Source organism: Strix uralensis, chromosome 8 (genome assembly GCF_047716275.1).
Source record: "Strix uralensis isolate ZFMK-TIS-50842 chromosome 8, bStrUra1, whole genome shotgun sequence".
Lineage (NCBI taxonomy): Eukaryota > Metazoa > Chordata > Aves > Strigiformes > Strigidae > Strix > Strix uralensis.
This window is the reverse complement of record NC_133979.1, coordinates 33,808,093-33,952,271: the sequence shown is the minus strand read 5'-3', so window position 1 is coordinate 33,952,271 and position 144,179 is coordinate 33,808,093. Positions and strand designations below refer to the sequence as shown.

General features: G+C 39.7%; 3 protein-coding genes across 7 annotated transcripts; 2 read left to right on the top strand and 1 right to left on the bottom strand.

Moving 5' to 3' along the window:
* Positions 1-38,349: 38,349 nt before the first annotated feature.
* Positions 38,350-58,810, top strand: PDC (phosducin). Its single transcript, XM_074877140.1, has 4 exons — positions 38,350-38,481; positions 54,880-54,963; positions 56,727-56,887; positions 57,554-58,810. The coding sequence occupies exons 2-4, from the start codon at positions 54,903-54,905 to the stop codon at positions 58,079-58,081; spliced, it is 750 nt and encodes a 249-aa protein (XP_074733241.1). The 5' UTR covers positions 38,350-38,481; positions 54,880-54,902; the 3' UTR covers positions 58,082-58,810.
* A 3,999-nt stretch (positions 58,811-62,809) lies between these two features.
* Positions 62,810-80,619, bottom strand: ODR4 (odr-4 GPCR localization factor homolog). Of its 3 annotated transcripts, XM_074877139.1 has the most exons (14): positions 80,106-80,426; positions 78,906-79,040; positions 78,337-78,468; positions 77,859-77,954; positions 76,265-76,371; positions 75,514-75,550; positions 75,247-75,387; positions 74,541-74,636; positions 73,959-74,024; positions 72,440-72,568; positions 71,726-71,816; positions 69,948-70,133; positions 64,682-64,774; positions 62,810-63,514 (listed from the first exon to the last, which is right to left on the bottom strand). In XM_074877139.1, the coding sequence occupies exons 2-14, from the start codon at positions 79,002-79,004 to the stop codon at positions 63,447-63,449; spliced, it is 1,341 nt and encodes a 446-aa protein (XP_074733240.1). In that variant the 5' UTR covers positions 79,005-79,040; positions 80,106-80,426; the 3' UTR covers positions 62,810-63,446. The 3 variants fall into 3 exon arrangements, with proteins under 3 accessions (XP_074733240.1, XP_074733239.1, XP_074733238.1); XM_074877138.1 differs by lacking the exons at positions 62,810-63,514; positions 64,682-64,774; positions 80,106-80,426 and adding exons at positions 66,253-66,893; positions 80,519-80,619; XM_074877137.1 differs by lacking the exons at positions 62,810-63,514; positions 64,682-64,774 and adding an exon at positions 66,254-66,893 and having other exon boundaries at positions 80,106-80,443.
* A 145-nt stretch (positions 80,620-80,764) lies between these two features.
* TPR (translocated promoter region, nuclear basket protein) lies at positions 80,765-120,439 on the top strand. Of its 3 annotated transcripts, none has more exons than XM_074877136.1 (51): positions 80,765-80,967; positions 82,650-82,754; positions 83,208-83,281; positions 84,655-84,751; positions 85,112-85,215; positions 85,890-86,054; positions 86,820-86,912; positions 87,035-87,115; positions 88,576-88,663; positions 89,186-89,326; positions 90,218-90,309; positions 91,149-91,346; positions 91,871-91,978; positions 92,502-92,728; positions 93,446-93,609; positions 94,012-94,151; positions 94,237-94,385; positions 94,694-94,856; positions 95,187-95,321; positions 96,091-96,231; positions 96,413-96,581; positions 97,081-97,247; positions 98,209-98,361; positions 99,054-99,170; positions 100,162-100,365; positions 100,457-100,641; positions 101,083-101,230; positions 101,622-101,759; positions 102,473-102,604; positions 102,861-102,991; positions 103,366-103,576; positions 103,934-104,080; positions 104,514-104,712; positions 105,402-105,607; positions 106,338-106,399; positions 107,296-107,504; positions 107,819-108,091; positions 108,921-109,069; positions 109,933-110,016; positions 110,190-110,390; positions 111,634-111,765; positions 112,307-112,397; positions 112,868-113,052; positions 113,899-113,967; positions 115,128-115,219; positions 115,577-115,683; positions 116,473-116,568; positions 116,760-116,916; positions 118,471-118,589; positions 119,132-119,230; positions 120,219-120,439. In XM_074877136.1, the coding sequence occupies exons 1-51, from the start codon at positions 80,817-80,819 to the stop codon at positions 120,272-120,274; spliced, it is 7,104 nt and encodes a 2,367-aa protein (XP_074733237.1). In that variant the 5' UTR covers positions 80,765-80,816; the 3' UTR covers positions 120,275-120,439. The 3 variants fall into 3 exon arrangements, with proteins under 3 accessions (XP_074733237.1, XP_074733236.1, XP_074733235.1); XM_074877135.1 differs by having other exon boundaries at positions 115,125-115,219; XM_074877134.1 differs by having other exon boundaries at positions 115,110-115,219.
* Positions 120,440-144,179: the final 23,740 nt, after the last annotated feature.

Here is a 144,179-nt window from a genome sequence, read left to right as displayed (position 1 = left end):
TGAGAGGGATTTTCTGGAAACTGATGATTCAACTGGAGTTCATACGTGCATATGGAAATGCAACTTGTGGTCAGTTTCTTAACTTTTACTTACAAAGCTCAAACAGGCACAAAATAAAGTGATGCTTCCAAAGACCCTAAAAAGTAGGCTGTCTGCTGGCTGCTCAGTGCAGTACCTGTCCAACAGCATTGGGGCTTGAATCCACTGAATGGCTGTTTGTCTTCTTTAAAAATCCATTTAAAGCAAAAAAAAAGACATCAGCAGGAAAATAAAATCTCTTCTGAGCACATAAAACAAAGAAATAAATCTTTTGCTCATTCTTCCACTATTTCAGCAGCTATTTTTCCCACTAATTTTTAAAATCAAATGTAATTAATCCTTTGAAACTCAGGTTTTGTTTAGCTTGACGAAACACTAACGAAACAAATTCATCGTTAAAGCTGCCAGGCAGGGCTGGGCAGAATACACATCTTTAAATATTTAAAGACTTATTTAGATAAACACTTTAATTCCTTAAAAATGGATTAAAATTATGCTTCACAAGGAGAAGCAGAGGGGGCAAACTGAAATATCAACTGATTCTTTAGCAATTTACTAAATATTTTACTCTTCTTTACTTTGATGTTATATTCACCTAAATTCAAAGACAAATATCACGATAACCCTGGAAATCAGTCAGGAAAATAAACAGAATGCTAGCAAAATACAGGTCGATAGCTGTGTACAGTAGGTCTGGGGGCCAAGACACAACATTTGGACTAGGTAGGCTTCAGAAAGGAAAGGGAAAATATTATCTACAGTTAAATCTACATGTAAATTAGTTGATGTCAGTCATAAATTTAAAACAACACTGTATGCTGAAAGGCATGCAAAAGAGAGCAAGCTCAGAGACCAGGCACAGAGTCTGGATGGCCCCCAGTGAAATAGTTGCTAGATTAGAAGTACAGCTGGCCGAAGAACGGGGATTTTGTCTCGTGAAAATAATATGAGGTTTTGACATTCTTTGTGAACATGCCTGCACACATACGTGTGCGTGTCCAGCTCTGTTTGCATGTGTGCCGGGGTAGATGCCCTCTGAAAAGACAATGCACCCACAACTGTGGGCACCTCCCTGTTGAGATGCTCCCCTGCATTGTTGGGAGGTCGTTCTTCCTTTTGATTGGGAGTGGGGATATGAACCTCTGTCTCTTCTCTTTTATGTGCCAAGGGAATCAAATGCACCTTCCAGTTGCCGGCAATTGCACGTTTTTGAAAATTTTTTTTTTTTTCCTCTTCCTGCATGAACTTGCCACATCCTCCAGCCCAGAGGATCTGCCAGGAGCCACGTTGGCTCCTCCCTGCCTGTGCGTGCATTTCCTCTCGGAGGAAGGCTTTCCCATTCCCCCCCACCGGCTGCACGCGGAGAAAAATGGTGGACGCTCTTGAAAATCCCATCTGGCCCCTGTGCACACCTGGGGATCAGGGCTGGATCTTACCTGCCCTGCAGGGAGTCCCCCCGCAGTCACAGACCCACCACGGTGTGACTGCAGGATTCGTCCCACTTTTATAGGCACTTCCTGAGGCGGCTGCAAAAGACACATTTATGAGAACTGAACATTATTGGAAAAAAAAAAAAAAATCCCCCAAATTTTTCCTCCAGAAGTGATGTGCTGCATGCTCAGCTGCACTCCACAAACCGCTGCTCACCAATATGTGGACAAATACTCAGGCAAAAGAGAAAAGGGAACTTCTCCAGCTTGCTTGAGCTGAGCACAATGATTATTGTGAAAAAGATGGATTTCCTGAACAGTGAAAAAGCTTCCCATGCCTAAGTTCTGAGAAGTGGTTATGAAGAAAACCTTCCTCAGAAAGATTTCCAGAGCAGTACTGAATTCTGGAGAAGTTAGGGTGGAGTTCAGGGGTACATGAAGGGTTTGTGCTACAAAACTTCCCTCAGACCCCTACAGCCACGATTGTTTTCCTGCCCTTCATGCTGCTCTGCAGAGTAAACCCCCCAAAATCACTTCCTTGTCATTCCTCAGCTTCCGAGTTATAACACGGAGTGAGACTGGACTTCCTTGTGAACCCATGGGGACCTACACACTGGTGGTACCCCAGTGCCACCACGGACGGATGGATGGAAATAGCTCTTGCATTTTCTGCAGGCCATGATGACATTACACCATTCAGAAAATTTTAGCGGGGGAATAAAACTGAAAAAAATAATTTTTCCACACATAAACTGCTTTGGATTAGTTCACCTTGTATTGTGGACTGTTCAAAACGCCAGGGGCAGACAGGGTAAATGAAGGGGAACCCAACATGCACTCCACAGTCAGAGCTGTTTCGGAAGACCTTAATTCATTTTTGTGTTTTTCCCCTCAAAATCTTCCACCTGAAGTGCAGCTGATCTGCTTTGTCAGCCCCTTCTTGCACGGGGAAAGCACAGGATATTGCTCTGATTAAATCCATTCTACTTGATATGAGACTCTGGAGGTTATAACTGAAAATTATACTTTTAGCCTTCTGGATAGTTATTTAAAGGATTTATTTAACTTAATCTATTTTTAACCATAGCTCTACCTGACCTTGCTGGGGATATTACCATGTCATGGTGAAAACAGGGGTTTGCACTTGATGTGAGAATTGTAAAAGCAATGGTCCGGAGGCCAAAGGCTGGTGTTTATATAGCGCAAGGAATACAAGTGCTGCAACCCTCCTGTATCCCCCGTCCTTAGCAGAGATACTGGGACCAGCACCGGGGCGAGGTGAATTTTTCATGTTCCCAGTCATCACCTCCAAGTTACAACGTTGCCCAAACTCTCCATCACTCTGCAGCGCTGCCACTTGCACCATTTGTGTTGCCCAGAGGAACACACCTTACAGAAAAGGATTTTTGCATTAGCCTAATTAAAATTCTGAAAGTTGATTTGCAGAGTTACTGTTTGTCCTGGTACAACGATGCTAATACATGGCATCTCTCGTCCCATGGCAGCTCTCCTCTGCCAGGATCACCGAATAACCAAATAACCCCTTGCTGTTACTAGCTGTCAGCTAAGGAATACAGCTGTGTGACACCACACCACACGGTGAAGCTGAGTAAAAGCTACAACAAAGCAAACAGTAGTCATCTGGTCCACGGAAAATTGCTTTGTAACGGGACAATCTGAAAGCAAGCTCCAGGCAGGCCACAGCCGACCTGGACGAGGCTGAGAGGTTAGTCTGTGCTTAGCACAAAGCCTGTTGTGAGCGGAGGAGCAAAAAGGCCCTTGCAGGAAACTCCCAATTAAAAATTTTCTCACCGACTCATTACCCAGTGCTGTATTTATAGGCCAAAGGAGAAAGGGGCTGTGGCTGTTCCCATCAGGCTTCATCTGCAATCAACAGAGGTCCTAAGAATTTCTGTTTTAGAAAAAACACATTGTTTTGCTCTTTCCTATTCAGAATAACAAAAAGACCCGTTAAATACAAGCATTATGCAGTTTGTTGTGTTTTGTGGTTTAAAATTTTATTATTATCTTTGTGATGCGTGCCAAGTAGTGTGTGATAACCAGATCAGCCAAAGACACAAAGAGAAACTCTTCGGATAGCAAAGATGCTCCAGTTTGTACTATTGGCTGCCTTCTTTTGTAAAACCTGACTAGATGAAAAAGGAGAATATTAAAACTCATGAACATACTAATGAGAAAAATAAAATTTCATTGCTGCCACCAGCATCGTACAGAAAATAAAAAATGCGAACATGAAGAATGAGTAAACTAAACTCCACTTTTTCGGTCTTACATGAGAGTTATCTAAAATTTTCTTTTCCTTTGCAAATATTTCCCCCAGAGGAAAAATGCAAAAAATTTGCAATTTCACGGGGAAAAAAAAAAAAAAGGAAAAATTAATCAAGACAGCTTTTAACAAACCAATTATTTCAGTAATAACGTCTTGGCTGGGTTTTGAGGTGGGATTGTCAGCAGCCCTGGCCTTGCCCTGCTGGCAGGTGCACCCTGACACTTTGCCGTGGCTGCCCCGCTGGTCAACAGGCCAGCCCGGGCTCACCAGCCTCGCCGGCAGCAAGCACAGCCAGGCCAGCGTGACAGGGCCGGTGGGGCGCAGGGAAGAGGCAAGCCCTGTACCACCCCGATCCCAGACGTCCTCCTTCCCGCGCATCCGCCCCCTTGCATGGCCTCTTTCCCTCCGCTGACCACGTCCCTGCTGGGATGCAAGCCCTGCCAGAAAGCTGCGGGAGGGAAGGGTTAGCATTGGAAGCTATAATTAAACTTCAGAGCTCCATGACACCACTGTCCAAGCATGTCCGACAAGAACGCCGCTGCGGGTCCTCCAGTGCGGAGCAGCTGGAGACGGATATTTCCGACGGCGCCTCGGAGTGGGACAACGTTGCGCTGACGTATGTGGCCCTTCAGCAAACCACTGTCATTATGGGCTGCCGAGACTCTGAAGTCAGCGCAATGCTGCAGGGGATTTATTTTATTTATTTATCTTATTATTTCAATTATTTTGGTTTTTTTTTTTTTTTTTGCAAATGGAGAGTGTGAGTCTGTCAGGGAACAAGGGGTATGGTTTGCAACCATGGAGCAAGGGAGGATGGGCAAGTCAGTTTAGCCCAGGACATGCCTCAAAATGGTTTGCAGAGATGTGCAAGGCCATTCACACTTGTAATTATGTTTCTCACATTTACATTTAGGTTCCTTGTGCCTCTCTGGTTTTATTCCACATTTCAGACCAGATGGGCAGGTGGATGCAGCTCTTTGTATGCACAGCACAAGGGAAATGCCAGACTTCGGGGGATATAAATAGATGTCAGAGCTGGTTTTTGGTGTTTCTGACGCTCGCCTGAAATACTAGGAGGGGGAAAAAGGTGTCTGTCATCACGTTTCATTCATAAATGGCTCTTTTCTGGACAGAGATGTCAGAGGATTGAAGCAGGTTTGTGAAAACCAGAACATGTATCAGTTTCTCCCCTTTCTTCCACAAATCAAAGACAGTTTATTCATTGTCTTATTTTGATCCATTTCTAGTGCTTCTCCAAGCTTATGCAGTTCTTCCTGGTCAACCTGAATCAACCAGGAAATCTTGTTCAAAAATACCCATCCCCTGAAAGGTCTCAGCGTTTCCCACGTTACACTGGACAAACATCATCCCACCCCGCACTTCTCACGCCATCCCCATTCACAGCCCCAGCAACAAGAAGAAGCCTGTGAAAATGCAAATAAGGCCATCAGGAAAGGCAGTTTGTTTTCAGATCATGTTTTGGGTGAAGTTTGCAGTTGAAATCTATCCAATTCCTTCCTCTTTTACATGCTATCCTGCTGAAATTTGGAAATTATAATGTGCAATCATTTGTTAGAGAGATAAAAATCACATGTAAAGGAGCTGCTTTTTAGTAACATAAGTGAAACACAGGCAGGAAAGTGAGAGAATAATATCCACAAGAAAAAAAATCCATCTCAGTAGTTATTTTCTAGATTGAGATGGTCTAAATACCAGCCTAAGTACTTGGTGGCCTCAGGGGGTAGAGGTAACTGGGCAATTCCACACAAGAAACAAAGACTTCACTGCAAATGCTGTGCCTCTCCCCACCATGCGGTCTGCAATCCCTTGTACACACACCATGGAGTCAGCACATCATCATCACACCATGAAGGTACTTTTCCCTGTACCCCTGTGGCTACACCACACAATTTGGGAAGGCGGGCATCGGCGTGACGGCCAGGCGCGCCGTGGTGTCTCTGGGCTGGATGCACACGGACTTCTCTGCATGGGGCAATGGCATTTCCATCAAACCACAGGCTGGAGTCCGAGAGGATGATTGTGAAAATGTTTTGTCATCTCCAGCTCTGCCCCAGGGCTGGGAATAGTCCGCATTACAGAATTCAAAACTGGTGATGAATAAAAATCATCAATAATATTTTATCATTCTTAACAGGGAGACTGTATTTTCAAAACAGCCTACTGCCCCTGGCAGTTGAGGCTCAGACTGAGTAACTCCTGTGATGGTTTATCTCATCCCACCCATCTTGTTTTTGCCAGCCAGGTTGCCTGCAGGACACAGGCATCCTGGAGGACCGCTGGCAAGCACACAAACTAGCAGCTGTCATGCATTAACCAGTCTAGAGACCTGAAAAAGCTGATAATGAGATGAGAAGTTTTTTACTTTACTTTTTTTTTGTTAACTTTGCTGGAGGACCATTCACATTCTACCAAGAGGCACAAACTGAACAGAGAAGACAGAAACTTCAGGATGTCAAAAAGCCAGTTTCCTAGAAACCAGGTGAAGCAGTATCTCCCTTGTTATATAGTGGCCACAGAAGAGAATTTGAATGGGCAACAAAGGGAAAGAAATGCCTCAGACTACAGAAGTCTCACAAGGTTTTGGATAGAGGCTGTGCTATAGAGGCAGCACCACACTCCTCGGCAAGGTGTATTTTTCCACAGACACCAGCAATTCTGGCTGTGATGCTCCACCTGCCCCCTCTTCTCCCTTCTCTTCCATACTTCAGCAACCATCACCTCCACCTCATTCTCTGTCTTCCTCTCACTTGGGACACATCAACTCTTGAACCATCTCATCTCCTGATAATCAAGGAAAGAAGTAGCCCTGGAGCAGTCTAGGAAGTTTCAGAAATCCCTGTTTCTAGATGACTGGTCAAGAATCTGTAGAAAAACAGTGAACTTGTTGTTATTGTGACCTAATCCTCCTGTGCCTATGGAACATGGTATGAACAGATTTCTGGACCAGCTCCAGGTAGATGCTGGAGGTCCACCTGAGTGAGGGAAAGAAGACCCAAGTGTCTCACAGGCATACATAGAAAGTGTATGTGTCTCAGACTGCAGCTCAATCCTCCCTACATCACTGCTCGTGTTCCCAAACAAACATGAATGCTCTCTATTTGGAGACACAGTAAGTTAGATGAATTGTTTCTCTGCCTTCCCTTCTTGCTCAAAAAAGGCTCTTGGCTTCTTGCCCACCTTTTTTTCCTATTTCTTTATGCTTTACATTGCTCTGTACAATAAGGGGGGTGAGGAGCTCCTTGAGTTCACTGTTCCTGAATAACTAAGAATAGAGTATTTCTGCCCCCAATATGAGCAAGAACCCAATAAATCACATACATTTGAGTATTACAGTTGCAGAATCTGGTATCCATTTCCTAGGGAGGCAGGAAGCCTTTTTCTTAAAGCCTTCCAAAATTTTAACTGTTAAGCATGAGAATGCTACTCTTGAATCATACTGGAGTTAAGGCAAAATAAACAATCTCTTACATAAAGTAAGAAAGTCCAGAGGGAAAGCTAGCGTGAGTAGAAAGTAAACTTCCTTGTTATGCAACTCATCTTGCCTAACTTTTTAAAGAAAACCTTAAGAACTGAAGCTAAAACGGCAGATGCAGAATGATCTTATTTCCTGTTGAACATTTACTCTCTCCAGCCACACAAGGGCTGTGTGCGGATGATTATCGACGCAGACTGCTCTGTCTTGCGAAGCAGCTCTAAGGAATGGCCGTGGCTGGTTCACATCACAGAGTCACTCCATACATACACAGTGCATACAACCATGTCAACGGTGATTTAATTGTGTCACCATTTTAACACCCTTTTCTTCTCTCCTCCCAGAAAACTGAATAACTCTGCTTTTTCTTTTCCTAAGTTGGGTACATTGCTTGCACACATCTTAGCAAGCCATTCGAGCAAATCCACTTACAAAGATAGCATCACTTCATCGAGTGTGAGGACTGAAAGTCTCTTTTCAAAGTCATTCAGTCCACGTCTGCACACCGGGTTTCTCGTAGGCATGCATGTGCCTGTAGGCACCACTCACGGACTACCAGAGCAGAGCCAGCACCCCCAGTACAGCCTGCCAAAACCAGACTGCAAGCACATTTTGAGTACCGTATGGCAGATCTGGGTTAAAGTCAGGAGCAGTGTGGTTTTCCTCTTGATACAGGATCTGTGAGAAACAGGGCTGGGGAGATACCGTCCCGCTCCGAAGCAAGGTGCCACCCACAAAGTGCCTGGAAGCATCTTACCTGTTCGGAATGGAGCATCTCCCTGTCTCTGCTGAGTTTCCAGCAGCATGCTTGGCCTCTAATTTGAGAAAGGAAAAATACAGTCTGGCACACCACCCTTGAAATACAGCCCACCCATCTATTATGCCAAAGCTAGTGTTTATAGTTTCCCTCAAAAAAGGTCACTGAGTACTCTGCAGCACTACACAGCGTGGGACTCTGTATCCACATGGGATGTCAGAAAACTCACTAAAATGGGAACTTAGTTCTATGCAGAAGAACCATATTTCTATAACTCGCAAAACCTTCTTTAAAGCTATGGATTTCCTCTTTCTCACATTAAGCAATCACAGGAGAAGTCCTCTAGATCTCCTGTGATGTCCTCTACAACCTAACCACCCTACTGAAGCCTGCAACTCATAACAAAGTCAAATGAAGCCCTTGTGATGTAATAACTTTAAAAAGCTACATGAAGAGCAAACTTCCTAGCACCACTTGAAGAGGAAAACAGCCTTTCTCGGTATTTTAATATTTATACAACCACAGCTAGAAACACACAGACTGCAGACTGTGTGCATGGTCTCACAAGCTAGCTGAAAAAAATTGATGTTTAATATTAAAAAATGTTAAACCTTGAATTTAAAGGGGTGAAAATCGTAACAGTAATTTGCTAGAACAGTTCCAAACTTCAATTTGGAAAATGCAATTTGCCATTCATTGTAGCTCAAAAAAAATATTTGGATATACACCACAAGGCTTTCATCGCTGCACAAAATATTCATCATCATCTTCACTCTTCTCCTGTAGCAAGTTAAGACATGGAGTCCCTCTGGTCGGCTACCCCAGCAAGCCCTTCCCCACTAAAAGCTTTGGTTGAAGCCATTAAAATGCATGAAAGTAAAGATCTACCTCAGACTGGTTTTTATTGTCTGTAGATTGAATGAAAGCTGGCCTTGGACTAGATAACAGAAATGGTGGTAAGACCCCACCACTCTTCCTACAACATCTCTGTCTTGTTGGGATCATGATAGCGCTTGTGATGTTCCCAAGCTCTTGTGGGGACAGAAATGGCATGGTCTGTCTACACTGAAGTTTCCCAAATATTCCCCAACTCCTGCAGACCTTTGCCCACCTATGCCCCCTGCGCTGGGACTTGTGACCAGCCCCCAGGAAGAACAGTCATTTTCCATTTCATCTTGTTTAGAGAGTCCCTTTACAATTAAATGTCATTTTTTTTTTCAGCCCCTGGATCAATCAGGCTCTTTTACTTTGAGAAAGGAGGTCAGGAGAGGAGAATGGCTCCCAGCCACAGCTCACCATTTCTGACCATAGTTGACTGCTTTGTGGGTTCTTTGGTTCCTCTGGCAGAAAAATCACCATAATTAAGTGCTAGGAGTTTGATGAGGAAACCTTTCCTCACACCGGAGACAGGAGTCTTCACCGACCTCTTTCTCTCACTCTTTGACAATGCACCAAAGTCACAACATAAAAAGCCTTGGAATTTTCCAACATTTCTGTTTCCTTTAAAGGCAAGAAAAGAGCTTTTTAGGAAAAAAAAATTACTTCTGTGCCAAGACATTCAAAATGTAGCTGGAGGAAAAATTTTTATCAGTTTCCCTCCAGCGAGCAGTTTGTGTCAATGGCGTTTTTGGAAGAAAGTGGAGTACAGAAGATTAAATAGATATTAATTGAGATTAAATAGATACTAGCTGTTGTAATGTGGGAAACCCAACCTTAATTTTCTGCCTCTTGGCTGGTTGACTTATTACACTTATTTAAGCAATTATGCTGGAAAAAAAAAAATGGCTGAGGGAGGAGGCTTGATTTCTGCTTTCTTTGGTGTTTGGTTGGGGTTTTTTTTAAATGTTCTCACTTTGGAGGCATTTCCAGAGCTTTTTCTCAGCAACTGGGACTGGGTTCCCAAACCTTTGGAAGAGAAAACATGGATGAGGGCCAGCCTAATTCATGGATGCCAGGAGCAACAGTTCTTCACACAAGGTGGCTTTTGTAGACAACTGTCCACCCGAAGAGACCCATGACTTTGCACCCCAACTTGTCACAACACCCTTTCATTTTGCAGGACCCACAACAGAGCAGTGTGATGAGCCAGGCTGTCACCAGCTCCTCAGCAATGATGAGAAGACTTCTTGTGGATTTTTTTAACATTCTTACCTCTCAGAAATACATCCCCTCTCTGGTTTCTCTTCTGCCTTTTGCAGTTCCTTTCCTCAGTGTGAAAACTCAAGTTCATGTCAAGTTCACTTTTTATTTCAATACATTGACCTCAAGCCAGGAAGTGTGGCAGGGAGGGTGGACAGCGCTATAGCATTACAACACTTTTAAATTTTCCAGATTTGGTACAGAAGAGAAGATGTCCTACAGTCTCTGACACCCTTGCTATCACAAACAACCTAATCTTCAATGGTAATCTTTGTATGAATTTGACAGAAGGTCCAACAAAAATTCATAAATATTAACACACAAATAATTGGAACGTGTTTAAAAATTCACAGGAGTTCCAAAAGAAAAGCAACTTATCAAAAGCAGTCTTTTCACCAAAATGTGTGAATCTTGGGGGGGAAAAAAAAATCAGTTCTAAGTTAGCATTTATGGTCAAAATAGCTTCCCCACCAGGGTTATTGCTCTAAGCAGCAGCCAGCTCTCAGGTATTCTCCTGTCAGTCTATCTCAAGCTTTCTGTAGGAGCTGTTCCAAAATGTTTCAATGATTAAGCATTCTGTGAAGTAAGAATTTATATCTTTTGTACCATGACTTTATACTTTCCATATTCCATGTAAGGACTGTAGCCAATGGACCGTGCACTCAGCTTTTCCTTAATCCAGCCACTTCACCACAGACAGAGCCACATTAGAAGTAGAAATGACCCACAAGCTAGAGCATGTGTTTAGGATACAGAGATTTGACATTCAAGTCTATGCCTACATAACACAAGAAAACTCCCAAAAGGTTTGTTCGTCCCTAGATGGAGGGTGAAATTTTTCAAATGCAAAACTTTGCAAGAGATGAAAAACGTATACCTCTCTGCTGAATCTTTATGACCAGACACAGTCAACTATAAAGATTCAGTCATATGTTCCATCTGAAATACAACATACAGAAATGACAAGCCTGGGAACAAAAACTTAGTGTTTCCACCCTCAGGTCATAGCTCAATTTGCTAATTAACACCATGTTTGCACCCAGGGACTCTCTCCCCCACTGCAGCCTTTCCTGTGTGATTCATTATCCCATATGATTGACAATTTGGTCCTTATTTTACCATTATATGGTAAAAATATGGTCCTTATTTTACCATTAAATATCTTAATCATGTATTGGCATGGAGCATATGCTACTGATTACAAATTGGGCTGTATTTAATGGCCAGGCAAATATTTGGTTTTGGTGAAATGCAACAAGCTTCCAGCCCCATCTATTGGCGTAAAAGACATTATTTAAGTGAAATTTAAGAGGTGTCATAAATGCCAAGAATGGAAGAACTCATAGTAAAGGAATATGGCATCATCTCAGTGACTGTCTCGTAATTCTTCAAATTGATCAAAATTTTAACCATCAAAATCATGAGAACTGTGGTTTGATTTGAGGGAGAAAAGAGAGAAAAGGATAGCTTTTGGTTGGGTATTTATGGCCAAAGATGATGCTCCCAAGCAAACATTTGTCTGAAGTTACATCTCCATATTTTATATATAAACTGAACACAGACGTAGAGGAGTGGAACCAGAGACATTCATCACTGTACAGAAAGGAAAAGGTAGCTTCCATGCCAAGCAGAAGTGGCTCCTGGAGGAAATGAGAGAAAAATAAAGACTTTCTTTCTGGCTCTTCACCTGGTGAAATCAGGAAGCAGGTTCATTTGAGGCATGTATAAAAAGCTAAATGGAACACTGAGTTTGCTTCAAGTGTTGTTTGTTTGTTTGGATTTTTTTTTTTTTCAGACAAAACAGAAACTTTACTGAAGCGATGAAAAAGAAACTTTTGGGAAAGGTGCATCACAACATCTTTGACAATAAAAAATTTGAAGTTCCTCATTAGCCAATGTTTTACTCCTATTTTATAAAGGCAGAAAACAGGGAACAGAAGCATAAGAGGTATTTTAATATTTCCCCAAAGTCCAAAAGTGACAAAAGAAAAGAGTTAGGACAACTAGGTAGAAACTGTGAAAGTCCAGTGCCACCATAGCGATGGCACATTCAATAATCCAAGCACCTCAGCAGTCCATTCTGTTCAGAGATCATGATGTACTTGCATTAAGCTTTGGAAAACTTCTGAGAAAGAAATATCTTTACCCCTAAGGTATTTTTCAAAGACGTCAAGCAGTTCACCCAAGGAGGGAACAGCAGATGTGAACAAAGCCAAGCTCCACAGAAAACCAGCAAGTCATTTCCCTGGACTTTTCTAGGAAAACAGCAGCACAATTGGTCTCAGGGGAGCAAGAGAGACATACAGACTGACATAGTCACAGACTAGTTATGATAGGCTGTATTAAAAATAACTGTTCCACGAAGATTGTATTTTATGGATTAAAGCTGCATTTATTATTTATTTGTACAGAAAAAAGATCAGACAGTCAGGTTGTATACCAATTGCACCTCAGTTGTAATACCCAGTACCCAGCAATGATGTTGACCACATCAATTCCAGTATGATTTGGAGTTCTAATAATGAAATCAGGTACCTTATAAACTGATAGTCTACAGATTGCCTGGCTATTACACCAGATAGACTAAACTACTTGAAGAAAAATGGAAGCCCTGGCTGCAGTTGGATGAGAATGCTTGATAAAACAAATTAGATCCTGGCTTCATATAGAGGTTGTAGATGTCTCATCTCTGGAAACATTCAAGGTCAGGCTGGACGGGGCTCTGAGCATCCTGATCTAGTTGAAGATGTCCCTATTGATTACAGGGGGGTTGGACTAGATGACCTTTAAAGGTCCCTTCCAACCCAAACTATTCTATGATTCCATAGATTTTCTTAATCTTTTTCTAGAATACCCATTTCCACATGTGACACTTGTATCTTGGTCCTGAGGTGTATGGAAGAGCATCACAATCTTTGCTGCTCTCTGATCAGAGTGATCCATTGTCCTAGAGGACAGCAGAGACCACACCACAGAGACAATGTCAAAGCTGACATACACATATGTCCTGATACAATTTTGTAGTATTTCTAGCTCTTTCTTCCTGCAGACACTTCAAGAGTACCAGCTCCTATTGCCATTCAAGTAAAGTTGTCCTCTGAAAGGTCTTAAATTCCATTTATCCTCCAAATATCCACCTGGAAGCAGCTTAATTCCATCACCATCAAACAAATTCTATTTTGCATTTTCAAAGCAGAAGTTCATCCCAATGGAACTTAAAAGTTCTTCAGGGGAAACTACTGCAAGTACTTTCTCCTTTGCAAAATGACCTGCCCAAGATTTAATCTTCCTCTATTACAATTACTTCTGTTTCATGAGAAAAACTCATAAAATTGTTATAATTGATGCTAGCTCAAACCACACTAATTAAGAAATGAAGGAATATTTCTATTAATACTGCCTTTGTAATGCAATGTCTCTCTCCTGAAATGAACTGCAAGCAACTAAAAATAGCAAAATGAAAAACCTTTGGGGCAAGTATTGCCTCTGAAGTATGAACAGCTTCAGATTTTTATTCAGCACACAAAATTCCTCAGCTCTAACCCCCTTCTGTTTATCGGCAAGGAGCCAATAGAAAATAGATTTGTAATTAAAATCCTTGGAATTCATGCTGTCAAGCTATTTATTAATATCATAATATTTAGACGTTGAGTTAGCACAAGGATACCACTGTTCAAGCTTTATCACCATATCTTTTAATTCTTCTGTTTGCATTTAGCCCTTCCAACCATTTTCAAATTTATAAGCTAATGAGAATTGTTTTATGAGTGGAGAATTAAGGTGCCCACACAAATATTTTGTCTTAGAGTTTAATTTTTTTCATACTTCCGAAGAGTTTCTTTTTTTCCTAATCCATTTATTTTGTGTGTGGCAATTAGACAATTGCTTATTCAGTTTATTATTTTATTTTTCTTGGAATTCTTCTACAAGTTATAGTCTTTTCCAATGAAGACTTTATTTTTATTTTTCTTTTTATTAAGAGATTTCCAACCAGCTTAGAATCAATATATCAGTATATTGTTAACAAAGCAGAATCTGCTTCCAACTGTAACAACTAGATATAAATGTATAACAGAAATGTAACTCTGCACAAATCAAAAGATAAAGTCACAAAATATAAAACTTTTCACATCAGATAAAAGTTGCGATGGAGTTAAGGCTGATATTCCAAAACTATAACTTTGTGTGAAAGATGGTACCCCAAAAGTAAACAAAACAAAAAAATATAAACTACATCAAATAATTTTTTTTAATTCTAAAGAAATAAAGAAATTTGTAGTCTGTTTTAACACAAAATTCACACATGATAAGGAAAAAAAAGAATATATGTACTCAGCAGTTATACTTATGCCTGTGTTTGAGGCACAAAACCTCAGTCCCAAATCTCATAGACATGTACAATATATTCTTCCACATTTTCCCCTCTTACAGTATCCTTCCAAAGCAGCTTTGGGTTGTTTTGTTGTAGAGATTTCACCTTTCCTGGGAAAAAGACATGAAGAAGAAAACTTCTCTGAGAATTTTACAAATCACAGAAAAGAGGTTTTGGTTTATGAAAAATTACGGCTAGAAAATCATCATTTTAAAAATCTTTTAAAACTTAAGTTAAGCAAAGGATTGCCATAAATTGAAGAGGAAATTTGAACAGCATCTTCATTACTCCACCAAAAAGAAATCTGCCTGATACCAGGAACTGAATTTCACAAAGGACTTACTTTTTCATAATTTTGAATAAAGAAAAATGGGCTTTGCTATGAACATGTGGAAAAATGAATAAATGCTGAAAGACAAAATACTGTAATTTTGATCACAATACACTACCTCACTCAAAGAAAATGAGATCTTCTCATACTTATTTCCCACAAAGAACTGTCTTAACTATGGAGCAGAATCAGCACAGCCACAGCACAGTGCTCCAGCAAGCACTTGGTCAGGATTAACCTCCTCTGATGAATAAGGTCAGAGTGAGTCCATCCAAAACACTTAAGCAACCAAAGGCAAAAGATAAAATAAAAATCAAGAGACAATGTTCGTTTCTGCTGGCTGTTGAGTATAATTCATACTCAGTGCGTGAATGCATGCTCAGTATATGAATTCACACGTACTCAGCCCAGTGGAATCCCTACCATGGAAAACTTGCCAGAAGGTTGATTCAAGAGAAAAGATTTTAACTTAGGAGAGTTAAAAAAGAAACTATCATTCTCTTCTCTTACCAGGGAAAACAATGAAATAAAGGACTTGTTTCAACAGATTGTGTTAGGAAATGCCATACCGAATCATATTGATAGTCCTTTAGGCAATTTTAGAATGATTATTGGTTAAGGAAGTTGATTTTTAATTTCTCCTGTTAAAGACTTCCAATCTCAGTCTAATAATGAAGCCACTAATAACTATCCAGCCTTGAGGTAAATACTTCCAACAAATTTGCATCCGTTTCAATGAAGCAGACAAGAAATATGCCACCAAAGAAGCAAATTTGAAAATTTTACTTGCTATATGCTCAAGATGTTATTGATACCCTATATAGACATCATATAGCTATGGCAGAAATAGACGTTAAAAAAAAAATCTACTTTTAAAAATGTTCTATAATTTAAGAGAACCACAAATAGATTAGCAGCAGGTGAATCAAAATTTGATCCCAGTTCTCTATGCTTGACATTTGGCATTAAAGAATTCACACTGAAACCAAAGGAGGAATGAAGGCACCCGTAGTGAAACTGCTGCTCTCAGTGATGCCCAGGGACAGCCCCGGGTCAGAGTTTTGAGAAGAAAATCATCTCCTCATTTCCCTCTAGACTTCTTTCAAAAATTATTTCCACAGGTCAGTAGGGAGCACATTGATAATCTCCCTCTGAAATTTTATCAGGAAATTATCAAAACAAATACAAATAGTTCTCAATGTTGTTTTCTCAGTGGTGTTTCTAGACAAATTAAAGATGCTTGAGCTGGCCTCATTAGCAGCTGCTTCTGGGCTGGGAGGTCTTTACCACATCTATACATGAGCCATAAGGAAGGAGGAGAGTCACAGAGCAACGGCTGATGAAATACAGGAAACTGAGACAAGATTAAATATATATGGATAATGACAGGAGGAGGTTTCTGCTCAGGCGAGCTGGTATCTACAGGTCACCAGATCTTAAGGACATGGCAGATTTGCTGGGTCTACACGGGTAACCAGCAAGGTACAGGTGCCCCAGATACCTTCTGCAAATGGCAGCAGACAGAGTAACGCTGATTGAAGACAGTGTCTGCCTAACCCCTGAAAAAAAGATTTGTGACTACAATGTTAAGTACCTATATTAAGAGAGACTTTAAAATAAATATTTGGGGAAACATGTTTACAGTCAGAGTACCATAAATGCACTTTGCAGCCCTTCCTCACTGAAAAATATAATTGGAATCATTTGGTCTCACACTAAAATGGGATTTGTTATATTTCAGGGAGGGATTAGAGTATAAATCTTTCTAACTTACACAGGGAGATGGACATAGAATTCATCACACTGCTTTATTCATGTCTTCTCCCACATTCCCTCTCTTTCTAGTTTTTCTAATTTGAGTTTCAGATTCAAATAGCTGCAATTATAGAACAATTCAATCACAGAGTGTGGAAAAGAAAAAAAAAAAAAAGCCGCCAAAGCGCGGTTTGGCAGGACACGTTCTGTCTTTAAAGAAGGATTCAAATGAGAAGGATTGTTCAAAATAAAATAAACTTATGCAAGCAATTAGTGCAAGTTCCTATAATATAGATTATTTCTCTGTTACTATTCAGCTGCAACAGGCTAGTCAGAAAAGGAATTTTCCTTTTTATGAGTGTTGTTCAAGGCATCTGTATAAACACCTAGAAAACTCACTCATCACAGTTACCAAAATTGCATTAGGATTTCAAGGATTAAAACTAAATTTGTTAAACTGGGTGAAGTTTAGACTGAGGACCAAACTTAAAACCAGCAAGAAGGCTGTTTTACTAGATCTCTTGTGCGAAGTCGAGATTAAAAGAATTTCAAGAAATGAAATCAGATGTAGACTGAAATTATTAGCAGAAACAGATTTATATTCATCTTATTTTCATAATAACAAACAGCCTTCTGGCTGACATTTCAGAAAATTCAAACCATAGTCTCAAATTCCTTAGAATTTGGAAAACAAAGAGCGATTAAATCCAGGTTTCTCGTGTGAGTAGGACCCATTCAATCAGGAGTGCAGCGCAGGGATTCCCAGGCATGGGCCACTCAGCTCAGAAATGCTGCCCCACCCGTTTACTCACCTTGAGTAAAACATCAGGGGGCCAATATGATCCAGAAAGCTGATGCACAGCTTTATAGCTATAGAAGACCCCTGAAGATGCCACCACATTATCGCTTTCCCTTGCCCTGCATGCAGGAAGAGGCACCAGTACTCCTACAGGACATTTGCACATCACCCATGTACCAGTACTGAGGCAAATTGACAGTTCATGTAATTTGGGGAACTTTCAGCCTCAGAACTGGAAGTTGGAAGATAGAGGAGGGTTACAGCTATGACTGCATAATGTTTTCTGCATCAGGTACAGACACCTCAGCAGCAATGAAGAATTACTGTTTAGTTTGGTTTCAGAAATATTACCTTACCCTTTGAGAAAGGGTAATCAAAGGTTAGTCTTGGCAATTAATTATTTGTTTGGAATTCTATTCTATTCAATTAGTGTTAATATTTTTACATAGGCTACACTCATAACACATAAAATAAATTAATACAGAACAGGTAGTAGGTAACAAAAGGGAGCCTGGCACCTCGAGCTTAAGATTTCGTTTGCTGAAGGTGTTACTGTAAGCTGTGACTGAGGTCAGGTTTCAGGTTAGGAACACTGTGTCGGAGAAGAGCAGAAGCACCTGTATTATGTCTGTAATCCTCCTGACGACAGTTGTGATGATTGGTGGACCTTGTTCAGCCTGTCTTGTCTACAAACACCCACCCACCAAAACAAAAAAGGTTCAAAGTCAAAAGAAATAAATAACTTAAATTTTATTAATAACTTAAGTTTTATTAAGGTGTAGTTCACCTCGCTATGCTTAAAGCTAAGGAAGAAGCGAGATCTGGAAGTCCTAAGGACCTCTATTAGCCGTTAAGGCTTACATTGCAAAAGCCAGAAAGTGAGACACAACTAGCAAGCATCAGAGGTTGCCCAGTTACATCCCTGTGGGACTAACAAGACTAGGACTTGGAACTGTGAAACATCTCTCGGGGCCGTCGGAAATCTGATCATGAAAATGTTAAGGCACATGTGGTTTAAAATTAGCTGCATCAAACATTTTGTAAGAGATTTTCCCCTGCCTCTCCATCAGTTACCCTTCTGCTATCATATATTTAGAAATTATTTTTTTTTAATAACATCACTTGCCAGGTAATTCATAAAGAAAAATGAGCAACAGTAAAGCATTTACTAGAACTATTGATGAACAGGGAACAATTTATTTGCTGTACCACAGTAAGACAAACAAGTTGGACTAGTGGTCCATACATAAACTCTAATGATTGCATTACCTCAATCTATTTCAGTAATCACTACTACAGTAAAGTTCACATGCCTGTTACATCCTCTTCTATCTCTGAATATCCTGTTCCTCTGAAATTAATGAGTTCAATACTATCCTCTTTAAAACCTGTTAATGGTCACCACCTGGCTTGCTCACACTAGATCATTTTGAAAATTTGGAGAGATACTTTACGTATCACCCTACTAATTCCAAGAATTCAAATAAATCCCCATTCTCTGAAAATGAGTCATCAGGCTTTGGCCCACCATCATTGTTTCCAGTCAAAACATTTGAAAAAGGAAATTACAGCAGCCAAGATAATCAAGCATTGAGTTCTTAGGGTGGATATTTTGACACCTTAAATTTTACCATGGAAATTTGTTCTGCTTGAATGAATCAGTAACCTGGAAAAAAAACAAAATGAGTAAAAAAATACTACAATAGGTTGTGATTCATTTTTTCACCATTAAGTGGCTACGTGCATTCATACCACGTTAAAGGACACACTGTGAAGAAGAGCAGTGCAAGTAGTAAGGAGAAGAAACCCAAACTAGCATATGCATCAGCAAATAAGTGTGACACATCCACCGGGTTTCAGACCTCCATCCCTGAAAAGGTGCTTTGACACCATAATGATGAGTCCAGTAGGAAAATAAGGGGACAAAGGAAGAAAGAATAGCTGAAGAAGTCATCTTTTCACCGCAGGAATCTTTTCCTAGACATTAGGCAACATGTTTTACACCTCAGGGTGATGTTAAATATTAAACATAGTGAATAACTGGGTCTAGAGTTTTTGCAAGCCCCATTTGGCACTTAAGATGGTAAATCCTTTCATTTCAAGCCTGGAACAGAGTAGAGGTAGGCATTGACTTATCACCATGGAGAAACTGTGTGCTGGCCAGCAAGATGCAGGGAAGTGAAGAGGCGTGCTGTCCATAGGGACGGCATAGCTAACTAATGGCAGCTATGTCTGAAGTGGAAGGATTTACCATTTTCCCTATTAATACCAATGATATGGTAGCAGGGAAGCAGAACTTAGAGAATCGCTTTTGTCAGAGACAAGCAATCACTCTGAATGTGCTTTGATTATACTATTTTGAACGCACATATTTTAAAGTGCCTACTTGTGCAACAGAGGCTGGTTTTGTATCACAATATGAAAATACAGATCACACCTTTGCTAAGTGATGTAACACAACAATGGTCAACAGCCAGCTCTTCCAAACATCCGTCTGCCAAACCATCCAAGGTAATTCCATCAATCACTGGCTCCATATTAACAAGTTCATGGTTGGTGGTAGTGCGGGCTGATGACCGTCATGAATTAGTTTACTTATGAGCCAGTGTCTCTTAGTCTACAGACTACAATCACACCTCCTGCAAATCTGCATAATTTCACTGATCTCATCAAAATTCCATCTATTTTGGGCTGAATTGGACCTGCAATCAGGCTCACGCAGCACAGGGAAACGTGGCGCTCACAGTTTAACCATCAGCCATCCAGAAGGTCTGTCTTCTGGGCACACAACGTGCACCTACATGCGTCCCTCCTGCTTCCCAGCAGCCAGGAGCTCTCCTTGGAGGTCAGACCTCAATGTCAGACTGAATTAAAAGAAATTCAATACAGAATAGGGTTGGGCCAAAAAAACATACATAAACTGCACACACAGCAACATGAATTCCACCCTCCTCAGTTTCCCCCAAGAAACAAAATATAAAATAACTTTAGAGTGAGGCAAGGATTTAAAAATGCCCCGAATTTTGGTTTTGTTTGTCGATTGTTTTCACTTGGTAGGGGAAAGGAGTTAGAAAGTTCGAAGGCATTTGGACATTTTTGACTGAAAATTTTCACTTCAAGCACAGCAAAATCTTTTTCTTAAACTGGATAAAATTAAAAGGTTATCCAAAGGCATCAGTGATTTCAAAATTAAATAAAACCTCTTCATGTGGCACAGAGTTAAGCCAAAATCACTTTTTAATGTTTTCATTTTAACAAAAAGCATTGAAGGTGTTATTTTGATTCAAAAAAAGCTTTTTTTTCAAGTTTCAGTTACCTTGCTGAACCACATCTCTCTTCTGACCAACTCTATGGAAACAGGATCTGTAAAGTCCATACAGTATATAGATTGGAGCAACTAATGTGGTGAGCATGGATTAGATCAGGGGTTTTCCAGCAGAAGAAAAAAAAACCCAGTGTTGTTTCGATTTCAAAAGTTCACAATTAGCCTACTAAAAAAGGGAGAGAAACGAGAATTAAATCTCCTTATTTTAAAAAGCTGTGTGTTCATAATGTTTCTTCAGGAATCCATCTGGCATGCAAAACTGGATTCATAGCTAAGATAGTTGCATTGAATTTTCTGAAGATACTCAATTTTCCGTACACACAGGTAGCCTAGGAGATTACTGTTTCTTCAAAAAGAAAGAAAAAGAAAAAAGATGTTTTCAGAGCTCAAGTGTTTCTTTTATTTCAGAGACTGAAGTCATAGAAGGTCACTAAGAAGAGAAACAAAAATAGAAATCTCTATTTTTCCTTGCACTGGATTCCTAAACCACTGTGCCAAGGCTTCACAAGCGAGCAAAGGAGAAACTTTCTTTATTGGTATACTCCTCGGCTCTAAGTACAAACTTACATCATCGCCCTTTATTGATCATTGGCTATATCTGCTCCAATGTTCATGCACAAGGATTACAGGACTAACTGTTTCTAATTTTCTTATCTGGAATGTAGCCCTTCCCCACAGAGTTTATAACAGTTCAGGCAATTTTAAACCCCTCAACAGGCTCAGCCAGGAGGGCCGCCCGGGGGAAGATGCTGCAGACACGGCCATTCCCCTCCTCGTCCCCACACTCTGCATTACTAACGGCAGCCTGATGCATCACGGCCAGGCAGACGAGCCACGCAGGCATGACTGTACCGTGATGTGATCTAAGGTACTCACATTTTTGCAGAGCTGTATGCATCTGGTACCGAAAGGCAAGGAAAAACTGTTGTGGCGTTTGACATTTTGAGGAGCGGGGAGGAAAGACTGTGGTTTCGCGGGTTTCCTCCCACCCTTTCTCCATCAGCCCCCCGCGGTCTGACACCAAGACTGTTTTCCTACCGTCTGGATATCAGGACGGCAGACATGAGTGCCAGACTGGCTTATGATTTTGCCTAGCAATTATCTTCTATCTTTTGATAACAGGCTGTACCCTTTTCCTTCACAGTCAACAGCTGTCCTGACACAGACATTCTCTGAAGCAACTCTGGAAACTGCTATCCACTCCAGTTTGGGGTTTCTGTCCTTTTTCTTTAAATATTTATATTGGAACAACCTGTTGAAATATGCAAGTGTATACAGAAAAAGCCTTGAAACTGGAGAAGACAGCCAGTTCTACTTCCTTCATCTGCTTGTTTTCTTGCTGCAGTAGAGAGAAGCCAAAATACAAGGCTGAAAGGAGTTCAGACCTAAACCACTGGAACATGGTAATGGGTTTTTTCCATTACTAGATAGAGTTTTATCTATTACTTTGGAAAAGATTCTCAGACCCTACAAGTAAGAGGTTAGGGGAAGGTCAGTAAAAATGAGAGAAAGCCTCCTTCGAACAAGCCCCTGCTTCAACTATTTCATTTTATGAAACTACACAACAAACTCTAAAGACAGAAAGAATACAGGAAAAGATAACGACTGCAATCTTCAGTAACAGCTGTGGGACTTATTTCACTTGGAGAGGGGTGAAGACGTAGAAGAAGATTTAAGCCATCTTCGTGGTCCCCTAAGCCCAGGCCAGATGTGCCTGTTCAGTCATGTAATATAACTCACAGCATCCTGCTATAATTTCAGCCAGTTACCAATGACCCCATGGGGCTGCTGAAGATCATTGCAAGCAGCAGGTGTTCCCTTGCAGGGAAATCTGCAGGGCTGCCAAGATGGAGTGAATGGAGGGGGAAGATGATGTCTTTTTAAAGCATTTACTCTATTTTCAATTGTTAGTAAAACCGTGATTCTTTATTACATCTGGAAAGAGCAAGATACATTCATTTCAGCTTAAGCCTTCATTTCCCTTTCATCCTCGTTTGAGGTACTTGCATCATCTGCACAGTATTTCCTCATTAGCTAGCTTTCACTTGCTACTTAGAAGTCCCATTACTTGTAAGGACTATATCTCTGCAGCATAATTTCATTGATATTTGTCTTGAGATAAAAATGATTATGGTTTCATGTAAAACAAAAGTTTACAGTTTTCCCTCTCCACGTAGTTCCTTCAGTAAATCATTTGCAGGCTCTCAGCCCACCCAATCCAAAGTGATGCTGATAGCTCTTGTTTAGCTGATGCGCTCTTCAGAAGTCCTTTGTTTGTAACCGTGAAAGTATCTGAAATCTGACTTGATGCTTTCCTCTTGTTCCTGTTAGAAGTGCAATAAAGGAATGGTGTGACATTAAAGCCCCATCTCCCTGGACTTCTCCATTCAGAGCACCCCAGCATGGCTGTACAATGTTTCCCATATTCAACTTCTTCACCCACAAAAAAGCATGTGCATATCCTGGTGAGACCTCTCTGAATATATTCACTTTACTTAGGATGCTCTGGAGTTCAGCTGTACCTCATGAATCACTATTTATTATGAGATCAACCATGTGAAGCATTAAGCATGTTCCTCTCATCTAGCAGCTGATGACGATGAACTTTTAATTCATCCATTTGATTACGTAGGCTGGGATTTCTCAAAGGAGGCTAAGGGAATTAGGTGGCGAGATTAGTGGATTTCGATGGGCACTCAGAACCAATATTACACACAGATATTCTTCAGTATGTCCTAACCAGACTGCCATTTTACAAGCGAATTCCTATCGCTTATTGTCATAGGCTTCAGGTTCTTGACTTATAAACAACACACAGCAGCTACATAGATCATACACAGCACAGAAATTTAAAAAGGCAGCTCCTCTTAATATCTAAATCTTGAGATGGGTGGGGGTCCAGCTTTCCTGAGCAAGCCACTGTCAGATGAAAGGTTGCCAAAATAGACAATGCCATCACACTTGGGGATCCTACTCTAAGCTAAAGGACCATGCATGTCCTTCTGTCTTGTCTATTTTTATTCGATCTCATTTTATTTGATCTCATCCAACCTGGCAAGATCGGATCCACAGAAACATAAGCAACAAGGATATAAGTATATATGAATATATGAAAAGTAAAGCCCTCCAGACCCTTTCCCTCTTGCTGGATAATGAACATACTCAGGGTGATTAGCCAAGAAATCATGATTGATAAAATTATAATAACCACAGCAATATTTCTCAACATTTCCCTGGATGCATTGTAATGCAATTGATAATGGAAGAAATAGTGCCAAGACTGACTCCAAGATGCATTTCATGTTAGAAGGACCCCTATCAGATATTGACAGGTCCATTTATAAAAATCTACAAAACATTCTTGATACACATAACCTTAGATTTTTAAAGAAGTTAGGTAACCAAGGTGTCCCCATCTGTGACAGGAGGGTTGGAACTAGATGATCTTCCTTCTAGATGATCAACTATTCGATGATCCTATGATATGTTCAGAAATTTACTTCAAATCATTCTCTCTCCTCAGATCCAGCATGTAACTGTTCATCTAAATAAAATGTCTTGAGATATTCTGCAGCTGAACACAGCCAGGCAGCTGCAATGGCTCAGGCACAGATTTCTGAGCAGAGGAACACACCACTCCCACCGTTCCCACTGTTCAGGAAATAAAACTTTGTGAGAGATGTTCACAAACATTAATTCTCACATAGAAAAGCTAACTGCTGTAAGCGTCCTCCACAGCCACTGAAAATGAAGTAGCTGGGTTTGTATTATTTTACATAAAAGTTTTTAGAACTGCAATGTTGTAAGACATAATTTTGATTAGGCTGCAGTGCTGGTGTAGAAAAGATTCAAACCAAACCCTTAGAGGCTTATGGAAAAAGGAAGGAGCCTTCAGCACAGATGTGTTAACAGCACATATATCAGGCAAGAATGGCAGCCAACACAAGTATGATTTAAGAAATGTATTAGTTCAAATAACAGAGAAAGTGAAAGCCCCAGGACACAGAAAAAGCAATCTCTTTCCCTTAAAACCTGGAATCTGCCAGATTATAGTGCTGTTGGGCTCAGTGCCATTAATACCATGCCAGACTAGGCAAGAATCCTCCTCCTCAGGCAGTGATTGGCAGGTTCAACAAAGGAACTCTTTCGAAAGTCAAATGAGGTAATATAAATGCCCAAAGAAATCAGAAAAGGCCAGGGGACTATTTATAGCCTGTTCATATCTTTTTAAGTTTGTGAATCTGACATACCAGTGAGTCAAACAAAGTCAATTAGCCCATTACTTTAGCGGTACCTAAGCAAAGCCAAAGACTATGCTGAGATTGCTTGGACTGATCAAAAATCTTAGTGTTAGCTCTGGATCAATTATTGTGCTCTCTACCACAAACCACACACTTTGAATTCCCAAAGCAAAACTTAGTTATATCTCGCCTTCTTTTCTCTCAGATTAAAAGCAATACATTTACATAAGATAACATCCAGCACCTCTGATTGTTGTGCCAATTTCTCATTCTAATTGAAATAACCTCTTGTGCTCCAAGATTTCATTACTAAATTCCCAAAATTGTCTTCTCCTAATACAAATTTGCCCTATAGTTTTTGCTATTATGAAAGAAAGGAAATGTGCATATCCATAAAAAGGGGTTAGTGAAACAAATATTTGAGACCCTTGTGAAGGGGAGAAAAGCTGCACAGAAGACAGTCACACTGATGAGAAACAATTCACCCCAGGGAAGTCCATAAGAAGTTTTCACTCAGAAAAAAGCAGAGCCACAATGCAGCAACTAGAACATGAAAATTATTTTGTCTGCTGCAACAAAGATAGCACGAAATGGAGGTGACTGGGTCCTGCTGCCTAGAGCAGCAGTAGAAGGCTGACAGGGTACTGAACGCAGGCAGATAGTGAGACTATCTGAGACACAGAACTCAGGAGTTACCATCATAGTAACACCAAACCAAGTCCTCAAAAAAAGTTACAGATGCCTAGATGCTAATGCAAAGACTATCAGCCATGTCTTTGCTCCATCTCTGGCTCTGTCATTATACCAAAACTTAATAGATGCCAAGAGATCCCTTGGATGGTACAAGAAAGGGAATTTGGATGCTGATGTGCTACACGAAGGGAAAATGGAATATAAATGAAGGAAACATGCCTGAAGCTTAAGTTTATAGCATGGAATCTCATGATCTGTCCTTTACCCTTAGAAAGCAAAGTTAGCACATCATCTTACTCCAGACTGTCTCTGTACTGTCATGTCTTGAGCCACAACTACGTTTAAACCTCAGCCTTGCAAGAGAAGCTGGTATGGTTGACCTCAACACCTACAGAAGGGCTTAAGCATCTAGCTTAAGACAGAGATGATAACTAAGAATCTAAAAAAAAAAAAAAATTCCTTTTGCAAGGAGGGAAAGGTTACTTGAGCAAAACAAGATAAGAGCCTATTGATGTAAGCAGAAGATTATCATCAACACATTACCAAGATTACAGTAAATGACTTGCGCAGTCCTCATGGTAGTTGAGCCTCTCGTGCGATTGTCTGCAGTTGAGAGAGCTGTAGACATCCCATAATACCACAGCACAGCACTAATCCACTTGCAGCTTCAAGATGGAAGACTTAAATTCAGTTTAGCATAAAATGAACAAGTGCAAGTCAATGTCAGGCCTAGCAATTCTTATTTTACAGCACTGCTTAGGTTCAATCTGTGAAAATCCTCTCTTCCTCATCTTTTACACACACACACACAAAAGTATTTTTCCTCATGTTTACTACATCTTTCATTTCATTTAAAAAAATATTTTATATAGTGTATTTTATATTGTTTTCTCACAGTTCATGCAGGAAAGCATTTGCACAGCCTAAGACTGAAGCCTGATTTGCTGGTGTCACAGATCACTTTTTAGCAGGATGGCTGTCACCAACCAAGGATTCAGGAACGTACTTGGCAACAAGCAACATTGGATCAGATTGTGAGTTCGTCTAAGTGGCAACACACACTAAGTTAGACCCCGTGACTACTGAACACGTCATTTCAAATAGGTCTCATAAACAGCACATAATGCTTCTCATCTATATACCTTAATGGTTCCATCATCCCAAGTCCTACCTCTTCACCTGCATGAGACACGTACAGCTTGGAGGAAACTATAATGAGCCTGAAGCCACACAAATATTTGTAAAAGGTATATGTAATAAAGCACTAGTATAAATTTCATGCCTTGTGTGCAAAATGCCCTCTCCTACACTATCCATTTTGGTCTGTTCAAACTCAGATGCACTCTGCTTGTTCCCACAGACTGCCTCGGGTGCCTTGCCATGGACTGCAATGACAGCAGGAGTGATCTGTGAACTCCACTCACAGTATGGCTGGCAGGTACGGAGAGATACAAACTCCTTCCTTTGACCATACAATATATAGGCCTTGAGCATAATCCTGTGCCCAAGGTAACCTGAGCAGTTTCAAATTTACCCATTCTGAGCAAATCCAGAGATGTTATTGTCTGTGTAGATACAGCTTTATTCTCTACTCTCCAGTTGATAAGGACAGCATTCTACGACTTCTTTTTAAAATCCTCTAAATAGAAAAATGAGACTTAAGAGGCCAAGAGCTGATAATAGATTTTGCAGATAACGTGTCAATTTTATTCTAATGTCCAAGAAATGCTGTAAATCAATCAGCCATCACTAGCCCAGAAGCATCATGAAATGTTAATGTTATTGCTAAGAAAGCTTAGGTGATACAATGAAGTTTAAAGCCTTTTGAGGAAATCCCTGTCTATTCATGAGAACATAGTGTATTAAAAAAGAAAAATTTTTTATTACCTTTCTTAAGATGTTTTAGTTTTAAGTTCTTCTCTGTTGAGACAATGAAAAATTTATTGATAAACCAATGCACTTGGCTTTCATTTTTAAGGTATTTATGCGCTAAGGCTTCTGTTTTGATCACAGTGGGAGGAAAAAGCACTTAAAACACATGCTTGTGTTGAATGTAATAGATCAATTGATCAGCATTATCTTGCAAAGATATAGAAAAACATCATTTGGAAAGTATGATTCAGGGCCAGAGTTTATCTTTAACATCTACGTTCATAGCCTGGAAGCAGAGAACCCAAACACACAGAAAAACGCCTCCCATTTGCCATACAGATTTAAAAATCCAGAAGAGGGGTATGTTTCTTTGAACTAAGAAAAATGAATAGTTTGAATATGGTTATTCTTCATGTCCTTCACAGCAGAGCCTCACAGCATACTCAGAAAGCTTTGTCTGTCTTTTTTCTGTTTCTTTTCACAGGAAAAGACTTGTACCAGCATCATGGTGCTGGGCACAGGTGATGCCTTACTAGTAGTTGCCAGAATTTTGCTGGGATCAGCCAGCCAAATGTGGCCTGTGCTGTGTCTTCCTGATGGGGAAGTTATGTTCACCCCATCCAAGAGGAATCAGATGTGCTTACTCAATCACATGCACAAAAAAGAAATTTGAACCTCAAATACCCAAAGCAAAGGGTGCAAAAAGGACCTAAAATCTCAAACATACTTTGTAAAATTTTATCTAGGATAAAGTTCTAGTCTGTTCAGATAAAGCACTGCAACAGAAGGGCAAATACTGATTGGAAAAACAATTTTCAATGAATTAAACTTTTTCTGTAATTTTTCAGTTCCTCCAAGGAAGAGGAAACAACTCAAGAACTCACACTGCCATGTCTAAATGTGTGTGGAACACGAATATATGCAGGTGACATATATATGTTTTATGTTGTCTTACACATATATATGCATCTGAGCCAGAGATTCTTTAGTAAAAAGCTAAGACAGAAAAAGCACTGAATTTCAACTCCCAGAGGACATTTTCCAGGTCCCCTGTTCAGGAAACACAAAGACAAGTTTACTTATCCACTGAAAATACTAAGGTGGAAATTACTGAGAAGCAGTAACCATGGAGCCCAAATTATACCATTTTTTACTGTCATTTTCCAGAGTTTAACAACACTACGATGCAGTGCTTTTGTTTCTGAGACATGGACAGGGCAGCAAGCTGCCAAGAAACATCTTTGCTGGACATAATGACTACTTGGTCTCCATCGAGGAGAAGCGGCTTAGCATAACTAAACTCTTCCATGACGCAGGGGAGTAGACCTGATGGCCAGTGAAGGGTTCCTTCCAAATATCTTTCTGTGATTACATGCTCATTGTCAGCTTATTTCTCAATTTTGCTCCAAATTCATTGGGCAGGCTTGGATCTGCACCACTTTGTAACGTCCGGTATTATATCAGGACCTATGAATAACTGCCCACCTCCTTTGTGTGTCTGTGCCAGTCACTTCTGCTTTTTTTTTTTTTTTTTCCCCCCTGGTTTTATAATAATTTACTCTCTCCATGTAACTACAGCCCTTGTACACAGAGCTCCCACCCAGCCCCCACATGCAGAGAGCCAGTGCAAGCAGTCTGACATTCCCGTGGTATATTCTCCGAAGATCTGCCAAAAAGATGCCGTTGATAAACTGCAAAAACCCACCACATTATCACAGGCAATTAGAGTTTCACTGCTGTCCATGACATTCAACTTTAAATAAACTTTGGAGGAGCAGCTGGTCATTGGAGAGAAATCTGAGAAGGAGCTTAAGGAGACCAGCAAGCACTGTGCTTCTCTTGCTGTTAGAAACGGTTTGTTTGGGTTTTCTTCAAAATAGGCAAATAGGAGAGAGGTCCAAAAGACCTTTTCTGAGGTCTCAGTGAAATTGCTCAGTGGATGACTTACCGTACAGCCATTGTGGCTCTCTACCATATGACCCATGTGTATTCTGATTCTTGGAGACATCGTCCAAAGCAAGGGGAGCAAGTAGCCTGGGCTAGGAAACAGCTGCCTCAGCTGCAAACTCTTTGGACTGTGACATCCTGTAGTCAGACATCCACTTACTGCCTGCAGCTGGCATCTTAACAATTGTCTACGTGGTAAATCAATAGCTACATGAGATTACCTGCACTGCCTGGACTCTGTTAGGGGAAAACTTTCTATCTGCTTTTAAACCCTTCACTGAACCACATGCGGAGCTCTGGTTAAGCCCTGGGAAGGAAAGCAAACATATGCAAGCTGTCTGCACTTGACTGCTGAAAGCTTTTTTGGGGTGATTAATGGGTCAGTTTACTTAATCTAGCTTTGAATCTGACCCTTTTCTCCATCGAAATATTTCAGTCATGTTACATATGTTCACAACAGATTTCTGTAATGCATCCTTTACACCTAGCCCATGGCAAGCGCGGTGGGACTCTCAAGTTGGTAACATCCTAGATGATACCATATTGATCAAGTTCAAGATCATCTGAGGAACCTGAACATAGACAAGTCCATGGGACTTGACGAGATGCACCCCAGGGGCCTGAGGGAGCTCACAGAGATAGTCACTGAGTCACTCTCCATCATATTGCAAAAGTCATGGCAGTCAGGCAAAGTCCCCAGTGACTGGAAAAAGAGAAACATCCCACCCATTTTTAAAAAGGGTAACAAGGAGGACTCTGAGAACTACCAACCACTCAGTCTCACTTCTGTGCCTGGTGAGATCATGGAACCAATCCTCTTGGAAGCTATGTCAAGGCACATGGAAGGCAGGAAGGTAATTAGAGACAACCAGCATGGCTCCATCAAGGGAAGATTGCACCTGACTAATCTGATGGTATTTTACGGTGAAGTGACTGCATTTCTGGATAAAGAAAGAGGAACTGATGTGATCTATCTTGACTTCTGCAAGGCCTTTGAGACGGGCCCACACAACATCTTTCTCTCTAAATTGGAGAGATATGGGTTTGATGGATGGACTATTTGATGGATAAAGAATTGACTGGATGACCACATCCAAAGAGTTACAGTCAATGCTCTGTGTCCAAATGGAAATCAGTAACAAGTGGCGTCCCTCAAGGGTCCGTACTGGGACCAGTACTATTTAATATCTTCATCAACAACATAGTGGGACTGAGTGCACCCTCAGCAAGTCTGTGGATGACACCAAGCTGAGAGGTGCAGTTGATTCACTAGAGGGAAGGGATGTGCCATCCAGAAGGACCTTGATGGGCTGGAGGAATGGGTCCATGCAAACCTCATGAAGTTCAAAAAGGCCAGGTGCAAGGTCCTGCACATGGGCTGGAGCAATCCCAAGCACAAATACAGGGTGGGCGAGGAGTAGATTGAGAGCAGCCCTGCGGAGAAGGACTTGGGCATACAGGTGGGGTGGCAAATTGGACATGAGCTGGAAATGTGCACTCGCAGCCCAATTGTGTCCTGGGCTGCATCAAGAAAAGTGTGGCTAGCAGATTGAGGGAGGTGATTCTCTCCCTCTACTCCACTCTTGTGAGACCTCCCCTGCAGTGCTGTGTCCAGCTCTGAGGGCACCAATATCAGAGGGACATGGACTTGTTACAGCGGGTCCGGAGGAGGCCACGAAAATGGTCAGAGGGCTGGAACACCTCCCCCATAAAGAAAGGTTGAGAGAGTTGGGGTTGTTCGGCCTGGAGAAGAGAAGGCTCTAGGAGACCTTATTTCAGCCTTTCAATAATTAAAGGGGCCTTAGAAGAAAGATGGAGAGAGATTTTTTTCCCAGGGTCTGTAGTGACAGGAAAAGGTGTAATGGTTTTAAGGTATAAGAGGGTAGATTTAGATTAGCTTTTAGGAAGAAATTCTTAACTGTGAGGATGGTGAGGCACTGGAACAGCTCACCCAGAGATGTGGTGGCTGCCCCCTCCCTGGAAGGGTTCAAGATCATGTTCGACAGGGCTTTGAGCAAACTGCTCTAGTGAAAGATGTCCCTTCCCATGGCAGGAAGGGTGGAACTAGATGATCGTTAAGGTCCCTTCCAATCTAAACCACTCTATGATCATATTGAGGAGTGGCAATATGAGGGACATATATTACTGTTCTGGGAAAATATATATAACGAATACCTAAGAGAAAACAATAGGAGAATTGCTTCATCTTACTCTGAATTGCCATTCAATTTTAGCAAGTAAAGGCTACTACTAGTAACAAAAGAGACAGAAATGTCTCATTACATGGCAACAAATTAGTATAGAAACTGCAAGTGCGTCGTTGAACAGTTCCCAGCCTCACCCTTTACCCATTGTTCTGGTGAAAGAATTTGCTGCCTACATACACCAAGCCAGCAGAAACTAAGGGGTGAGGGGAACCTTACTAAGCCTTAGGTAAGAGTGCTCCCTTCTGGCTACAGGCCTGAAAGAAGAAAATCTGAAAAGAAGCAATCTTCGTTTGCCTACACATAAACTGAGAAGTCATGCATCATACTGTGCTACGCACTTAATTTTAAAAAATAAAGTTAGGACACACGCACCTGGGTGCAAACGGAGTATTTCAACACTATCAGAGACACTCACCCCGCTGCCAAGACACTTAAGGAGGGAAAATACTTTTTAAGGAGGGAAAAAGAATATCAGACCAGATGTACAAGTACTTTCAGCTGAACATTTCCACTAACACATTTCCAGAAGCACTAGTTGCACCATGCTTTCCCCAAACATTTCATTAATAATGTATTGTTTATACAAACTTCACAATGAATGGAATACTATCGAATCAAAGTGATTGTGCTGATTTTTGTAGAGAAATGGTCACTCTTCAGAGAGGGATTAGGCCAGCTTAATTACAGGAACACACAAGCCTATTAATGGTAGTTTTTCTTTTATCAACAGGCATGAAACACAAGAATTTAGACTATTTTGCAGCCAGGCATATTGCTCAAAATCACTTCCAGCTGTCACACCTGATGAAGCTAAGGAATGCTTATTTTAGTAAACAAAGTTTCCATGTCTTGATAGGCTAATCTAAGATTTTTATCCAACCAGTAAATTCATTTAACAGTTCTGCTTAAAAAGCATTTAGATGGTTAAGTAAACTGCAATGTACACAACCTAAGGGTAGTTTACAAATACAATTGAGAGGATAACTAAGCATGGTGCAATCCACGTGATTCTTACCTCACTTTCCATGTGAAAGCATACAGAAAATAATGCAAAGTAGTATTTTGTAAACATGTTTAGGTAACATTAGCTACAGTTTATGTAATGAACAGCTGACAAGACAGTCCTTACAAAATACAACCTGAAGTGATTGGGTTTTGAGTGACTGCTTTTATAGTTTCCTCACCCAGCGCTCACTCAAAGCCACTCTAGAGACTTTATTTCCCAAAGTATCTTCCATAATGTCAGGCAACTAGTTCATGTAATTACTCTCATATAGCCACAGTCGTTACCACCATTGACAAATAATGGTGCATAGCTCTCAGGATAAAGAGGGAGGGTTTCGTTCTACAAACACATCACTGAAAACATGAAATGTTTTCAGCCAGAAAATGGCTGCATAAAATATATGTAAGATGATAACTACGGATATGGTTCTCACTCTGAATTATCCTCTATTCCTCTTTTAGATATGCAAATATTTTATGAAATGTCAAGTTGCTGGATTTTTTTTTTAAATACCAGGTTTGATCTTTTAAAATATGTTAAAGATAGCAAAACCTAATGATGCACCAAAATGCATACTAACATTTTCCTTCTTAGTTACATCTTTAGAACCTCAAAAGAGATCAGTGTAACCTTATTAACCAAGGGAAACTGGTACAAGCAGATATGAAAGGCAGCTGCATGTTACGTGACAGATATTACAGTGCTTCAGGCATACAGCTCTCCTTTTCAAAGGCAAACACCGACCTCTATGGGCAATATGGAATGGTGCAAAATAAGAGTACCAAAGAAAGGCCAGACACATGTGCAAAAAAGATGCAGAAAGCTTTGTGCACCTCTCTGTAAGACAAAGTCATTAGGCTGAAGTAGGACATGGGTAAGGATCCTTCCTCTGGATGCAATGATGGATTTCAGAAGCAGTTACATCCCTCACCAAAATGGCTTTCATCAGTTTTCCGTCATCCTTCAGTGGAACAGATTTTGTCTGTAAAGAGACTTAATTCAACATGCAAAGCACGACTAATACCAAGGGAATGACTCACAAAAGCACCCCCCCAATGCTTGAACCTCGTGCACTGCAGGTGGTCCTGAGCCCCCAGGACAATGAGGAAACACAGACTTGACTGCATGCCAACATCTGAGATCCTCCTGGCCAAGGCTGTGACGGTCATCCAGCCCCGGCCCCGGGGCTACATGGAGGATGTAAGGATGGGCAACCAGGATGAAGGCGCAGATGTCGTGGTGCTGGAGGATGGCCTGCTGGCAGTATGGCTTCTCCTCATCCCTCTTCAAAGACAGGGCGCTGCCAGCAGGTGCAGAACCATAGCTCTCCGTGTGACGGAGACTCAGGCCACACTGGGAAAAAAACCAAGACACAAACTATGACACAAAATGCAAAAATATGAAACAGCACTGCATGGCCGGGCAGTGCGAAGATGGGACAACTCTCACCTGATAGCATGAGCACAGGCAGACCTGGACTATCCCCCAGCACCTTCAGTGCTATGGTCCAGTTGCAGGAGGCTATTCTGACCTCTTCAGTGAAAAAATAATTAAACAGACCAAAATTTTAAGGTTTGCTAGGCCTCAGAACTGCAACAGGGCAAGACACTGCAGCTCCATAACGAACGGGACACGGGAAACGCATTGCTCCTCTTCCTGCTCTTTATTTTAATCTTCCTTAAGTTAATGACAAGGATGCAAACAAATGGAGTTTTCCTAATTGGTTTAGGATCAGTTTCCATGCCAAGTTTTAATCCATCTTTTTGCAACAAAGGGCTTTTTAAGCCAATAGTGAACAACTGTAATTTTGTAAATATTCTTGCAAGTACAAATTCTTCATCAATAGATATAAAACTATCATGAAATAACACTAGTAATCAGTTTATTATATAGATATTTTTCTGAAATCCTGGTACATACACTACAGCTTGCTAGCAGAGAAAATCTAATTTTAAATTAAAGACATTAAGGGCATGTTTTAACCTAAAACTGTAGAAGTGATGTCTCATCAAAAGTAAGGAAGAAAGAGGAAAAAAAAAAAAAAAAAAAAAGAGAGAAAACCTAAAAATTTAATAAAACTTACTACTTGCAGAAGATTGTAAAATGTTTCAGAATGGCATTTTTAGTCCTCACAAAGTTTTTTGGCCTTGCTAATTTAAAAGGCTACCTCCACAAGGCATATTGGGAATTTTTAATGTTTTTTGCATTCCTATGACTTGCAGTAGGGAAAAGTTAGAGGGTGATGAAGTTAAGACTGAGTGATGGAGTTAAGTCATATCCAGGCCTTGCGCTAAAGTGATGCTGTCACAGAGAAGGAAATTAATGACCACAGTCTGAAGCTGTAAAAATGGATGAAACAGGTAAAAGTAGAAGGTTAAGCATTTAGAAGCAATGATATTCAATATCATACTCAAATACAAAGCAGTCTCAAATCTAATGTGACCTTCTGTCTTCAAAGAACTGGGAGTTGACAAGTTTATATTTAGAAATCCCCTGCTTGCCCTTTTTCCTATACATCTGTCCTCCTCCTGTTGGGCCCTGGAAAATCTCCATCAGCTACTTCATTGCTAAATCAAATTCTGCCTGCATGATATTGTTTGAAAACAGCGATATTACATGTTTTCATAGGGTATGAAATTTCTTGTTTTGCCCTTTGGAACAGAGCTTAGAGAGCTCCCCAGTTTAATGAGATCTTCCATTAAAAATTAACAACTATCTCATAAAAGACATTTCAATATTGCATAAAGAAGCGAAAGACATGAAGCACCTGAAATCTCTGACAGCTAGTGCACGTCAGGTAGGAAATAGCTATGGGCAGTCTTAGCAAACAGAAACACAATCAAGCAGGAAACAAAACCAGGCAAACAAACAAAGAACAAATGTATATAAACTTCTACATAAATGCTAGAAGTTGGGGAAAAGATGTCACTGAACTGGAATGTCTAATTTTGAAAGGAAATGTTGTCATGTCAGCTTCTCAAAATTGTGAATTTTTTAAAATTGGGGTGCATTCAATGCTTGAGAGCTGTCGCCCTTACTCCTGGTGTTGTTGTTACCAGGATAATATCCCATCAAACCTAGTTTAGGAGTGCCAGCACGAGGGCATTTCCTCCTGGACAACATTCTTGCCTTCTCCACTTGACACCTACACAAGATACACAGCCACTGTGTCAGCTGTCCGCAATTTAAATTGTGAGACACAGAAAAACCTACAGTAATGTGTAGCTTTGTCTTCCACGGCAATAATCTCAGTGAAGGATGTTGGCAGGTCCCCAACACATTTACAATGCTATTTCTAAGGACGAACCAGCCTTTAATAAGAAATTGAGTTTATTGATACAGGGGAAAACTTATTTCTGTTGCTCTTCTCTAGAATTTTATTACTAAGGAAACAGTGACCCCATCTTTCAATAATTTGCCACTGATCCTTAAACAACTGTTACACTGTTAACAGCTTAATTAATCACAGAATAGCTGAGGTTGGAGGCACCTCTGGAGATGGTCCAGGCCCAAACCCCCTGCTCAAGCAGGGTCAAGTAGAGCAGGGTGCCCAGGACCAACCAGTTGAGTTTGAGTATCTCCAAGGACGGAGGCTCCATAATTTCTCCTTTGCCAGTGTTCAACAACCTTCACAGTAAAAAAGCATTTTCTTATGTTCATAGGAATTTCCTGTGTTTCAACCTGTGTCCATTGCCTCTTGTCCTGTCACCAGGCACCGCTACCCAGAGTCTGTCTCTCTCCTCTTTATACCCACCCATCAGATATTCATAAACATTGATAAGATCCCCCTTGAGCCTTCTACTCTCCAAGATGAGCACACCCAGCTCTTTTGGCTTCTCTTCATACAACAGATGCTCCAATCCCTTAATCATCTTTGTGGCCCTTCACTGGACTCACTCCAGTAAGCTCACATCTCTCCTGTACTGGGGAACCCATGACAGGACACAGCACTCCAGATGTGCCTCTCCTGTGCCGAGATAAGCGACAGTGGCCTCACAATGACATGGGCAGCTCCCTCAGCATTCATAGGCACACCCCATGTCCCATGGACTTGATTACATCCGATTTGTTTAAATGTTCCCTGACCCGATACTCCTTCACCACAAGAAGGAGGAGTCTTTCTTCCCTGTGCCAGACTTTCTGGCCTCAAGCGGATGGAGCTTAATGAAGGCTGGTATTAACAAGGACTCAGACCTCTGGTGAGCTTTCGGTTTTATCACGGGTCACTGCTGCGTGGATAAAAGCAGGACTGGCAGTTGACTGAAGGCTGGTCATTACTTTATCACTAATATTAGTCACAAATTACACAAGACCTCGGTTAACATAAGCTACCAGATGGCCACTCCAGCAACCTCTTCAGAGAAAGATTTCCAAAAGCTCTTGGTACCCTGCAAGTCTTGCTCACTATATGCATGGGGCAGTAACCCTCACATTGCCCCTATGTAGCATGTTCTCCCCCTATATATGTTTTTTTTAACTGGTCAACGTTGCTGATTTTGGCGCAACAATAAACTGTCTCCATTGCTGCTGCATAAGCACTTTGAATGAGCTGAAGGCTAACGATGGACTGAAACTGTGCAGATGATAAAAAGAAGGCAGTTCACACTAATTTTTTCTATTAGCTTTACCCCAGCAAACATTATGAAACTTACAGTGGGATAAACCCACCAGCTAATTCTGGGTCTGAGTAGAGATGAAGAACTCCGTAAGAAATGTGCTGCAAGAGAGAGAGCAAACAGCTCCAGGCACAGCAGTTCCCACCACCCTATGGGGTGTTGGTGGCAGCATTTCCCAGCTCCCCTTGACTGCACTGCCACAGTGAGACACAAACTCAAGGTGAGGAGGACTCTCGATTCAGGTACCTCCCTGCACTCGGATCATTTCTTCACCAGGGGCCCCTCTTCACCAGGGGATCCATGAGCATGGACACCGAAGCCAGGGTCCCCATCCCTTCCCCACCTCTGCTAGCATTCATTACTTGTCACTATTTCCACAGAGCCACCCTCCTTAAGCTCGTCTGACCCACAGTGTGGGTGAGAGATAGGACCTTCTTGGTCGTAAAGCACCCAGCTATGTGTAAGAGCCACAGCTGCAGATGTTTAAATACAAGTCTTCCATTTAAAGCTGCTCTGAATTTAATGTTTCCTAATGCCACATAAGACATTTATAGTTTTCCATAGAATAAAATTCTCTCTCCCCCTTTTTTCATTTGCACTCTGTAAGTACTTCATTTTTTAAATTGATGACTAGCTAGGTATGATTGGGTGATTTATTTAAATATTAGCATCATTTCCATGAATAGTTTTATCCTTTTCATAAACAGGAGTCCTATCACAATTCAGAAATATTTAAAAGGCCATCAGGATTGTAAGGGTAGCTTTCCTGTGTACAGTAAAGGGTTCTTACACCATGCTTCTAATCCATCTGTATATCTTCAGCATTTTTAATACACCTTGCTCTGCAATACTAAGGTGCCATCTGTATCTCTTCTTCAGGCTCAGTTGTTTTTCTCCCTTCCCAATTGTATCTATGCACTAAATCCTTTAAACCTCTATCCAGTCTGCAACTTCATTGGCTCAAACTAATGAACAGAATTTTCTAATTCCCTTATGATAATCCTATTACCTGTCCAAAGCTATTTCTGCAAGGGTCATCATTACAGAGAGATGTAAATCTGAGACCAGGTCTATCTGTGGTCAGTTGTAATCCAGCTCCTCTCCTGGAAACCACCAAGGACGTTTGTCAGCACTCAGAAAAAGTGGAGCTGAGCAACTGAGCCTCTCAGGTAGAGTAATTTGTATGTTGATTGCCTTTCAAGTTTTATTTGAGTAGGGGAATAAAATATGGTGTTTCAAAGATGGCCACAGCTGCTAAAATTTATTAGCAGTGTATTAAATGTTCTAATAGATAAACTTAACTGATATGGTCTCTCAGAAGAACCTCACCTTTGGCATCAGGCTGAAATGTAGCTGTTGAGATAAAAACTAATGCCAGATTTCCAGTGATGAATTTGGCAGGCTGTTTTGATTAAACTGAGAATAACAAGGTCTGAAAGCTGTCATTATTTGTGCTTTAAATAAATACAGGTTTTGCTCTAGCATGGACAGTAAGCGGTGCTTCACTCCAGACGGAGTCATTTTGAGGAAGAGGAAATGTGTTAGAAATCTGACCCCTGAGCTGCTGATGGTGTGTGCCCAGACTAGCAGAAGCAACACCTATGTCTAATTTAACAGAGCTTTTATATTCCTTGCATGGAATCCCGTATCTCTTTATTTGATTTTGTCACTGATTTAATTCAACACGGGATTTCTGCTCTTTTGTAACCTATCTTCGAATATTATCCTGTATATAAAAATTTGCAAAAGAATATAAACACACCATTTCTTCTGCCTGTAGTGGGATGGAGTTCTGTGCTCTGGTGAAAGGTGAGTGAGTCTCAAATGCCTGGGATAATCCCCAGAAAATGTTAATGTCTGGGCACATCGTTTTCAGAACCCCTGAGAAATTCTAAATCCTAACTTTAGAATAAATCCTTCTTACCTGGGTATCTAATTTCAGGCTCAGAATCATCTTCTTGCACAAGTATAAATATTGGTGTGAAAGAATAATGAACCAAATGTACCAGACAAGAAATTTTGCTGTGTAGCTGGTGTGACAGCATTAGTTTTAGGCAGGTTGCAAGTATGTAACTAAAGGTAGAAATGATGTGTTACATGAAAAGAGGAAGAAAATGTCCCCATCTAGGTGGTGACTTTGAGGGCAATCTGCCATTGACAGCAATGAAAAAAATCACCAGGTCCACAGGTCAGTGGAGATGCAGAGATTGCTTTGCTTACCTATCAGCATTTTGCTGTTCTTAGTGACACGCCTTTGTCATTTGTACTCAGATTTCGATTTGGCAGTGGGCATAAAACCAGACATATTTTATATCTGTATGTCAATCCTTAGAAAATAACCATAACATGAGCAAACCAAGAAAACTCAGTATATGTAACAGTCTACTAAACCCCCATTTTTTGATACTGAGAGATTGCTTTCTACAGCTGAGATCCCCAGAAGATGAGCATGTTGTGAATTGTGCAGGTCTAAGCGGTCAAGAAACCTCAGGGCAAAATTACATTTTGGATTCTTGCTTCCAACCTGCTTACACAAGCATGATCTTCACAATCAACTGCTTTACAAGTTTTCTGCAAGTACTTGAAATTTTTTTGACAGGAGGGAACAGTTTGAACGTAAAGTCACTCTTCTGCAGCTGACATATACCAGATTGTTAGAATTATATGTGAATACTTCATCCTATTTCAGAAAGGGATTTTAAGCTGATCTCTGTTATAAATATTAATGTCTAATCCTAGCAATTCTAATTACAGCACAGCTAAAATCATGGGAAAATGCACTAGGGAATGAAAGATAATAATCAAAATAATACAACATGAGAGCAAATGGCATAGCTAAAGATGATTGCTACATGCCAGCATATGCAACTACTGGTTTCCAGTGACAAAGGGAACTCATCACTAGCAGCAATGGTTCTTGAAGCCATCACAGGGTTCCCTTATTCCTAATTTACAAAGTGCAAAAACCCTACAGGTATTTCACATCTTCAAAATACTCATGATGCCATCTGTTTACACCCTTCTCTCAACTGCAAAGTTTTTTTCTGGGTGAATTACATTATTAAAGGACATCTCTGCCCCTTTCCAGCCCTCCAAAAAACAAGAGCATAGAGAGCACCAAATCAGAAAAAAGGGCCTGATACAATCAGTAGCCCCACCTCAGTGGGGAAATAATTTTCAATAAATATTGCACTAGACTGGATTACAGGGATTAGTCAGCTCAGCTGTGCAACTAGCTACAGTTATAGGATGCTGTGATTCTCACTATATGCAAAATAGTGTGCAGAAGACACAAGACCTTATGAATAATCTACATCACCCCTAAATTTCCACCCCATTTTCTAGGCCTATTGCCTTCTTAGAGAACTTTCAGACAGCCAGCTGTATAAAACCAGAAGAACAAACCCATATTCCACAAGCCACCTGTGGACAGAAAACCCTCCAGAGGCTGTACAGCAGTCCGGTTAGACAGTGGTGGGCAAGGAAAAGAAAGAAAAATCAGGTTGCCTCCATGATTTGGTAGGTTTAACAGGACAAAAGGTGCAGTGAACTTAGCTGGAGCATCTGGTAACTAGCTTTCAGCTCTCAAAATACGTAATAGGCTTCACTTTAAGGCATATGGCTAACCACTGTTAGACCGAATTATAACCTTAATTCTGAATTCCTGGAATGAGCACAAAGATTTAGTCTGAGTCCCAGTACCGTGAAATGTTTCTCACAGATTCAAATGTAAGCTGGAACATGCTACAAATCAACTCAGAGAATACATCTGTCGTATTGTGACAAGTGTACGCCACAGCTTTTGCCTTTAACGCTCAACACCTACAGAGCTCAAGGGAAAGCTGTAGGGCAATTTTCATAATCAGTACCCAAGTACATAGCAGTTCCTATTCTGCTGCTTACTGGAAGGAAGATGTCAAAGGAGTATGAGTAGAAGCACATAAACTGGAAGAGAGAAATGGAGTCTATCCAATATCAAGTATAAGCAGAGTTGGTCAAAATTAGGGGACTAGCACTTTCTTGGTAAAAGAACAAAAATCAAAACAACAAAATCCCTTCCAACTATTTCAAGGGGAAGACTTTGTGAATCAATGTCAACTCTTGTATTAATTATTTTTTTTAAGCTAAAATGAAATATTTCAATAATTCATTGGCATTTTCATTTTGGCCAGACATGCAAGGTGAGGGCAAAACAAGTAGAGAAAGTATGATAAGTCTGAAAAATAGCTCCACATATTTGCCTGCCAAAACAAACTGGTTTTGATGACCCAGAATCCTTTCCACTTCAACAGCCACAGATAATAGAAGAGAAAGAAGGAAAATGCAAGAAATCACACTGAGCAAATGCCATATAGTTTTTCCCACTGCATTCCATTAGAAGGAGTGATGGCAAGGTTGTGGGAAGGATGACTCCTGCAGAGAGAGCTAAGCTAGGCTTTAAAGAGACATCTCAGCTGCTCCGAGGAAAGTACCTGCTCCATTACACAACTCCACGTGGTCATAGCCCTGCCAAGAAATTTCCCAATTATCACTCTTGTTACCGAAGCCAGCCATTCAACTAAGGCTCTGTGAACTATAACAGCAGATTTCAGCCTAAACTCAACCACACTGGCTGGCAGATTCAGTTCTTGATCTTTCTCAGCCTCATACCAAACTACTGGCTAACGGGTCTTGCACAGAGCCAGGTGAAAATGTGTTATCAAAGTTCTTGACAAAAACTATTTCACTGATTTTTTTTTTTTTTTTGGCAGTTGTTTCACTTTTGATGAGGGCTTCCACAAAAGCAATATCTTTGTTTTGGAAACATTAAAGTAATAAGTTCAAATGTCAACTTGAAATTAAATTTCTGTAAGTCATTTATAATATAACATCATAATTAAAATATTCTCAAATGATTCCATCTATGCAATATCTTAAGGAAAGTCGCTTTGAATGGAATTAAATATTTTATCTTAATTTGAGATGAAAGCATGCTATAATAAAGTCTTGTCATTTTGACACAAAGTATCAAATAAAATAATTGTGGTGCTGAGTCCTACGCTTCATAATTGCTGGAATCCTATTAAAATAGCTGCCTCCAGCAGTACCAAAAGATAATCACACATTTCCATTTCTCCTTATAGCAAGGATACTGTCTAGGCTTAAAGCAGTAAAGATACTAGCTAATCCTTTTCTCGGAGATCCCCTAAGGAAGGCCTTTGAATTTTTTAAATAAAGCAAACTGAGACAGTTTTGAAAGAAATTATGAGATAAAGCCTTGGATCTCACCTCTCTGAAAGCACACAATAATGAAATGCCTTCACCGACAATTCCAAGTTAAATCCAAGCCTGTCAACGCTGTTGACCGTTAAATTCAGTGGTGGTGTCCTTTGAACCCTCAATGACATGTGAAACTGGTCATGAGGAGACCTCAGTTCTTTCTTGAGAAGAGATCCCAGAAGGCAGCATTTAGCAACCGCTCACATTTGTTCTCTTGCACGTTGGATGCTGTCCAGGTTTATTTTTTTTTTTTTTTTTAAGATATTGCTTTTGGTTGCAGCAAGAGGTACATTTGAAAATACAGCCTAGCTAGAAATAACCTTGCTAAGCTTTAAGCCAAAACAGGATGAAGTGAACCCTCAGAAAGGGTTCGGAGAAGTCAGGCTGTATCAGATGAGGAAACATGCCAGACATTGACCGTCTGAGGCCTAAATATTGTGCCTTTAGGCCTTGGGGGCTTCCTCAGTGCCCACACTACGGCCACCTCCAGGCACTCTTTGCTTTTCAGGAGACTGTCTCTCCCAATGAATGCAAATTTTTGTTCCCGTTATTCATGTCTGTATTCTCTCAAGGTTAGTTAAATTCTGTAGTTTGCCCAAAAAGGGTTTCAGCCCACTGAATCAAGTTGCGTGGAGATATCAGTAACCCACAACCTAGGGTAAACAACACACTAGAATGCATTTATTCAGAGCTTACTTAGATAACTTAATAAATCACTTTAGAAAGTGGCTACTTATTTAAAACACAGTAGCAATCATTTTAGGACTTTAGAATTTTATTATACTCTTCTGTTTAGTATGAATATTAATGCATCACCAGGACTCTCCTACAATATTTAAAATACAGGGATTAATATAGACTTGCTGTCATCCAGACCAACCTAGTGTTTATTGACTGTTAAATAGTTAAATGAATTATAATTTGATTTTTTTTAAGGGAGCTTGTTGGAACACATCAATAAATAAGGCTCTTACAAACTGATTAACTGATTCACATTTGAATTGTTCTATTGGGACAGTTAATGTGGTAACAGTCATTTATCATGTAAATCCAAATAACTGACATCACGGTAATCTGAAATAGCATGTTTTTTCTCTGATTTATGATGCTCTCTGGTTTTGTATCTAAGTCTAATTCCCCCAAAGGGAGACTGAATGCTCTTGCATGCATTCACATCTTATTTTTAACACTAGAGAATCCACAAATGAAGCCCCTTTAAGTGCTGAAGCTACAGCAAAAAGCTTTTAGACACCAAAATCATTAGAAGAAAAATCAGATTTCATTACTTCTAATCCTCACAGAATTCCTCCCCTTTCCTAAATACAGCACACTGCCTATGGCTGCTACTCCATCCACGCCCCACATCTGCTGCAGCTAATAGCTGCAGTCAGGTTCCTACAGCAGCTCAGGTTTAACCAAACGTTCCACTCTGCTGCATAAACAAATCCCGAGGGAGGAGAAAAACCATCAGCAGAACACCGTCAGTATCTCTTGTTCTTACTCCTCTTGATCCTACCGCCAGCTGCTGCAAAGCTGCAAAGAAGAGGTCAGGACCGGGTTTATCTTACGACGTCAGCCACAGCAGCCATGAGACAGGGCTGCTCTGACACTGCAGAAGGTACCTAATCCTGCAGCAACCTCCTACAACACAAGGAACAGTACATTCAGACACTTACCACTCATATCTTATATTTTATTCACTAGAAAGTCACGCTGTTGAGTTTATTTTCCATTTACTCTTAAGATCAGCCCTGAGGAACCAAAGGAATTCAGGCGCCTTTGCCCACACCCAGGACTGAAGTATCTGTGATACTGTTATTTCTTGGGTTTTGCATAAGCATTTTCACATCACGCAGGTGATAGTAATGCTTCACCTGGGCTTTGCTCCAAATTCTGTCCCTAGGAGGTAAACTGGCATTCAAACGCTGTACTGGTGTGCACATACAAAGAGGATTAAATGAATCAGAGGCTTTTACAGTAAGATGTTCTCCAATAAGATCATTTTGTTCCCTTCATTTTCCCTTTCCCTTTTTTCCCCCCACACTTTTCCCTAAGCAAACAAGCTTTCTGGTACTTCCTGCTGCTTGTTACAACAAGCCCCTTTCTGCTGATGCTATTTTCTTCCGCTCAGATGAATGTTAGAAGCCTTCAAGAAATGATCACTCTTAGATGGCTGCAGCTGGGCTGGCTTCTTATGGGGTGATACAACTGTAGCCTAACCATGGGGAAGGCTGAAATATTTGGAATTAATTTCAGGATAGAGCCATGCCAGTCCCAGTGAGGGATTCTTAGAAACAACCAACTCTACGCAGAAAAACTGGCCCAGAATTTGTGCTCCAGTTTCTACATAAATACGAGCAAGTTCCAGGGAAAGGATTTACTATGCTGTTTATCTCAGCTAGGTTTTGGAGCAGTATAGGAAAAGCATCTGTTTTAAGCCATCGGCCTTTTCTCTAAATGGTAACATTTATTTACACATTCAGAGCCTGCAGTTTGCTTAGTTTCAGCCTGCAGAGGAAGCGAAAACATTACTTCTAATTTTATGCAGTTTTACAAGCCACGTGTAAAGCTGTTTACAATTTAGCTGGTGCAAGTTGACCATTTATAATTAAGAGTCAGGATCCAAAGAAAAACATAAAGCCTCTGGAATGACACTGATGGTATAAAAGATCTGTGCAGGAAAGGGATAATCCAGGACCTGACGTAACCACTGCAGGAGTTACAGCTCTCCAGGGCTCTCTGTGGCCACACAATACTGACCACTTTGGCTTCCATCTTCTGATTAATACAGGTGACATGAGGAATACGTTCCTACTATTGCTTTTACTTCATGCAAACGTAGTTGCCACGGGGATGTCAGGATCATACAGTAGAGACATTATTTCTGATATTACAAGCAAGGGGGCCAGGCAACCCTGTAGCACACACTGTGAGGTTGCAGCTGGTTGGAACGGGACTTGGACGTCCTTCATTTAATCAGTTATTTTATAAACAGTTACTGCATTTTTTGGCAAATGACCAAGTAAAAAACAACCCCACCGTTCTGTTGTAACACATCCAGCTGGCAACAGCTTTACAGTTAACAGAGGAAATTTTCTTCTTCTGATGTGGATATACTGACCTGACCCAAGATTGCCTGCAGCCTCCTCATGGCGTCTTTGCTGCTTTTTGAGAAATACAGATATACCACTTCTACATGTGGATCCTCCCATTTAAGATAAACACAGATATTAATCCCCCAAACTAGCAGGTTTCACTTTCTGCTCCATAAAGGGAAAACAATTTTGCATCTAATAGCTGCAGGTGTAGCTATTGTGTTAGTGTGTGTCAGGAGAGAAGAAAAACATTTTTTTTTTTAATTCATACTTCTGCACGCATAAGAAACATTAGTTGATGGCTGGGAAGAGAGATCACAGAACTGTAGAACTATCCCACCTTTAGGTAGTGGCTCTTCCTGTATTAATAGAGTAGCTGAAAGCCATTAGTACAGAATGAATATCCACTTGGTAACATAACAGGCAGAAGGATGGGAGATTCTCACCCGCCTGACCCAACCCCTACGTTACATAGCTGGTTTCTCCAGCTGTAAAAGGCAATACGGGCTGATTTTCTGCAAAGCTACCTGGAGAGATCACCCCCACGTATTGAGTAGATAAAGTTGAGAAAAACCAGTTTCCCATTGTTGGTGCCTTAAGTTAAATGCCTGTAACAAGATGATGTGAACAACTGACTCCGTCAACTCTTCTAAAACGTGGAGATGTGCTTGGTGGAGTCTCAGGACACTTTACCAGAAGGGTGAGAAAGGGAATGGCAGAACAGCAGGCACGTGGCAGTCACAAGCAAGCCCTGTCTGCTTGGCTCTGCCAGTCCTACAGGAACAGCTCCAAGGCAGCAGGCTGGAAGACACAACAAATTCTTGAGAGCACAGGTTGAAGATACTGCCTTCATTGATGTCCCCTTCCTTACCACAGCACGGTCTTATTTGGTCTGCTCTGACTTACTTTATTCTTGAAACACCACTGCAAGACATATGTAAATCTAATTAAACTGCCAAGAAGTTAATAAATACTCCCTGTCAAGAGCTACTGCCCTAGCTTGCCAAGCTGCCCTAGCTTGCATTCTCTCCCAATGAGGTGAGTAGATCAGCTGCAGAGAAAGGTACTAATTCAGTCAGAATTGGAAGATAATATGACTTTTCAAATGATGGGAAAGCAGCAAACAAAATCTGCATGCATCTTAGCAGATGGACGTTAATGCTCAGAGAAAGCCAGGAATGAAGACTACATGAAATGGAAAGCTGTCATGAACAATTTTTAAAAAAAAATAAATTGCTTAATTCTCTCAAATTTGTGAGAAAGACTGCTTAGGTAGACCCTGCATTTATAGGGAGCATGTTGGCTAGGTCAAGCCTGCCTTTTGCAGATGATGATAACAAAGTATAGATATGAAGACAGCAAAAGCAAGAATTCCTACTGATTTACAGTTACAAATATGAAAAAATTTGAAAAAAACTTCAAGCAAGCTAAGAAAAAAACCAAACCAAACAATCCACACCAGAATTAATTATTATCATTTCTGAGCCAAACCTGTTCTGCTGTTTTCTGTGGGCAACTTTTTTGCATATGCAGAGCCTTAGGAGGCATTCTTAGTCAAGCCCTACCCCAAAACAGACAGTGGATGTTCTCCCAACTTCACAAGTTTTGATTCCTCCCAGCCCTCCCCTGCAGGCGCACTTTTTTTTTTTTTTGGATGGAAAGGAGCAGTAAGAGTCTGTTCAAAGTCCCTACAGGGTACTACTACTTCTAGATCTTTAATTAACCTCACAATAAATTTGTTTCTTTCCTTCTCCACAAAATGCTGGCCATCAATCTCTCTAAATGCCTGTCTCCAGTCACTGCTAGAGTTACAGCTCTGACATAAGTGATTTTTAACAAATTATAGGGATTATACACACTGCCAAACATCTTTCAAGCTTGGGGAGAAAAAAAAAAAAATAAATCTGTCCCCTGGGTTTCTGCCATTCATCATGCCTTTGTTAATTACAGCAATTAACTCCAACCAAAACTCTGAAGGACATGTCAGTTCTAGCGGGCATACAGATGTTTACTTAGAGTTCAGAAATTAAATATGTACTTAAACATCAGCTGAAAACTCTGTCCTGACTTTCAGAGTACCGTGGTGAAATGCTCAATCCATCTGACAAATCCGGCCAGGCACCGAGGTTAAACATGGATTGAGGTTCACGCCCTTAAATACCTGCATTTGAAAATATTGGCTATTCTGCTTTTGCTTCAAATAAACATTTTCTTAGCATTCAACCATCCTCTTCTTCCACCCTACTTGATACATCCAAGTTTTTTTAAGAAGATGAATGAATGACAGGTTTCCTGACAGAAAAAAAAAAAAAAAAGAGAGAAGGATTAATTCATCACCATAGTAACAACTATGTAGCTGCTCCAACAAATATGTAACATGCTCCAAAAATCTACGTCCTGAGTTTCAAAAGACATTCACCATTTAATATACAAAATTAGGATTTTTCAAATAAAATGTTTTGATTAATGATAATTGAAATTTGACATTATTAATGTCAACTAATATTCTTTCTGAAATAATAAAACAAGTCCTGTCTTAAAATACCTGCTCTCTGCCTTTCCATACAAAACGTAGTGGTACTGTGGTAGAAGTACTGTGTTCAGTTTTGGGCCCCTCACTCCAAAAAGGCCATTGAATGACTCAAGCGTGTCCAGAGAAGGGCAACGGAGCTGGTGCAGGGTCTGGAGCACAGGTCTGATGGGGAGCGGCTGAGGGAACTGGGGGGGTTTAGTCTGGAGAAGAGGAGGCTGAGGGGAGACCTCATCGCCCTCTACAACTGGGGGATGAGCCTCTTTAACCAAGTAATAAGTGATAGGACAAGAGGGAATGGCCTCAAGTTGCGCCAGGGAAGGTTTAGACTGGATATTAGGAAGTATTTCTTTACAGAACGGGTTGTTGGGCGTTGGAATGGGCTGCCCAGGGAGGTGGTGGAGTCCCCATCCCTGGAGGTGTTCAAGAGGCGGGTTGACATAGTGCTTAGAGATATGGTGTAGTTGGGATCTGTCAGTGCTGGGTTAACGGTTGGACTAGATGATCTTCAAGGTCCTTTCCAACCTAGATGATTCTGTGATTCTGTGAAGTGAAGCTGATTGACATGAAAGACGTTGAGCCAATTTACCATTTTCGAGTGAAATCCAGAAATAAATGCGCAATCCATAAAACAAGAATAATTTCTGGTGCATAACTATAGGCCAAATTTTGAAAGACTTAAAAAAAAAAAAAAGAAAAGAGGAAGAGAAAGAGAAAGGGATTTTTTTTTTTAATCCTGTGATTTTTAGCCTAACACAATGTTGAAGCCAGGGGTAGTCACACAGGGAACTTCCTAATTGGTGGCAAAGCCTTAAGGATAAATGAAACATTGGGCTGCAGCTATTTAAAATGTTTCCATCTCACAGATAAGGAACAGGGTAACTCTCCTAAAGCGGATAGAGCAAATAATCCAATCCTATAACCCTCTCATCAGTCATGGTGACCTGCAGCAAAGCTGACAGCTTTCTACGTCAACCCATCCTGGTTCATATTTTCTTCCTACAGTATGACCTCTTCTTTAATCAAATAAAGTCCTGTTCCAGTGTTTTGAAATTATGTTTTTTCTCCAAATACAGTGATCTAATCATTACATGATACACCATGTTTTTCCTTTAGGTCAGCCCAGGAAATTTCCATTTATCCATAGAATAAGCCCGTCTTTGCACATCGGGGTAACACAATGCTGGTGCAAGTGGTCAAAGCAGGCGACCGTGGCTTTCAAGCCTGGCTCTTAAATCTGTATTTACCCACCTCAATGTAAGGGACCTGAGTGTCTCTGAACGCAAAGGGAGCTGCAGGTACTCTGTGTTTTTGACTGGCTTGGTACCTGACAGCCGTCATCAGGAGCAGATCACTAAAGGTGCTTATGGCTTTCGGCTCCCTCTGCAACGCTCTGGCAACGGGTCTGAAATTCTGACCTCCAGCCCTGACATCGATTTTGCTTACGTAGTGATGCTAATGCCTCTCGCAAATCTAAATGCATACATGACCAAGGATGGATAGCATTCTCACTACCTCCCACCCCTTTTTTTAAAAAAATGGACCAGCTGAAAAGCACTTGGTTCATATGATACTGATGTGCTCCAAAACCCTGCCCAGTCTCTCATTCAGAAATCATGATATGGATTAACAGCACGAACTACACAACATACAGAACACAGCATGAAAAATGAATAGTCCGCTGGAAATGTAGCACTTTGGCACAGGGAAGTGCTGCTAAAATTCAGATGCTTTCCCAAGAGGCAAAAGCCCTAGGGACACTCCAGGCACACATACCAACGGACCAACCACCCACACGTAGCTCGAAACATAAATATGCAATCACATCTCACTGACGAACATACTTTACTTTTTGTTCTTACACTTCCATGAGTCCCCAAAATATCGTACTTCCCAATTCACAGGCAATGTCCCACCCATTGCTGGGGATTAGCAGCATGCTGCTGATTTATAGCCTTCCGTAAACCCAAACACAGAACAGCATTTTTGGTGGGATTTGCACATATGGAGAGCAGCAAATCTGCCTAGAGCATGCCTATATTTTGAGAAAAATATTTCTCATGTTTATTTATTGGGCTAGTAGCAAGACCTCTTACTTCAGAAAGAAAGTTTTATTTATTGGCTTTGTCCTTTACAGAATGCATCTTGCCTTTTGCAGGTGTTTTTTTTAATTTCCCTCTCTTCCATAACTATAATTTACCACTAGAAGACACTATTTTTGTATTTACAGCTACAATATCTTACAAGGATTAAGTAAGCCTTCCTTACAAATACACAGGTACAGTGCTTTCTTCCTGAGCTACCTCAGAAATGCAATATGTATAAGATAAAATAGTAAAAAAAAAAAATATTGTAATTTTGGGTAAACAGAAAACTCTGTGAAGGCCAAAGTCAAAAAATATTTGATCGTAAGTAGAAAACATTTTTTCATATTGGATAAAAAGGAAACACCTTATTAAATGGTCATTTCTACCCAGTAGTAAGGCTGGCCCACCTGGTGTAATGACAGCAAAAGGATGAGCATCAGTAACAGGAGCTGCTATTCTTGAGCTACCACAGATCCAAAGCTCGTAGAACTTAAATGGTAGCTTCAGGCACATGCTTAGGTTTTGGGCTTTTTTCTTACTAAAGAAGTGACTTTTGGGACTCAGAAAGGTCTCAGATCTCCTCTATGAAGAAATCGTAATTTTTGCTTTCCTCATGCAGAAAATCTGACATAAAGACAGGAAAGTAAAGAAGTTATAGAACAATCAGTCTCTTAAAATAGGTATGTGAAGTCACCGTATGCATTACAAAATATGGCCTAATACTTTGATGATCTGCAGACCTGACAGGGCAAATTTTTTCTCCCCATTAGCACCTTTCAAATAAAAACATCAGGAGCCGCTTTCAGTTGTCAAAACCAATGACAGAAGCGAATGAAAATGCAATATATCTTCCAAATCAGCAATTCTTTTCCCCCACAAAGATCACCATTCATCTGGCACAGCACATGCTGTTGAAATGGCGCTAAGGGAGAACTTGGGATCAGTAGCAATGCAGCTGGTGTCCTGAAAGGTCTGTCGGTGCTTCCTCTGAACTAGCAGACACAAGTAGCTTTAGTGATGACATTTATTATCACTTTAGCATCACTGCACATCATCCTGCGTTACTGTTTAACTGGACCACCCTCTCATAGGGTATAGGACGAGAGGGAATGGCCTCAAGCTGCGCCAGGGCAGGGTCAGACTGGCTCTTAGGAAGGATTTCTGTGCAGAAGGGGTTGTTGGGCGTTGGAATGGGCTGCCCAGGGCAGGGGGGGAGTCCCCATCCCTGGAGGGGTTGAAGAGTCGGGTTAACCCAGCGCTGAGGGATCTGGTAGAGTTGGGAACGGTCAGGGTGAGGTTCATGGTTGGGCTGGAGGAGCTTCAAGGGCTTTTCCAACCGAGATGATTCTGTGATTCTGTGATTCTCAGGATATTCTGCTCTTACCCTGAGCATGTATTTAGCAGGCTTGTGAGACATTTACATGAAAAAAAAAATTAGATTTAAAGCAGTAAGGATTCTATAAGAGATGGTTGCAATGGCCAGGGATGTACGTTCTCCAGCATGCAAGCCCACTGCTATCGAATCCAACCATCCCCACACAGCTAAGTTCTGCCTCTGACCTCTGCACCTCACGTTGCTCTCAGGCTGACTCATGTTTAAGGGGGTTGTGTTAACAGATGACCTCAAAGAATTTCTAAAAGACAGCACTGTCAGCCAGCTAATTGGGACCCACTTGCAGCTGGGGGCACGAATGTGAGTGCTGCGGTCCGTCCGTGGGGCTGCGAAGTGAAGCTGCTCTGGGGAGAGCTGCTGCCTGGCACAGAGGACAGCTCTCACTGTCCCCACTGCCAGGCACTCCCGGGCACCTGACAAGCTGGGGAGGTGACGACTTTAGACCTAAGACACCTTGTGACGGGTCATTACTCTGTGACACTACCTGCTTTACTGTCTCAGCATTACACACTGACATTTCCTCATGTAGGCACTTGTAGAACGTGCTGCAGAGCTGGTAGCACCCACATTTCTCCAACTACTAGGAGCCTATTTTTTTCATTTGGAAAACGCTGCTTGCCCAGCATACAAAAGAACACCACCTCACCACCCAAAAAACCCCCAACCAGCAACAAAAAACTCCATCGAAACCCTTCATGAGGATGTGGGAGGACTTCCTGCCCTGGTGATTGCCCATTTTTGCCCACAGACTAAACGTAATAGCTTACACCTTTTTCCACTGTGCTTTCTTGGAAGGAAGAGTATGCGCTCCAGGAGAGCCAGCTCATCCTACAACCGAGCTTCCCACAGGTCACCTCGCAGTTACATGTTCATATGCCTTTGTCCTCAGGTGCCTAACTGGGAAACACCTGGCTTGAACGGCCCGATTCTCACAGTGCCAAGAGAAGAATGATAAATATTTATAACTCCACCGAACAGAAAGGAAAATGGTTTGCATGACTTGCTCCAGGCTCAGCCTGACTCAGTCACAGGGCCAGGATTAAGCTTTATGAGATCCCCACCTCCAGGTCCATGGTTAGCTTACCAGCCTGTGTATTGTCAGGGTAGTTGCTTCATGTTGTGCTGCAGAAGAATGGTGAAATACAGCTTTCTGTGCTGTTATGATTCACCTAATCTTTTCAGATTTATTAGGTACAACAGATCAGTAACATAAACTTTACAGAGAGCTTTCATTTGTGAAGCAATCCACTCCCATCTCTAATGTTTCACCAGAAGTGTGGTCACTTTTCTGGTTCAAACCAGCAACAGACAGCTTAAGTTTCATATCCTGTATTTTTAGTGCCTTTCGGGGCTAAAAGCTATGAAACAGAAAAATATACAGAGAATCAAACCCTCCCTTTCCTCATGGAACAAAGAAAATCCTCAGCATCAGCAGACAGAAGAGTTTTTTGTAGATGTCCATGTAAGTCACAGGAATGACTTACAAGGCTTTGACCCAGCATATCCACATAGCTGTCCATCCCTGACGTGGCAAAGGATTTTAGTTTTGCCTGAGACAGGATTAGCTTCATATTTCTATTTAAGAATTGATTGAATAGCAATTGATCCAGTAATCTGGATCCATATGCTGACAATTATCTATCTACAGGTCTATCTACAGAAGGAATTTATACTAAAAAATGTTAATTCATTACTGCTTTTGTTCCAAATTTATTTGCAACGCTTCCAAGAAGTTTTGATTAATTGCTACAAGTACACGTACGGAACTATTTATCTGCACATTTACTAATCAGCTTTAGTCCCAATACACACAAGAATTGGATTCCTTGTATCTTGCTCAGCCATTATTCCACTTGAGCCCTTGATGCTGGTATGTAAAAATGAAGGTGCACTTCCTCCTGCGCGTACATGCTACAACACTAACATCACTCTAGTCTAACAACCAGCAGCTTTTTAATACAGCATTCATGGCATGATAACATCTTAGCGTTTGCTTCAAGATGGGATTTACTGTGAAGTCAAATAAAGCTTACCTTAACATCTGAACTAGTCTAGACTAAATGGGAGCACTCAAATCATCTGCTTTAAGACTCCTGTGGACAGTGACGCTTTATCACATTAGAATTACAGTTTTCAACTAAGAAAGGAAATTTGTCGCTGATGTGCAACATGAGAAAGAGACTCAGTACTATGTGGTGGCAGAGCTCCTGCAGAGGGGTATGTAGGTATCTACCAGCAGTGTAGTAAAAATGCACATGAAGAATCGGTACTTTTCTCCCCCAGTATATCCTCCTGCAACAGATAACTGATCTTCCCAAGAAAGCTGCAGGACCCCAAGAACATTTACTATGACTTTCAGGAACCAGCAGAACATCAGCCTGACCTTGAGAGCTTGATGCTCTGGCCCAGCCCTGCTGCTCTGTAATGCTCTGGTAACACCCAGCCAGGCTCACCTCGTCGGTGGGAATACAGGAAGAGAAACCTCTCCTCTTCCCCCAGAGAACAGTGGTTATACTTCACCCCTCAAAAACTCCACCATAAAAGATAAAAAGGGCGTTGCTCGAGTACTGCTGTATTGCAGTGCCCTGTGACTGCCATCTGGCTCCTTGGGTTGCCTTATTTATAGAATGGGTGGAACAATAAAGTAACTTTGATTTATAACCCCCATATTTTTTTCTGTTTTGTAACAAACACGGCCCAACCAGTACAAGCAGTCTAGCTCCAGGATGTTCAGAGGTCTCTTGCCCAACAGGTTCAAATACTCGGCTCAGTGTTCTGTATGAGAAATGAGCAGTTCAGGCAACTTTTAAAAAGAAATACCTACAGCACTTGGAATATAGGTTCCTGATTCCAAGGGGGGGGGGGGGGGAAAGATAATACTACACATTCCCATGGCAGAACATTTTACAACCATTATTTCACACCACGTTCCCAATATTCTCCAATGACTGAGAGGAAACAGCATAATGAAGAAACCCTCACCTAGGCACTTTCAGTAAGAATCTGGCCAGATATCTTTTCAAAGGGACTGACCTATATCCTAATTGCTTTTTATGAGACGATGAGAAGCTCTACAATTATCATGTGTATTTTGATCTTCGCTGATACCCAACAGCTGCAGGAAATTACACACTGTGCTGTACCTGTTCTAGGCTTATTCCTTTTCTATCCTGTTATTAACTGTTCTCCTTTTGAACTTGCAGCATCTCCTACTCCAGCCACCAAAATGGAAGAAAATGTCAACACCAGCTTTGATGAAGATTTTGAAGGACAGGCGACACACACAGGCAAGGAAACTAACTGTATTATTTTTTTTTTTTTTTCTAAAGATAAGCTAAGCTGTCCCTGTTCACTGGGGAAGCCCAGAATTCGAGTAGAACCAATTGGTTTGCCAGACCCCTTGCACAGAAACATAGGCTTCAAAGCCAATGAGAAAGTATTTTGGAGTAAGTGACACCCCTCAGGAATGGCAGGTAACACCAAGTTGATCTTTGTGCCAATCCTCCTCATAACTGAAGCAAATGGCAAACACAGAAGACACCTGAAGAAGCCACCCACAGCAATGGCCCAAAGCAGCTCCTGTTGGTTTATTGCTTCAGTCATGAACAATGGCCTTTCTTCCTCTGGGGAAGAGAAGAAAACAAAACAGTAACAAAAAACACACTCACACACTAGAATTAGGTTATAAGGTTTCACTACGAAGGCTGAATTATTTTTTCCTTCTTATAGAAGGAACATTCAGTGCTAAAAGTGAACCTATAAATCCTTTTGGCAAACACAGCACAGCATTTAAAGCTTTAAAAGCATCCTTGCTCAGAATCACAATTCTTTTTAATCCAGCACTCAATCACTGTGATTTTTATGAGTACTGACATTGTATTCAGCTCTACACACAGGTATCACTTCATCCCACCCCACCAACAGGTAACTATATGGCAATCATTCCCTCCCTGTGCTCCGAGGGCTTCTTTTTCTTTGTGCTATAATAAATATAGCTCTTGTAATAACTCTTTCTGGAGTTATTTCCCAAGCAGCCTTGCTGTCGTTGGCTAAGATTATTGTATGTGTATTTTTTAGGGACCCAAATGTAGGGCACTAAATCCTCACCTAGGCTTCCAAATAGTTCTGGAAATCAGGCTGCTGTACTGTTATCACTATGCCAAGTGGTTCAGGCTAATTCCTGCTTTGGAATCTTGTTTGCAAAAGATCAGGTCACCTTCCCTTCCCACTGAGGGGTGTACTGCCTGTAGGACTTCAAGATGTTGAAATTTAATCCAAAACAGTCTTGGTACCTGGCAACACCACGTCTCTCTCACGAGAGGGAGAGCTGCTTACCTAGCCTTTTCTAAATTTTCCATAGAAATAAACTTCACCACTGAAAACACTAAAATAGTCCTTGTTTTTGCTTTATAATCTAAGATGCAGATTAAAACGTTTCATTTTGAAAAATACCACCGGAATTTTGAAATTAATTTCTTTTTCCCATTCCAAAATTTAACTGCTTTAATCAACCATCTCCAAAGACCAAGATCTGCATTACAATCAGAATTATCATAGCATTTGCCTTACAGGTTACTCTTCCAGTTGAACAGGTATGGGGCTTTTTTAAAAAAAAAAAGTTTCAAGTGTCCTCTATTCTTAGTTTTACTAGAAGTCCTTACGCATGTTCTGTATTCAAATACACTGTCTATAAAGAAATGCAAATGTACTTCTACGAAACACTAGCTTTGGCCAGCATGTCAGTTTTAACAGGTTTCGACATCCTCATCCTTGTTAACTACTCAGAGTTCGCCAAAATCCTTTTATAGGATCCTGATAGGAACCAGACCACCAAAGCAATCCAGGTTTGGAAAAAACGTCTTTCTTTTGGAGGCTGATGTAACACATTGGTCCCAGAGCTCTGGTTTTCAGCACTCCTGGAGAGCGCTGTGGAAGGAAGAGGGGTAGACAGATAAACTGCGGCACAGAAGGACGAACCAACAACGAGCAGAACCTTCTTAAGACAGCTTCTTGTTGCAGCCAGTTTCTCATCTAACTTCATCTCTCTTAGGGCCCAAAGGCGTGATCAATGACTGGAGGAAGTTTAAATTAGAAAGTGAAGACGGAGACTCTTTATCCTTGAGCAAGAAAGAAATTCTTAGACAAATGTCTTCACCACACAGATCTTTCAGTAAAGATGATAAAGACAGCAGAGAGAGATTCTGCCGCAAGGTAAGAAAAGCAACATAAGTTCATTTTGATTCTATATAAAAAAAAAAATCCTGAATTTGCCAGACCAAATTCCTTTGCAGCTTAGCAAAGCTCACACAATATAGACAGAACAAATGCATGTGCAACCATCTATCTAGTCCTCTCCCAAGCAAAGACTAACTTCGGTAAAATAAGCATATCACACAACACGGAGTTTGACCTTTCTTCCTCCCTTCCCCTGCCTCAGTGGTCTATCCTTGGTTAAGGCAATAGAAAATTTTTAACATGTTTAAAAACCTACTAGTCAGAATAGAGCTGTGAGCCTCAGTGTCACTTATCACCATTTACCACTTCTGAAAGGGGGGGACCCTAAACCCAAAACCTCACAGGAATTAAACTCTGACCCCACCCCACTACAGACAGTGGCAAAATTCCCACCAACTCTGGACGATCCAGAAGTTTTTGCCAAATATGGCAACTGCCTTCCATACCATCAAGTTGACATGCAAGTGTTGAGACAGGACCTTCACCCGTCTCCTGAAGAGACCTTCCAGAGTCACTGCAGGAAGGGACTGCTCTTCTGGCTAAGCTTTCAATGCGATGTGCTTTACACAACAACTTAGTCTCTCCCTGTTTCAGCGCCAACAGATTCCCATTATTAATACAGCATTCTCTCAATATTCACAGATGAGCATGCAGGAGTATGAATTAATTCAAGATGAGCAAGAAGATGAAAGTTGCCTACAAAAATACCGCAGACGCTGCATGCAGGATATGCACCAGAGGCTGAGTTTTGGGCCGAAATACGGTTATCTGTGTGAGCTGCAGAACGGGGAACAGTTCCTGGAAACCATTGAGAAAGAACGGAAAACTACCACCGTCATTGTCCACATTTACGAAGACGGCATCAAGGGCTGCGATGCTCTCAACGACAGCTTGACCTGCCTGGCGGCTGAGTACGCCACCGTCAAGTTCTGCAAGATCAAGGCCTCCGACACGGGGGCTGGAGACCGCTTCTCAAACGAAGTGCTTCCCACTCTACTTGTCTATAAGGGCGGGGAGCTTCTGAGCAATTTCATTAGCATTTCTGAACAATTCAATGAGGAGTTTTTTGCTGTGGATGTGGAGTCTTTCCTAAATGAGTATGGGCTGCTACCTGAAAGGGAGCTTCCAGCACTGGAAAATGGCAACACGGATGAGCAAGATGTTGAATAATTAGAGAGCCATAGTCCTCACTGCCTCCCTTTCCTCTTCAGTATGTTGTAAATTAATCTCAGTAACACCCATCTCATTTAGAGAAGTCTTTGCTAACTTATTTGTAAGATACACACATATAAAAATTGCTTAAGTGTTAGCATGGGAATCTTACTTAAAACACATGCAACTGGTAGTCCTGTACATAATTATTTCTATGCCAGCCACAAGTAATAAGAAGTATAGGAGATGAAACTGGTGATCTGTAAGAAATTAAGGAAAAAAAAATAAATTAAGAATTGAGGGCCCACGCCTGTCACCACGAAGCACAAGAAGAACTTCATTTCAACAGGAACAGGACTGATCCATCCCTCTGCATACACAAAGCCATCTCTGTGCTCTGGAAATACGGCAAGTCCTGGCTCCTCAGATTCACCTCTATCAACTTCAGTAGTAACAAGATCTCATCCAGCAGTTTGAAGGACAAACAGCCCAGAGTCCTTGTATTCCTAAACGGCTTAGGTATCTAGGACATTATTTCAGGCTTCCGCATTTATCTTTCAATATTCATGAGAATACAGAAGCGCTTCTGTATCCAAACAGCTAACACAGACACATTATCAGCTAATTTCAGTTCATTGTCGCTCCATATTTTGAACAGTAATATCAAAAATGTCTGCAAGTTATTGAAAAAATATATTATGCTTATGTAATAACTCTAAATAAAGCTTAACAGCTCTCAAAACCTTCTATTGGAAGTGTGAAATATATTGGTAGTACATAACCTTTACCTTCAAACGTGAAATATTTGTAAGAACTCATTAGACATTTACTAAACTCAAAATTTGAAGTTTTGCTATAGAGATGCTGCTGAGAACTACAATTTAACAATCTGTTTGAGAGAAAGACGGGGTAAACTCACTATAAACCTTCCTCTCTCTCTGTCTAGGTCTAAAAAATCCACCTCATCCAGTTCTGATACAAGACAGAAAACATTAGAAACATTTCAATGACTTCGTTTGCATAGCAGCAAAGCAAGACGCTGGGTTTTACTCCGAGGATAGAAAAATCTGTATCTTACTCTGAGGACAGAACTATCTATATCTTAACTGCACACAATGTTGCTAACATTTCTTACCACTCTTTTAAACACGTTTTTTTCTCTACTCTTTATTCAGATGGAAAAATCACAAGAGTAGCTGAAATTTACACTACTTTCCAAGAGATCAGCACAACAAAATAATTCTACTCAAAAAGATTTGGGAAATATAACCCTGTAAAACATTACTGAAGGAGTCACAAGTTACTCTTTCGAAAAAAATAATTTAAAACATAACTGATGCCTTGTTTTAAATAATGGCCAAAACCAAAAAAAAAAAGATTAAATCTGTCTTTTTTGTTTGTCCAATTTTAGGGACTATCAAAATGCTACTGAATTTCTACTTTTAATATTGTTTTGCCATGGATTACTATTTTAACAGAGCACTAGAAAGATCCCCTCGTGTACACTAAGCAATAAGAATGAAGTTCCTTATCTTTTAACAACGTACACTCTTCTTTAACCTGTAAAACAATTCATGATTTTATTCCACCAAGAATTCAAATAGCATCTTCACAAAACGTTATGATTTCTGTGTTGTAAATTCCTGAATGCAAGACTGTCATAAGTCTTTCTGGTGGAATAAAGCTTTTCCCTAAGAGCAGTCCACTTTTTCCCCTTACTCAAGCATGTTTACCCCTCGGATAAAATCACCTTCATTTTAACATTGCATTTGCATCAGTAGGTTGACTCTTCAGAAAGTTACTATTTGCAGATATACCTAACATTATGAAAATCTGATGGTTTTATAACATGTTATGTAGAAAATAACGAATTATCTTCTGTCTATCATAAAAATAACCAGTTACCTGAGTAGGCGGATGGTATTTGTCTTATATTTTTTGATGAGATGTTTTAAAGAAGCAGCAGGAAAAATTTTTGTCCTCCACACACCAGAAATCTCCACGTAACTGGTGAGAACTTAATATTCTGTCTTTATCAAACGTGGTACAAAAGCTACTAGGCTGCATATCAGCAGCCTGATCATATAAGCTTCATTTCTTTGAGACACCAAGCTGAAAGCAAAAAAACCCGAACAAACTATAACCACCACAGAAACTACATTTATAGCTAGTTTTAAGAAATAAACTAACACTCCAACTTAAGAGACAGATTAAGCATGCTTAAGCAGGATTTCCTTTAACCTGTAATTTAAAAAAAAAATGAAGAAAAACACACATGTGACGCCAAGCCTCAACAGAAGCTCATGACTAATGAAGTTGCAAATAAAGCTCTGATCACAGCAGTCATCCATATTTCTGCAGAAAAATAAAACAAATCACCTTAAACACAAAAAGCAAGACTTGACTCAAACAGCGTACTACTGTATGAAGATTCTCGAATAACAAAAAATAAATGCTTCAATAAGTACACGTGAGCAGCCTTCCTGCTACCCTCAGCTACAGTTATTCTTCCTTTTGACTCAGCCACAGGGACCCTGAGTGTCCTCAAATATTCTGATGCAGACAAAAATGGAGGAGATGGGGGAACTAATTATCAATGATGTCACTGCTGATCCAACCGAGCACAGAAGCTCTAGCAGATGCATGTCTGTTACTGGCACGCTGAATGCCACCCCTCAGATGCGAGGAATTATAAACCTCATTGTACAAGACCACTGAGGTTTTTTTAAAACTATGTTTTAAAACTACATAGCACAGAAAATAAGCTTTCTGTAAAATTATCCCCCAACATCAATTTTAGAACTACGCTTAGAAGAGCCAGATTTTCAGATGTGGAAGTCCCAACTGTTCCTCTAGACTCTTACATATTAAAATAAAAATATATCTGCAGTCATGCATACGAGTTAACAAAGCTCAATTTCTGTCACGATGGAGTTTTCACAAACTAGAAGCTTCAGAAGATTATATAGGCAGCAGGAAAAGGATAATCCTGTATGAAACCTGAGCAAAAGTTAAACAGTAGTCAAGAAATAAGTCTTTTAAAAGGTTGCTTTTTTTTTTTTCCTTAAACACACCTTTTTGTTTTTCTTTAAGAACTCATTTTCTTACGTTATCACTGGCTAACAGTACAAAAAGGATGGAGAGCAAGACGACAATGAAATCCCCTCTTGGTTAGTTCTGTAATTCTTAGACAAGCAAGAACCTGCTTTCTTCTACATCCACTATTTCCTCATGGCAGGATGACTGGAAGGCTCAGTCTGTAGATCCAAGTCAAATTACTCATTTTTCTTTGACAGGGTTAAATTATTATCTTATTACACAGATGGTAGTTAAATGCAGTCTCCTGTATTAAAGCAGAAATCTCATCCAGAGCAACTTTTTTCTTTGCCTTTGTCCAACCTCAAATTGGAAAATTAGACTCCCACAGAACCTTGATACCTAGCTAGTTTTAAGCTGACAGATTAATTTGATGGTCTGTAGTAACACCATAAAGAAAAGGATAATTTACTAAACAGTGAATAAGCTTGCAGGGAGGGAAGAAAAACAAGAGTTCTTTGCTAGGGGATCCATGGAATAATACCTCCAAACAAGATCTACTTTTTACACCACAGATGCTAAACAAGAACTAATGGAAGAGTGTTTCATGACACTTTTCTTCTCTGGTGTAGGATATTTAGCATCTCAAATGTTGTACTTCACTTCTATGGCTGAGTTTTGAGTAACAGGCAACTACAGAATAACCATTTTGCATTTTATCTCCAAAAGCAACCCCCTTCCCCCAAAAAAGAAAAAAAGGAGACAAAAAGAGACAAAAGACAAAGTTCTTTCTTCTCATTATTCCCCTGCTCCTTCTTGTAACAGAGACCTTGCCAGAGGAATTTTTAAACCAACTACATTTTGAAGCACGTTACAAATTTCATCTCATTTTCTGGATAGCACTCAACCTCCCCTGGAATCAACTGCTTCTGCACAATACCATCCTGCCTGTTGGTTCCACCCATCCACACGGAATAACAGGCATCTATAAAACATGCAGCAGCTGAAAACAGTGCCTCCATTACAACATTCCCTTTCCTCTGAGAGGCCCTACTTGAGCAATACTGAGCACAAAAGATCAACGCTGCGTTCCAAAATGTAGTTACAGTACTAAAAGCAGCTCTTTTTCCAAACATGTAAAAACAGAATACACAGATGAGGCAAAAGTATTTAAGACACCTTTCTCACAGTTGCCTTTTATTAAAAGCATCCCAGTACATCCTTGATTATGCTTTAGAACCAAAGTGTTCATATTTGTTTCTTAAGCGTTCCACTGCCTTTATGCAAAAATGAAATTTGCAGTGGTATTAAAATGGCTTAAAATCTGGATTTTTTTTTTCTATTGTAGTTCAGATCCAAGTAAACATCACATTTCATATACAAATTATCTTTACTAACCTTATTAGAATTCTTCCCTCCTTCCTCTCTCCTTGTGGCAAGTAAACAATAATGTTTTTGCCTAACATACCCAGGAGAAGATCTCATAATGGAAAGCTATCTGTTTAATCTGTTTATTTGTATGGTCTAAAAATCCTGATTAGCAAACAATTTTGACAACTTGCATGTATCTACAAGATAATTCACAAGGGCTGCCTAGATGTACCTGTTGCTGAAATAGTTAATATTCCAAGGGAACGATGACTGAATTGGAGCTGGACAGAGAAATCCTCCTCAAGAGTCACTGAGTAAAAGGCGACACACACACACCTCAAAAGTTCTATGCGTTTTATTGATTTCTGAGTTCTCCAGGTCTTGAACTAAGGTATTTACAGGCTGCATTGGTCTAGTCTTGAAACTACTAGAAACTGTTTGTGTCCCTGTTACGCTAGTTAACCAGTATTACCTAAAACAATGCATACGCTGAAATGCTGGCTTCATTAAATCTAATTTTTCCCCAATTAACTTTAATGAGATGAGAATTCTCTCAGCAAAGGAACCCTAAAAGGAAGAATTGTCATACCAGGTAACTATGCTAGAGTCTTACCAATAGCCTGAAAAACACCAGTAGTAGCATTTTGCATTAAAACAGCACATCGGAAGAAAATGCAGGGTCTACATTTGTTTAACGGATTTTTCTAGAAAATCATACTATCGTTCATTTATACAGAGCGACAAGGTTAGTTTCCTGTAAACCTGATTCACATTCTACTTGATATTGTAACTGCAAGATTCTACTTGATACAGTAAGTGCATGCTGGAACAAGGTAACTGAACCTACCATTACAATTTATATTGCACATCTAACCTGTGATATTTAGGCAACAATTCTTAACTACTAATATATTAAACCCAGATGTTTCCATCTTGTAACTGGCCAATACTTCCATGAAGTTCCGGTTGCTTGAGTTTAATCACTGAAGTAATTGAAAGAGAAGATCGATGCAAAGACTGCAACAGCAGCTGCTATTACCACACCTAAAATAACAAAGAAAATGCATTCAGTGAGTGCCAAGGGCAGCACAGTCAGCAGCAGCTAGGGTGTGGAGGGCAGGGTCAAGGTCAAGGACAAGCAGGAGGATAAAGAGCCACCCCAAAAACTATCTACTGCTGCTAAGCCTAAATCTAAAGCTACAACGTCAGATAATTAAATTATAAAAGCTCCATATGACATTTCTAATCAGAGCAGGATCCTTCCAGAAATCCAGCTGACTGTATACTTCTGCAGTACCTTAGCCACGTCCTCTGCACTACTGCTTAATTCTAGGAATCAGATGAGGAAAAATAACAAAAATTTTAAGCTTTAAGAAAGAGAAGCTATGAAAGTTTTTTCTCTTCTGTGTGGCATTACATCTACTCTGTGTTTGTAGCACAACAATCATTTCCCTATTCATTAACATGCTTGTTACTGATGCAGTTGAGAAGATGACAAAAAAACCCCAGAACACCTGAGTGATGATTCAAGGGAAAACATTTTTACATCCAAAGCAAACACATATTTACTGCTACTACTCTTTAATGTTCCAGTTACCATGTTCTACTTCTAAGAATTAATAGAAAACAAAAGTTACTGTTTTGTTGACTGAAGTGTAACTGTATTTTAGTACAAAAAGACAGTCAAAACTCACAGCAAAGAGAACCATACTAAGTGCAGACAGATCTATGAGAACTGGACAAAGGAGTATCATGGAGAAGTTGTATTTGAAAGCAGAGTTCTGTGGCTGGTGTTCCTTGAATTTTTGAGGGTTACCATCAGCACCAAGCCCATACGTATTTGTCAGCTTCGGAAGATTAGCAAGTCACTAGCTGATTTATGGATGCCTGCTTGACAAAGCCATTCAACTGTGTTTATTTTTAAGTACAGAATTATAAAAGTGGTGGCTCTCCAAAAAAGAAATAACACTACATGAGCCTTTTGTATCAACTTGTAGGCTGAAGGAATGCAAATGCCGTTTTTGTTCCAACAGCAGGCTCTGCTTTCTTCCCCAGAAACACCCTGCACCTACATTACTGAAATGGACTCATTTTAGAAAAGTATTGTATGAACTTCACCAGTTTTTTAATAACGCTGTGGATGCTAACTGTACTGAAAGGGCCCATTATAGTTTCTGGATGGCCATAACAAAAATCAGGGAAGTAACATACCCATATTTTGTTGAAGTTTCAACAGCAATGTTGCTTTTGTCAGTTGTTTCTGTGGTGTGTCATCCATGTTGTCAGTAACTGGACAAATATCAACTGCATGGAAATCAAGTGAAGAAGTAAATACCAGGTGAAAAGCTAACAGCTGTGTTTTACAGTTGAATTAATGCAAAAGGACAAGAACTTCATATCAACTTTATAAAGTACATTTATGGTAAAAACAGTTTATTTCAGTAGAAATGGTACAGTAGCAACAGCATAGTACTAAACTATTCTGTATGGCTGAAAGAGTAAAATAAAGAGGAAAAAAAAAATACATTTGGGAAGGAGTTCCTCTTCCAAAACTCATTTTCCACACCCTGTTCCCAGAGTAAGACATCCAACCCCCTTTACATATCCTGGGGAGAATTTGACTATTCTGAGAGGGAACCACCAAAATGAACCATTAACCACTTTCCAACACCAAAGTTTTCCTTTCAAAGCCATCTGTCAAGAGTTCAGGCTACAGGCAAAACCCACTGCCACTAAAAGAGTGAGCCCAGAAATATTTCCCTACCCAATAGCCATAAATGCATTTTTTCAAAGCACAGAAATTCTTTTTTGACGATCCACTAAAATTACACTTTCAGAGGAGGCATAGAAGGCACATTCCTCTTTGGAACAATTACTAAATCCTTAGACTGCTCAGCCAGGACGTGAGAGAGCTTGTCTCTATTTCCAGACTGATGGGATTCCAAACAAAATATGAATTTCCTTTCCAAAGATTTCACTAATCAATTGGCTATACCCATCTTGTTAAAGAGAGGGAGGAGAGAAAGAAGGGGATTAATCTTGAGTCCTCTGAACCTGTTTGCTTGTCCCACACAGAGCAAGCATGTTTTGGACTACACAGTTCAGTGGTAAGATTACTTGATGGTAGGGGGCCAAAGGCCTTCAAAATTTGCATTCCTGTTTCCAGGATAGCTTGCTAAGACATCACTCATCAGAAGTTCTGATTACAATTCAGTAGCTACTATTGCAGACATCTTCTGGACAAGTCAGCAGTAAGAGAAAGCGTCTGTGCTATTGCAGTGAGATCTGGATGTCTTCAGAAAGAACAGAACGGGCATGTTCAGCTAAGAAAAAAAGCCTAACAGGTTGTTCTTGTTCAGAAGATGAAGAAGAAAAAGCCACAGCAGTACCAGATATCAAGTTTTAGCAGCCCATAGACTACTGATCTTAATAAAAATAGATCTCCCATTTCCAGAGTGGGGTTGTCAACCACCTGTAAATTACAAAGTAAACAGTCGAGCAGTAAGGCACATCCCTTGTATGATTCATATGAAAATGATTCATGGAAAAGTACTTTCTCTATCATATCATTAGCTATGGGGGAAATGTATAATCTAGATGTGTGATCAGAAAGGTTGTTTCTGTCATCTAAGATGAGTCGTGCATGATTGTCTTCCAAATCTTAAATCAAACTTGCACAAGATCTGTTGTTATGCAAAAGCACTCAAACTAGACATTTAGGACCAGTCTTTACCCATTTTTACCCTTGAACCCACTGACTTTGTATAGAATGTACTAGAGCAGAGCAATTAGTAACTGTCTGATACGAAACTTAACAAGATAGCAAGATATATAGATATGCACACACATACATATGCACACATGGGGCCTAAATGTTGCTTTGAGACGTCTCCACAAGTTGCACAAATATGTATAATAAAAATAAGAACACAACATTTCAATGCAAGGGATGCTATTTTGAAGAGAAATTATCAAGTATCTCTGAAGCCCACCAGTCCACAGCAAGGCTGTAGTTTCATCATTATTTTTTCTGTGCAAAGGAAAACACACCCTCATCTGCCCAAAATATGAGTAGAAATCTTCAACTAGAGTAAATGCATTACTAATTGCTGCAAGATAACTTTTTAAGCAAGCACCTTAACTAGCACAGTAAGAGCACCACATTCCCTCTGAACCACAACAGTTTTCAATTCATAAATTAATATATAAACCAATAACATATCCCTTTTAGAGAAGCTGACCACCTTTCTTGGGTCACCTTTGAAGTCTACATCCAGCAGGTTTCTTTCTGCTTTAGTTTTGATGAGCAAGTAGGATAGTTTGTGCCCTCTACCTTCATGTTTCTTTGCACCTTCAGAAGAACTGTTGCACTTTTCTGAAGGTAACTTTTGAAGCTGCACATCAAGGCAGCAATGCTCACTTGCTGGAGGGGGCATGGGGAGAAAGAGGAAAAAATAAAAAAAACAAACACCCTTGAGCTATTTAGTTACCAAAGGCATTTATGCCATTAAATTATGGAAGACTTGCACGTGAAGCAGCTGTAGTATAAATCACACAAAGAGTTTTCAAAAGCAGATGCTTTCTAGTATCAATTATATGAATCCTTAATTCTTCATTAATTCTTAAATTTGCTAACGAAGATGGGGATGTGATTACCACTAATGAAGTCTTATTTATGTTTATCCACTCAGGGTATTTAGCACACCACCCTCCCACCCCCTGCACAAAGGAGGAGCAGGGATTTAGTAAAGCCAATCATAAATGCAGAGCTTTCAATTGCTTGTATTAAAGCAGTAAATACCCTGAAACTACAGCGTTAGAGCTATTTATATCTTTCAATTATAAACAGGTCAGTTTTTACTTTCTATTTTCCATGTAACTATTGCAAAGCATAACCCAGTAGTGACCTCACTGGAGAGCTGTTCAAGGAATCAAGAGAATAAAATTGTAGGAGACAGCAGCAGAGGCGTGCTAAGCAAGCACATAAAACTGACCTTCTCAAAATACCATTATTTCATATGTTTTGACTAAAAGCTGCTTAAAAAGTAAAACTTTTGGTTATACTGATTAGATCCTCCTTCTCTCAAGTGCATCTTTTAAAGAGCAACAAAAAAAGAAATTATTTCAAATGCCTGCTCATGTTCTTTAATTTTAAACAATTTTTTTTAATCAGCAAACTTTCCCCAGAACTTCACTATGGATAGCATTTCCATTTAATTCAACGTTAGTGTCTAAGACCACAGGAATTGTGATACAAACAGAAAGGCTGGTATCAGAATTCACTACAAACCAATTTTCACACCATTACTGAATATAGAGTATTATTGATAAAGATAGCACCAAGCTTTGGGAAAAAACAAATGCTACCCAAACTGGAACGATGCATTGAAAACACCTTTACACAAGGGAAACCACAAACTCTCATTATGTCACAAAAACAGCAATACTTAGACACTTCATACTGAAGTACCAATAAATATCATACTGCAAAATTAATGCTTTTCTTCACACTTCTTACACAAGTTAACAAGTCTAATTTCTAAAACAGCCTTACTGGTATTAATAAAAGTGTATAAATAAACCACGAGTTAATAACACCATAACAATAATTATCAAACAGTGTTGTGCTGATAGCATTATTACTATCACTGCTATTAACAGAACTCATTCTAAGGACAAACTTTATGGTGTTTATTGGGCCAAGGCCAGTCTCTCAGTTTGTTCTGAAATCCCTTTTCTATGTTTTTTTCCCTTTCCTCTGCTATGCACTTACTTTAATTTACTTTTTTTTTTCTTTTTAAAGAAGAAAATAAATCCCACACACCTAACTATAACCTGCAAGCTACAAGAACACACAAACTCATTTTGTGAGCTATCTGGACATCACATATATTAATGGCATTAAATCTTTGTGAGGCATTGTTGTTAGTCTAATTGTGCTTTCTTCCTACATCCTGATCATACATCCTTACATAAGCAATAAAGCTCAACTGAATCATCTCTCTCCCTCCCACGCCTATCTCCACTGCTACAACAATATTAATTTGCTTCCCTAAGTTATACTAATTCCTTAAAGCTCAGTAATAATTAGCTTTTAAGATTACTAAAGTTACTCTTATAATGCAAGAGAGATTTTTATTGGCTTTCCTGTTTTTCTTGAGGTTCTTGAGCTGTGTACATCTTTGACTTCTTGAGATAATGAGTCAGACTCACTGCTAACAGGTTTAGTTAAAACCTGGGAAAACTGTCTAATTTGGAAAGACATAAGAATCTGTGATTAGCTCTGAAATTAAGAAACTCAAAAAACCCTCCAACTAAACAAGTAGGTCAAGCAGAGTATCAGTTACCACAGTTCACCCGACACAGCAAGCTCATGGCTACATTCTCCATTTTTTGTTCCTAAATATCAATATTAAAAAGTGTCCAAAGTTCTTATCTGAGAATTAGTGATATTATTTTTTTAAATTTACATTATAAAACCGTAATCTGCAGCTCACATTCACACTGATGGGAGAAAAAAGGGAAGAAAAGAAATCTCTTCCATAAGATCACAGGAATTATTATTAGATGCATTTGAACTACAGCTTTGACTCTACATTGAAATCAAAGTCATATGGGGAAAAAAAAAAAAACAGGAAACAATACAAACCAGAAATATTCAGAAAAATAAAGTCAGTAACCAGATTCTCCAAAATATCTGTATTAAAATGAATGTAAGAGTCTCATAATCAGATCATAAACTTGTAAGACATTCAGCAGAAAATGAAAAGCTCTCTCCATTTCCTTTCCATTTTGGGTCAGTCACAAAACTTCAGTTTTGGGCACTGCATTTGATACATAAATGAAAACACTCAGAACAAAGAAAGGTACTTGGTATTTTTGAAAGTCAGGTTTTAGCATGAGATCATCCTGGAAGACACATTCAAGAATATATGTATTTTTTAATATTTAGTGAAAAAAACAGTAGATTTGACTCAAGCTTTCAACTTCTTATTCTAACTTATTCTTAGTATCAGAACTACTCAGCTCTTAAACCACCAGAGTTGAACTACTAAAAAAGTAACCAGAACATAAAGCTTTACAAGTTTTTCTTAACAGTTTATTTGCCAATGTAGATCACCCTGAATTCATGTGCAGAGTAATGTACACAAACCTTGTTCAACCATATATTTATGTATCTACGGTAGCTCATGAGCCGTAACCATGGTTGCACAGATAATGCAGTGAAAAAGCAAAGCATTTGAGAGAAGAGAGAGAGAGAGATCTGTTTTAAGTCAGATACAAAACCTGCAAGAACCCTTACCACTTTTCACAAATATATTAAACTGTAACTAGATTGATATAAACCTTTAGAGCTTGATACGAAGTAAGCCAACTTTAAGCATATCTATATCTAGATAAAACTGGCCTATGCCATTAGTCAGTGTTTTCGTAATCCATGATGCAGTCTATCCTGGTTCTCAGATACTGTATTTACCTGTGTTAATCTCCTCTGCTATATGGATATCTTCAGCTTGCACAGATTGATCCAACATCTCAACAAAACGTTCCTGAATTTCTCCAGTGGCCTCATCACCAAACTTATAATCACTGAGCATCACATTGGATCCAGCAACAGGGACAAACAGTCTTTGAGGCAAGCCATGATATTCCCTCTCAAAATCTAAAAGAAAAGGAGGAAAAATACCATCCAACTAAAAGCCTTGCCAGTTATGATAAGATTCCTCATTAATCTCTGACCATAAGATACAGCTATTGCAAAAGAACTGCTCAAGGTTTCCATGTAAAAACCCTGTTTTCTGGCATCGCTTGTTCAGTTGCTACTGTTTTGTGAAAGTTTTGGCTGCTATTATACTGATTTATGTTCTAATGATCTCTCCATAAATGCCCAAGACACCTCCAAACTAGACCATAAAATGTTAAACAGACCTATTTTTCACGTTTAGAATGACTGGCAAAAGAACTCCGGGAAAGACTGCAGATAAGAGCGTACACAGAACAGCACATGATTTCAATACCACAAAGGATTGCAAACATTTGGCTGCTTTACGCCATAAACCACAAAGTACGGGTGCCACCTAAAGAGGAAACTGAGAACTGCATGCAATTGAAAACAAGCTTAAATCATACAAGTTGGATAAAGCTGGCTAACAGCAGAAGGAACCACGTTAGCCTAAAGTAAATGGTAATTCCGAGCATGAATCGTTCTTCCTTACACGATCAAACTGTTTCCATTTCTTTTCACTACCAAAGATAGTATCTTTTTAAAGGCTTTCCTTTATATAGGATCTTCAAACCGATTTTTCAATTAACTAATATTTAAAAAAAACACCAAAACAATACCAGAAGATAACTTGACACCATTGCACTGACTCAAAGAAGTTTAAAGAATCACCCAGCATGAGCTAGGAGATCTGGTCTCAGCATATACCCCCTTAGTTTTTAATATAATCACAACAGGAAGTTTTACTTCCATTAGATCAATGTGCATTGTGTTCTGGCCACTGCATGGTGCCCTGTTAAATTCAAGCTAACACAATCCAGCAATTATTCATGGTGCTGAAATAAGATCTACTTATTTAAAAGACACAAAGCCAGTAAAATAGTATTTGATGAAGAAAAATAAATCCAGGGGGCAGAGACAACACAAATTATATATTTGTATAGTTAGTTAAAAAAAAAAAAAATAGTCAGGATACTTCTTCACACCATAATCACTACATACAATGCCAGATTTAATTTAATGGAGATGAACTACTGAACTTCAGAGCTCATGCTTACTAGGATTCATAACACAGGTGATACAAGGACATGGAAGGCCATGTCCAGATGGTTCTTTTAATCCTACCAAGTTTCAGCATACTTCAATATTAACAGCAATACTGTACAGTGATTTAAAAAAAAAAAAAAAACAAAAAAACAAAAACAAATTTAAAATGTGCAAGTTACAGGCAGAACTTCAGAGACAGGGGTTTCAACTACAAAATTTTTAAAAATTAAAAAATTTCTGATCAGTGAGCAAGAAGCTGAAATTGCATGTTGTGGTCATGAGAAAGGAACACAAACCTCGTGTGAAAACTGTGATGCCAAAGAACGTACCTGAACTTAACAAAAATTCTCATGATTTCAGAAAAATTCAAGGCTGCCAAACAAATTACACTATTCGTTTTTTATCCTGTTCTAACCAAAGCAGAATTTTCTATGAGAACCAAACTTCACTGCAAATGTAAGCTGTTTTTTTCTCTGAATTCCTACTTTTTTTGTGAGGTCCTTCATTTATAATGAGATCTTCAAACAATATTTCACAACGATCACTCAATGTGTTTATTATGTCTCTCTTCAAAGCCTGCAAGGACAAAGCAAAAACATCAGTAATATAAAAGCCATTTGCAAAGCTTTTGACTACTAAGAAACAACAAGAGTCCCTCACAGGGTTTAACCCATGTTGAAAGAATATTATTCCAGAAAATAAAAACTTTCAAGAGAATTTTAAGAGTCCAATAAGGAAAAGTTAATATCAAAAGAATTAAAATCAAAAAAGAAAACAACAAAAATGAAAAGCTGAGAAAAATGTTTTCTTAAGAGTAAGAACTGACAACTTCTAGACATTACTATTAAAAAGAAAAATAATCACAAGGCATTGACTCAATAAGGGAAAAAAAAAAAAAAAAATCACTGAACAAATAAAGCTGTATTTTCCCTCTACACATACAAAAATAGTCTGTAGCCTTTTCTTAATTCTAAATTAAATTAAAATAAAAATTAATTTAGAAATTTTAGATTTCTAAAAGTGAAAAAGAAACTGAATCCATCACACATGCACACAGATGGTTTCTAAAGAAGCCCTTATGTTCGAGGGGACGAACACCTTGATGCCAGTTTAGACCATGATGTTTTGGCAAAGAAAAACCAGTATGACAAATTTCATGTACTTCAGAAAAATGCTTTTTTTAACCACCTTTTCACTACCTGAATAGCTTCTCTGACTTTTGGCTTGTTGTTATGTACGTAGGCTCTGCATTTCACAGCACCTTTGAGATTTATGGAACCACTGCAGACCTGGACTGTAGCTGTTGATCTATGACTTGAACTCTGGGACTGAAAAATAAACATGGTTCAGTTTTATCTTGTTACCTAGGCACTTACAGCACGAATAACAAAAACAGAGCTAGGAAATTACTAGCATACCTTAGATGTTTACATATAACCTGTTTTCCCTCATAATTCAGAATTCTAATTTTTATTTTTTTTCTAGCTTTCTTAGTGAAGACTGAAAATGCCTCTCCTTTTTCATTATGGAAAATTTATTTACTTTTCCAGATATTCCATTTCTTGCAATTTATATATTTGTGTCTATAAGACTTCTAAAACTTTTCAGGCAAGTGGCTTGTGACTAATATCAATATTGTAATCTAGAAATATTTTTAAGATTTTTTTGGTTTTTTGAACGATGAAGTCTGAATGTTTACTATATAGTAGACATAGCCTATGATATCCTGAGAGTCATCCCATCAGTCAGTGCTAGATTATATATGTGGTCACATTGAGAACTGTATCAAACTGTTGCCTAGAAATATTCGCCCTAATTACCAAAACAATGAGTGTGCTGCATGAGGCACTCTAAGACAACACCTGGAAACACCGGGATGCATAACTTTCACATGAACTGCATCAACTACCTCTGCCAAAATAAAAAGCTTTCCTTTCTCTGAGGCAATTAACCACTGGAACAACGTAACAACAAAAGAAGTCGAGATACTCATCAAGTCTTTAAAATGGCATTTTATACATTTCTAAAAGTTTTGCTAAACATAACTTCAGAGAATCTAGGAACTACCTGACAAAGCAGGACAGCCTGTGCTGTGCATGAAGCCTACAAAACAATGCCTGGACACATTTGGACTTTAGGACCTAGTCTCAGGCACCTAATTCAGGGTTCAGGTCAACATAACCTCTGGTAGAGAGGAAACTTCTGACACAGACCCAACAGCTCCAGACTATGATTCAGCTCACAGGATCTGCACCTTAATCCAGAACTAGTGACTGAGCTTCTGATGAAAGCATTCAAGTAAATGTGCGTAGCTAGCCATGGCAAGTTGAAGTGTGAGGGTGATACTGAACTTCAGAATGATTTAAAGTCACCCTGAAATCAACACATGCAGGTACGTACAGATACCCTACTATTAAATTAATTAGTTCACGGGACTCCATTTCTATAATCAGTTTTTCAAATTTTCCTTGCAGCATACTGTGCAATTCTTCAGCAACATGGTTATCACTGCACAAGAACTTTTAAAGACATGAAATACGCAGATTTGTCCACAATCAGTTTCACAGTCAATAACTGGGGGCGGGGGGGGGGGGGGGGGGAAGTCTTAGGATTAAGTAAACTGGATTTCTAGACAATAATTCAGAATGTTATTTTATTTTTTATTCTATTTTAGAAGACAACAGCGAGGTTATACTTTACGAACCACTAAATACTTACCAGCTGTGTCAGAACCTTGACATCAGAAAACTGAGTGCTGGACTGAGTATTTCCTCTTAATTTTTTCTGAGGGAAGAAAAATTCCTTGTATCATGAAACATGAAAAAAGATCTCTCTGAATCAGCCTCCTCACTGTGGTATAAAATGTGCCCTAGTCTATAGCTTTTAAGAGAGAAAAATGGTGCATAGAAAACAGCCATGAGAATATAATTACAAAACTAAAAGGAGAGATTCAGTCATCAGCCAAACAAGGCACTTCCACTCTGTTAAACATTTAGACATACATACGTCTTAGAAATCTTATCACCTACATTCACACCTTACTTATGTTTTTTAATGAGACAGCATATAGAAAAATTTTTAGTCAAACTTTACATATAATTATTGTGTTCACATTGCCAGAAGAGGCAATCTGCAGCAATGAAGATGGGAACACAAGCGGTCCTGAGATTAGTTACCTGACACAGGCCAATTAGATCAACAAATATTGTACAGAAGGCATCTCAGCCAATGCTTTATCTCTAACTAGAGGTTCTAACTACACATCTATCAGAGTTCAATTCCTTGTTGTTCGGTACTCACCTGCCCTTCCAGTAGCTCTGTATCATCATCTTTAATTTGTCCATTGATCAGAAAAACACTGTCTTCTATCTGTTTTGACCATCGATTTAACCCATTCTTTAAAAAAGTGCAAACACAAAAATCTCATGAGAAAAAAGAATTTCACTAAAAGAGTTGGATAGTATGCTAAAATTATAGAAATACATGTTTCAACAGTTACTCCAAGAGACTTTTAAAGTCTCTGAAAAATCTGTCTATATGCTTTTCTGAAACTAAATCTTAAAACCAGCATGTTCAGAATATATCCCTTAAGAAACAAGCATTTCAAAATACTGAAGTGCTACCCCAGGGATTTCATTTTTGTAGAGAGGGATGCAGCCTACTGAAAGTCAATTCATATTAAAAGCACCCCATACCCCTGTTCTCAGTGGATGTAACCTTTCACCAGGTGAAGCAGAAGAGACTTTAGTTTGACAATTACAAATAATTTTGAGCAAAGGAAACTGTCAACACTAAGCACAGCAGAAGAAAAGCTATCCACATTTTTTATACTATGAATGCTTCATAGGACCTTCAAATTACATGTAAAAGAGGAATACCTGTCAAATATTCTCCACTGTTTAGTTCTACTCCACTCACACTATTGAAATCTTTCTTTCTCGCTTTATTTTCAACAGAAAAAGTAGGGTAGAGACCAACTACAAAACTGGTGCAGCCGGTTAGTTACCTTGGTATTCTTCTCCAAGTCATGGTTTGGTGAAGTAGCAAGCAGTGGAATGTGAATATTAACATTTACTGTGCAATCCAAAGCTAACCAGGAAGCAGAGAGAGCACTCTGATATTTCCAATCTGCTGGTTTAGCTGAACTCTGAGAGCAGAAAAAAAACCAATAAAGCATCTATACAAAACACTGTATAACTCAATTATTTTTTTTTTTAAAGATTATTTGTTACACATTAAAATCTGTATATGACACAGAGGGTGACCAGCTTACCTTTGGATCTTGGACATCATAGGTTCGGCAAACTACTCTTTGCTACTTAAAGAAAAAGATCCAGTGAAAAGCAAAAAACCGAGCAAGAACAATTCGTAATTAACTTGGTCCTTTACTTCTTTGTTGAGCTAATTTATGCTCTGAAGAAAGTTCTCACCTTTCATTAGCGTAAAAAAGTGGAAAAACATTTGACTGTAAACTCCAACTATCATAATGATGCTGTCCCATCTCTTACAAATATATTAAGATCAATAGGTATTCACAGGGAGACCACCAATGCACCAATTTGCAATTTGTCCTCGTCTCTCACCTAAGGAAACACCTTGCTTTCTCTACTTGAATTACCTCATTATCAACAGACCCAGCACTCTTCTGCACCACTAGTACACATCCCACATGCCCGCTACTTCCCCACTTCCCTGTAAGTTATCACTGATAACAGCAAGCTCAATAAACTATACAGTATTTTAGATGTTTTTTTCAATTTATGCAAAGCAAAACTGACTGGGGAAGGCAAAATTTGATGCCACCACATCAACAAACCTAACATTAAGAAATGATGAAAATTTTGCACGGCTAAGAGGGTCAATAGTCTTACTCATGGCTGATCAGAAACCTTCATGATTTCACCTTATTGATCTGAATTCAAACTTAACTTCCTCCTCCCAATTTATCATTCACTCAGAAATAACTACAGAAAAGAGGTTGGGGGTAGCAGTCTCAACCAATAAAGCTTGCTCATAAAGGATACTTTTTTGTAGCAGAACAGATTTGAAGAGCTGCTCTGTCCGAGACCTCCTCCTCAGCAGGTTTCCAGAGACGCCTTTTAGTCAAGGACTTTTCCACTGAGAAGATTAGCTAAAGATAAAAACAAGTATTATGGATTTTCCCACAAAAAAAAAGGCATTATAATTTCTGGAAAATAGTCTTGTACTAAAGTTCTAAGTCCAAGCGATATCATAATTATGTATAAATGGGAAATACAGCTTACATGTCACATTAAAAGAACATTCAACAAAGATTCATAGGCAACTACTCCAAAGCAAATGTTGTTTGTGAAATCTTAATTCAGCTTCCTCATAAATCAAACCAAGCAACACACATTCACGTATTCAACTTGTATGCTTTTCTCCTTGTAAAAATACTACAGCTTTATGCCTACTAGTCGAGGATCAGGAAAAACAGCTGTGCAAAATGGCTACTAGATTCACAGAATCATCTAGGTTGGAAAAGACCTTGAAGATCATCCAGTCCAACCATTGACCTAGCACTGACAGATCCCAACCACACCAGATCCCTAAGCACTAAGTCAACTTTACTCTTAAATACCTCCAGGGATGGGGACTCCACCACCTCCCTGGGCAGCCCATTCCAATGGCTAAGAACCCGTTCTGGAAAGAAATGCTTCCTAATATCCAGTCTAAACCTTCCTTGGCGCAAATTGAGGCCATTACCTCTTGTCCTATTGCTTGTTACTTGGTTGAAGAGACTCATCCCCCCTCTCTGCACCCTCCTTTCAGGTAGTTGTAGAGGGCGATGAGGTCTCCCCTCAGCCTCCTCTTCTCCAGACTAAACCCCCCCAGTTCCCTCAGCCGCTCCTCGTACGACATGTGCTCCAGACCCTTCACGAGCTTCTTCAGTAACCACATCGGAAACGCAATTGCATTGCACTGCCAAAACTGAATCTTGGAACTTAGGCTTCAAAACCTACTCATGCTTAAATCACTTACCATGCCTACCTTATGAAAACTATAAAATGAACCTACATCTACAGAACAGAAACTAAATATGGCACTAGATGCCCCAGTACTGTAACAAAAATGCATTTTAAGTCTATCAGACAGTAGCACATTCTAAGTAGTTTTTAAATATAACCCCACACACCTAAGTCAAACACCGCTAGTTCTATACAAGATACTCCTTTTAAAGGAATCAGAGCTATAGATCTTTCATTATTGTAAACATCTCTAATCTGAACAATTCATTCAGGAAAAAAAGCTAACATGCTACCATTACTAACAATTGTGCCACAAGGATTTAGCTCAATATAAACCTCAAAGATGTTTTCCTTATGCCAGAATGTCCGTTTTCAGTAAACACAGTGAGATCTGCTATTGCAGTAACAAACATCACAAGAAACAGAAATTCAGCTAGTACAAGCTGTGGTACAGTTCCACAGGACAGCGATTTCTGTGGTTTCCATCTCAAAACCATATATCAAACCAGAATATTTGTGCTTTTAAAAATAAAGCAACAAAGCAACCACATATACTCAACTCAATGATAGAGAATTACTCAAATACACACCTAAAGGTATTCCTATTTCCACCAGGAAGTCTACTTACCTTACGCAAAGCATTTTGACTATCTTTTGACAGTTCTGGAGTTGCAATAATAAATACACCAAGAACTAATAAGCCTCCAGGAAGCATTCTAGAAACCTTAAAAATAAAAATGAGCATTTATTAATAGGAATCAGAGATCTAGCAACCATGTAACTGGATATATCAAAAATGTATAATCAGACAAGTATGCATCAAGAGCAGAAATTAAATAAGCAAGACTGCTTTTCACTTTTAGGTTCCTCTGAAATGTAGGAACACATCTCAGATTTTCTCGCTCCAGTCCTGTTAAGCCTTTACTTCTTCATGAACTTTGAAAACAATATAGATATTTTGGTTTAAAATATCTATGCCTAGCACAGTTAGGAAGGTTCTTTTTATAGAAAAAGGCTTGAGATTACACTAGTGATGAAATAGTTTTTTGTTGATCTTATTTCCTTTCTCTTCCTCCCATCCCCTTCACTAACTCAGACTGTGCTACCTGACTGGCGTGTGTAGTTATCCATTCTTCATCAACGGATGCCAGTTTTGAAGGACTGATGTGGTCTTCCTTCTGCTCCTCCTTTGGAGGCGTTCGAACAGCCCGAATTACGTAGTCTCTTTGTGGGGAACACTTTCAAAAACACCAATATAAGCAACATACCATGAGACTGATATCCAGTCTGAGAATATACTGCATAATATAGTAACTATAAGGGCTGCTTTACACTAAGTATTGTTAAACTCTATAGTAATCTGTTACAAAAATAATTCCTTCATGATTTTTTTTTGCCTTTGCCTTAAAGCTTTGTTTAGCGATAAATTTTATCTTCACGATTTTAATTTCTTTTCTGTGAGTCATATCTTTCACAAAACGATTTTAAAAGACTTGAGTAGTTGGTTGACACTGCAAACCCTTTACAGAAGTCCCTTCTGGTCATATTACCACCCTCCTGCATTATACAAGCTCAATGTGATGTTACTAGACTACTTATCCTAGATAATTAAGGCCAAGGGGGTTTTCCCCTATTATCATGACTGAATGGAACAGACTTCAGATATTACACTTACCTGCCCTATTAACAGGCCAGTGACATAAGGCTTTAAGTTTGTGCTGAGGTCTGAAAGATACTGCCCAATAGCTTCCTCAACAAAGTAAGTTCTACCCATTGCTGCAGGTTTAAGACTAAGTATTATAGCTCCAACCTGCAAAACAGAGTGTATAAAGTCAAAGAAAGTATAAATACTACACCTGTTACATAAAAATAAGTCTCACACAAAGATCCTGAATAGATTAATACTTTATCTGTCAACAAAGGTTACTTGAGTAGCTTCATGGTCCGCCGAGTTTGGTTTTTTAAATGAAAAGCGTAAGTCTCTATACTGGAGAAAGAAGTATGTGACCCTTACCTGAAAGAAAACTATTTTAAATACCTGCCACTGAAATGACATGGCAAGTCATGCAAGTAAATGCTAGGAAAAACATGTCTCCAAACAATTTCTCGCTGCATTATGTTTCACAGAGAATCACAGAATCATCTAGGTTGGAAGGGACCTTGAAGATCATCTAGTCCAACCGTTAACCCAGCACTGACAGATCCCAACTACACCAGATCCCTAAGCGCTATGTCAACCCGCCTCTTGAACACCTCCAGGGATGGGGACTCCACCACCTCCCTGGGCAGCCCATTCCAACGCCTGACCACATTATAAAGAAATACTTCCTAATATCCAGTCCAAACCCTCCCTGGCGCAACTCGAGGCCATCACCTCTTGTCCCATCACTTATTACTTGATTAAAGAGGCTCATCCCCAGCTTTCTGCAACCTCCTTTCAGGTAGTTTCATCAGAGGCCAGAATATAAAGTGTGCATTTTTGCATTCTCATTCCTCTTTGACAGAGTTGCTAAATTCCACACTTCTACTTAAACATGCCATGCACAATTGTCATTCCAGTCCTAAGGCACTAGAAGTAGAGCATCTGTGGAGCATCCAAACGCCATTCTCACAGCTGCCGTCAGCAGCCATACAAATCACAGACATGGGGACTGCCACAAACACTTCTCCCTTCCGTGCGGCCCTGTTCTGAAAACTGCTTCGCACGTTGAGGACTTTCACGACAACTGACTGTGAAAAAGCTGAAGCTAAAGATCACACGGTGAGGAAGCAAAGGGCATTCTGAGTCCCCGCAGAGGTGTCTGCTGGAGAAAGCGGCACAGGGATGGCAGAGCTGAACCTGTGGACTGGGGCGCGGAGAAAGGCTGTCACCCACCTCACCCCGCCTCAGCCCACGCAGCCGGGCCGACAGCCCCTCCGCACCGCCTGCGCCCACACTGGAGCCCGGCCCAAAGCTCGGCGGCCGCTCCCGCGCAGCTCCCCCACCGCCCCGGGGCGCGGGCCGCCCCCAGCGCTCCCCGCACTGGCCTGACGGGCGCGGCTGCCGCCGGGTCCCCAAGCTCGGCCACCGCCACCTCAGCGCCGCCGCCTCAGCCGAGCCCTGAGGCGGCCACCGGCCGCGTCACTGTCAGGCGCCTCCCGCGCCCGGCGCGGCGGGATGACGCCACCAACCCCGGCCCGAGCGCGGGAAAAGGCCCCGCGGAGGGAGAGCGCAGGGCCGGCGCCGCCATGCTTGGAGCGGCAGAAGGGGTGACACCTCCCCCTGCACCCCGCGGGCGCACAGGACACCTTAGGAGGCCTAGCGGCCTCGTGTCGAGCTTCAAGACGAAGCGCTCGGGCCTCCTGTCTCGATTTTAGCAGGTTTCACGCACCAACCAGCGACTCTCGCCTCACCCAACATGGCGGAAAGAGCCGCCTTACCGGAAGCGGAAGTGCCCGTGGGCGCGCGCTGCATGCGCCTGGAAAACTACACTTCCCATGATGCCGCAGGGCACGGCCCACCGGCGCCATTCCTGCGCCTGCGCTGTTGGGCGTGTGGCGGCCGGCGGCGCTGAGGCCGGAAAGCGCAGCTGTGGCTGCTGCCAAGATGGCGGCCGTGCTGCAGCAGGTCCTGGAGCGGGCCGAGCTCTCCAAGTTGCCCAAGCCGGTGCAGGGGAAGCTGGAGCGCTTCCTGGCCGATCAGCAGAGCGAGATCGACGGGCTCCGAGCCAGGCATGAGCGCTTCAAGGTGGACAGCGGTGAGTGTGGGGAGGGGGAAGCTGAGAGGACGGGAATGGAGGTGAGGGGGCAGCGGGAACGGGGCAGGCCCCGGGGTGGTCCCTGGGGAGGGGGCTGAGTTGCCCAAGGGCTGAGCGGGATCCGCTCGTCCGGGTCCTCGGGCAGAGGCAGCGGGCTGACAGCTCGGCTGGGGACGGGTGAGCTGGGGTCGGGCCGATTTGCCCCCCCCACCTCCGACGCGCTTTTAGCGAGTAGCAGTGTCGTGGCCCCCTCTGATGAGAGGAGTGGGGGGGGCAGGGCTGGGCCTGACAGGTCGTGGTTGCCTGCGAAATGCTTTCAGGGGGTGACCTGGGGCCTGTGAGGTGGGGACGTGCGTTCTCTGCCTGGCCGGGGGCCGTGAGGCGGGGGCGTGTCTGTTGACTGGGAAGGGTCCCTTCAGTTGAGGCCTGATAGGGTTTTTTCTCTCAGTTTTGCTTGGCAAGAGGAGTCTGATTTTATTTTTTTCTTTTGCGAAAGACTACTTGGGGTTAAAACTGCATTCAAAATCGGCTTAAAGAACAGCTTTTCATCAGATTTTTAACAAGCTTCAGTCTGCTTTGATCCTTGTTGTGGAAAAGAAATAATGATTTGTTTACCCAACTCTCAAATAACCTTAGGTTTATACTTTTTCTGTTAACTTCCATGTTGAAGACCATAATCTTTCTGTTAAATGCTCCTGATAGAATAAACGTTTTGATATTGATTTGGAGGTCACTTGATCACAGAAAGATAATACCAGTAGAGAACTGGGGTAGAAATGAGACAAGAGTGTAGATGAGTGTAAGCGCTGGGCAGGGTTGTGAATATGAATTAATTTATCAGGTGGGTGATGTACTTCTGATATAAACTTCCACCCATCTCTTTCATGATAAAAATCTTGCTAAAGTAAATTAATAAATATAGTGTAAATTAAGGTAACCCACAGATTTTAACAGGTCAGTCTCAGGTCGGTTCTTTTCATATGTGGTTGGAGGAGCAGCATTATTTGAAGTTGTAGGGTATGATAGGAAGCATAAGATAAATAAAAATCCTTTGGTATTTCCTTAGAAGCCCCACTATGCCAGAGGGTGAGATTAGTTCTGCTTTTATTAAGTATTTTACAGTTAAGCTCTCTGACACAGTTGCTGTTTCAGATAACCAAAATTTAGATCTGATTATTTTTTTCAATGCTATGGGATATGCAGCATTGAGCATAAGAGTTCATTTTAAGAAGTGTTCATTAAAAATAATCAGATCCCTTGATACCTAGGGTTGTGTGGATTTTATTGTATGTGCATAGAAAGACGCTACAGATAAAAGAAGTTTTAAGTTGTTGAGACTCTACTGCATAATTGTGCTGATACAATGTTCTCTAGCTACATCAGAAATGTAAAAGAACTATTAAAATTAATTAGGCTGTTATTTTATGGATCATTTCTGGAAGCAGATCACTTTCCATGCTAACAAAGTATTTTAAACAATGTTAATTCAATCCAGAAATGCATTTTTTTGCTTTCAAAAATACCTTTTTTCAAATTCTACTGCAGTCTTATTATTTTTAGCTACTTTCTTTAGAAATACTGTTCTTTATTAAAGATGTCCATTAATAAGGATCCTTGATAAAGGTGAGAGAGAAAAATAAATGTTTATTAAGTGGAATTGAGTTAACATTGTTATTTTGCAGAACAACAGTACTTTGAAGTAGAAAAGCGTCTGGCTCAAAGTCAGGAGAGACTTGTTAATGAGACACAAGAATGTCAGACTCTCCGTGAGGAGCTTAAAAAACTTCGTGAGTATAACTGCACATTCTTAAGATTGGACAGGATATTCATTCTTTAGTCCAGTGTTATGCTGCAATGTTTCAAGTTTTAAATAGGAGTTGCAAACCCATCCATCAACTACATTATTTCTGCAAGAGAGATGTTTTGATTTTCTGTTTAAGTGGGGTTCTTTTTAATGGCATTTTTGTTAGAGATAAAAAAACCTCTTGCTTTCTGATTTTTGTAGTAATAGTAGTACAGTGGATTATGTATTGATCTTGACAATAAATGCCTCTGCTCTAAGGATTGCATTAGTTTGTCGCAGTACTACCTAGTCCATCCATAGCAAAGTCTTGAATTCTTCTTTCTCTATTTTTTTTTTAATGTTGTTAAGGGGAATTTTGGCTTCATTGCATTTGGAGAGTGAATTCTATCATTGTTACAGTGGAGATCCCTCACTACTGTTTCTTCTCATCCAACAGATGAACAGTTGAAGTCACTGAATGAGAAAAATAAAGAACTTGAAGCTGCTCAGGATCGTAATGCAGCCATTCAGGTACTGGAAAAACTGGATGATAAGTTGAAAGACTTTGGTTTACCTGTCTCATTGCAGCAAGGAACGCAATCAGTTTCCAAACTGGACTATATCAATATCAGCACAAATATGTATTGATGCACATACTTATATGGCTGTGCGTACAGGAAAATTGTGTAGGTTTTTTTAAGTAAATGCTGGTGTTTTAGCAAACTGAATTACAGGTAAACATATGTCAGAGCAGATGCTTTTATTTCAGTTTGGATAGATTTTTTTGTTCTAACTGAAACCTGTTGTGAAGTGACTTTAAGCCAAACCTCAAAAATCGGTCAAAGGTGTGAAGGGTTCTGTTTTTTTCCCTTACCCTTTCCCACACTCTAGCACAGTTTTCCTTGCGTGACGCTCAAAAGTCATGGGGTTGCAGGATGAGTCACTTCAGCTGACTGATCCATCCAGCAGAACACTAATTTTGCAGCAGGAAGTGAGAACATTATTATTAGATTGATTTGTCCACAATGAGAAGACGGATTGGATTGTTTCCCCAGAGGGGCTTACCTGGGCCTGGCTAACGTGGTTTGTATTGACACCTTAGAAAGCAGAGGCAGTACTATAGCCTATAAATGATCCAAGACTATTGACTTTTATTTGATTTTTATATTGGTTTGTTGCATGTGTTCATTCCTTGTAAACTATTTAACCAAATATTAACTTTTATTTAACCAAACTGTTTCAGTGAAGTCTTAACTATCAAAGCTGTCTTTCAAAGAATATTAAAATAAGATGCAGTTTTGAATACTTCCTGTTGCTTGTTTTGGATTTCTGTTAGGCCTTCAGTTTGTTTCATCTGCTCTGAGTTCAACCATTTTCATGCTGATCTTCATTTGAATACAGCTGGAACCAGAGGTAGTCCTGTGGCAGTCTGGACCTCTCTGCCAATTGAAAAGCAAAGGCATGAACACTACCTGTTCAGTACGCTGGTCTTGAAAGCTGTGTGATACTTCTCTCAGCTTTGCTGTCTAATCTTATGTGATAGTGGCATTTCGCACTTAAGCACAAAGGGCCGGCTGGACATCAGTATCAGAGTAATTTATGGGGAAAAAACATTAATTGAAATGTGTTGGCTATTAGGCACTAGAAGAGGTACATTAACCTGCATTTGTTTGAATTATATATGCCAGCATGATAGAAGAAATGGAAGCAGCCATGCTTTCATACTGTGTAGTTTAGACTGATTCAGCTGCCCACCATAAAAGCCTCTTAATCCCAGTGTTCAGTTGGCTGGGGCAACTTGTGGTTTAGCATGCTTCTCTGTGATGATAAGTGTCAATAGCGACTATAAACTGTTATAGAAAGCTGATCACGTTTCTTTATCGCTGTTTTGCAATTTTTTTCAGAGCCATTTAAGTAGAGAAAAAGAAGAACTGGAAGCTGAAAAGAGAGATTTGGTTCGAACAAGTGAAAGACAATCTCAGGAAGTCGAACATTTAAACGGTACAGCCAAGAACATACTAACAAAGTACTTCACATGATTTTGCTAAATAAAAGACATGCTTGAACAATTGAGCTAGTACGGAGTATCCAGTCTGTATAGGCAGCACCAGATAATGGATTAACAGGAAAGAGTATTCAGAGAAAAGAAAACAAGGCAGGAAATTACATGCTAATTGCAGAAGAACACAGCAGTTTGATGCTTGGTTTTATAGATACAAAAACCTACACTATACAGTATCTTATTGCACAGTATACAGTTACATTATATCTTGCTTGTTCTCGTTCTTTACAATTTAGTCAAGCTGAGTAATTAAAGCTGTTATACAATTAGGCTTTTTAACACTGATTTCCCTCCTCCAGAGGATGTTAAACGTTTAAATGAAAAGCTTACAGAAGCAAACACAGAAAAGGTGAAACTTCAATTAAAGCTGGATGAACTTCAAACATCAGATATTTCCATGAAGGTGAGTAGTACTTTATATGCATATTACGTGTTAAATGTTCTAATAAGTAATTGTTTACATGTGATGTAATCATTATTTTGGCATTATTGACTTGGAAAGTAGGTCGAGTGTGCTCCTGTTATTTATAACAAATTACTTTGTAATAAAAATTGGTGGCTGTGACTGGAAGTGCGACACATTTATAGAAGGCAAGGGGGCATCAAGTTGGGCAAGCATGTCCAAGCCTTATTGGTGGCAATGGTGGCTGCTCCTACCCACTAGGAAGAAGGACTCCAGTCCGTGAAGGTGGGTAGAACGGAGAAAAATATTTATTTTGAACCTGCACCGATTCTCTATGGGCGGAATAAACTCTATAAAGAGCTGAAAGAGAGGAGGAAAGGAGAAAAGAGGAGGAAATCTTTGATACCTTAATTTATTTCCTTTAGATATTAATCTAGTTAATATACCCAGCTAACGTAAACTTTGAGTAAAGTAGCTCAAGTTTCAAGAAGTTCTCGTAGTTTGAGACTGGTAAGTTAGTATTACTAATGTAATAAGGAACACTGCCTGTCATTTGGTGCTCTTTACCAAATTACAGTATGCTTCTGCTATTCCTACTCTGATCATAATACTTTGATTAGCTTCTTTATTTTCTGGGGAACCAGTATGATTACACTACGCAATTTTCTTTTTAGTATCGTGAGAAAAGATTGGAGCAAGAAAAAGAACTACTACAGAATCAAAACACGTGGCTGAACGCTGAGTTGAAAGCCAAAACAGATGAACTTCTACATACTGCCAGGGAGAAAGGCAATGAAATCTTGGAGCTTAAATGTAATCTGGAGAACAAGAAGGAGGAGGTAGTGTAATTGCTGAATGCTTTTGCCATCTCTTATAAACTATAGCTTCTGTTTAACTGTATTTTTTAATACCAAGTTTTTTAACTGTATTTTTTAAAACCAAGTACTTTAATAACTGTCTTTGAGTAAAAAAAAAAAAGTGTGTTTTGCAATTAATAAGGAGGTATTCTTTCTTTTAACTTGTGATTTTTAAGGAATACATGTAGTTAGCATTATCTAGAATAGAAAAGTCAAAGATTGTAAGCTAGAAATTTTGGAGTTCCAGATAACAAAGCTATATAATGGTACAATGCTATTAAAATGTATGGGAATACAGTTCTTAGTGAGGAGAAGGGGCAGAAGGATCTGACTTATCACACCACTCTGCAAAGAATGTTGATATTTTTGTTTTCCTGCAACAAAATACATGGCAGACTCAATGGCCCTATTTTGGAAATACACAGCTTCAGTGAACTTCCGTTTGAGTACCTGAGCAGTTTCTTTAATAACTATGACAATTGGACAGGTTTTCTGTGGCACTTAACTTCTCTGAGGCTTGTGGGTTTATTTGGTTATGCATAATGAGAGAAGTTTGGGGATTCTCGCTTTTTCGTTTAGCTGAACACATGAGAGCAAAGACTGTTAGAAAATGTGACCAATTATGCTCTTTCTGGAACTTTTGGGGTTTTTTTTAAAGTAAAAAAACAATGTGGTGGGTATTTTCCAAAATAAACTGGACTGGAAAGACAAATTTATAGATGATGATCTCATTTATTCTTTGAACAGGTTTCCAGAATGGAGGAACAGGTAAATGGCTTAAAACAGTCAAATGAAAATCTTCAGAAGCATGTGGAAGACCTTTTGAATAAACTGAAGGAGGTAAGACAACTTGAAGTACATGTGAAACAGCGTTACAGTTGCTTCAACAAATTAAAAAACAAAATGTGTGAAATAGAAATAGTAGAATGCTCCCTAACCCTCTCTCTTCTTTAATTTATTAGGGAAAAGAACAGCAAGCTAGTGTGGAGGAACGATTCCACAATGAACTGAATGCCCACATAAAATTATCCAATTTGTATAAGGTGAGTTTACTGGTTCTATTATAAGTGTATATTAATGTTATTTGGGTCTGAATCGTAGCATTAAATATAATGCAGGCCACTTTTGGTTTTTTTCCCCACAAATTGTGGATGTGGGGGAGACTAACTTCCACTGCAAAACATTGTGAAACATCCAAAACGTTGTTTTCTTTGTTGCTGTCTTAAGCACCATTTGAAATCTTACATTGCTTGGATCATTTTGTAGGTTAAGCAAAAATGAGGTTAAAATAATAATTTTATGCTCTCTGTTTTGAGGCTTCGTGATGTGTGAGCGTGGCTGTGTCTTATGATGTTGTATTAGGAGGTAAAGGTTTGTAAATTATGACTGTGCAAGAGATTTTTCTGAGTTTGGTTGGTAGACGTTCATTTCAAATAACGCTGCAAGTGTTAGTGATCTCATTAAGACACAGGTGAATGTCATGTATTGTGTCAAATAAGCACCATCTAAACAACTAATTTTTGTTTTGTTGGCTCAAAGAGTGAAAAATATCCTGTAACGTATTGACTAAGGGAAAGTCAGCTATAGAGGACAACTGATTGCTCTGTAGTTTATGCAAATTAGATTCACAGGTTAATGAATTCTGTTTCCTGTGTTTTCTTGCATAGATACCCCCATAAACATTCTACCCTGCTTAATTCTGAGTTCTACATTAATACTTTGATGAGCTGTAAACTGATGTCTGTTCAGCTGAACAGCAAGTCAATAGCTAACTTTTCTGGAGCATAATGCATTACCATTTGCCTTTTAATTTGGTTTTGTTTTGGTTTTGTTGGGGTTTTTTTACTCCTATTCATTCATGCTTTTATTACAGAATCATTGATTTGAAGGGGCTTAAAGTTTTGTCTTCTCCTTAACATAGGGTTTGCTACGTACTTATAACTGCTGACATATCTGTCTGACCTGATATTAAAAGCATCGAGATTGAGTGCCCTCCCATGGGAGCCTGTTCTGAGTCTTCACTGATTAGCAAAAGTTGAATCCACTTCATTTCAGTTATCTCTAATGGACCTGCAGAATTGCTAAAGTATTGTACGGTCTTGCACTTGTGAGATCTCTGACTGGAAGCAAAGGAACATAAACTGTTTATATAAGATGCCCTAAAAATACCAAAATTTTCAGAATGATCGAAATTGAGCGCTCAAAATTTCTCCAAATTTTCTTTAGTGAAGAGAAGGAACAAAGCCAGCACCAGCTATAAAGCAGCTAGGGGGCATATGTTTTATCTGGATTTGTCATATCAAATCAATGTCTGATACTTTATGCTCAGATGGGCAGTTTGCATTGAAGGAGGACTTTATCCAAGTGGAAGGAGAATGTCCAGTTTAGGTGAATCTTTTAGCATTTTACTCAAGAAAAACCTGCATGTCAGTTTGAACTTTCTTATAAAAATACAGTTGCTGTTGCTACGTACTAAAAGATTAAATAAAATGCTTTTATCTAGAGTGCGGCTGATGACTCGGAGGCAAAGAGCAATGAACTGACGGGAGCAGTAGAAGAGCTGCACAAGCTGCTGAAGGAAGCAGGTGAAGGTAAGCTGTGAGTGAGAAATGGGAAATGGAACAGAACAGTTGCACTCCTTTGTAACTACCGTGATGCATTGAAAAGTAGGTGTTGAGCGTTTATGAAAGGAGCTTCATTAGGCTTTTGGGATGGTGGGAACATCAGTCACTTTGTAACAAAAAATGTTACCTGGCTAGTTGAATTTACTTGGCGTGGGTGAGGGCGAGGGAAATATTTTCAAATATACCTGGAACTTCACTTTAGATTTTCATGAGAGGAGCTAATTTTGCAAGACACATCATTGGTTTAGTTTAGCAGTTTAGATTCCTTTTCACTGATAAAAGGACAGTTCACATTTTAGCCCTCTTCTAAGTAAAGGGGTTAGGCAGCAGTTCGTGCTTCTGTCGTGCTACTGAGTTTTCTTATCAGCATGAGCTTCTGCAGATCACATAAAGTAAAATTTAAGGTACATATGCAAATTTTGATCTTTTTAGAAGAAAAAAATAAAACCAACCACAACACTGCAAACTGCTTGTCTGATTTAATTTTAGCTAATAAAGCAACCCAGGAGCATTTGGCTGAGGTGGAAGAGTCAAAAGCTGTAATGGAGAAAGAACTGAGAGAGAAGATCAGTAAGCTGGAAAAGGAGCTGGAGAATGCTAATGATTTACTGTCTGCCACAAAGCGCAAAGGTAGGGATGATACTGGGAACTAAAATACATAAAGCCTCAGGCTTTCTGTCGTCTTGCATGAAAATAATATGCTGAATTTCTGGAGGAAGTAAGTGCATTAATCGTAATTCATCTTTGCTAATTTCCTGTCGTGAATTTTAGAAGCTTTTTCATGTGTGTATATATATGAAAATACATACTACCCCCACCACCACCACTAGAAAATGCATTTTTATCAAAATGTGTTCTGAAGTTCTTTTGTAGATCTGACTTACCTTTTCAAAGAAAAGGGAGAGGAAACATTTCCTTAAGGCCGAATGATCATGCTTTTAATGCTTTTCTGGAGAGGGGAGTGGGGATGAGAAACTATTCTTACTTTCCTTTAAAAAAAAAAGGCAACAGAAAACAAACTTCTGTCCTTAAATTTCAATTTAACATTAAATTTTGCTCAATATTCACTGTTGTATCTTTTTTTGGTGAAAGGAATAGTTTATTTGCTACATATAAGTAATTTCTAAAGGAAAGAGAGAGCAGAGCAGGAAGGAACAGAGAGGCATTCCGATGATTCCGATGTTAAGCCCTGCTCCAGCTATTTCATATTTGAAATATGATCTAAATTTTAAGAGTCTAATAGCAAAAGCCTTTCTGACCAGTTTAATTTGAAATGCTGAGATGTTGATAATGTATGACATAGAATATTGTATATAATACCAGTCACTTGCACGTGTATAAATATGATACAGATTACAGAAAATTCTTAAACCAGTAACTTTAAGGGCTTAAAATAGTCATTTAAAATACGGTAGTTATAAAGCACAAAGGCGTACAAAGACATTCTTTATATTAGTAAAGAATATTTATGTGGGAATTATTGCAGCTTTCTAACAGTAATTGGTGGGATTCTGTCTTCAGGAGCCATATTGTCTGAGGAGGAGCTGGCAGCTATGTCTCCCACTGCTGCAGCAGTAGCTAAAGTAGTCAAACCTGGAATGAAATTAACTGAGGTAAGTGAGAAGAAACTCTTCAATTTCAAGGCCTTTGGAATGCCAACAGAGATATACTAATAATAAAAGGGTGCAGACTTCATTCACTGTTTTGGGTTTGGTGTAATGCCTGACTGAAGTCGAGGAAATCTTTTCATGCGTTTGAGGCACTTTGAGCTAAGTTATTGGGATTTTTTTTTGCCATACCTTACAGTTTTTCTTTAGTAAATCTAAACATTTGTAAGGTCTTTTAAGTTGTTCTTCTGAAATATGGGGGGTTTTGTGCACATAAACTTATTTTCTATATGCATTTTTGGGAGGAGCTTTTTTTTTTGCTTATTTACATAATTTTAAAATCTGTACCTCTGTGCATTTGGCTGATACTTGCAGAAAAAATTAACATAATGGTATATATTCTAGGGTTTTTTTACACTTCTGTTTATGCAATTTGTATTTTGATTTTGTTTGTTACTGGTCATTCTGTCCAGCCATTACTTTCTTCTGTGCTTGCTGCTTTCTTTTGTGATACTAGTTTTGATATTTCTATTGTCTTAAACTTGCTTAAGAATTGTCCTTTTTACAAAGAATTCTTCAACTGCATACAGTTGCACAACAAAAGTTTGCCATTTTTAAATTAATAGGGATAACTGCTTTGCCATGGTATGAGTCCTAAAAACACATTGTTTTGAAAGTCCAACTTGTTTCTCTGAAGTAACTAGTTTAGAATTATATAAAATTATATACTACCTTAAGGTATGAATTGTACAATTACCAGTGGTTCTCTTTTAAGAAGTCTGTCCAGATGTGTCAAAAACAAAGAAACAAAAAACCAAACCAAACCAAAAAATGTTTTGTTGCAGCTGTACAATGCATATGTAGAAGCTCAGGATCAGTTGCTTTTGGAAAAGATGGAGAATAAGAGAATCAATAAATACTTGGATGAAATAGTGCAGGAAGTAGAAGCCAAAGCACCAATCTTAAAACGTCAGCGTGAAGAATTTGAGCGTTCCCAAAAAGCTGTTGCTAGTCTGTCTGCAAAGCTTGAACAAGCTATGAAGGTCAGTATAAAACAAAAGAGCATGTAAAATTATGGAAAAAATTATTTTTAATTCCTTAATGGCTGTTAGTAAATATATAAAATGGATCTTCTAGTCAACTTTTATTGGGGGAAAATATCTGTTGAACTTCTAGCTTGCGATTTATTGGACAGTATGAAGTATTTCACAGAACCAACATTTTTCAGAGTTTTTTTAGTGAAGGCTTAAATGTGGTGACTTACAATCTGTTTTTTCTGAGAGAGAATTCTTCATAAACAAAGACTAGTATTTGTCTGTCCAAAGAAATAAAATTGGACTTCAGTGCTCACTTCCCATTAATTTTTATGTATACACTAACTAATACAGCATGAAAGAGCATGGCTTTTGATTCCTAAATATGTGGAATTTAAACTCGGGAGTGTAGTTTTAAAGTAGTAAAGCAGGGTTTGATTCACAAGGCATGTCTCTACATGACATTATCTCTCTGGAAAGGCGTGTGTCTGAGTTGAATTGATATGTGCTTCTTAATGTTTATATGCTTGCAGGAAATCCAGCGATTGCAGGAGGATGCCGATAAAGCTAATAAGCACGCCTCTCTGCTTGAAAGAGAAAATCAGAGACTGGAAATCCAAGTAAAAGATCTTTCACAGCAGGTAGAATAAATGTTGCTGTGGTTAAATGTACTATTTGCAATTTATTTATTAATACGGTGCTGTGTTCCTGAAGTTTACTTGACAGTTGTGTTCAGCCACAGTCATGTAGACTTTGGTTGTCATAAGAGCCTTAGTGATGTTAAAAGCTTCTCCTTAGGACAGCGTGGTATTTTACATTTCTGCTTACAAAACTGGCATAAGTTTAGCTGTATAAAAGTGATGCTGCTTAGGATAATAGTTAAACATCTGACATGGAAAACTCATATATTTAACTTCTTTGATTGGAATGTCCTGTGTTTGTAGAACTGAACACAGATTATCTACTTCTGATCTTGAAGTGGTTTTCTTTTGTCAAACTGTTTTTTCTATAATATAATTATTTTACAATGATTTATTGATTGTAATAGTTTGTATATTGTAGGAAAAAGTACTTAATTTCCAAGTACTTTATTTCTAATACATTGTTTTTTCAGAGCGAACTTTTGAGTCTGTGCAAGTCTTAGACTAGAATGTTCTCTTTCAGATTCGTGTGCTTTTAATGGAACTTGAAGAAGCTAGAGGCAATCATGTGATTCGTGATGAAGAAGTGAGCTCTGCTGACATCAGTAGCTCTTCTGAAGTGATATCTCAACATCTAGTCTCTTACAGAAATATTGAAGAACTTCAGCAGCAGAATCAGCGTCTCTTGGTGGCTCTTCGGGAGCTGGGAGAGGCGAGAGAAAAAGAGGAGCAAGAAACAACATCATCTAAGTTAGTTATCTGTTCCTTCTAGTAAACTGTTTCTACTAAGTAGTATCAGGGATTTATTCAAACACTTTTCCAGTTTTTTGCTTCTGATTGCTATTGTGTGCATATGTAAGTGAGCATATGCTCATGAGCAGCTATGTAATTCATAAAGGCAAATTGTTATTAAGCAACATTGTCTTCAGGTGTAGATTAAAAGGGCTTTATAGCTATGTATCTTGTAATAGGTCCTCATCAAAATCCAAAGTGAGAATAACTGTCAGTCTTTTAGTGAACATGGCTTCACACAACAGAGGTGTTTCTTGAAAAAGAAAGATAAGTTTTCATTCCTGAAGTAGCTGAAGAAGTTTTGATTCCTTCATAGCTGAAGAAAAAATTGAATATGTGCATATCTAATTCACTAGCTGTAAAGCCCATAGATAACGTAATTCTGGATTTAAAGCGCTTAGCCTGATTCTCTGCTCATGCCACTGACTGTTGTTTGAAGTTGTTCACATGAATAGGATTGCCTCAGTTCTGCTCTTCATGGAAGAGGCCTACTTTACTTGTCACAAAATGGCAAGCCCGATCTTCCTGTAAGTTTGCTTAAAAATCTTGGTGGTGCTTAACTTGTCAAAGATGCAATCAATGTGCACGGAAGGTCTTGTGACAAAACGTAAGGGTTGTGTCATCTTGGTACGTCTCGCTGTATATGTTACTGAAAACAACTGTTCTTGTTTTCAGAATTTCTGAGCTTCAGAGTCAGCTTGAGGAAGCTCTCAATGAGCTAGAAAAACTGCGTGAATCGCGTCATCATCAGTTGCAGCTTGTTGAGTCTATAGTGCGTCAGCGTGATATGTTCCGCATATTGTTGGCACAGACCACAGGAGCTATCATTCCTTTGCAAGGTAAGCCTCATGTTTCTGCACCATTGAAAAAGAAAAATTGTCATTTGTTATGAGCTTTCAGCAGTGGTGCTGTAATGGTACTAGTAACTTCTGTTACTCGTATTCAACTTTTACCCTTACTCACTAGAAAACCCATGAATTTGGATTTAGACATGTGATTTTATTTTTACAGTATAGTAACTTGCTACGTAATGACTGATGTGTAGTGGTGACTACGTGTGTTCTGGTAGCATATTGCAGGTATAAAGAATCGTTGCTGAGCAGAGCCCAAGACCTTCCTAGAAATACAGTACCGGTTTTAGTCATATTTCAGTGTGGTTAATGATCTTCTGCTTTGACAAGCATTCATTCAACTGTTTCCTTTAAAATCCCCTTCTTTTTTTTTTTTTTTTTTTTTTTTAGCTTCAGGTATATTACCAGAGGAGATTTCTCTTACATCTACTCCAAAGCGCCCAAGTTTACCTCAGGCCATGTCAACTCCTGCTCCAGTGTCAATGACTGAGTCAGTGGAGACTGTGGAGGCTAAGGCAGCACTTAAGCAGGTATGTTTTTCAATAAATACGGTAGAAAGCTATCACTATTTCTTTTTACTCTTGTAGGCACGTTAATGTCTGTTCTTTGATGTAGTTGCAGGAAGTTTTTGAGAACTATAAAAAAGAAAAGGCGGAGAATGACAAGTTGCTGAATGAACAAAATGAAAAGCTTCAGGAGCAGGTCACAGACTTGAGGTCACAAAATGCAAAGATATCCACACAGCTGGAGTTTGCCTCCAAACGGTAAATCAGCTATTTAAATTCACTGCCTTGTGTGTGTGTTCTCTGTCAGTAGAATCATGTGGACTGGTTGGTATCGTTTGCTCAGGAAGAGTTGCAAGTTAAACATTAATATTGTCTATTCTGTTAAAGATCACAAAGGAAATAGTGAAGGTGGGATCAAGAACATACCTTCTAGTTGAGTGAGCCACATGTGTGCAAACTGACACACAAGAACATGAAACATACACCTGTGTACATACACCTCTTGAAATTATATCCAACAATTTAATGTGGCAAACACATACTTTGCTTTGTTATTCCATGGGAAGTTATGAAATGCTGCAGGATAACGTTGAAGGCTATCGTCGAGAAATAACATCCCTGCATGAAAGAACCCAGAAACTCACAGCAACAACTCAGAAGCAAGAGCAGATAATTAACACTATGACTCAAGACCTGAGGGGAGCTAATGAAAAACTGGCAGTGGCAGAGGTTAGTAATACAGTGTGTTTATACTGCTAGATATTCCAAGTTAGCACAAGAGTTTTTCATATTGAAAGCTGTCAGAACTTGAAAGTGTGGCTTTTTGCGTGCATCAGCTGTTAAATTTGTCAGAGTTTGTGTGCACGTTTATTTGATGCCTACATTTGTCAAACAGTTGTGTTCTTACTGTTCTTGGCTTAATTTGCATGGATTTTAATTTACAATCTATAGCCTTAAATGCTCTTTCAAAATAGCATTAACAGATCATAAAAAATACTGAAATTGCTGGACAGATTTGGGATTGGTAACAAAGTTCTTGGTATTTGCTGTCTTTTAAAGGTGAGAGCAGAAAACTTAAAAAAAGAGAAAGATATCTTAAAGATGTCAGATGTGCGTTTGACTCAGCAACGTGAGTCTTTATTAGTTGAACAAAGAGGACAGAACTTGCTGCTTACTAACTTGCGAACCATTCAGGTATGTGGTATTGTTCTTATGTCCAAGTTTGGTCTGTCTTTCAGAGTTTTCAGTAAATACCCATGGGAATCAAATAAAACAGTCATGAGATGGGTGGATTTTTTTTTTTTTTGTTACAAATTGACACTGAACATAAAATGTTTGAGCAACTTCTTTAAGCAAGTTTTTTATTCCTATCCTAAATTATGATATTCTGTTATTTACCTGGGCAAAGCCCTGAGAATTTTGAGTTGATGAGAAGGGTTTTCACAATAAAATGAAAACAAAACACATGAAATAAAGTGAAAAGAAAAAAATCTGTTGATTTTTATGATAGCAAAATATACCAGAGCCTGCCTTGGTAGTTTATTTTCCTATTGTTTTAAGGTATATTTACTTTTATTTTTTATGTCTTCTGTTGGAAGGTATATTGATTCTAGAGTATAAATATTTAAGGTTGCACGTTTTATCATGTGACTGAATTCTGTTTTCGTAGTAGAACTTCTGTGATTTTTTTTTTTTAATGCCTGGAATTAGACTGCATGGATAATAGATTTTCTTCTAATAAAACTTATTGTATCAATATTAAATCTTTCAAAACTAAGTCAAAACGTTGTAAGTGCTACTTTGCATAATTTTCTGTATCTACCTGTTATTGCTTGCTCCCTGCAGTAATAATTTTGTGTATGGAGGAAGTGTTGTGACAATTTTGTTTGAAGTGCTGCAGTAATTCAGAAGGAAATTATTGAAGTGTATTGTAAGCATAGTGTATTGGGCTCTTTTTTATCAGGGAATACTGGAGAGGTCCGAGACAGAAACGAAGCAACGACTCAATAATCAGATAGAAAAGCTAGAGCGTGAGATATCTCAGCTGAAGAAGAAACTAGAAAGCGAGGTGGAACAAAGACATTCCCTTACCAAAAATCAAGAGGTAAGTATAACTATAAATATGCTAAACATGTTTTATACGTGTTTAATAAAGCCACAGTGGCATGACTTCCACCAACTTATAGTGTATCGTTTTTCATACGTGAAATTTATAAACATACAAACATATTTGGTCTTTGTGCCATTTGTGAATAATTACAAGTTTAAGAACCTTGTGTTTTCAGGTTCATATCCTGGATCTTAAGAGGCAACTCGAGACTGAGACAAACCGTCACATTAACACGAAGGAGCTTTTAAAGAATGCCCAGAAAGAAACTGCCATGTTGAAACAGCAGCTTAACAACACGGAGGCTCAGCTAGCATCTCAATCATCTCAGAGGGTTCCAGGGAAAGGTAAGATGTTTTTCTACATTGCATTTCTCTTTATGTTAAATATTGCTGTTTGAAGAATGGTAAAATTCGTAATAACTTATCATTAGGAGGACAGTACACAAAATAATACATAATAAACCTCTTCATGATTACAATCACATATTTGAACAAATGATAACCAGGATGATTTGTTAAAGTAAAATGAATGTCCAAGCAGTCTTTGACAAAGGATAAAAATAAAGCAAAACTTACTAAAAGGTACCTTTTATTTTTATTTGAAGGAACTTAAGTCTATTAGGTTGCTTATTTTTAAATAGCCAGCTTTTTTTGTCTGATTCAACAATGTTTATTGTAAGCTGCTATTTTGGTTAGGGCTGACAATTTTATTTAGGGAAGCTTTGTGAGGGTGATTGTTTTTCCATGTTGTTATCCTAAGAAGACTTCAGTTTTCAACAGAACAGTTGTTTAAAAAACTGAATTAAACCTCATTAATGTTAATGAATGTGTTCTAATATTATAGGTCAGCCTAGTACAAATGAAGATGTGGATGATCTTGTAAGTCGACTAAGACAAGCTGACGAACAAGTTAATGACCTGAGAGAAAGACTCAAGACTAGTTCTAGTAATGTGGAACAGTACAGGGCCATGGTTCTTAGTCTAGAGGAATCCCTTAATAAGGAAAAACAAGTAAGTAGTAACCATTGTGTATTAGAGCAAAATGACAAACAAAGTGAAAGATTTTTTCTTTGTACTACAGGACAGTCCGTAGGATTATGGGAGGAATTACAAAAAAACTAAAGTTACTTTAGAAGGCATTGGAATGTACTGAGTATGAATATGTAAGACCATATTTTAGACAACTTTATTAAAAACATTTATGGAAATACTAAATGTTTTTGCAGCGTATTTTTAAAATGTTGAATAGTAAATTTGACTCAAAGCTGCATTCTGCTAATGTCCTCCTTCAAAAGAGGGGAATTGACTTTTAAAAACTCTTCCTTATAACCCTGTGATCAATGATGAAAAATATTAATTAGCTGTCAATCAAAAGCGGTTAATTTCACGCCTTCTGCATCAGTAAGGTCTTCAGTGATGCAAAAGAACACTCTGTATGTGTTAGCTTAAGAATGACCTTCTGATCTGTAATACACTCCACCATGTTACTAGCGAATGAAGCCTGTTCTTCCAAGCTGCTCAGCATATCAAAATAAAATAGATGGGGGAAACAGAATTCTCATTTTCTACTGAAGTAACAGCATCAGTAGACGATGGAGTGCTCTTTGTCCAGTACCCAAGTTACCTGTCTGTGTTCTGTTACTGTAAAAACTTCATCGTGGCTTGATATGCTTTAACAATATTGCAGATTCTAGTGCATAAAAAAAGATATGCTGGCTACTACACTTTAGAGTGCTGTCACCTAAAACTTTTCTTAGGTGTACTTCATGAGGTATTGCAGCTTTGAAGGGAAAAAAAAAAAAAAAGAAAAAAAATCAACACTATTTGTGATTCTCCATATTTTCAATGTTGTTGTTCTAAATGAGATGCTGAGAATACCTATTTTGACTTAAGTTAATAAAATACTGGTTTCACATGAGAATACCATATTTAAAGGAAAAAAATTGATCTGTTATGATGGATTTTAATGAAGGTGACGGAGGAAGTTCGTGCAACAGTTGAAGCTCGTCTGAAGGAGTCTTCAGAGTATCAGGCACAGCTAGAAAAAAAGCTGATGGAGTCAGAGAAAGAAAAGCAAGAGCTACAAGAGGAGAAACGTAAAGCTGTGGAGAATATGGAACAACAGGTATGCACTGAATGCCCCCCCTTAAACTCCCTTGTAGACAGTCCACAGAATGCGTTTTTACAGAATTCCCTAAACTTGTTGGTTTTCACAGTATAGTAGTGTCCATAACTAAATCTTTTAAGATGTACAAAAGGCTAACTAAATTTGTGAGAGGTTTCCAAGCATGAATAGTACATTAACCTTATCACTTTGTTAGGGTGATCGTGCATGTAAAGCTGTTACTGTCTTCCTGAACTTTGAGCAGAGTTTGCAGAAAAACATGAGAAAAGCCTTTGAGAAAGGTTTCAGAAAACCTTTTTGGAACATGAGCCAAAACCAAAGTTGTAGCATGCATGTCTCTTAAAACTGGAGTGTTCTATGCCCTTGTTTGTCTGTTTTATATTTGGGCTCTTATTGGGGTTGAAAGAAGCAAGATGACTGCAACAGGAACTACTGCAGGCCCAACTCTGAATGAACAGTAATATATTTTTACCAGGAAAGAGCTCTACGTCAATAAATCAAAATATTGGAAGTATTTCTCTTTAGGTTAAAATTAGTATTTAAAAATAGCCACCCTTCAGTTCTACTATTCATGACTGTCTACATTCAAAGCCTTGCTGTGTTCAATACTCTGTAAAATCCTTGGCCATTTAGTCTTGGGTTTGTTCTTGTTTTGTTTTTTTTGTTGTTTCCCCCCTCCCCCATCACTGTAGCTGTCAGAACTAAAGAAGAGTCTGTCAACCGTGCAATCAGAAGTTCAGGAAGCTCTTCAGAGAGCCAGCACAGCTCTGAATAATGAACAACAAGCCAGACGTGACTGCCAGGAACAAGTATGTTTGTAGTATTTGCCTACTTTAGCCAGAGGTAGTAAACTCAACATTAGTTTTTCATTGTTTTCCAGTTGAACTCCAAACTTTTTTAAAGGTAGTTGAGTCTCTCCAGAGACTCATGGAGGCAAGAAAAGTGCTCTGTTTTGTGAACAGCTGCTTATGTAATGCTGCATTTTTCTACCTGATCAAGCATTGCAGTAATATCAACTAAACTGACTTTGAATATAAAGTTGTGCTACAAGCACAGTTTGTGTCACATTTAAGAAAACAACAGAAGATGCAATGGATTACTGTTTCTAAGGTCTGTTTCGTTATGTAAAAAAAATGATTGGAGAATGTAATTAATTGTTTTTAATGAATTACTATCTCAATCTAAGAGGGGATCAAAAAAGAAAACTCTCGCAACCAGACAGCGGGGAAAATACCTTTCTAACTCGAAGCATAGTTGTCTTTTAAAACTGTGGGGTAGTATGGTATTTTTGTTACCAACCATTTTTAAAGGGAATCTCCTTTTCTGCAGGAGAGAATTCCAGCAACACTGATCAGTGTAAAAGATGTAGAAAAACTTTGGCTGTTGCTTAATCCAACCCAAAACTTAAAAGATGGCCATTTCCATTTTTTTTCAGCTAATCCTATGACCATAGTCTGTCCTTAGCTTTTTAACCTCATCCAGTGGATGTCCATAGACTAATACCTCCCTCTTATCCATGCAGAACCTACAGCAAGAGGTTTGACTGTAGAGTCTCTGACAATAGAGAGTGTGTCCTCCTGCTAGCCACTCAAAGAAAATTATTTAAAATTCTATTTTTTCTTAAAGGGAGTTGTTCTGAGCTTATCCATTTTTTTGTACTTGAGAATGACAGTGGTTTTGGCCAGTGGTTTTCTTTTTGTTTAGTGGTTATGGATTTTGTCTAGAATTTGAGAATCTCTTTGTACACCTCAAATATATAACATGGAAGGTAACAATCTATTTTTTATATTTTTTCTGCAGGCAAAGATGGCTTCTGAAGCTCAGAATAAATATGAACGGGAATTAATGCTTCATGCTGCCGATGTTGAAGCATTACAGGCTATTAAAGACCAAGTTGCCAAGAATGCAGCGGTAAGGCAGCAGCTAGAGGATGCTGCTCAGAAAGCTGAGTCTGAATTGTTAGAGTGCAGAGCCTCCTGGGAAGAGAGAGAGAGAATGATGAAGGTATGATTGTTTTTTATGGTTTCAGTGGGTTTTTTTCAGTTAACAGAAATTCAGCAACAGAATTCACAGCCATTGAACAATTTTGTTGTAGGATGAAGCTTCAAAACTTGCATCCCGCTGTGAAGATTTGGAAAAACAAAATCGATTATTACATGAACAGCTGGAAAGTCTGAGTGATAAGATGGTGACTTCTATGAAGGAAGCCATACCAACTGCAGTGAATGTTTCTCTTAATGAGGAAGGCAAATCCCAGGAACAAATCTTAGAAATTCTTAGGTAAATCTAGCTCTCGGCTCCTTCTCTCAGTGGTTATAAAGTAGTTGCCAAATTAAATTGTTCTGTATTTATATTTGAAGGATAACGTATAAAATTTAAGCACTTTTTTGCTAAGTAAGATGTGGTTATGCTACCTCAGTAACTAATAGAGGAGATTTCTTTCTAGTCCTAGTAAAAAACTGTGGGTCAATTATGACAACAAGCTAAATTGGATTTTAGCAAATTTGATTGGTAAGAAAGTTTCATAGAGGTGATTTTTTTCTCATTGTGGTTTTTAGGGGTTTTTTGTAAATTTTCAATAATTTTTATCTAGGATTTTCTTTTGGTCTTTCTGAACTGATTTCTATACTTAGTAGACCTTCAGATGTAAGATGCTTCAACTTAAAATGCTTTGTCTTGCATTTTCATTGACATGACGTGTGGTTCATTTTCTTACTGCAGATTTATACGTCGAGAAAAGGAGATTGCAGAAACTAGATTCGAAGTGGCCCAGGTGGAGAGTTTGCGTTACCGTCAGAGAGTGGAGCACCTGGAGAGGGAACTCCAGGAACTGCAGGACAGTCTCAATGCTGAGAGGGAGAAGGTGCAGGTATGGTTGGATATTACTGGTTATGATTTCAATAAGTAGAGAGGGCTGTTCTCTATGTTCTACTCTTTGTCTTTGCTGCCTGTGCCCAAAAATGAAGTTTTGGAAGAGTCGGGAGCCTGTAAACTGATGTTGCTATATAGCCAAATAGAGGACCTTGTTCTGAGTCCCGTGAAGCAGTGTGGCAATTCCAAAATCACATAAATAGGAAAAATAAAGATAATTTATCTCAATTTTTTTCCCATCTCCCATTTCTTAAGTGATACTTGGTTTGAATGTACATGTGAGATAATGAATGCCATGATAGCTCTCCAAGATGGTGTTATGCCAGATCCAGGTAAGTATATATGCATGTGCAAGCAAAACAAATGACCGAGTTAAATCTTTTTAAAAGGTAACAGCAAAAACCATTGCACAGCATGAAGAATTAATGAAAAAAACTGAGACCATGAACGTACTGATAGAAACCAACAAGATGCTAAGAGAAGAGAAGGAGAGGCTAGAACAAGAGCTACAACAAATTCAAGCAAAGGTTAGTACTGAGGTTCATGTAAATTTTTCAGATATTCAAGCTGGTGAGTTAGTGTTTGGATATACCATTGCAAATTACAATAAATACATGATTTAGATTGTGATTATTCCTTTACATCATACAAATGAGGAAACCTTCCATTTAGAGTTTTAGAAGACATTAGTCCACCTAGCACACTGAAGAGTTTAAAGTTCAGTTTTCTTTAAATGAAACTGAAAATCAGCATTTATCCTTGGTTAGAGGTATACCAGTAACAAGGATATTATCAGCGGATAAGTGAAAAATGGCACAGGAATACATATAAAGCTCACAACAGCTTTATTAAGACTTTAAAAGGGAAATACTGCCTCTTCCCATTCTACACAGCAGTTACTTTAATGGAATCCAGTGCAGTGTTGCTTGGCTTCTAACATGTAATGAGTAATCTGTTTCCTGTACCAAAGTAGAAAGAGTGAGAATCTAAGATTGTGAAGTCGTACGTATATTTTTTTCTCTCTCTATAGGATCATCCTTTGCTCTTGCTCCTCATCCTTCTCCCTGCCCCCAGCTGGCACTGAAAGGCAGAGATTTGGAAAAGAAGCTATATCGTGACTTGAGGGTGTTGATCTTGCTCTCTCTGTCCCTCTTTCTATTGTTGTTCAAGGCCTACTGTACTCTATTTCCTTCAGTCTCATAAGATCCAGAGCATTTAATCCCCAATTGTGTTTCTTCAGGTACGCAAGCTTGAGGCAGACATTCTACCTTTACAAGAGTCTAATGCTGAACTGAGTGAGAAAAGTGGAATGTTGCAGGCGGAGAAAAAGCTGTTGGAAGAAGATGTTAAACGCTGGAAAGCCCGGACTCAGGTGGGGGATGCATGTTTTGAAAGAAGATGATGGGGGATGGGAACAGCTAAAAAAAGTTCTAAGTTTTCTTAAAACAGCTACAAACTAAGAATGTATTTGAATTATAAAGCATTGTTTATGCAGCTTCAGAATAGGCTATTATAATTCATAAGCATTCCAAATCAAAACGCAAAAGCAGTACTCTAATTCAGAGAGACTTTCAGGGTATAACTGTATAATCATCTTATGAAAATGCAAACTTTTCTCAACCTTTCAGCATTTATTGAGTCAACAGAAGGACACTGATCTCGAAGAGTATCGGAAGCTGCTTTCAGAGAAGGAGGCAAACACAAAGCGTATACAACAAATGAGCGAAGAAACAGGCAGGCTTAAAGCAGAAATAGCCAGGTGTGGTATAAGTCAATTAGTAAAGAGTTTTTTGCAAAGCGAAATATTTTAAATAAAGCTGTATCTGGAAGTGTAATTTCTCAAGTGTCTACATGTTAACTATGAAACCTTTGGTATTCTTACTGTAGCTTAATAATATGCAGGTAAAATGAAGTCAGAATTGTTTTGGAAACTGTCATTTAGCTGAACTTACTCTACACAAATGTGTTGTAGAGTAATTTGTATTCTACAAATAGTCATTTCTACTGCAAAATCCTAGGAAACATAATTCACTGCAGATAATGCCTGTGATATTACATAAATGAGCAAAATTGAAATGTACTGATTATTTCAGACATCTCATTTGCATCTTCCTCTAATCTCTTGTTATTTAGAACTACTGCATCCTTGACTACAAGCCAGAATCTTGTTCAGAGCCTGAAGGATGAAGTAACTAAAATAAGAACAGAAAAGGATACTTTGCAGAAAGAGCTAGATGCTAAAGTGGCTGACATTCAGGAAAAAGTGAAAACTATAACACAGGTCAAGAAAATTGGGCGCAGATACAAGACTCAGTATGAGGAGCTAAAAGCACAACATGATAAGGTAGATTTTCTTTGCAAACAAAGAAGAAGCATGTTAAAAAAATATGTTTTCACTTAGTCATGTATTATCTAGCTAATGATCTTCAATTTCCCTTAGTATAATACTGTATGAATACTTACCTGTGAAAAGCAGAAAATTACGTCGTTTATTCTGTTGTCAGCACAAACTGCCACAAAACATGAACTGCATATCACTTCATGTTTTGCAGTATTCTTAACAGAACTTTAATGTTTATTAGAATTCCTGGGTTTTGCCCAAAACTTTTTAAACGATCAATTTACATGCAAAAGCAACTTGTGAAAGTAATGACATTCTAATTGGATAGTACCCTTTAGCTTAATACTGCTTATATTTCAGATGGTTGCCGAAGCATCAACTCAGTCTTTTGTAGAACAACAAGAAGAGCAAGTTTCTGTCCAGGAAGTACAAGAGCTGAAAGAGGCTCTCAGTCAAGCTGAAGTGAAGACGAAGACTTTGGAAACTCAGGTTGAAAGTTTGCAAAAGGTAAGAACAGAGTGAATAAGGTAAAAACAATGAACAATTTCATAGTACTGTGTTCTACTGCAATCTTAAATGTGTAATTGAAGAATGTGAGGGTGTTTTTCTGTGTGTGTCTCTGTGTGCACATGTATGCACAGGAATATGTGAAGTGACCTATTTGTGCCTCTACCATGTTGGGAGAGAGGGACCTTAAACCTGGTTTAAATCCTGTGTCTAGTGTGTCTCACATTGTTTCTTGGAATAAATAAGTGAGAAAGAGAATGCTATTGTCTCAACTATTGCATTCAGAGGACTGGACTCCTCTATTACTGATTAGAAGCCTTTTAACCTTAATACAGTGGCCAGCTAATACTAAGTCCTCAGAGCCTGTTAGGCTATATATTTGCTAAAGTAGCTGGTTGTGGCCAATAGCTTCAATCTCTCTTTCTCTCTCTAGACTATAGCAGAAAAGGAAACTGAAGTTAGAAATCTTCAGGAGCAGATAACACAGCTACAGTCAGAACTTGCTCGTTTTCATCAAGATTTGCAAGAGAAGACTACACAGGAAGAACAGCTCAGGCAACAGATCACTGAGAAAGAAGAGAAAACTAGGAAGACGTTGCTTGCAGCCAAGCAGAAAATTGCACAGTTAGCTGGTACAGTAATATTTTTTTTTTCTATCCTTAAGGTGTTGTCTTGTGTTTGGGTGTTTGACTATTCCTATGGGAAAGCATTTAGACAGGATGCTTGGGAAAATATGGCCTGCTTCATATTTTACTTAAAAGTTTGTTCTAGATTAGACGTTACAGGTATTGTTCTAAAACTTAAATTTTAATTCCTTAAGGAGATAATAAAAGTATATAACTAGCTGTACACTGCAGGTAGAAAAAGTTTTGCTTAGTTTTGGCCAGCCAATGTGATAACTCCCATTTTTTTATCCTTCTTTTGATTGGAGCAGACTGACCCTACTAACAACTTGGGTAATTGCCCCCTTCCCTCATGCCTTCCCTAAGTGTACAGGTGGAAAACATACTGCCACCTCTATTTTTAATGAATATTGAGAGGAATGATGGTGTAAGAGCTTGCTGAAAGCATCTTGTTCTTTTGTGACTATTTATATATATATTTATTATATATTTTTATATCTTTATTTTTATTTAATTGGAATTAAATGGAAAAATGGCATGTGAAAGTTAAAATTACTTTTAAGAGCTCCTTTGATAGCTTAACGTTTTTAAGATTTCAAAATCCTTACTAACCTATTAAAATAGCCATGTATTCAGTATGCAGAGACTTAGTAGGCAGCTTTACAGTGGCAAGACTGAATTCTTTCCTATTCAATTAGGTACAAAAGAACAGCTAACAAAAGAAAATGAAGAGTGGAAGCAAAAGAGCAGCTCATTAGAAGAGCAGAAGACTGAATTGGAGGTGCGGATGAGTGCACTCAAATCACAGTATGAGGGTCGAATCTGCCGTCTGGAAAGAGAGCTTAGAGAGCATCAAGAGCGACACCACGAACAGAGAGATGAGCCACCAGAGTCTACAAACAAGGTACAAAATCCTTTTAGCTAACTCTGTGAGAGGGAGCAAACAGCTTGCATGTCTCCTGGCTGAATGAGAACAGCAGCTGTCTGTACAGGCATCATTCTCCAGCTTGGTTTTGTTTTGTGTGTACAGTAGTTAATACTCGACTACTTTACATGAAGGTGTTTTCCCTAAACGTCCTAAATAGCAGATGAAAATTCTGGTCATAGGACTCCTACACTTTAAAAAAAGAAAGAAAATTTTAAAAAATCAATGATCCCAACAAACTGTGTGCTATTCAGGTTCCACTGTCTCCTGGTTTTGGAAATATACAAGTAGGCTTTAGTAAGGATTCAGAAATTAATTTAAAACTTCTTTCCTGCCGCAGTCAGAATCCCCAGTGCTAACAAGCATACAGTTATATCGTTCACTGTGAATTAGCCAACAAGCTGTTTGCACTCTGCTCTCTATTTTTGTGTTTTTATCCATGCATTCAGTGTAATGAGTTCTAGCTGCTATTGTCTCAACAGTTTCAGGAAACAGCTGAGAAATTGCTGAATTGGTTTACATCCTTGGTATGACTGGTATGATTTGTTTTGGAGAATTTGCAATAGTCATGGAGTCTGATTAGGTATGCTAGCAAATATGTTAGAGAAGTGATTATTAGTAAAGAGATCTGTCTGCCGAAGTATTTTACCAAATTACTTGCTCTGTTTCATATTTACATGGCATGATACTTCTTTTTCTTACTTAACAGGTCCCAGAACAGCAGAGGCAAATCTCACTCAAGTCTACGCCAGCTTCAGGTGAAAGAGGAATGTAAGTTGAAGGATTTGGTGTTTTTTGGTTTTGTCTTTATCTAGCTGCTGCTCTTCTTAGTAAAACACTGGCTTTTCACAATTTTTCTTAAGTCACTTTGAAGATACTGATTGACATAATATGTTCCTCCTGTTTTCTCAACTACATTTAATCAATAAAGCTTTTAAGCTGTTAAATTGTCATGTTAACCACCAGGACCATGGTATCTGGGAAACATAAAAGATTTTTTTTAAACATTTTCAGACTTCAAGATTCTTGAAGCTGTAGAGTTTTGATTGTTACCTTTAACTTTTTTGGTCTGGGGGGAGATCTTCCTTGTGTAAGAATCTCAAACATGACAAACAGACTAAATAGATGGTAACTCTGACAACAGATAGAGCTTAGTCATTTGACTATTTTAATATTTGGCTATTTAATGTTACTAAGTTTAGGTAACAAACCCCCTTTCAGTTTTTATGATGGCGTCCTTCTGAAAGCAAGGCTTTCAAAAATGCCTCTTAAAATTTGGCTGATCCTTGTCTCAACTAAGAGATGGTGTCACTCTGTACTGAGTGAATCAGTTTTAATGTAAGATGATTATTTGCTGTAGTAAAGACTCAGCACAGCTAATAGTGCGAGCTACGCACTGCTGCTTTTGATCTGCTTACTGATTTCTAGTTGATTACCTTTGAAGAAACCTGTCAGACCTCTAAGCTGGACAGAATGCTACTGATGACATAGTGGGTCTGTCTAACTATAAACAGATTTTGGAAGACAATTCATTATGCCCTTGTCAGACTTTTAAATTTTAAACCTTTAAAAATTAGTATTTCTGGCTGTGATAATATAATTGCATTTGGTATTTTTAAAATCTGCTTTCTGCACTCCCATGATGAAACCAATATCCTGTTTTTTAGTGCTAGCACTTCAGATCCACCAACAGCAAATATTAAACCAACTCCTGTTGTGTCAACTCCGAGTAAAGTGACTGCTGCTGCAATAGCTGGGAATAAGTCTACTCCAAGAGCCAGTATCCGTCCAATGGTTACTCCTGCTACGGTCACCAATCCTACCACTACTCCAACAGCCACAGTTATGCCTACAACACAGGTGGAGACTCAGGAAGGTGAGCATTTTAGTATAGTATAAGGATCTACAGTAACCATAAATGCTACCTTTGCCTTGAAATTTCGGTAATTATTAGTTTGAAAGTACCTCAGATAGTTTTATTGTCCCAGCATCTCTTTCAATATTACACTTTTATGTCCACTTCTATTGCAACAAAGTTCATGATTCCTCAACTGAAGATGGGTGTAAGCAATGTTAACTCAATCTGCAAAACATTGAATCTTATGCTTATTTAGGGCATTCTGAAATGGAGGATGTGAACTGTACTAGATAATATGAAGACAGTTGAATGTGCTACTGTTTGCCTTTCAGCTATGCAATCAGAAGGACCTGTGGAGCATGTTCCAGTCTTTGGAAGCACTAGTGGGTCTGTGCGTTCCACCAGTCCTAATGTTCAGACATCTCTCTCTCAGCCCATCTTGACTGTTCAGCAGCAGACACAAGCGACTGCGTTTGTGCAGCCCACTCAGCAAAGTCATCCTCAGATTGAGCCTGCTAATCAGGAGCCATCCCCTACCATTGTAGAAGTTGTACAGAGCTCTCAAATAGAGAGGCCTTCCACTTCTACGGCAGTGTTTGGCACAGGTTGGTTTTATTTTATAGGCCTACCTTTTTGAATAGTTCCTTTTAAGTAGCTCGGATTGGACCTTTGTCAAACCAGGCCTAACTTCAGTGAAAGAATTTGCTCCTTTTGGGTTTTTTTCCTCCCTTTAGTTTATTGCACATTTCACAAACTTCTGAGGTTAGGCTTCTTTCCTGAACCTTCAGAAATGGTACCTCTGAAATGCTGTTGGCACTGCATTCCTTAAAGTACAAAATAAAAACTCACTGTTTGTTTATCTATTCAGAGCAGCATTGGGGTTTAATACATTAAACCTAGCTGCCTCTGTTTCCGTGGTACTGTTGGAGCAATGTTAATTTTAGGAGTCATATCTAAACTACTTAAGCTGGAATATGAAATAGAGAGAAGAACTCTAAAGCTACTCGGTGTGATACACAGTTGCACATCTCTTTGCCCTACATAGTGTAGATTTTAGTGTAGAAAGTTTATTCCCCAAAATACACTTTTGTAAACTACTTTTTTTTTTTGTTTGTTTCCCAGCTGATAACTCTGTTAAACATTTAGGTGTACTTTTCAGAAGCAAAGATGTTGGAAAAAATATTTTAGTTGTACCCTGAAGCTTACATTTGGGGTCAGTTAGGTTGTGAATATAGGTCCAAGAGCATAAGACTTGTAACAAAAGGGGCTGATGTTTTCATGTCCTAGGAAATGACACAAGGTGATTCTATCTAATTCTATTTGTTATCGGTCAATGAAGAAAAAGAGGTGATCTTCCAGAGTAAAATACCAAACCTTTCGATTTTCTGTTTTGTACATTTGTTGTTCTGAAAATAACTGAGAGGCTCTTTTAAGTTTCAGCTACCCCAAGTTCTTCACTGTCTAAACGTCCACGAGAGGAAGAGGAGGATAACACTGTGGAAAACTCAGACCAAATTTCAGAGGAAACAGTGGATGTACCTCTTCCAAAGAAACTGAAAAGCATACAGAGAGTTGGACCTGAGGTTTGCAAGACCATAAAATGCTACTACTTAATCTGTCCCTTTGGAAGATTTTAATGGGAAGAGCAAGTGTATTACTTCAGAGCAAGCCAGTTAATTCTTAATGTGCCTTTTTAATCTTTTCAGGGAGGAAGCGGTTATGTTTGGGTATTGTAAAAGGCCGAGGTTATATCAGTTGCAATGAATGATGCAAATCTTAGTGAACCTTAGGATGGAAGAGAGGGGGCCATATCCTAGCATTGAGGAGGAAGAAGTTAAACACTTTTCAATGTGGTCTGGAAAGTCATTATCTACAGTTATTGGAATAACATACAGTGTACTTGGGGAGATGCCAGGGAAGCAAAGATTAATTCCATGGAAAAGCATACAGGAGATGCATGTGAAATATTGCTGTGAGGGAATTGGGATGTCCTGCAACGATGAATGAACTTGAGACGGAACTTGCAGCAGGCAACTTACAAATAATGTTAAGGAAGTCAAAGATGTTTTGTTAACTCTGTATGAGAGGGATGTTGCATAACAGAAACGAGCAAGATTGTGTAAGAAAGTTATCACATAATTAGCTGAGAGGATGGAGGTGAAATGGGAAACCTTGAGGGTTCTTTTTTGGTCCTGAAAAGATTTAGACACACTGAGGTCTAGTGGACTAGAATGGGGAAATTGTATTTCTCCAGGACGGAGAAATGGGGTGCTAGATAAAAGCAGAGCTAAGAAATAATAGCGAAAGGGGAACAAAATGTTTCCCATAAAGATTTGTGGGAAAAGATAATTTTTTTAAAAAGGTAAAAAAAATCTCAAACACGTTAAAGAACCAAACTTTAGGGCTAATGATGTGTTTTAAGCAAGAAAAATATGTGTTCTTTCAGGAGGAAGTGACAGCAGAAGAGAGCACTGATGGTGAGGTAGAAACTCAAACATACAATCAAGACTCACAAGACTCAATTGGAGAAGTAAGCATATTTGTAAAGAAAAAAATCTTCATATCAGCAGAAATAGCTTGCTTTCCCCTCCCCCTTAGAGAAGCTCTCAGAAATACAACGGACGCTTTGCTGAAGAACATTTTAAGAATGGCATATGCTGCGTTTCATTTTGTTTATTCTGATAATTCTTTTATCTTTTACAGGGTGTTACACAGGGAGAGTACACACCCATGGAGGATAGTGAAGAAACTTCCCAGTCTATCCCAATAGATCTTGGACCTCTTCAGTCAGATCAGCAAAATACTACTTCATCCCAGGATGGTCAATCCAAGAGAGATGATGTCATTGTAATTGATAGTGATGATGAAGATGATGATGACGAAGAAAATGAAGGCGAACAGGAAGTATGTATATCATGGAATTACTTTATGAACTACTTTATTATTTTGTTCTGCTCACTCAGGACTAATTTAATCAAAATATTTTTGACTGTGTAAATAGTCTGTATTTATGTAGCCTGAACTTCTGGTGTTTTAAAGACACTTGCTAATTCAGCTTGATTTTTTTTTAAGTCATAAAATTCCACAGTGCCTCTAGATTATCTCTGACTACTGAACATACAAGGGTGGCTTCTGTGAGGAGAGGCTGGGGGCTACCCCGTGCCAGACACAGCCTGTTCCAGCTGGCTCCACAGTGGCCCCTCTGCAAGACACAGCTGAGCCTGTGAGCTGGTGAAAACGTAGATAAAAAAGGGCAAAATGCCACATGCTAAGGAAAAGGGGGGGAAAAATAAATGTGAGAAACAATCCTGCGAACAGCAAGGTCAGAGAATGAGGGGAAGAAGGCATTGGAGCAGATACTCCTTGTAGCCCATGGAAGAGACCACAGTACAGCCTGTGGAGAGGAGGGTGTTCCCTGAAGGAAGCTGTGGCCTGTGGAGGAGTCGGCTCTGCTGCCAGGAGCTGTGGCCCGTGGAGAGGAGCCAGTGCAGGAGCAGGTTTATCCTGCTGGACGGCAGCTCTTCAGTGGGAAGCACCCACTGCTGGGGTAGTTCTTGAGGGACTGCAGTCTGAGGAGAGGACCCCTGCATCAGGGGGAAAAGTGTGAGGAGGAAGGAGTAGCTGAGAGAAACTGTTACAGACTGACCACAACCCCGCATTCTTTGTGCTCTCTGTCCTGCTTGGGGTGGAAGAGGAGGAAGAGCAGTTGGGAACGGGGGAGTGAAGTTGAGCCTGGGAAAAAAAAGGGGGTGGGGGGAAGGTGTTCTAGTTTTTGTCTTTGTTTCTCACCAGCCAACTCTTAATTGACAACAAATTGAATTAATTTTCCCTGAGTGCCCGTAATGGTAATTGGTAAGTGATGGGGTTGCTGCCTCATCTTGACTCTCAAGCTTTTCCTTCTTATTTTCTACCCTTGTCATATTGAAGAGGGAGTGAGGAAGTGGCTGGGTGGGTGTCTGGCAGCCAGCCAAGGTTAACCTACCACAGCAATCAAAAAATACACACCTGCACTCTGTGGTAATAAATGATGACCATCTTTGGAAGGAGATCCACAGACAGAGGTGGTCTGTGTACCGCTTCAAGATTTGGAATTATTTTGCTACCCTTTCTGCACTTCCTTAAGGCTTTTTTTATGGTCTTATCGTAGGACTATGAGGATGAGGAAGAGGAAGACGAGGATGATGATGAAGACACAGGGATGGGAGATGAAGGTGATGACAGTAATGAAGGAACTGGTAGTGCTGATGGTAATGATGGATATGAAGCAGATGATGCTGAGGTGAGATTTGTACCTTTTTTCATAGCTGTTAAATTTCTTGGAATAAATAGGTGGTGTAATGCATCTGCACAGACTTGAATACTTAAAAGAGAAAAATCTTAAAATTAATTCATCCCAGAAAATTGAGGCTGCTAGTAGGTGATAGTAATTTCTGTTATAACTGGTGTTTTCACAAGAAAAAACAACTTTGAATGTTTAAGAGGGCTGAATGAAAATGCAAAGTACAGGAGCCAGCAACAAATACTGTCGTTGCAAAGCTAGTAAGGCAGTTTCTTCAAAAGCTGGATATTTCATTGTCTGTTGTTAATGATGATGGCTACACTGCTCACGTCTGTGTATGTACAGATATGCAGAACTTCTGGAATTTCATACAGTGGTATACATTTACCTGATTTTGTAGATAGTTACAGAAATAGTTAAAGATTTTCATATATTTGATTTTGTTTACTTTCTGAATATTTTAGTTCTGCTTTTATATTTGCTTTCCAGCCTGTAAGTTGTTTAGTGCTAAGTCATATTATGTTTATGTGGTGTGTTTTAGGGTGCTGATGGTACAGATCCTGGGACAGAAACTGAGGAAAGCATGGGAGGAGGTGAAAGCAACCAGAGGGCAGCAGATTCTCAAAACAGTGGTATGGTTATTCCGTTTCTTTAAAGTCTGTGTCTGTAAAGGGGGAAAATGGAGAAGCTGTCTTGCATGTGTTGAAATAGGCACTTAAAAGTAAGAATATAAGGTGAAATGCTGAAGACCATTTTAACCTGAAATGTGGATTCTTCTGATGTGTTCTTTGCTGGATTTATTCTACATCCCTTTGAAAACCCTGCAAGCTCTGGTTGCTGTGGAAACTGCTGTTGATGGCTGAGTAGATTAATCTTTCTAAATCAGCACTTGAATAATCAATAGTTTGTTTTGGTGCTGGTGTTGACGTAGCTGGCACAAGTCCTCTTTTAAGTGGTTTAGATAACAGTACTGAGCTGTTCCCACTCTTGCAAGGGTAAAAATGTCTTTGTTAATGTGGTAGCAGTAAGAAGACTTACCTTTATGTTTTCAACTCAGTTTGGAGGGCATAGGTTTACTCCTCTATACTTCTGTATGTTTTAGGAGAAGGGAGTACAAGTGCTGCGGAGTCCACTTTTCCTCATGAAAGTTCAAGAGAACAGCAGCCATCGTCTGCCTCGGAGAGACAGGGCCCTCGGCCCCCACAGTCACCACGCAGACCGCCACATCCACTGCCCCCACGACTGACTATCCATGCTCCTCCTCAAGAACTGGGTCCCCCAGTACAGGTATAAACTACCTCTAGTGGGTCAGAAGACTTTTAAAAGATTACTCTATGATTTCTTCTAAATAAAACCTAAGTACTCTGCCTGTTGTAAAAATAGATGACATCTATTCAGCATCCTTAAAACGGTAGCTGAGCAAAATTACTTAACGTGTCTTGTCCTGCAGATTATGGCTGGACAGGGAACACTAAAAGCAGTAAGGCACTCATGCTGGATTTGTGTCTTGAAATTATTATACCAGTGTTGTTTCAGTCAGTGACTGCTGATATTTCCACTACAAAATCTGTTCTTGAGCAGGTAGCTCAGACCCGTTGGCAGGGGTTTTTACTAGCCTCTGCCCCAGTGCAGACTGGGCAAAGGAATGTTGCTGTTCATTTTCTAAGTTAAGCCTTTCACAGTCAGTGCCCGACCCACGATTATGCTTTGACATAGGACCTACAGATTTTTTAACTGAAAACGTCACAATGTGAATTTTGTAAAAATATCCTGACTGAAATTACCCTTTACCATTAACTTTTTGTGAGGCTTGGGGCCACAATATTTCTGTGTTCAAGTTTTCTGTCCTCAGTAGAAAGTTGAGTAAAATAGCAATGTCACTTACCCAGAATTTAAATCTACATGATTCTCTTTCATAGTTTAGACCAGGCAGCAGACAGGAGATGTGGAGTAGCTGCTGCTGTGGGCTATTCTTTAAGAGGGTATGATGCTATACTGAGCAGTGTTGTACACTGACATATAATTGTTACGCTTACTCATTTAGCCACTATCCTTGGCTCTGACTGAACAATTGTATGTTATTAGAATTCCAGGAAAGCATTCACACCACTCCATTTTTTCTTTACTATAAAGAGAATCCAGATGACTCGAAGACAGTCGGTGGGGCGTGGACTTCAGCTAACTCCTGGTATAGGTGGGATGGTAAGTATATGAAAGTTTACTAGTAAAAACCTGCATTGAGGGAACATTCGTAACTCTTAGGCTTTGTTTTTTAAAGAAGCCTAGCTACTGACTTCAGGGGTGGGATGGCTTCTGTAATCTTGCAGAAAGTATCTTAGTCCTGTTAATTTCTGTATTAATGGAAGGCAAATACTAGAAAGCTCCCAGGAAGCTAAAGGTCTTCAAAGGAGGTTGAATTCCTTTTGTCTAAGGCAGTTTTAATTACTTGTTTTTAGAATCAGTCTCTTAAAGTTGATATGTTACTGGAAAAAATAATAAAATGTTTTCAGCCTCATCCTAAAGGAACAAGGCTGATTTATGCTTTCTGTCTGTCTCCTTCAGCTAATTCTGAACCCTTTATTCAACTTCAACTGTATTTGACAGAACGAATGCAAATTCAGTGAGGGAGGGGAGAGAGACTGACTGACTAAAAAAGTATCTTTTCTGAGATCAAAGGCATCAGCTCAGATTTTTTGATTCTGCTTGGCTTGCATGTAGCTGTCATTCAATTTCTGCTTGGAAGTGGCCTCAGTACCTAACTGGTTTTTGCCTGGACAGTAACTGAGCACATGGGAGGGACCTTATGGGTACTTTGGAGAGAAAGTTTTAAAAGATACGGGAGGAAGACAAAGAGATGAAGAGAATGCCTTGTGAAGGGTGAGGGAAGAGGGAGCTGAGGTTTCTGGCGTTGGAGGCAATGCAGGAACGAAAAACACAAGTCTACAGGGAACAGATGATTTGATTCACACTGTGAAAAATCCCATATGCTAGGTACCTTACAGCAATCCAGGTTAAGACAGATGATTCATATCTATTTATGAATGAGTCACCCTGAGATTCCTTTGTAGTCAACAGGGAGATATGGCATGTTGATGGTAGCATGGCTTCATGGAATAGATGTCTAAAAATCCTTTAAAAGATGGGTGCCCTGCAGGTGTATGGGGTTTATTTTTGTTTGGTTGCCTGTAAGGATGATCTGTATAACTAACTAAGATTTAGATGTCTGAAATTAATTTTGTTAGAGCTAAATCCGTCTTTGTTTTGCTGGACTACATAAGAAAAGCAAACCGACCTTTAACTCGGCTTGATAGAAACTAGAAATACATTGTAGGCTCTCATATCAGTCTCTTTTTTTCCAGCAGCAGCACTTCTTTGATGATGAGGACAGAACAGTTCCAAGCACACCAACTCTTGTAGTTCCACATCGTACAGATGGGTTTGCAGAAGCCATTCAGTAAGTAGATGTAAAGAGGGGGAAAAAAGGCATCTATTTCTTTCTATTTTTCAGTGGAATGAAAATAAATTCAAATGAAATGAACTTGTGACTGGAGTAACGTGCCAAAATGCACCAAGTAATATGATAAATGACTGCATCTATAAATAAGTAATCATTGTTTGAATTGTGTATCATAAAACTTACTAGAAAATTAGGAGGCAGATAATCGCCAGTGTATTGTAATTGAGTGATTTAAGAAGAGATTAAGCAAAGAAAATAGGTTCTTCTATTTAATTTCTTCCCTGCTACACCCCCCCCACCCCCCGCCTGATCATTGGAAAAATTGCAGAATTCCTGAAATTTTTATTTTGATAGTTCCCCCCAGGTAGCTGGAGTTCCCAGATTCAGATTTGGACCCCCTGAAGATATGCCACAAACTAGCTCAAGTCACTCAGATCTTGGTCAACTTGCATCACAAGGAGGTAAACCATTTCTGTACTTCCTTTTCCGTGGTTGCTAGAGTGAAAAACAAATAACGCAGTCAATAAAATGCAATTCTACTTTGGGTACTTGTTGAAGTGTGGAAACCTGCAACTCTGAAGTAGTTGTCAGCAGAGAGAGACTAACAAAGTAAAAAGGTGTTTCCCCTCAAGCTGCTACATTTCTACTTGTAATATGTTTTAGAAAGGAGAATGCTTCTGTGGGTAGGAACAACAGGCTTGTGAACCAGAGAAGCTAAAATTTTATGTAGGACAAATTGCCTGCTGGGCAGAAGGTAACTCACGTAAGGAGAAATGAAATATTGAATGAACAGCTTTTAACTTGCATTTTACAGTTGATTGTAGCTTTCCTGTAGTAAAGCCATAGGGCAAAACAGCAAATGCAAAGAAATCTTTGGGGTATGTCCTTACCTGCTAAGAGATGGCCAGACAATTTGGCTGTATAGTCTTTGTTGTTGTCCTGAATCAGTCCCTGTCCCCTGCATCCCTGGCAGCATGGAACAGTACGCTGGCCGTTGAAGAAAGCTCACAGTGAAATAATGGCATAAGAAGAGGATGAAAGTAAAGCAAGTAGTAGTATTTTCATCAAGGTTTTGCCTTTTAATAAATTATAATTAGCTCTGACAGTAGGTTGAAACAACTTAAAATAACAAAAATCTCCATATTTAAGCACTAATTGCTGGATTTCATCAAGCGTACAGAGGGAAGACAGCAGTTAATCTGGTTTTTAACTGGCTATTTTAATCATCACTGAAACTTCCTGTGTTGCAGGTTTAGGAATGTATGAAACCCCACTATTCCTTGCTCATGAGGAAGAATCAGGTGGTCGTAGCGTTCCCACAACACCATTACAAGTAGCAGCACCAGGTAAGTGGCAAGAACTTTGCAAGCTGCAAACCTTGACTTCCCAGAAAAGTTAGATTATTGTTGGTTTAGGGCTTATTGATACATCAGGAGTATTCCAGTAACCCTTTCCCCGACCTACCTAAGATTTCCACAGATTTTCTGTAGGAAATTTAAACTAACTGGATGTTTATTAAACTACCTTTCCTATACAGTGACAGTTTTTACCGAAAGTGCTTCGGCGGACGCTTCAGAGCACGCTTCGCAGTCTGTTCCAATGGTTACCACATCGACTGGCAATCTGTCCACCACGGCCGAGCCTGGAGCCGGTGACGACGGGGATGAAGTTTTTGCAGAGGCAGAATCTGAAGGGTAAACTCTGACTTGTTTGGTTGGCTAAGACTTGATGTCATGTTAGTTTTAATGATCTGTTTTCATCCAAGTGTGCCTGTGATTCCTTTTCAATTTAACCTGTTCTGGCAGGAAGGACGGTTCAAACAGGAGCTAGTAGTTTTGTGAACTAGTACAATCTGACCTTTTTGTCTAAACCCAAAGATTTTCTTCTGATTTAACATACCTAATATAGAAGTCACCAAAAAGAAAAATACTTCTTTGTTTTTCAGTGTGCAGAGGGCAATATAGTAGTCAAATACTGATGATAAAGGCCCCAGTTTGAAGGACTGGGGTTTGTAGAATAAACACTAAAGCATTCCTGTTTGTTACTAAAGAAAATCACTCCTCGTTACAAAGCCAGCATATATAATGAGGTCAGTCAGTTAAGACAGTGCAAGTACAAAAGATGTAGCACAAGGGAAGGGGATAAGCAGTTCTTAAGAATTTGATAGACAAATGATTTCGTCTTCCACTTTGCAAATGCAATTTTTAATATTTATAATAATTATTATATTTTGATCTGTATTATGATCAAATACATTACAAATCTAAAAGGGATAGGTTATCATTTAATGCTGTATTTTACTTTTGATTTTTTTGGTTGCAGAATAATAAAAGATGTGTAGTTCACAGTTTACTTAAACTTCTATCTACTGATTGCAGGAGCTAGGAGATTTGGTCATAAGAAAATGAAATGTAACTGCTGCAAGTTTAATATGCCACACAGTTTTCTTGATGCAGCACTAACTTGGGCTGCAATAGTCTGCCTATGAGTAGATAGAACATAGGATGGGTATTCTAATATTAAGGTCTCGTATTTGTTTCTTACATCTAATCTTTAGTGAATTGGAAGTATATCCATAGAGGAACTAAGTGGTTCATAGGACAATCTGTAGTTCGGAACAGGCTTTCATAGCAGAGCAAGTCAATCTGGTGCTAGTAGAGAACAGATATTTCCCACAGTTTATGACTTTTAGTTATCATCCTCTAACAAGTCGCATATACTAATTAAGGTAAGTAAAATGTATACCAAAAAGTGAGCTGCATTTAAACTAAATTGAATGTTTAATATTTTTCCAGCCTTATAATGCTTTTTGTCTTTTGAAGACAGAGTCCACATAACTTAGGTGTTGCACCAGTGAGTGATCTTTAGACATAACTGGTCAGTGTGGTCCCTCCAGTTCATTCTTCCCCTGTCTAAACATACACACCACCATCATGTTGGGTTTTTTGTAGTTACCGTTACTACATAGCTTTGTGACCTTCTCTGACAGACAATTAGCATGTTGAATATGCATCTGGAGTTGGGCTGTATATCAAGGAAATTGCATTGTTATTTTTCTAAAAACCAGATAAATCTCTCATGATTGGGGCAGGGGGGGCACAACAAAACAGAATAAAACCAGTGAGAATTTCTGGGGAAAGGCATTTGCATACGAATCTTTCTGCTCCAGGATGATGGGGTTTTGTCTGACCTTTTTGAAACTATGTGAATACACTTACCTGTTTTTCCTCCCCCTCCTTGTCTTGTAGAATTACTTCAGAAGCAGGCCTAGAAATTGATAGCCAGCAAGAAGAAGAATCTGTTCAGGCATCTGATGAGTCAGATCTTCCTTCAACTAGTCAAGATCCTCCTTCTAGTTCATCTGCAGGTATGGGTTAATTGCTGAAACCAGTTGTTTCTTACCATTTCATTAAGTGTGAGAACTTTTTGGACCGGCATTGTGTGCTGCTGGTAGTCAAGATACACAAAATCTTAAGATGGAACTCTTAGAGTAAGATCACGTTTTGATGCCTATGGTCTTAATGGCAAACAATTTTTACTTGGACTGCAGTAGACTGTAGTAAGAATAATGCTTCAAGGAGCAAAAGTTACTGATATTTTGGTGATTCTACCCACTGTTATGTTTGATGTCAGATTTTAAAATATTTTTTCATTCAATTAAATTGTCAAAGAACAGTAAGTTAAACCACTGTTGAGTTACCAATTTACCACCTAGCACAGGTGATGAAAGAAGACCCAAACTTACGTGTTTCGAGGCTTTTATTTATTTCACAGAAGTTGTCAATGAAATAAGGATGCACCTTCATTTTAAAGTAAATTCAAGAGCATAATGCGTATCAAATCATGTAAATATTAGCAGTGAGAAACTACTAGACACAGACACTTTCTTGAATTACCACTCCTTCACAGACACAAGCAGTAACCAGCCTAAGCCATTTCGACGCGTCAGACTTCAGCCACCAACATTGAGAACTGGTGTTCGTGGTCGTCAGTTCAACAGACAGAGGGGTAAGTGTTCGTGGTTGCTCAAATTCAGGCTTTTTCAAAGAAGTTTTTAGTACTTTCTTTGCTGTGGGGACCATATATGAAGTACTACTTTATATGCCTGTGTTTGCTTGTAAGACATTGAGTAATACAGCATCCCTGCTCTAGCTTTCAATGTGTTGCCCTAAAAGCTCTCCAGTTTTGTTTCAGTATGTTAGTCTGAGCGTTTCCTAGATAGGCAAACTCTCTTCTTAGGCAGCACACGGTTCTCACCATGGAGAGAAAGTACATGGCAGTAGATCTTCAACTTCACAAAGTTTTAAAAGAAGATTTTAAAAAATAATGTTAGGATAAAGTTTAGAAATCTTTGGTTTTAACATTACATAGCAGTTTCCCGTTTGGTACATTAAGGGTTCCAGTTGTTATATTACTGTGTCTTACACTGAGTTTAAAAAAGCCAACAAAAAAAGTTTGTGGAAGCATTACAGATTTTTATAATGCAATATAGAGTTAAATCACAACAATAAACTATTGTTTGCAACTTCTGTGTTAAGAAAAATCCTTAGATGAGTTGTATTCAGTTTGGCATTACTCTTAACACTGTAGAAGACTTGATACTAGCATTGAAATATAGGTATCTGGTATTTTAGAGAAAAAAAAGGGAGGAGGTGGGCCTAGGTTATTTTTTCTTTCTAGTCTATCACCATGTCTTTAATAACAAGAGAGGGTCTAACTGATTCTAGATATGGTAAGAATGCTATGCTTGTTCTTTGCGCACAGGGCCTGAAATAAAATCCCAAGTGAACACCCTTTTTAAGTGACAGAAGGGCGATGTGCCCATATCACTGGGCTCTAGGGGAGGGAGGGAGGGGCACCTTGAATTTTATCAGAAAGGATGTGCTCCACTGCACAGCGATTCCTTACAGAAGGATGAAGTATCACATGTACCAATGGTTGATTAAAAGGGGGGAAAGGATTTATATTAATGCATTTGTTTTCTTTCCCAACACAGGTGTAACTCATGCAATGGGAGGCAGAGGAGGCCTGAACAGAGGAAATATTAGTTAAAGGATCTGTAAAGGAATTACAGCTGTGTATACAAAAGTGCCAGTTTGCCTGTGGTTGCTTTAGTGTAATGAAGCCAGAGCTTAAAGCAGCATTTTATACTTAGGTTTGTGTGCACACATTTCAATGTCTTTATTAATAAAATTAGACAAAATGTCAACATTCAAATGGCATCTTTTTTTTAAAATCCTTTGCTGTGCATCACTTGCTAGGACAGTTGTACCAGTCTTTGGATACAGTCTTTCCTGTGAGAGCCGTCACAGGTCTTGCTATTCTTTTGCCAATGTCCAAACTGTAGTACCGATCTGAAATGAAGATTTATGTCACAATTAAATTCCAGAAACTACATGGAAAGGATCTTGAAGTTAAAACCTTCCTTTTAATTTCATTTAGGCATGAATAACAGATTTTTCATTCCACAGTAAATATATGGAGTTGAGAGGGTATAACAATTAATTTTTGTCTTCAACTTTATTTTTTACATGTCCTTCGTTGTGTTTAGCTAAGTTTTAGAGTACTACTAGTAATGAAATATGCCCCAAGAACAGGGAGTAGGGAAGAATACTCATACTGCTAGAACACAGACTAGTCTTAAGAATTTGAAAATCAAACTCGAAATAAAACAATCCTGCACTAACTACAAAAGTGGGAACTCCGTGGTCCCTGGGTGTGAATTGGCCTCTGTTAAGGTTAGGAATTAGTTCACACAGAAACTTACTTTAGCATCCTGTTTTTGGATACAGCTAGTTCTTAGAAAAATTCTGAGGAATGCTTTTACATGATTCTGACTAGAGAGAAAGGATCTACCTAATCTGGAATCATAAATAATTTTTCTCCTGTGAAGCAAAATGGTTCATGTCCCACCCTTTTTTATTTTGTCAGAAACATAGTTCCATGGAAACCAGTGAAAAAACTATCAATGTGTAGTGGTCCAAGGATTTCAAGCTATCATAAATGCAGAATTTAATAAAGTGTCAGGTTTTTTTGTCACTTGATAAGCCTGAACTCTTACAGCAATGCATTCCACAACTGGCTAGTTTGAATCGTTGTACCTCACTGCTGCTAGTTGTCCTGTAACTATTGATTTTTTTAATAGAATCATCTCAATTACAGGCAACGTTTTAATTCTCAGGACTTTTCAATAGCGCTTAAAATTAGTCTTGCAGAACCACAGGCGCTAACCTCACGCTTCGGAAAGCTGAGAGATATGTGGGCTTCTTTCTTCCCCATCCCCTAGTCTTTTGAGATTGATAGTAACGTGCATTAGCTTTAACTTACTGTAGGAGAAGGCGTAATAGTCGTAGCCATCTGGCTTATTGTAGTTGGGTAGTGAGATAGTTGAATGAATCACTTTGGGGAGCCCTCTCCAGTAGGCAGTCATTCTGACTGCCTCGCGCAAAACTCCTGCAAGTGGAAGAAAACTTCAGTTAGGAGGTGTTGCAGTGTGTCTGCTGTCAACTATTACTTGCTTGTATAATCTACAGCAAGCGCGCTCTATTGGATTAAAAAATATTAAAAGTATTTAAAAAAAAAAAAAAATGGAACAGAATGTTGTGTTACAGAAACTACTACGCTTGAAACGGTTGTATAAAAGAAACTTAATAAAGATAAGTTACCAGATGGATATGGGTTGATTCTGACAGTCTGAATAATGGTTGGCATTCTTACTGCACGTTGAAAGCGTCGTCTTATTACAAGTCTTGGGACGTAAACTGGGTATCTCACGGTAACCTGGGTTCTTCTTTGACACTTCTTGGCAGGCTCCTGTCTGTACACATACTGTTGCATGTTGCCATCTAAAGCAGACATTTGTTTCATTTGGTTAAAAAAAAAAACCCCAAAACAAACCAAAGTCCCCACCAAAACACCAGCTAGATCAGAAAATGTCCTTGATATCTGCATTACATGTGGGAAATCAATGGCATCATTTTAATACATCTACAGCTGTGGCAGCAGCCTTCAGCACTTTGTTCCTACATTTTGAGATTAGAAAAAGCCTTGCTCCCTAAATCCATCATGTGCTTTTAGACATAGTAATGCCTTCTGCAGGCTCATTACGATTACAGTAGTAAGTACAACTCTGGGGGAGCTCCTTTTGCTGCCATCGTTCCTATTTATCAAGAAGAGGGTAAGGCCATCATTGTAGGCTGCATAAAAGGAGGACTAGAGCCCAGAAAAAGGATTTGCACTTTATTAATCTCTGCTTTGTAAATTCAGATAATTCTTATGTTGGCAGCTCATCATTCATGTCAGATAAGGAAAGTAATTTAAAATATGAAATAAGAGATCAGGAGGGAGATTCCCATACATAGTTATGTACCAGTAAGATTAAAGCCTTCCCCTTTCTAACTTGAGACTAAAATAGTTTTGCCACCAGATAAAATTTAATGTTTGTCTGCTACAATGCTGGATTCTGTCCCTTACAGTCCTGTCTATTTTAGAACACACTTAAAGATCTGTAAGTACTAACACAAATTTTTAAAGCTTCAGGCTATTTTTTGATCACCTAGCACACTCTGTCATCACTTATGTTTCTGTTTTTGAAAGAAATACATCTTTCAGTCAAGAGGAATGGTGGTTTATTCCTGACTAAGGCAACTGAAGGACCTTTTGCTCATCTGCAAACTTCTGAAATATGAGACATACCTTTTTTGATAAAATAAACAGATTCTGGTCTGTTGTTGTATCTTGCCACGGGGAGGGTTGCTACTATTTTCCCGCTTAGCCCTGCAAATCCGTTTGCGAGAGGTTTGGGATAGCCTTTATCCATAACACCGTTAGTGAAACGCCAGTATAGGGGACCCTGATGATTTAAGGAAAGAACGAGCTTTAGAGGAAATTCATTCTTGGTAATTGAGCTTCAACACAGACATGGAAAATAATCATAACGCTAGCATTTTGATAACTAAAACTGGAACCACTCCTACATACATTAAAAACAGGAAAAAATACTACAACTTCATAAAATACCTTCTGCGGTCTTCCAACACCACCTTTGATAGGGATAGAGTATCTTAGAAATGAACTGTTAAAAGAGTCGTTACTGAGCGAAGCGATTTGCTTTCTAAATTTTCACAGATAGGAAAAGCTGCTTGAATTCCAGGACTGAATGATTAAATGGGAAGTAACTATATAACTCCTTTAATGAGGTGTGTACATTTCATTGTAATCTTCTTCAGGAAGGAAAATGTATTAGGAACAAATTTAGGCCATGTTTGGGCAAGGGAAAGACACGATAAAATACCTGTATTTTAAAGATTTGGATTTTTTTGGAAGTGTGGCTCATATGTAAACTTTACTCAATTGTCAATTATTTTGCCAATGCTTTGTCTCCTAGAGGAGAAAAACACTGAATTGAGGTTTTTCCTAACAAGCACCATCTCAAGTCAGATGGGGGGGCTAGAGAAGAGACACTTAACTTCACCCGCAGATTTTCAAACCCACCACGCTGTTCAAAAACACCATTTGTTCTGTAAAATGAGCAACACGGCCCCAGAGCAACGCAAGGCTCCTCTTCTGCGGGGCTGCATTTCATAACCCACACCTTTTTTTTAAGCTGATCTGCTCCCCACGCCCCCCTGGCGCCTCCTGCACCCACCACACTCTCGCTCCCCACCTTGACGAAGAAGGTCTTGCCGTCGCAGTTGCACCTGGAGAAGACGGCGTCGATGGGGGACGGGACGCCCCAGCCATCGCTGATCCGGCGGGGGCTGGTTGTCGGCGGGCTCCTGCCGTTCAGCAGCCAGTAGTAGTGACCTGCGCAGCGGGAGGAGAGATGGTGAAACGCAGACAGACAGACAGACGCAGGGAGAAAGACATGGGAAACGAGGATCCCCCTCCCCTCTTTCCTCTCTCCTGCCCTCAGGCCGCGGCTGAGGGAGTCAGGCGGCTCCTGCACCCGCAGCACCCCTGAGGCGTGGCCAGGCTCGGGAGTCACTTCATGAGGGCTCAGAGCACTGAAGTGGGTTGGGGGGTTGGGGCTGGGGCGGGTGAGGGTGGTGGGGGAAGGAGGAGGAGGAAGACGAAGAGGAGGAAGAGGAGGAGGGCGAGGGCTGGCCTACCTCGGAAGACGGCCAGGGTGCCATTAGGCAGGGCCACCATGCCATCCGCTGGCTTCCCGCTGCACAGGTCCTTCTCGTCCTTCTTCGCTGCAAAACACAGTGGCTTGGGTTTGTTTAACATTTAACACAAACGATGTTACCTGCCCAGCCCACCGCCAGTAGCACTATGACTGTTAAATGTGATCATCCGTGTCGGGTGATGTTTGACGCCCTTCATCGTTCAGGCCTCTGCCTGGCACTTGTCCCACAAAGGGTATAGTTACTCATTTGAGATCAGTTCTTGGAAAGTTTGGCTCTCGTGTTTTGGTCCCAGGAGTGCCAGACCAGCTGTTTACATGACTAGGTATGGATCGCTTTGCTTATTGCTTACCTAAGTACCTGTAATTCAGAAAAAGACCTATAAATGCATTGTATGCTACAGCCCTCAATTAATTTCTTCATGCTCCGGGATGTTTACTTGATGTTTCTCCAAGCTGCTCTAATGGGTTCCATTCCCCCTCCTTATTTCTTAAAAAAACATTTACATTTACTTTCAGTTAAATATAAAGAAAGGATGAATCCGTTTTGGACAAAATCTAAGTATTTTCCATCTAAAACACCTCTTTTTTTCTTTCCTTCCAATATATGATTGGAAAAAATTCCCAAGAACGTGCAGGCCATATGTGGTTAAAATAAATACCGAGGACATGAAAAAAAAAACATTGTGGCAAAAAGCACAGAGGGAAGAGAATACAAGGAAAAGACTTCTTGTCTGTCTTACGTGGTGGTTTTTGTATGAGACTACGAAACGCCACATTAGGTACCGTGAGTAACGGTGGATATTCAGCCTGACTCCCTAGCAATGTTTTCATGGGCCTTAGAAATTTATCTTCTTTTTCCTTGACTTTTTTTTGTTTGCATCTTTTACAGTACTTACGGCAGGACCAACTACTGAAACCAAGTACTAAAACAAGATCACGCTCTAAACTAACATGAAGAATTTCACTAACAACACAATTGAAAACTGAAGTACCCGTATTCAGGATGCTGAGTACTGTAGCACCGTGGTTATGGCTGACCCCTGGGCCAGGACTGCCATGTTCTTGTGGCACTGTATAGAAAGGCCTTGCATGTCCTTTACTCATGGATTTTGTTGTGCTCTCTGGTGGAGTTATTGGTGCTTTTGTACCTACTGGAATGCAATTACCTTGTGTTTCTCCGGGTAAAATGGGCAAGTCCGCAGTTTGTATTAAAGGCTTGTTGTTGATCTCAGGCTCTTCTTTTACTGGCAGAGTTTCAGGGTCGGCTGGATGAGGCTCATCTCTTGTGTCAGTAACCTCCTGGAAATGTATAGTTGGCTTGGATGTCCCTTTGGAAACAATAAACATTTCTTCTATCGTGTCTTTTTTATCTCTTGTAGTGGTCTCTTTAGTAACTGTAGTTTCCTCTTTGTTAATACTAGGGGCCTTTTCAGTGGCATCTTCCATTTCTTTTTCAGGTGTGATATTAGTTTCTTTGATGGTCGTTACCTCTTTTTTACCAGCTGTTGTTGGCTCTACAACAACACAAGTAGTACTTATGCTCTCTTTTGCTGCAGCTGTTACAGTCTGCTTAGTTTCCACAGTAGTCTCTCTTTTATTTGTTGTTACAGTCTCCCTGGGTTTAGGAGTTGAATCTCTTTTGGCAGTTGTTGTCAACAGAGTGGGCTTGGGCAAGGGAGTTGTAGCTGCTGCAGCTGCTGTTTTTACAGTCGCTGTTCGCACAGGGCTTTCTTCTTTTTTCGCTGTTAAAGTCTCTTTTGGTATGGGAGTCTTATCCTGTTTAGCTGGGGTTACTTCTCTTTGCACAGATGTTGTTGCAGTCTTTTTGTCCGCAGTAGTTGCTTCTGATTCAGCTGCTGTAGCGACAGCTTGCTTGGCTGTAGGAGTTGTATTTGGAATATCATCCTTACCTTTAGGAGAGTCATCTGGTTTAGCTGTTATCACCCTAGTTACCGTAGTTGTGTCTTTCCTACTTGTTGTTAAAATGTCTTTAAGCACAGTAATTTTCTCTTTCTTGGATGTTGTTACCTCTTTGTTCACTGTGGTTGTTTCTATTTTACTTGCCTCTTTAGTTATAGGAGTAGCAACAGTTTTAGCTGGTTTTTTGTCTTTTTTTTCAGTAGTACTAGCTGCAGTCACCACTATCCTTTGTACTTCTGTAGTTGTATCTTTTGCAGTTGTACTGGTTGCTACTTTGGGTGCAGAAATTGTGATTTTCTTTTCTGTGGTTGTTTCTGAAAACATAGTGTCGGCTTCAGGTATGGCTGTTTCTTTCCTAGTTGTTGTGACCAGCTCTATGTTTTGAGTGCTTGTGTCTTTCTTAACAGTAGTTACTAATCCAGGAACAGGAGCTCTCACTTCAACAGATGTTGTTTTCTCTACAGCAGGGGTGTCAGCCTCAGCGCCTGCAGGGGTAGTCCGCTTAACTGTAGGGGTTGTGGGAGAGTCTGCCTTGGTCATTGGTGCTTTGGGGGTGGTGGGAGAGTCAGCCTTGGTCGTTGGTGCCTCCGTGGCCTCTGGGATTGCATCTTTGGGTTTGGGGGTGGTGGGAGAGTCTGCCTTGGTTGTTGGTGCCTCCGGGGTTGTGTCTTCAGGTTTAGGGGTGGTGGGAGAGTCAGCCTTCGTCGTTGGTGCCTCTGGGGTTGTGTCTTCAGGTTTGGGGGTGGTGGGAGCATCAGCCTTGGTCATTGGTGCCTCTGGGGTGGTGTCTTCAGGTTTAGGGGTGGTGGGAGAGTCAGCCTTCGTCGTTGGTGCCTCTGGGGTTGTGTCTTCAGGTTTAGGGGTGGTGGGAGAGTCAGCCTTGGTTGGTGGTGCCTTTGGGGTGGTGTCTTCAGGTTTGGGGGTGGTGGGAGAGTCTGCCTTGGTCGTTGGTGCCTCCGTGGCCTCTGGGGTTGTATCTTCAGGTTTGGGGGTGGTGGGAGAGTCAGCCTTCGTCGTTGGTGCCTCTGGGGTTGTGTCTTCAGGTTTGGGGGTGGTGGGAGCGTCAGCCTTGGTCGTTGGTGCCTCTGGGGTGGTGTCTTCAGGTTTAGGGGTGGTGGGAGAGTCAGCCTTGGTCGTTGGTGCCTCTGGGGTTGTGTCTTCAGGTTTAGGGGTGGTGGGAGAGTCAGCCTCAGTCGTTGGTGCCTCCGGGGTTGTGTCTTCAGGTTTGGGGGTGGTGGGAGAGTCAGCCTTGGTCATTGGTGCCTCTGGGGTGGTGTCTTCAGGTTTGGGGGTGGTGGGAGAGTCAGCCTTGGTCATTGGTGCCTCTGGGGTGGTGTCTTCAGGTTTGGGGGTGGTGGGAGAGTCAGCCTTGGTCGTTGGTGCCTTTGGGGTGGTGTCTTCAGGTTTGGGGGTGGTGGGAGAGTCTGCCTTGGTCGTTGGTGCCTCCGTGGCCTCTGGGGTGGTGTCTTCAGGTTTGGGGGTGGTGGGAGAGTCAGCCTCAGTTGTTGGTGCCTCTGGGGTGGTGTCTTCAGGTTTGGGGGTGGTGGGAGAGTCAGCCTCGGTCGTTGGTGCCTCTGGGGTGGTGTCATCAGGTTTGGGGGTGGTGGGAGAGTCAGCCTCAGCTGTTGGTGCCTCTGGGGTGGTGTCTTCAGGTTTGGGGGTGGTGGGAGAGTCAGCCTTGGTCGTTGGTGCCTCTGTGGCCTCTGGGGTTGTATCTTCAGGTATGGGGGTGTTGGGAGAGTCAGCCTCAGTTGTTGGTGCCTCTGGGGTTGTGTCTTCAGGTATGGGGGTGGTGGGAGCATCTGCCTTGGTCGTTGGTGCCTCCGGGGTTGTGTCTTCAGGTTTGGGGGTGGTGGGAGAGTCAGCCTTGGTCGTTGGTGCCTCTGGGGTTGTGTCTTCAGGTTTGGGGGTGGTGGGAGAGTCAGCCTTGGTCGTTGGTGCCTCTGTGGCCTCTGGGGTTGTATCTTCAGGTATGGGGGTGGTGGGAGAGTCAGCCTCAGTTGTTGGTGCCTCTGGGGTTGTGTCTTCAGGTATGGGGGTGGTGGGAGCATCTGCCTTGGTCGTTGGTGCCTCCGGGGTTGTGTCTTCAGGTTTGGGGGTGGTGGGAGAGTCAGCCTCGGTTGTTGGTGCCTCTGTGGCCTCTGGGGTGGTGTCTTCAGGTTTGGGGGTGGTTGGAGAGTCAGCCTCGGTTTTTGGTGCCTCTGTGGCCTCTGGGATTGTGTCTTCAGGTTTGGGGGTGGTGGGAGAGTCAGCCTCAGTTGTTGGTGCCTCTGTGGCCTCTGGGGTGGTGTCTTCAGGTTTGGGGGTGGTGGGAGAGTCAGCCTCAGTTGTTGGTGCCTCTGTGGCCTCTGGGGTTGTGTCTTCAGGTTTGGGGGTGGTGGGAGAGTCAGCCTCGGTTGTTGGTGCCTCTGTGGCCTCTGGGGTGGTGTCTTCAGGTTTGGGGGTGGTGGGAGAGTCAGCCTCGGTTGTTGGTGCCTCTATGGCCTCTGGGGTTGTGTCTTCAGGTTTGGGGGTGGTGGGAGAGTCAGCCTCGGTTGTTGGTGCCTCTGTGGCCTCTGGGGTGGTGTCTTCAGGTTTGGGGGTGGTGGGAGAGTCAGCCTCAGTTGTTGGTGCCTCTGTGGCCTCTGGGATTGTGTCTTCAGGTTTGGGGGTGGTGGGAGAGTCAGCCTCGGTTGTTGGTGCCTCTGTGGCCTCTGGGGTTGTGTCTTCAGGTTTGGGGGTGGTGGGAGAGTCAGCCTCAGTTGTTGGTGCCTCTGTGGCCTCTGGGATTGTGTCTTCAGGTTTGGGGGTGGTGGGAGAGTCAGCCTCGGTTGTTGGTGCCTCTGTGGCCTCTGGGGTGGTGTCTTCAGGTTTGGGGGTGGTGGGAGAGTCAGCCTCGGTTGTTGGTGCCTCTGTGGCCTCTGGGGTGGTGTCTTCAGGTTTGGGGGTGGTGGGAGAGTCAGCCTCAGTTGTTGGTGCCTCTGTGGCCTCTGGGGTTGTGTCTTCAGGTTTGGGGGTGGTGGGAGAGTCAGCCTCGGTTGTTGGTGCCTCTGTGGCCTCTGGGGTGGTGTCTTCAGGTTTGGGGGTGGTGGGAGAGTCAGCCTCGGTTGTTGGTGCCTCTGTGGCCTCTGGGGTGGTGTCTTCAGGTTTGGGGGTGGTGGGAGAGTCAGCCTCAGTTGTTGGTGCCTCTGTGGCCTCTGGGGTTGTGTCTTCAGGTTTGGGGGTGGTGGGAGCGTCAGCCTTGGTCGTCGGTGCCGCTGTTGTCCCAGGTGTTTCTTTCTGAGCTGTAGTGGCCTCTGTGGTGGTTGTTGTTATTTTAGTAGTACTCGTTGTAGCGGGTAAACTTGGCTTTGGATCAGTTGTAGTTGCTTTGGTTGTTGTGGTTGTATCAGGTTTTTTTGTAGTTGGAGCAGGACTGGTCACTTTTTTTTCCTGTTCACTGCCAGTATCTATGAAAACAAATATTTATTAAGACACTGGAATTGCAGTGCATGCACCTATTGCATATCAATTCATTATACAGGTGAGAAATTTATCTTTTGAGTAGCAAGAGGTTTTTTTATGGTCTTTGCTCTAAACACTTTCTGTGCAAAATTGCGCTTAATTTTCTTTAAAGTGGTTGAAATATTCATTTATTTAAACTGGCAAAAAAAGAAAGGGGTGTATTTGGAAACCTAAGTTAAATATATAAATGTCAGTTTATGGACTTAAGTAACTGTCAAATATAAATAGTATAGAAGAGCAAAGCTAACCTGGACTGGGTTAAATGTGAATTCTTTTTGTCTGCATGGGACTTTGCAGCAGCTTACCTAAGTTTTAAGTAATCCTTTTGTCTGACCTGTCACAGCTCCGAGTACAACATGTCAGATTTTAGTTTGGTGTTTGCAGATGAGGCCACCTGGTGTTTCCATCCTTTCTCATGGAAGGGAACCACGCTATAACATATAGTCCTTCTAATATGACACTTCCCTTCTCTGTCCGTTCTTTTGATTTATTTCTCTGACCTTAATTGTAACATAGCCTGCACCAATGACCTCAACTTGAAGGAGAGAGGTAGGGAAAGGTGAGGAAAACAAACTTTCTGAATACAGACACCTGACTGCATCTCCTACTGTATCTTTATGTCTTGAGTGATTTTCTTCTCATTTATGGCTTTAAGACTCTCTTTACTTGTATATAGTTACACTGACTTGAGTCAAATTATTATTATAGCTATATTCAGTAAAAAGTAACAGTAAATACTTCTGCATTTTAATGTCTCAGTAAGTGTTATCTCTCTGAAGTTTTGCCATTTAGTTCTGTTTTCACACAGGTTTTGTGGTGTTTGTTTCTTTTTTTTTTTTTTCTCTGTCATTCCTGCTGTGTTCCTCTCTACCATTCCAACTGAATTGGCATTTGTTTCTTGAAAACCTGAAAAAAACAAGTGCAGCATCATGTGGTTTGGGACCATATCGTTCAGATTTTGAATAAATTTAAAAATATAAAAAGACCTGAGCTATTGCTGATGGTCACGGCCTGATGACTGTTAGCAGCATTGAGGCAGTGTCTCTCCCAGCAGACTGGAAGAACGTACAATACTGCAGTGTGAGACATAATCCCTGTGTAAATGTATTGTAGAAACAGTGTGGTATGAGCAGAGCCTTACAGAATAGGTTTTTCTCCCACCCAGGCCCAATGAGTCTGAAATACCATGAACCAAGTGAGATCCTGTTAATGGTTATTTGAACTTCCTTAATTGTTTTTCACTTAAGGCACTATATTGATTTTTTTGTAATAGGAAATTGACACAGCAGAAAGGTAAGTACTCCAAATTTAATTTTTTTTTTTTTTTAAGTAAGCGTGAAAATATTGGCCAACATTGACCAATCTCATTTCATTCTTGTTACTTCAAGTTTCAAGTTCAAACTGATCTCCTGAATTATCACTTAAAATGCTGGAACAGAATATCAAAGAACACAGGAAAGCAACATATTTTCCATTGAGAAAAAAATAAATTATGTGTTTTCTGAAGCTGCGTGAGGCCTGGCATGATTAAAGCTAGAGAAACCTGCTAGATTTTCCTATCTTGGTCCGGCCAATTCATCACTGTCCCAAAATACAACACCCTTCCTGTTCCAGCTGTGGACTTTGTCCAAAACTGACAATGGTGTGTAACATATTTGTGGAAGATATGTGTGAAAATCCAATAGAGACACCGGAGACATCACCACACTTCAACATCTGTGCTAAGTGAACTCTCCGAAGTCAGTACCCTGAGGTCTAGGTGAGGTAATTAGTTTATAAACTGAGCGGTTCCAAGCTTGGTAACTGTCTGGTAATGTCTTGCATCGACTTTCTATTTCCAGAGCAGGAAAATGGTCTTTAATGTTTCCTTCAGGTAACACCCATCCTGTTTCATTCATATACTTTCCTACCTTCCATAACTTCATGGGGCTGCGTTACTTCCTCCGGCTTATTTTCCTCATTTTTGGATGACCTTTTAGATGTTGGTTTGTTTGCTGGAGGAGTCTTCGGTGATGGCTTTTCTGCATGTGCTGAAAGAAATAAAATAATCTGTTAATGGGAGCATTTTTCTTCATAGGTGCTTGGTGTCAACTATATAACAGGAACGATTACAGAATTTCAGTGACCATCTTCCATATAAATCTAAGTTTCTTCCTATCTATATGATTCTTTACAGTATTATTCAGGGGAAAAAGAGCAAAAATATCCTTTGCATCCCTAAGTGCTTCATCCCAAATGGGAGCAATGTTTTTCCCAGAAGCTCGAGGTGAGACATTCTTTGCTAATGGGAATTTTGAGGTGGGAAAAAGACAAATTCTAAGTGGAGTTCTATGTTCTGAAAATTTGTCTAATTTTTTTTTTGTCAGGTTATTTTTCTGACTGCAGATGACTTGGGATTAACTCTCTATAGTGGATCTGTGAGAGCTATCATTAACCAAGCATTTACTTCAATAATCCCCTGAAAATTTAGTTATATTGTAGTTCTTCAGACATGATAATTCAACACAAATGATCATTTTAGAAAGACATCTTAAAAGCAATAGTTTCCTTGAAAGAGACGGGAACTAGAAAGCAGACATGGACCAAAGAAACAAAACAAGGTCTAAGTATTAAGCTGACTTCCAGTAGGCTGAGTTTTAGGGAAAACTGGAAGCTTGTGTTCAGATTTTCCAACTCTGAAGATTGAATAGGATTTCACTCCCATCCAGTAAGTGCCAGAAAATACTTTTTAATTAATTGTTGGGTCAAATTCACAGAATCACAGAATCATCTAGGTTGGAAAAGACCTTGAAGATCATCTAGTTGTAGATCATCAAATTGTACAACTGGAAGTGAGACCTCTTTTCTCACTAGCATAGCCTTGTAGAAGGATCTTGTTAGTTGTGAAAAAAGCACGATGGATCTCAGGGAACCTGCAGAGTGTTTCTGACCCCACTAAAGGAGCTGGTAGCTGCCATGGGTATGTATAATCAACTTTTTATAAAAGGAGCAGTATTTTTGTCTCATAAGGTGACGACCATGGTATCAAAGCATCTACTTTCATAGTAAGTAAGGTTAGGTGTTGGACTATATCCTGAAGCTTTTATTGAGAAAGAGAGAAATTGTAATTGTTGAATAAAATCACTTTGGGAGCTGAATTGGCTTTCAGAGGAGTCTGCAGTGGCAGGGGGAATGTTTGATCAGTCCTTAACTATGTGTGCATGTGTATTCAGGGGATACAGGGCTTCTGGAGGATAAGAAAGGTAAAAATGATCTCTAGATATATGTTGTAAACTTAGCTTCACTGTGCAGAACAAGGTGTTCAGAAGATGCATAAACAGCAAAATTATTCCAAGAGGTTTAACAGGTTTCTCAGTTACTCACACATAGCAAAAATATTAAAATACCAAGTACAGAGATAGGCTGGGTTTGGGGGATATTTTGTTGTTTGTTTTATAAAAATTAATCACAAAGTTAAGTAACTAAAATACTAAAAGCAGCTCTCTTGAGATTAGGAGCAATTGGTTAAGTTTTCCTTATATTTGAACTGAAGAACAAGTGAAAATGGCAGCAAAACGAAGGTGTTAAGCAACCTCAAAGGCAACAAATTAATCTCAAGACACTTCCAAGACATTTATCCTCCTCTAGACATCCAGTCAAAAAATGCTGAATACAGAGTCTATTTCAGTATCAATGACTGTGCAACTGAGTGGCAAAAGCAAGCAGTTATACCAGCACCTGGGGACTGGGAGTGGTTGTTAAAGTGAACCAAATGATAATCTGTAGCTCATCTTGTTTGTTAAACTGCACGCTTTGAAAATTGGCTGCCTTGCAAGTTGTCTGGTCTGTGAAGGCAGTAACCCGGTGCCAAGGCATATTTGCCAAGTGTGTTCACAGAAATGAATTTAGGTCCGTAAGTAGCTGAACGTTTAAGGACATGATGAAATGAAACATATTCTGTTAGTGTTTTCTAGACTAGAATTCAATTGCTAGTGTCATTAAAGCCACATGAAGGGGAGACTGCACCTCTAGATCTGTGCCTTTGTGCTCAACTAACAAAAACCCACCAGGTTCTGCAGTGAAGTACAGAATAACCAAAAGTGACTGTGGGTCAGTGTAATTCTTCCCTGAACTGAACTTGTAGCCTAAAGGTTGAATGTGTGTTTTCTTAAAATTCCTCTCGCTGCAGTGTGAGTATGTAACCACTTCTAACGAGGCGGATCCTGCGGTTCCTCCCTCTTGCCCCAGAGGATGGGTTTCTGCATTGGGCTGCCCTTCCCGTCTTGGATTTGAGGTGGGGAGGATCTAGGACATCTCTCTCTATATGCTGCCGGTGACTGCAGGAACCTGAGCAAGTGGCCTGGAGGCTCAGGTAGTGCTGTCCCAATGCATGGAGGAGGTATTCTCCACATTTGCATGGGTGGGGAATTTAAAGGAGTTGGATCTTCCTTCATTACTACTTCTTTTGTAGGATGAACTAGGATTTTTACTGCAATATGCCATTGTGATGGTTTAGCCTCTGCCGGGGTCTCAGACCACGCGGCCGCTGCCCCTCCCCCACAAAGGGAGTGAAATACAAAGCCCCGGGGCTGAGATAAGGAAAGGTTTAATACAACAGTGCAACTGCAACACAACCAACAACAACAATAACAATAACAGTAATAGTGATAGCAATGAACAGAGCAAAATAGCTACCAAATACAGCAGTGGGAAGCACGATGTACAAAACCACGAGTGCACCGCGCTCCCGCGCCAGGAAAAATGTGACCTGCCAGGATGTGACGTCTGCATGGTATCTGAATAACCCCGCTAGAGCTCCCCCCCACTGCTGGGGAAACTTAACCCTATCCTGGTTAAACCAGGACAGCCATTCATTCTCCTCAGCTTCTGTCCTTGAATTCTATTATTGATGTAATTTAAGTAGCAGGAGTGGAAGTGCAAATGCAAAGCCTGAGCTTACACGTTATTCTGGGTGACAGTTCTGACAGTAAATTAGAGAATGGCTAGTGCCAGAAGAAGCTAATGCAAAATAAAACATTACCCTCAGAATTCGTACCTTGGTGATGGCTTTCAGTGCATCTACCTGTATGTGCCGATAAAGTGTTCATGCTTGAGAAAACGGCCATTTCATTTTTTAAATTAGATTTTGTTATTTTTGTTTGGTTTCTTTTGTTCAGTACCTAACCTCTTGTGTCCTAAGAAGCCTGCACAATTGATGTTTTATTATAATGCAACGCATCTCTGTTTAAATATATCTAGGAAAAATATAGCGATAAAGAAATTTCTTACCCTCTTTACAGTGTTCCGTGTAGTCTGGACAACATTTGCCATATCTTTCACAGTCTGCATCACAGTCACACTCTCGTCCTCTTTCAAAGGCTTCAAAGCAACGTCCTCTGCAGGAGACTGCTGCGTAAGGCAGAACAACAGAATTAGTATTTTTGGCTAGCTCACCTTTAAGACTGGGACCTTTCTACAGCAAAATCATTTGCTTAAGCTGATGTCAAGAACAGCTTCATAAAATCAGGTGGTTATTCTGGTCTGATCCAGAACTTGTTTGTGTAATTATGGGTTTTGATTCAGGCTGTACAACCAGACCTGCACTTTGCCACTGCGGTACATTGAGACCATTCAGAACTTAGAGTGTAATAAAATGTGTCCTCAACATTCACTTTAGCTAGGTCCCATCAGAGAAGGTTTCCATTTCCCTAATCAAATAGCAGTTAGCTCAAGAACAGTATTTAAATTCTGTGTTGGGTTTTCAAAAAGGTGTTCATCAGGGTACCACTTTGCATCAAGAGTGATGTGTCTACACATCAACATTTCTGAAAAATAATTTGCCTAAATTGTCATGACCAAGTGTACTGGTGTCTCTGGGCAAATACTGCAGTTTAATTGTGTGAATGAGTTAACAAAGTTACACCGAGTGACTATTTTTGAAATGTTATCCCAGTCTATTTAATACAGTTCTTAAATTATTGGTACTAAAGGAGTATCTACCATGTTTTGACATGATCAATAACCACCTGCTTTTAATATTTCATTATTGGTTATCTTCTGACAACTTCAGTCACTACAGTACTTCTGTTTCATATCAAATAATGACAAAATTGTTCTGGAAAGTGTGTGAACAGCTATTAGAGACTTCAGCAAAACATGCTTGCTGTATTTTTCAAGGACAAAATTTGATCCTAAACATTTACATCATATTACAATCCAATATTTATTAACATTCAGTAGTACCTTTAATAGGTACTTAGTTAACTGTTAAATTGAAGTGATTATGTTAGCCCTGAAGTATTTTTGAGGATGCTTAGCATCTCATAGAATTGAACCAACAATTAGCTATCATTTGGTATTTCCAGAAGTTACCATATGACTTGTTATTCTTGTCCTGTATCTTTTCTGTACATAAATCTCTTTTAAAGTCATTCTCCTTGTGGCATGTAGGGCATAAATTAATATTTTACAATTAAATCACTATCTAGCAAAATTAGGATTACTGTATAGGCAGATTCTGATCGTCTTTTGACCGGTGTAGATGTGGAGTTGATGCCAGTGGATTCATCCCACACACACAGGTGAGAATTGTTTTTATTTTATGATGTTAGGGCAGTGTTTATCATAACCAATGTCTGGCATTTCTCTAATTTAGTCACCATCAATCACACGCTAACTGGTCCACAGTCCTTCGTCAGACTGCCTGTATCCTTTAAGGATGGCACCTAATATGCTTGCCTGAATTCAATGATTTATGGTAGAACAGGAAACACTTCCTCTAGCCTTAGAGATTTTATTAAATATTATATAGATGCCAGAATAACTTTAGAATCTGGCCCACAATAAATAAATGGTCTACATAATTAAAATGCCTCAGTATGTACTTTCAGTTATGAAAAATGCTGACGTCCCCTCACAAATTGAAATCAGGATGGGGAAGACTGAAGTGCAAGTGTTTCCATTGTGCATGCAGAGAGGCAGAATTAGCATTTTGGGGAGTGCTGCATCTGCATTTTGAACAACACTCAACCTGGTTGCTGGATCTAAGAAGTCTTATCTTACACCTGTAATCTTACTAGAACTACAGTGTAGTGTAACAAACTGCAGCTATCTAAATTACTGATATTTTTGACACTGGTGATTCATAAGAAAATGTTTTTTAATGCTCAGTAAAAGAGTCTGAAATACCTGTACGCACTATACAGTTTTGCATATAAATAAAGCATAAAAAATAATACTCATCCAACCATCTTTTCCATAAAACTCTGGGCATGGTTCTGATCCAGAGTCAATTTCTATCCATGGAAGGACACCCTCTGACTTTGGGTTAGACCATACAGCCTCCACACTTCTTAAATTTGAGTTGGGATGTCCCAGAATTTCTTCCTGGAAAACCCTGAATTTGCTTTTACCAATTTTTTGTAGAAGAGACAAACAGATACAGTACAAATACATTAAGGAGAAGAAAACAAGCAGCAGCTAAACTGTTGCCCCCCCTCTCTTGCCTAGCTCTGGCCTTCTGAAAAGCAAAACCCTTTTCTCAGTGATAACCTGTGTATCCACAGTTTTCTTTGAATGGGTTGCAAGAGGTTATCACTGAGTTTTTGAAGGGGAGAAAAATACATGCATGAGAGGAGAACAAGGATGCAGAGAACTAAAAGAGACATGTAAGCATTCAGAGGAGAGACACTGGTGTGGTGGGGAGCTGGAGCAAACGGGAGGCGAAGTCTTGCTGATAGGAACTGGCTGTGTTTGGGAACTTACCCACCGTGCAGAATTTCTTGAAGTCAGGGCAGCACTCCATGTAGTGTTGACAGTTAAAATCACAGTGGCAGTGATGCTCTCTAGAATACCCTTCCCCACATCTCCCTGTACAGCTTGATAAATCTAAAATCACACAACACTGGTGTAAACATTGCCAAACCAAAATGGTACCTAAGGAAATGCTGAATGGCAAAGTAGTAAGATTTATCTTTTTTTCTACAGAATGCCATTTCTTCGCTTGGTATTGCAGAAACTGTGGGCCCGGTGCAACCCCTTCTGAAAGTATGTGGATCAGAGGTTTGCTCTGAGCCAGCCTGAGGAGCAGCAGCAGCGCCCGCTCAGGCTAGGGGGATGTTCTGCTGAGGCTAACTTAGCCTGTTTCTCCTGAAGATTTATGAAGCTCTGAGGACTGGTTCAGTAGTATGACCACAGCAGTTCTGGCCTCCAAAGTGACCCGTGCAGATCTCACTTAGGCAGTATATCAGCCAGACACTATATTGATTTGCAGACTTATTCTCCATCTTAGGCCACCCTACATATGGTTATAGATGGGCGTCTGCACAACTGTACCTGACAGACCCATTAGGCCTGTCTGATTTTTACTTTTGGTGATGTTCTTCATAATACCAGATAAAATCAGTTTAGCTTGCAAACTGGTGAGCCCTGTCACGATAAATACAGGTCCACGGAGCCTCTTTTATTGGAAGTTGTCAAAATCTACCTGCCCTCTACATAATATTTTTCCGAGTTCAGAGAGGAATTTGATATCAAATCTGAGGTTAGGAACAGTTGGGGCCTAGTCCTGCAATCTTCTGTAAAGTACTTTCTGTTTGTTAATTAGGAGATTATTTACTAGCAGACTAACATAAAAGCTCATCCCACAACGGCTTTACTGTTGGACTGCTGTAGTGTTGGCAAATGCTAGATGATAATAAATGGTGCAGATTACAGCTGGTAAGCAAGACGTCAGGAGGTCTGCTTTCAAACTGCAAGCATTCAAGCTCGGCAGTGGTTTGTTACCTTCTACTGCCAGATCACATATTCACCCTGCAACAACTCCCCTTCCTATGTGAAATCTCTACTAACATCATACTCTAACAGCTTCTTCTGGAAAATGAAACATGCAGGACCACAAGTGAAGCGTCCCTAAATGCAAACAAAGAAGCTGAACAATCAACAAGCTAAAACAGAGTTAAGGTAATCAGCTGAAACATTGAGGAACGACAAGAAAATTACAAGAAATAACATGTAACACAACACAACACCAAAGACAATTTCTAACAGCACACACTCCACGTGTGTGTATGAAGGAAGGCCATGGGATAACAAATAATTATATATACTGTGATTTTCAGCAGTTAGGTATAATGTTTGTTATCACTTCTTTACAAATAATGAAGTGGGACTAGGGAATAAATGGAGAATTTAATGGACCTGAGTTAAAGGGCTCTCAATACAGGAGTTGGAAAGAGAAGCTAGACACATTCTTTTATGGCTATGCATCCAATATATGGTACCCTTCTTTCATTATGGGAAGAAAATAAGTCCAAAAAGTAACACTTTTTCATTTATTTATTTGTTTTAAGTTTATGAATTGTAAGTTATGAAGTTGCTTCTAAGGAAAATATCTAAATGGCTCTAGTTTCTGTTGGTAAGAGTCTCGATTTTTGCTGAAAATAGTGGGAAGGGTCCCATCAAGTATAGAGAGTGCAGTGTCAGACTGCTCTGCCCTGCAGGTCAAATCTGACATCTGCTGTGCCCTGATGAGCTGCTCAGATTTACAAATGTTATGTCTTCTACTGTCAAGTAGTAATAAATTATTTTCTACCAGCAAGCAATACCCAGTGTTATCACTACAACAATTCGATAGCACAGGAATTACCAGGCTGCAAGTTCTTCTGTTCATAATGGTGCTACTTTAGTTAGAAATCAATAACAGAGCTTTGAGAGTAAATAAAAACCTGTAGTATTAGACAAATAATTGCCAAAATTGGCGTCGGTGGTGGCAATAACAGTGCATATAATGACAAAGCACTTAGCATGGTATAGGCATTCCTTTCCCTGAGCATATTGTATTTAAATATTTCTAACCAAATTATGTGGATATTCTAATTTTAGATTCTTCCTTGAATTGTACTGCAAATCACTTGGGCTAAATATGTCAGTCTGAGGGCAAAAGGATCTACAGCAAAAGAAGTAAGTTCACAGGCATTTTGCATTATATTCATAGCTATATGTTTTTCCTCAAAAAAAGAGGACCATGCTGCATCAAAATATGAAAATATTCAGTGATGATAAAACTGAATCATAGTGCCTGTCTGAATAAATATAAAGTTCTAGAACTTAGTATTTTTATGAAGATGCTTTTGAAGCATTCTTAATATTTGTCAGATATCCTAGACACCCTTCCTTCAACTTTGTATGTTACAGTACCTTCAGAAGACACTTCTTGAATCAAGGACAGTGAAAAGATCACCAGGGATACACAAAGTATGTTCCATATGATCATTACTTTCAGGTACGACATCATGCCTAAAAAGATAATCTCACATCACTACATGCAATTCAATTGATCAGTTCATAATTTAAAAAAAAAAGATTGCAGTGCATATCTTTATGCATAATACTAGTTTAATAACAACATAAAAACTATTCAAGGACAAATTGCTAATTTAGAATTACTCCATAAATTCTGTCTTGGTTATTAGTTGATTACATGTTAAATTTTGTAGTAAGACTAGGAAAATTCATTATTAACAAATAATTGAAGTAAATTTTTGCAGAATTCTATTACGTGAAAACTACAGTCACAATATTCTTTGAACATGGATTCACTTCAGTACAACAGTTTCTAAGGTTATAAAGTAAAAAAAATACCGTCAAAACATTAGTTATTAAGTAATGTAATGATATAAATCATAATCTATCATTAAAATATTAGTGTTTAAATATGTCAAATGGAAATGTAGGATAAAAGTGTGTCTTCTTTCAAAAGGAAAATTTATCTGATTTTTCTGTTTCAGTTCATAATTTTCGTTTTGAAGAAGAGCACTTTGATCAAAATGCTCTGAGTAGAGATAGGTGTGACACTTACCTAACAAAGAATATGTCTGCTCTCAGTGATGTTTCAGATGCCTTATATATTGCTTTGTAACTATGCTGGGGTTAACTAATTAGACAGCTTGTTAAACAAAACCACCAATGACAGCTTATGACAGCAAACTTTCCACATGAGTTGGAAGAGGTCCCAGATGACTAGCCTAACACAACATCTGGAAAATACTCCCATTAAGAAAAACGATTACAGAAAAAACTAAATGGGGACTTACTAGTCAAAACAAATTTTGATTACTGAGTGAAATGAACAAATTGTCCTGAATGCATCTGGAAGGTATTAGATATTATTGCATAGCAATAAAAAATCATTATAGGCAAATGCTGACTATATATTCTTTCCTGTCAAATGTAGCTTAGGTGACAGTAGCCTAAAATTATGCAATATTATCTGCTACTGATAGTATATCTTCTCCAAAAAGTTTTGAGATCTAATTCATACAGTCGTAAGTAATTCACCAGTTCTGCACTGAATATATAGTACTTTTCCCTGAACTGAATGGAAATTTTGCCAAGGTATCGGCTAGAAAACAAAGAATTTAGCCAAAACTCAAATTTATTAAATATATTATATGTAAAGCATCAAAATTAAATGAGACCTATAATGTTTCAATGGTCTTTGTGTTTATTGGTTCCAGATTCAGGATACTGGAAATGGTTATTTGTAACTCTCTCAGAGCTAAAGGAGGTTTCCACTGAAACTTTTAATGGTCCTGACTCTCAGGGTTTGGAAGGGATTTTTTTATTCAGAAACTATCCTAAAGGCCAGGAAACACTGACACTTCCTTCTTACGATATTGCTTCAATCCCAAAGTAATTCTGTTATCCCAAAATAATAAATCTGGTGCAATAGGCATTGATCCCAATTGAGGAGAGCACTCAAAATGAGCTTGAGTCTCTTAGGGAGAATAATGTAGACACCTTTGAAAAGGAGTGCGTTTAGACATGTGCTTGGATTTCTTCCTCGCTTGGTTCAATGATTGTGCAACTTTAGTATTTTTATGCTAGAATTTCTTTCTAATTTCTATATTATCACAATAGAGGCAGTTTCTTTTAATCTTTCTGCATTGTGGATGCTTCTAACTGCTTTCATTCAATTCATTTATTCCAGTCAAGAAAAGAGTGCTTTTTCATTGCTCTAGGAACACATATAATCTTTGTAAAAGTTTCTAGAGCTATTTAGACAAGTGTTAAGTGGAAGCACTTACATAGAGTTGATTTGCTGTTCAAGGTTCTCTGCCCACTGCCAACCTGCTTATGAAGTAACTGTTACTCTACTTTGTGGAGAAGGGAACCCAAGGCTCTGAGATTTTATGGAGTTTATTCAAAGTAATACACAGAAGGAAATATATATTACATGTCTTATAACAAGGACTTCGGTGCTGTCTTTAGTTGAGTTGAGTATAAGCTTGACTGATAAAGAAACCCTCTGGTTTGAGAAGAAAGGTACCTGTATAAGGATATTTAAGGCCTAGGGAAGAAGTACTTGTTAGGGTAGCTAAACAGGATCACCATGATGATATAGGTTTTCTTGAAAAGTACTAAAATCCTCATAGCTTAAATAATTCATAATTTAATCAAGCAAAACATTTAAGACATCATTGAGTATATCCTTGCATTGATATCTATGATATGGAGAAGATTTGTTGACTCTTCCATCATTTCACAGCCAGTACAGCTGTGAGTCCCAGTTAATACTGTCTAGCTACCTAGCCAGTGAAATAATATATATAAAGAAGTAAATAAAAAGCAACAGATGATCAAAATTATTATCCTACTTCTGTTAACATGCCAGTACTCAATTAAGTCATACGAAGACAATTAGGTACATACATGACTTGAAAATATGGGTAGTCATGATTGGTTGCTACATTTATTATGTGCTAAGGATACATTCATTTTGGTAGGGATGTACTGGTTCATTTCTCTTACAAATTAAGTTTTTGGACATCAGAGGTGACATGGTGTTGCAAAGTCTGAGTGATGAGAAGATAATAATTCCGTAAGTGGATTAACAGGACATGAAAAGCACTTAAGACACCTTTAAATTGTAGTGTCTCAGTTGCATTGAAATGCAGGTGCTTCACAGCACGTGGTCAAACATCAGTGAGGTGGGGTTTGTACCCTGACCAGCTTCTACTGGTCTTCCCCTTATTTTCAGGGATGGACTTTGAAATCCTGCTTGAAATTATTATGTTTTCTGGGAGGCAGTAAGAAATATTCTCAAATATGGACACTGTCAGGGCACTCATGATGGACAGAGTTTACTTGCTACTGTTATGTAAAGGTTTGTGTGGCAGTGAAAAGGGCCGTAAGAGTAACAGTGAAACAGTAAACAAGGAGCTGCATGGGTATGGGAGGGTGGGGGGGGACACATCTCAACCATTTTTGGGTTGAGCTTCATCTGAGGTGGACTTGGAGCTATAAAAAAAAGGGAGAGTTCAAAATGTTTCATTTCCTTATTTTTATTTCTGCTGCATTTAGGGAAACAGGACTAGTTACATTCCTGATGAGTAAATACAGATAAATGGCTTCACCACCATTTTATTTCATCTTGGAGCAATGTATGGGACCTAATATTGTGGTTAGCCACTCCAATCAGAAAGAGATAACATTATTTTTATTGGACATTTCTTTGCTTCAGTTAAATATCAACTGACCAGTCATTTAATTTGGCAAGGGTTTCAGGCAATGTAAACCCTTCATTAAATCTTGTCATGTGTATTCAAAATCTTATCTGTATTTCCCAACTTCATTAGTTGATTGCATTCTTTTTAAAAAGGGAAAAAAAAAAATAAACCTTTGCCTACAAACCCTGCTTTGCACCCTGCTTTTCTTATGTACTGAGATCATCACAGTTACAGTACTGCTGTTGTTATCTCTTATTTCTGGATTAATGCCCATTGATGCCCATGACTCAGCTGTATCCTTATACCTTTTCAGGCCTTGGCTTTTTCAGAAGCTCACCATTCAGTCATACTTGTGACAGTGGTTTTGGGATGTGTTCATATCCACTGGGGATCACATGGAAAATGTAAGCCAGTGAAATCCCAGAAAATGGTGGTTGTTTTAACCTGGGTCTGATCTGACAGATGCCTTATTGCTTTTTCAGTCCCATCACTGATCCCCATTGTTGTCCCATCAGTATCCTCAAAATATCATGTAATTTTCATATAAAAACTAAGTTACATTTGGAGTGATCTTAATCCCTGAGAGAACTCAGTTGACTGTAAGAGCAGCTGGGGTGTCCCAGCAAAAGTTGTTATTTAGAGAAGCTGAGTTGAGCGAGAGTGAAGAAAGTGAAAAGAAAACAAAAGAGCAAGTATTTAGAGTAGTGTTGGCCTGTTAAATATTCACTGATTAGGGTACCTCTTTCTCACCTTTAACCTAGAAGGAATTTAATTGAAAGTTAAGTGAGTGCTGGAAGTCTCATTAAATGAGTTGCTAAGAAAAATTCTGAAGAATCACAGAAAACTTTTGCTCTTGCTGGAGGAACAGACACAGTTTCAGGCTTACGGTCTTGGAGGGGTAAGGAAGGAGAACGATGTAGAAGAGGTAGAAGCCCTA

Coding starts and splice junctions, on each gene's coding strand:
- PDC (XM_074877140.1), top strand. CDS start 54,903: ATGGAAGAAAATGTCAACACCAGCTTTGATGAAGATTTTGAAGGACAG. Junction 54,964..56,726: donor AGGACAGGCGACACACACAG/GCAAGGAAACTA, acceptor CATCTCTCTTAG/GGCCCAAAGGCGTGATCAAT. Junction 56,888..57,553: donor GAGAGAGATTCTGCCGCAAG/GTAAGAAAAGCA, acceptor CAATATTCACAG/ATGAGCATGCAGGAGTATGA.
- ODR4 (XM_074877138.1), bottom strand. CDS start 79,004: ATGGGTAGAACTTACTTTGTTGAGGAAGCTATTGGGCAGTATCTTTCA. Junction 77,955..78,336: donor TAACTACACACGCCAGTCAG/GTAGCACAGTCT, acceptor TTTATTTTTAAG/GTTTCTAGAATGCTTCCTGG. Junction 71,817..72,439: donor AAGTCAGAGAAGCTATTCAG/GTAGTGAAAAGG, acceptor TTGTCCTTGCAG/GCTTTGAAGAGAGACATAAT.
- TPR (XM_074877134.1), top strand. CDS start 80,817: ATGGCGGCCGTGCTGCAGCAGGTCCTGGAGCGGGCCGAGCTCTCCAAG. Junction 113,968..115,109: donor CTCCTGGTATAGGTGGGATG/GTAAGTATATGA, acceptor CTCTCATATCAG/TCTCTTTTTTTCCAGCAGCA. Junction 116,569..116,759: donor ATTACAAGTAGCAGCACCAG/GTAAGTGGCAAG, acceptor TTTCCTATACAG/TGACAGTTTTTACCGAAAGT.